Source organism: Struthio camelus, chromosome 12 (genome assembly GCF_040807025.1).
Source record: "Struthio camelus isolate bStrCam1 chromosome 12, bStrCam1.hap1, whole genome shotgun sequence".
Lineage (NCBI taxonomy): Eukaryota > Metazoa > Chordata > Aves > Struthioniformes > Struthionidae > Struthio > Struthio camelus.
Window position 1 is genome coordinate 2,248,300 of NC_090953.1, and position 136,701 is coordinate 2,385,000.

The 136,701-nt window shown below is 45.7% G+C and overlaps 3 protein-coding genes across 15 annotated transcripts in view; all 3 read right to left on the reverse strand.

Annotated features, from left to right (window-relative positions):
• Positions 1-308: 308 nt before the first annotated feature.
• On the reverse strand, positions 309-60,017 carry PIAS1 (protein inhibitor of activated STAT 1). 6 transcript variants are annotated; one of them, XM_068958521.1, is made up of 14 exons: positions 59,943-60,017; positions 34,516-34,960; positions 20,593-20,677; positions 19,915-19,962; positions 18,195-18,285; positions 17,382-17,516; positions 14,118-14,223; positions 12,502-12,575; positions 6,882-7,042; positions 5,095-5,225; positions 4,595-4,772; positions 3,184-3,326; positions 2,798-2,835; positions 309-1,230 (listed from the first exon to the last, which is right to left on the reverse strand). In XM_068958521.1, exons 1-14 carry the CDS (start codon positions 59,964-59,966, stop codon positions 934-936), a joined length of 1,956 nt encoding a protein of 651 aa, XP_068814622.1. In that variant the 5' UTR covers positions 59,967-60,017; the 3' UTR covers positions 309-933. The 6 variants fall into 6 exon arrangements, with proteins under 6 accessions (XP_068814622.1, XP_068814626.1, XP_068814624.1 ...); XM_068958525.1 differs by having other exon boundaries at positions 846-1,030; positions 59,943-60,014; XM_068958523.1 differs by lacking the exon at positions 59,943-60,017 and adding an exon at positions 38,200-38,288 and having other exon boundaries at positions 846-1,230.
• A 23,758-nt stretch (positions 60,018-83,775) lies between these two features.
• Positions 83,776-89,408, reverse strand: SKOR1 (SKI family transcriptional corepressor 1). Its single transcript, XM_068958268.1, has 9 exons — positions 89,361-89,408; positions 86,568-88,552; positions 86,380-86,476; positions 85,772-85,879; positions 85,552-85,623; positions 85,213-85,287; positions 85,043-85,117; positions 84,528-84,593; positions 83,776-84,412 (listed from the first exon to the last, which is right to left on the reverse strand). The coding sequence occupies exons 2-9, from the start codon at positions 88,533-88,535 to the stop codon at positions 84,315-84,317; spliced, it is 2,559 nt and encodes an 852-aa protein (XP_068814369.1). The 5' UTR covers positions 88,536-88,552; positions 89,361-89,408; the 3' UTR covers positions 83,776-84,314.
• Positions 89,409-98,367: 8,959 nt separating this feature from the next.
• Positions 98,368-136,701, reverse strand: part of MAP2K5 (mitogen-activated protein kinase kinase 5) — a 146,117-nt gene continuing 107,783 nt past the window's right edge. For 4 of the 8 annotated variants that reach the window (XM_068958130.1, XM_068958129.1, XM_068958128.1 and 1 more), the window contains 3 exons: positions 124,322-124,383; positions 121,634-121,679; positions 98,368-99,017 (listed from right to left, as the gene is read on the reverse strand). In XM_068958130.1, the coding sequence (XP_068814231.1) occupies positions 98,913-99,017; positions 121,634-121,679; positions 124,322-124,383 (213 nt within the window). In that variant the 3' untranslated portion in view covers positions 98,368-98,912. The remainder of the gene's footprint in view (positions 99,018-121,633; positions 121,680-124,321; positions 124,384-136,701) is intronic. The other 4 variants (XM_068958133.1, XM_068958134.1, XM_068958132.1 and 1 more) reach the window with 1 other exon arrangement.

Genomic DNA, 136,701 nt, shown 5'->3' on the forward strand with positions numbered 1-136,701 from the left:
TCAATTCAATAGGCCACTTATCTACGCATGGCTAACTTTAAAGCACAAGCAGTTCCACAGATTTAAAATTGACACATGCTTAATATTTTGCTGATTAGGATCCTAAGTTATTTTAATAGGATTTCATAGTAAGTTACTAGAAACAAAAACCTACAGTCAAACGTGTCAATGCTTTTATTTGGGGCTAGATTCTATAAAAATTCTCTCTTGTCCCGCTAAGTGCAGCCAAACAATTGCTCAGCCTGAGATTTTATTGAGTCTGGCCCGCAAGAATAATTGGTGCACTAATGAGTTTACAACATGCTTGATTAAAGCATGGAATTCAAAAAAAAAAGAAAAAAAAAAGAAAAAAATCACTCCTGAAAGGCTATGTCCTGCAAGCAGAGGGAATGCTGGGGAACAGTGGGTAAGGTTTATTCCACTTTAAGCATAAGAAAATCTGCACTAAAAATGGGATGGGGGAATTAAATTCCACCACCAAAGGTAAATGTCTCCAAGAGGAGAAAAAAACCTCCTACAACTTAGAACTTTAAAAGTTCAGTTCCTTTCCCATTTATGTTACACTGTGAAGAAAATAATGCCATTTGTGTCCACACTAAGGAAAGGGGGGGGGGGGGGGGAGAAAAAAGAAAAGAAAAGAAAAGTAACTCACATGACAAATGCACAGGTGTAAAATCTTCAGCGTCCATAAAAGTGAACTGAAGTTCCTTTTTTGTTTTTGTTATTTTTTGTTTTGTGATTTTTTTTGTTATTTTTACCAGTGAGGCCATCTTAGGTTTATATACAAAAGTAAAACTGAAAATATAGTTTTGTTCTCTGTACACGTAAATTTTTTTCCCTAAAAAAGGAAAAAAAACTTGTCTATGTTTCTAAACATAATAAGGTAAAACCAAGCACAAAGATCTTCTCTGACAAGTTCGTTTACTCCAGAAATCAGTCCAATGAAATAATGTCTGGTATGATACCAAAGATAGACGCCGTGTCCGTGCTGCTTCTACTTGCAACTGGATGACCATGATTCTCTCGCAGGCTGTTGGAGGAAACAAGACTGCTGTTACTGCCACTATTGCTACCATTTGTGGCTGGCAGGGTACTGCTTCCTCCTGCATTTAGCTGATCGAGAAACATCTGAGATGAAGTGTATGGGAAAAAACGAGAGTGTAAGAGTTCTTGATCATCTGATGCAGAAACTGCCGCAGCTGCAGCAGCAAGAAGGGAGGTGTTGTAATGCTGGGGGGGGAAAAACAACATTTTCAAGTTACATTTCAGACACCATAGTTTTTCTTCAGACCAGCACAAAAATATATTTGTAAACTAAAGCTCTGTCAGCTTCTGGAGTTCACACCAGCTTGTCTACTCAACCTTTCTGTAAAGTAAGAGGATCGATGTAGTGAACTTTTACCTCTGCAGCCCCTGATTTCTGAAGCCAAAAGAAACTGGAAATATTGGTATTAGTAAGAGCAAACACTAGAAAAGCAACAATATTGCAAGACACCCAAACGCCAAGAAACAGTAAGCAGCAGCACTTTTTTACCTCTTCAAAAAAATTCCTTCGTGGAAAAATTCCCCAAAATTCAAAGAAACATTTTCTCATCCCTCTCCTCCGCTCAAAAGTCACAGACAACCACAGCTGGTGAAACTATGTGCTCATCACTGTTGGTGAAGGAAAGCACACTTCTGTGAAAAACGCATTTAGAAATAGCATGCTTAGTCCCATCAGGGACAAGCAAGGGCTGTTCCAAGTTATACTCTTTGAAGGACAGCCCCAAAAGGCAAGTACTTTAGCTACCAAGAACCAGATTTGTCTCTGCAGTTTCGTTTTGATATCATTTCTGTCCACTATCGTGAGACATCCATGCAGGCTACTCAGCCTGGTTCTCTGATGTATATGCATCGGTATAATTATGCTATATCAGTGCAGCATCAGACTTCTACATTACTTGCTTCAGAATAATTTCCATGCTTATGACTTACTGAATATCAAGATAGCTTTTCTCAACCCAAATTCTACCACAGAGACTCTGGTCTTAACTGTCACCTGAGAGTATCCCTCTGCATTCAGTGCAGTTCTCCTACTTGAGACTGAGGAACGCACACGAATGGACAAAGGGCATGCAAGCCATCCCAGTCCCCTTCTCTCCTCAGAGGCACAGGAGGAAAAGTGATCAAGTGGGAGAGCTTAACAACCTAGATTCCCTTTGAGAATGACCTGTGCAGTTCCCAAAACTGGAGAAGCCAGTACCTACCAAACTGGCCCACTTCAGTAATCACTTACAAAAAGGTGAGAAGCATGGTATGAACAGGCACTTACTGAGGCCAAGAAGAAACTCTGCTGGGAAACCAGACTGGCCAGGACCAAGTTTTCATCTTCTTTGCAGCCTCAGAAAAAAAAGAGAGCTGCCTCTGACTCTCAGAATTGTCAAGAGGACTAGAAAGAGTCCCAGTGGTGGGGCCCAGCGCTGTCAGATGACCAAAGGTCAGAGCTCAGGTCTGAAAAACTAAGGAGCTGGCTGGTGGACCTTCAGCTATGGCAAAGGGTTGCTCCCCTTTGCAAGGCAACAGCTGACTGAGTCCAACCCTGGGAAATAAAGTGTTTATCTTCTGTTATGCCCTCATCCTACACCCATATTTAGATGATCTGCACGTTGGGTCACAGTTTCTATGTGCACGAAATAAAGCTGCAGCCTGCATTTACACCTTTATCATAGGTCCATTCCTTCCTCGCCTATACATCCAAGCCATTAAGTCTTTCTCAAAAAAGAATTTCTGCCCTATGATTTGATTTTCCTCAACTTACCTGATTGTCTCCTGACAGGAAAGGGAAGAAGTCTAATCCTGTAAAGAGCCAAAGGAAAAAGTTAAACTTTCAAAACAATCAAGCACCTCCCCATTTTTCCACCATTTATTTTGCAATAAAAATCAATTTAACCAGCATAATTCTGATGACACTTCAGATTCTCTTCACTTGCTGGATTCTCTCCCTTGCAAGAGAGAACAACCTTTTAAAACACTAAGACACTGAGTTAAACTTTTTTTTTTTTAAATCACGATCTTAGCTTCTGTGTATATCAAACAACACTTTGCATTGCTGCATTGTCAAAGAGTTGCACATTTAAATCCTTTTGTAGTAGTCACTATTGTGCAGGGAGCAGTGCTTACAAAAAAGAACAGCCAGAAGTTTACCTTGCAAGTCGTAAGGCATAGGCGTCATATGGAATGGATGCCTGTAGTCTTGGATAAGTGATGTATTGATGTAGCTTGTATCGACAGCAGGAAGACTTGGTGTTCTTGACACAGGAGATGCTTGATGGGGTAAATTTAGAATGCTGGAAGAAACAACCATTTGTTACAAGCATAAAAAACAGTCTTGGCTTTAATGCCGAAAAACAGCATTTGAAGATTCACTGTTACTGGCCCATGGAGGGTATGCCCATTTGTCAAATTTAACACAAAGTCATCCTCCCCATACACAAGATGAACTACGTGACAGGTGCAAAACCACTCCCCTACTAAATTTCAAAGCTTCACTAGAAAGCATCAAGATGCTACAGCACCTCAGAGAGCATTGTAGAGACCAAAGAGAGCAATGAGCATCGTGTTTCCTAAGCTTTGTCCTCACGACATTTTATCACAAAAGTTAAGTGACTCAGTCTGCGACAGTGCTGCACAGAAGATGTCAGCCCAAACAGTTAAAGTTTAGCAAAATTATAAGCAAAGAAAAAGAAAACCATCCCAAACAATAGAAACTGATGGCTCTCAGTATAAATGGTATTGGGATCTCTGCTACAATTACACTACAAACACTCTTAAGCGAGGACAAGACAATCCTGAAGGAGTTTTATACAAAAAATAGTTAAAAATCCACAGAACACTACAACAGTTATTTCCACATGCTCTACAACACAATCAGCAACGTAAGACAGCCAGAAAGGTCTTGAAGAGTTTCAAGTGATCACTGAGTAGTTTACATCACCAGAGTAGTAATCAGTTCAACAAGAGGATCCCCTTGGTTTAGCCTCAGTTTTCATCCCTGCATGTTTATGTAAACAGTGTGCTATTAACAGCTTGGCTACTTATGTGCAATCAGGTTATTCTGGCATTCTTATTACTATGCTACTGGCAAAACTCCTGCACTCCCACACCACACCCAAGTATGTTTCTCATCACTCTCCCTTCCTATATGCTGTTTCTGTATTTCTCTGTGGAAGAAAAACATTTCCAAATCCACAAAAATACACAAAAAGATACCACTTCTGGCATCGCTTTGTACTTCTTTTCACAAAACCCACTTACAAAACTGTTTATATAGTATTACACATTCAACAACCCCAAAAGTCACTTTTGAAAAGCAATAAAAACATAGTCAGCTTTCTCTACATGTTGTATACATTTTATATATTATGTAACATATTTTTGTATTCCACCTTTTCGTGCCTTGCAAGCTGAGATCAAACCCGTTTGCTATAACCCATACTATATTGCGATGTACTCTGAACACAGAACTTCCCAGATACAATTTCTTTTGAAATTTATCAGTACTCTCCCTTGTGAATATATTCTCTCTGCATTGGATTGTGTGGTTTTTTTTCCTCACCCCTTATTATTTAACGGTGATGCTGGAGATATGGAAGGACAGCTTCTCTTTGCAGATGGTTCCTCTTCCTCTTCATCTGATGAGCTATCTATGGTTAAATCAATCACTTCTACTTTCTTATTTTTATTGGATTGTTGGTGAGAAGACACCTGATGTTCCAAGGAAGAGCTTATGCATCCTATATAAAGTAAGTCAACATTATAAGCTATAGCATACAACACTAGAATCATCATAACATCACAGCTTACTATATGCCTTCATAAACAAAGCTTATAATTCAGAACAAAAGACAACAACATTACATAACATTGCTAATAACCTTAAAAGCACAATAAACCCCAAACAGGCATTGCTCAAACTCTCTCTCTTGTATAAAAAAGAACTGATCAAAAGCTACAAAAAGCAACATGCAAAAATGAGCATCTTGCATCAGAGTTAAAGGAATCTCAATACTTAAAACAGTTCAATAGCATAACATTCAGTCCAAAACATGCACTTACCATCAACTCCATTGTAAGATGTAGTTACTTCCTGCACTTCCTTTTTTGATCTCATAGGTGCCCACGATCCATCCTCCTTAAACTGAATTTCATCACAATCTGTACAATACTTCAGGATTTCCATGAACAATCTGTCAACCAAAAATCTTTAGCATCAGTCCTCAGAAAAACCTCAACTCATTTTTCCAATATCTTTACTATTAGTCAATGTAAGTTTAAACTACAGCGCTGAAAAAGACTCAAGTGAGAAGTTTTGCTATACTCCCCCTCCTCATCTGTTCCCTTAATACCAAGGGTCACTGAAAAATGTAAATGTTATCTAAAATAAAAACCTGCATATTCACTTAAAAGAGGTACAGATGTGGAATCATCTGGATCTTATGACACAAAACGTCCCACTTCCCAAAACGAATGAACAACGAACACGAAAAATCCCTTATTTACCCACGTTTATCTGACAATATTTAACTGAAGAAGGAAGCCCATATTCTAAAGGGGTCAATACATTTGAGCATACCAAGACAAGTAATTCCTGAAATCTCTCTCTCTTGTCTCCCTTTTTTTAAATAAAAACTTCCTAATAAAAGCCACGTATGGCAACCTAAACTCACAGCCTCTCCTCCTAGCCGTTTCTCCTAAGACTTCTAAGATCCTGGCACCACATCACTCCCAGTGAGAACTGCAGCTTTTGACCAAGACTTTCCTGCACAGAACCACATGAATAGAGCTTTAAATTAGTGAGAAAGCTCACTCTTTCACAGATTGAAAGATTTTCTAAAAATAACTTTCTCTATGGAATGCTTTAATTTTATCACCTAATCTCTGATAGTCACACCTGGCAACACAAGAAGAAATAAGAACAATACATTGTTTTGACTATTACCACTGTTAGTCTTTACTATTATTGACTGACACCTCAAACAAGCAACTCCATTGTTCTTTGATCCCAAGCAGAGGACTTGTAAATCTAGGGGTCCATGAATCTAAAGTAGCCTGTGTAACCCCTGAGCGTCTCCGCAAGAGCTTTTCACAGGAGATTAAAGAGAATTCCAACAAAAATCTTATGCTTCACTGGCAGGTCACGAAAATGAAGCGCATATTCATTAAAAAAAAAAAGGCTCGATGATTTATGGGGAGTGGGGTGTTTTTGGAATTCTGGCTTTTTGAGTAAAACATTCTCTACTTGTTCTCCTCCTTTATCAAGTTTTGGAACGAAGGTTCCTATCTAAGAAAGTAAAATGTAAATCCAGGAATTCATACTTGGCATTTCTTCATAGAGACCAATACTAGCTTTTTAAATGTTCTGCAGGTAGGCAGTACCAGGGAATCAATCTCTCTGTCGCTTCCTATATATAGCGACTCCCCAAGTGTGAAATCGTACATGAAATTCAAAACGCATCTGAGGGATAGCAGTATTTATTTGATCTAACACAAGCATCTGCTATAAACTACATCCGATTTGTGCAGTAGTTCTCAGGGTGGGGGAGGTGGGGAGAAAACGTTCCCTCTTCCCCCTAAGAAAACTATTTTAGGGAAGATAGCACGAAAGTTTACCTGGGATTAGAAGGAATACCTTTAATTATTATTAACTTCAACAACTGGAGACCACCACAATCCTTCTAGACTACTGAATGAACATGCACCTGGATTAGGAGTTTTTCTGTCAACAAGACATCTCATATCCAGATAATCAAGATTTTAGAGGTACGTTCTGTATTTTCTACTGCACAGAAACAGTAAGCAGAAAGTGTAAATAATGTCCATCATTTGATTCAAACATTACTTACCCATCAATAATAAGATGCTCATAGGGAGCCTTCTTGTCACAGACAGGGCAAACCCAAGTTGGTTTCTTTTCATTCATTTGAATATACAAAGTGGCATCAAAACATTGCAGGTGTGAACAAGTCAGGGCCCTACACGGTATAGTTAGCCGCATTTTACCAAGCTTTAAAAGAAAAAAAAAAATTGCATCATCTTGGTATTAATTTAAACAGGGCTTTTGTGTCTGAAAAGAAATAGAGACAGGTTGAGTTCTACTCAAGAACGAACTAACACAAAACTAAGTTTAGATTAAAAGATACATCATATATACCGCTCCATCCTTCCTCGTTTGTAATTTGATCACAGCATCAACCAAAAAAAAAAAAGTTAACAAAAGTCACATTTTGACTACATCTGATAAGGGAAACAGAAGACTACATCCCTCGTACTCCTGTACCCAAAGCAAGTCCTCTGGCCTCCTATTACACACCTGTGTTCTGGGCTAACCATGAGAAAAAAAAAAAATCTTCTCCTTTGTTAGTATTTCAGAAGCTGATAAACACAGTTCAGCCCTTTCCTATCACTTACACTAATGTAAGTGTGTATTCAAGCTACTGTCCATATTTCAGTCATCAGAGCGTTGCTGGAACTAGTTACTTGATTAACTTTACACTCACAGAAGCAAGCACATAGAAATGCACTTGCAAGATTACAGCTCATTGCCTGATGTGTTTGTTTCTCTAACTCCATTATTTTCCCTGCTTTTTCCAAGGGACTGTCAGGAAGTAACTACTCAAGAAAAAAAAAATCACACTTGTTAACTAGTAAGAAACTATGCTATTCTCCTTTTGGTATATAGTTATGAGGTACCCTGAAATTCTGCTGCTTCTTTTTTGGGCAAAATACAAAGAGTTGGCTCTCCCCTACCATACATTATATCCTTTTGACCTTATAAAGAGTCTTCCAACATTACTGGAAGATGACACAGGAGGAAAAGGAGTTCTAGGACAAGCTTTCAGACAGGGCCCATCCTTTCCTTCACATTTACAGCATGTCTAAGACCGCAGGGTTTGGCAGGCCAGCACAAAGCACCTTTAACACAAACTGTATACAGACTAATATGGACTTTAATACAAAAAGCACGCGAGTGCTTAAGCAGAGCAGACAAACACAGGACAGCTACATGCAGCAGGTGTTTGAACTAAATTCAACATAGCAATATCTTGATTTGGATTAGATAGCTCAATCCCATCCCAGACCATAAAGCACTAACACGTGATTATGTTGACTACAAATTTGATTTTGACAGTCAAAAGAAATTTCATATTAATCTGCAATAAGTATGTTTCCTTTCCTCAAAGGACAAGCAGATTTCTTCTGGCTAAGACCTTATGTTGCAGTTCAGAAGGGAGGTTAACTGACAGCACTGAACGTAAAAAGCAGGAGACTTCTAAACAAGAGTTTTCCCTCATGGCGGGCGGAAAAAAAAGCTTTATTAAGAACAATTTATACCAAGTATTTTGAAGGGGTTTTTTTCAAGTTACATATATTTGACCAAAACCTACATGATGACTTCATCTGAGAACCTTCAGCCAATCTAACAGGATAACAGGAGGAACCGTTTTTAGCATGGCTTAAGCAAGCAACATGGTCACGCATGCTGATTGCTAGCAATACAAGACGGGTGCCACAGGATGGCACTCAATCTCGCAGTATCAGAAAACTAAAAACAATATCCAGAACAAAGGCTCTGCTCGCAGTCCACCACTTCCTCCATGATGCTTTCTGCATCCCCCCCCACCATAAGCAGAAACCCCGTCACCCCGGTCTCAGCCAATTCAGCCGCACTACGGCATCGCGTGCCTTTCCCTTCCCGGCTGTCGGCCGCTGTCAGGAAACCGGCCGCCAGATGGGAGAGGAGCGGGACCTCCCCCAGGGCCCCCGCGGCGTGGTGGAGATCAGACCAGACGGCAGGAGGTGCTCTCGGCGCCATGTGTTTGGCAACCCCTCCTTCCCCCCCAAATCCATGACCAAGCACATTATTTCTGCCACATAATCAACCCCCAGCAAAGCGAGGCCCCCTCATCCACGGCTGTTATGAATTCCTAGCTCCCAGATGGCAGGTCAATGGCTCATTTGTCTTTTGGGCACAATAAGAGTCTCCCAGCTCAGCCAGGATCAAGAGTAAGGTACCGGAGGCAAAACTTGGATGCTTATATAGGATGCAAAATAAAAATAACAAGGGTCAGAAACATGCTGCAGGAAGAACATACATACCCCGTCTCCCGAGTAAAAAAGCACATTTAAACCTGAAACAGTTTCACAAGCTTTCAGTACAGAAACTGTGCCTACAATTTCTAAGGAGCAGTTGGATTTAACAGGACCTGTACACACACAGAGAGAAACGGCACACATAGCGTTAACAAGTTCATGTCTCCTTTCCCATTTTTGGCATTGAACATCCTGGATCAGCTCTGCCATACTGGCCAAGCTGTGTCAAAGCGGACAAAGGAAAAGGGTATAAAAGAAGGGATGCACCCAACTTTCGGAGAACAGTGTTTCCCAACACTGCTACTGTTTGGATTCCTGCCTTTTGTTGGCCAAAGAAACACTGCACTACTTTCTTTGACAAGCTTATTAAACATAGCTATCTTTTCAAGTTAAGAGAATGCACCCAAAAAAGGAGTTAAGAATTTGTAAACAAAACTGCAAGCCTACAGTAAAATGTTAGTTTTGCAATTTTTGTTCAGCAAAGTGCTTTGTCCAGCTGCAGAGCCTGAGGATTTATTTTTAATTGAAAAAAACATGCATTCAAGTATCTTCCTGAAATGTATCTTCACTCCAGCATGTTTGCCTGCTGAATCTTAGGCAGATTCAGCCAATAGTTAAACACAGCTTTTTCTCATACCTACATGGTCTCTGAGGGAGAGCCGGCCTCTACGAGCTAAAAAAAGCTCAGCGGCAATCCAAAACACATTCAGAGGAAGCTATCTCACTGCACTTTTTTTGATGACAAAATAAAGGTTATAAAGTCTAAACCTGCCACCTTAGCCAGCTATGCAATTCCATTTATTCTACTGAAGTATATACCTGAGACAGAATCACACCCATCGTGAGTGAGACTGGAGGAAGAGCATCCTCACATCAGTAGGGCAGAAGATGCATTATACTTGAATTTCTGGTTCTGCTGTTGGAGACCAAATATTCATATGTACTTTCAAAGCCTACGCTGTCCAAACACTCAAGCATTTGAAATTAAGCAAAAAATATTTCTAAAAAAAAATCTCCCTCAGATGTGTACAAATTAGCAAGTGAAAATATGGAGCTTATAATAAAATTACATTCAGAACTGAGGACAGAACCATGCTAGTAAATCTCCATCACTAACTTCCTACCTAAAGGACAGTTTGGAAGGTGCGGTCCCTGTCCCAAAAAGCTTTTGCAATGGTGGATTATTCTACGAGCTACAGTGAAACCAGACAGCATCAAATGCTGAAAGTATTGAGGGGGAAATAATAATAATACAAATCAGTCAAGTGTGCATATTTTGTAGATATTACTCAAAGGACATAGAAACAAATATGCTCAAAATAATCTGTAGAGTGTTCTGTGCACCTATCAGAAAAAAAACTAATTTAAGAGGAAAACCTGAAAAAAAAAAAAAAGGCAGGACTTCAGAAGAGCTACATCCAAAGGTTAGATTGGTATTTCATTTTTATCACTGACAAAGCTTTGAGAAAACAAAATAATTTGACATCTTTAAGTGTTTGTAAACTTCCAATCCTAAAAACAGTCTTCTGCAATATCTTCCTGCTCTAGCATTAGCTCATCTGAACCAGTCAACTAGGAAAAAGATGCATCTAAAAGCACAGCTGAACAACTTTTATTGATGAGGGACACGACTAGGAAAAAAAATGAAGTATTGTGTCAGAAAATTCAGATGGAATTATTTCCATGGATCATGGAAAGAAACATAACTCCCTTAACCAATAGTTTTGACAAACCAAGTATTGAATTAAACATCTATAACTCCAGAAGATACACAAGGATTAGTTTAAAATAAGGAATTAATACCTATGCACTTTTAAATTCTTACAGTCATTTAATTCCTACTAATGAATTCCTATATTTTTCTGCATTGGAATCTAATTAATTTTAAGTGGTAGGAACATTGTGCCTAGAGACTAAAAAAAAAAAAAACCCACAGTAACAAGACTCTCATTGTACTTTCTAGAATAATGAAGTACTAATAGCACCACAAGAATTCAACTATAACAACTCAGCAAAATAAGCTGCCAAGTGTTGACCTGGAATACTTCAGTATTTCAAAGCTGCATAACTCCTGATGCAAGACAGACTAACAGATTTATAAGATTATAGATTATTCAGTTATGGTTTTAAAGATCAGGATTTCATCTTTTTTTTTTAAATGTAGTTCCTATATCTTCCTTATAAATGAATAACTTCCTTACAAATGCATTACTACTTACAGTTAGCATCAATACTGATGTAGAGAAAGTCAACAAAGATTGAAGATCACAAAGATACCACATTTAAAGATTTACAATAATCTGAGAAGCGTATGTACTTTTATAAAAAAGAAACAGTAATGTCACCTGTATGTTTTGCAAAATGGAGTTTTCATATTTAAAAGTTTCTCTCCACATTGCTGGAATTTAAGTAGATATTTAATAACTTGAAAAATAAACTTCTATTTTACCAGAACACAGTCAGTTTTTTTTCTTTAGGTTTCAAAACTGAAAGTTTCTTGTCAAGCTTGAGCTGATTGAGCCAAATCAGGAAACAGATGTATCCTTAATCTCGACAGAGGTTAAAAAGTTACACTGTAATAAAGGCACTATGTCAATCAATACAGAGAGCAAGTATTCTGAAGCAGTGTGAAATTTAAAAAAAGAGCACAAACAGATCAGGAGTGCACGTAATACTAATACTGTGCAGTTCTGTCAGTGATACTATAAAACCCAGTATAAACTAGTGCTTATTCCTGTATCTACCTGGTTAACAGCAAATTAACAGGTCAAGATACAATCAGCCTCGGCAACTTCCACATTCAAAGGATCTGCATCTTGCATGCTGCTCGTCAGATAGAGGAGGGTTCATGCCCAGTTGCACCGATTTGAGCAACTTCTCTCAGTCCAAATTTGGCAACAATTCTGTTTGAACATCCTCCAGAACACTGCTTCATTTTTAATCTAAGACTATAAAATGCTCCAAGTGTATACAAGCATATAATCAACTTCAGTTAAAAGATCTTCAATTCTTTGGCTCCAGACACCAACTTAAGAGGTATTTTTAGTAGACAGATTCACCTACCTTACTGCTGAGAGTGCTTTTATCACAACCAAGCACCAAGGACCCAAGCTGCACAGACACTCACATGATCTAGTGACAGATTTAAATGTACGCTTACATATAATTTTGAATAGCTTTTTCAAGTTAATGGAATACTCATCTGCTCGGGAGCAAGTCACGTGCTTAAGCACACTGTTAGATAACTTCGGCACCAGATCCTATCCCCAAAGTTAACACGTAAGTAAACCCAAGCTAACATCTACTGAAAACTTGTCCCAGAACAGGCACGCTTCTATCAGAATCAGCTTTGAGAGAACTAAAAATACTTACTGGACAAAGAAGAGAAACTCTTAAGCTTGTTGTTGCTATTTCACTATCTGGATCTGCAGTCAGTTTCTCTTTGACTGTTATTTGAAAGAAGAAAACATAAATTTTATAGTTAATTTACGACACAAATTGGATGTTAGAGAAGTAAAGCAAGCCTAAAACTATATGCGTTAAACTGTTTGCCAGGTCTACTGGAAGCAAGTAGTAATAAGTAGTTTCACACTCCCACAGTAAGCATGTAATCTAAGCAATCTTTACTTTCTAGGAAGATCATAAATTACAACATTTAAGTAAGCTAGAAGTAGGAAAAGCTCTTCTTAAACCAAGATCCTTTGAAAAATTATTTATACAAAGATGACTCTTTTCATATACATGCAACTACATACTTGAAAGTTATTTAAAATCTGTCAGAAAGATCGGCCATATTAACTTGTCCATTATTAACTTCAGGCACTTTAAAAAAAAAACAAAAAAACTAATATTAACATGTTAGTAACCTTCACATGGACAGGCACTTCTGTAAAATCTCTGAAACACTCAAACATTCCAGTCATTTAAAATTGAAAAAACTAACCGGGAAATAGGAAAGTAAGAGAGGTACCCTGACAAAATTAGAGCTTTAAAGCACTGCAGTGAAATACAAACACTACAGAAGACTTTCATCCCCACCCATCCTCGATTTTTGTCCATAAAGACTGCTCTACAAGCAGTCATTGTTAAAACGAACAAGTCACTTCCACATTCTAGCTGCTCTATGAACGCTAAATACACCCTTATTGTTACCTTGTATACAAAGAGAAGGAGCCACCTGGAAACTCCTCTCTAGATTTTTGTGTATTGAAATCATCCCATCAGGTTAATGCAACACAATTTAATACACTGGCTTTGCAGCACTGCCTTTATTAGTGAGCTAATTTCTTCCCTTCCGCAGAAGGCCCTGTACAGTGTACAATACACATTATCTGAGCATCTCCCAATTAGACATTAAAGAGTACGACCAACAGCTGTCAGGTGTTTGTTTTTTCATCCTCTCCCTGGAAAAGAAACGCATGCAGCAGTGTTTGCTTGGATTTTGATTACATAAACTTACACCAATGTGTACTTGTCAGGGAAACAACAAAGAAGCAAACCTTGCACTTAGACTTGGGGGAGGGGAGGTACCAAGCTAGACTGTCTCTCCAGGAGCTTGCTCCACTAGACTGTGCCAAAGGAACAACCGAAAAAAAAAAAAGCGGTGATGAAGACCTTCCTCCAGCGTGTCAGTACTGCAGTTCAATATCAGCCATTTGGCTTGGCTTGTTCAAGGCACTGAATTATCAGTTAACTGTATAAATATCGTTGCTCTGTTTAAAGAGAAACAACCAGCAGAACTGAACTGAAAGAGACTCTCTCGCATTTTTCCCTTCACAGTGTCAACAGGGTTCCTGGACTAGCTCCTAATACAAACAAAGGCCTCCGAGGCTCTGAATTTCAGCTGAATACAAAGAACAGCACTATCAGATTCTCAAAACCCAGAGAATTGTAGGAAGTCCAAACCTCGGTTAGTACAGTGCTATTTCAAATCTCCTTTCACAAAAGCTTTTTTTTCCCTTTTTGGCTAACAAGGACTTCAGACATACTTAGTGCTCGAGAGTGATCAGGATTCCGAATCCCTTTGGCTCGCAACCTCTGCAGTAAAACCGTGGAGGACAGCTGCTTTACGAGGTAGACTGCCATGGAGTAGTTCTGCAAAACAGAACAAAGATCAAAACAAAACTCAAACTGTGTCAATCAAAATATCGTTTATTTTATACAATGCTTATGCAATTTATGTGATTACAGGGCCTTGTGTCTCTACAGTAATTATAAGATGTTAAATGGCAAAGTTCTCAGACTAGAGAAAATCCACCATGTTTTAGCAAGGGCACAGGGCTGGAGTTTTAGAGACGTGACAAAAGTGACAGGCTTCCCTGAGACTAAATCTAACTGCAAAAGCAGCTCTTCCTTCTGCTATTACAACATTAGGACACTTCTGCAAGTTTTGTATTTAACTTGGGGCATGTGGCCTACAGGCCATTTTAAAAGGGTGATTTTACATAAATAATGTTAGATCCTGTTGTTGTGCTGATACGTTTAAGGGAAGCTGTCAGGGCAAATTTGATCAAAACTTTTCATAAAGCTTCCCCCTCCCCCCCCCCCCAAAATATGAAAATCAACCGTGGTGTCTCTTCAAAAGCAGTAATTAAAAAGATGCATCCTCTGCAGTATTCCCTACTCAATCTGGAAGCACTATCCAACCTTCCTTTTCTTATCTTCCCGTACTGACCATGAAATGCTAAAGCTACTTGACTGCTGAAGCTTAACAGAAATCAGAGTTAACGAGTTCAAGAGTTCAGTGGGGTCAAGATGTACTCTAGTGAATCTAGTGGGCAAGAAATTACCACTCCCAACTGCCTGTCCTTCCCGTTGCTTGAGCTTAGGCTACTTCTCCCTCTTCAGACTCAGCAGAACAGATGATGTGAATGTTCGTTATCTGTGTCAGCAAAAAGCCAGGGATCTTCACTTCTGCCACTGCAGACGGGAATTCGGCACGCAAGCAAGCCGGACGCACGCGCACCGACCCTGCCTGCTCCCCAGCCACCACGGCAAGCTCGTGCTAGAGGGACCGAGCAGAGCTGGCAGAGTGCTCCTGCTGACATCACAAAAGGTTTTCAGATCAGTTTTAGATTTTGGAACTTCTCATTTGTCTTCTATAAAAATGTTGTCTTTCTAAAAATGTGGTATTGTACTCTGCAACCACCAGCAAACCCCCAGGAAACAAGCAGCAAGGACAAAATTTACGCTCTCACATCAGGGGGTATCAATTACCTTTCGCTACAGAGCACACATATAGCTATATTTATATGGCTAAATTTGGAACTACATTCATACATTTTAAATTGAAAAATTTAGGGCTTCTTCTGCCCCACTCCAGCAACTCTCAAGTATGTTTCCACAAAACAAAACCACAGCCAAAAAAAAAAAAACCCATACAATTGTGACATTTACCATTCTTTATTTAGGATGCCGCCAGAACATGAAGAAGGGATTTCAGCAATTTATCTTACCATAAAAATCACACAAATTGAAATCACATCACATTTTAAAATATTTTATTCTTAAAATGAATACTTCTCACATCGTTAAAAAACACTACTGCTTTAACTTGTTTGTTTAATGCCTCAATTAGTATAGAAGTTAGAAAAAATGCTAATTAACATTGTGAAATTATTTACCAACAGCTTGAATCTACAAAGCTAGGAACTTGCCCAAGGCATCTTGTACAGAAGGCTTTTGAAACAGATTGTGTAAAAACCACAATTATGACTTCAGGAAAGGTAGAGCATACCAGTTGAGACAAGCAATTGGCTCTTCAGGGAAGGGGGGATAGGGAATTCAAATTTTATACTTTACAGGCACATCCAAAAATAAAATAATTCCTCACGTTTAACTGTCAAGATCTCAAACAATCAGATTAGGAAGCATTACTTCTCATGAGTGGGGATGTTCTGACTGGCACATCATTCTCACGACAGACACTAAGAATTTGCCACTACCTTCAGCTATGTATTATAAGTTAAAAGGTATCCAGTAGGTTTTATATAACTGAAATATCTAAGCAGCCTGAGAAAACAGCTAGTTCACTACAGCGTAGCTTAGAGACCATGCAGATTTGTGACATTTCTTTTCCCTAAATCCTTATCTGTATTCTAAAGCAAAAGCACAGCACTGCATTCACAGCAATAACCAGGATTCATCAATTTGTGTGCAACCACTTCCGCAACGTAACTTAAAATAAATTTTTTTAAAATGCTTATTTCAGATACCTGCAGTTCTTGTTAGATAAAAGATGACTTTAAAAAAGAAAGTATTCAGAAATCATTTATTCTATAACCTGAATGGAGACTCTTTCACACTTGACAAGAAATTCACTGTGACAGGGAAGGAGAGAAATAGCAGCATGATGTTTCATATATGGCTATTGGGTGCAGTTGGGCTATTAGCATTTTTCCCACTGTGGCTCAAGAACCCTGGGCTTTGTGCACAGCCAAGATCTTGGAAAAAGTTTCATCTCAGGATAATTCTCAGGACTTCAAGAAAGAGGATGGCTGCAATGACAAAGCCACAATTTTTCAAGCATGCACTGATTCTGTAATGTATATCTCGCAGTAGTTTGTCACCAGTGAGAGCCGATGCACTGATTCATGGAACAACTTGAAGTGACTTTTTGCAGGCTGTTCCAGATTTCATTAGTCCAGTGGAACACCAACAATTTTATAATCCCCTCAGACACAAAAAAAGGTTCTAAAAACATGACTTCTTTAACATTAGGTATATGGATGTTTGTGAGAACAAAATATGAAACAGGCAAGCTATATTTCCTGGACACTACTGAGTTGCTATGCTTTGCTGTCTACTTTTCCAGGGTTAAGCAACACCAGTTTGTACAGAACGTCACACGTTAGTAGGTCAGTTAAAAGTTGAATCCAAGATAAGGTTTGCCAAGCCTCAAAATCGGGAAAATCTTGAAGTCTAAAGTTAAACAAAAACTCCTTATATAAAGTTTCTTGAACCTACTATCTGGGCCCTCAATGAGTCACAAAGATAGGTAGGTGGGCGGGGGGATGAAGAGGGAGAGGTCACACTACGAAAAAATTTGAGGGCTACTGATCCAGGGAAGCGTGCCGTATCTGCCCGGCGTAAAGTAACAGAGAAATGCAACCAAAAGAAGGAACAGCCTATTGCTAAACCATGAAGTATTTTCTGCACAATTAAACTTGCTTATCGGTCAAGTCTTTCAAACATATGCCAAAACAGAAATTAATAAGCTTAGGCAGCATTATGTACCAAATAAAGTGACTTACTCTTCCAATTTCTGCAGTCCACGAAACGACGATTGTGTTTGGTACCGTCGTAGATAATCTGACGAGTGAGGTAATGTTGATTGGTCGGCTAGGTCGCTTTGGTTCAACACCATTTTTGGTTGGTGGAAGATAGCCCTAGAAATGAAATCATTTATTTTAACTCAAAACAAGGAGGAAAAAAAGAAAAGAGAGAGAGAGTGCTCTTGCCTTCTCTCTCCCCTCCCCCAGAAATCCTGCCCCTATAAAAGCTCTGTGTTCCACCTGAACCAGGCTCTCTCCAATTTAAAAATATACATGACAGACAGCACAATACCAGCTATTTCACAAGTCCTTTTCCTTACACAACATCCTAACCCCGCCTGCTGGAACATCAGGGGTGCCTTTGTCACCTCCTCGCCTTTCTCTGCTGGCAGTATTCCTAGCCAAGCTGCCTGGCTAAAAACACCCAAGCTAACCCTGTGCAGCGCCCCAGTACTGTAAGTCAGTGTCTCTCTTTTGTCCTGTTGGTCAGTGACGGTCTTCTCCCCGCACACATGACCTCCAAAACAGGGTGCCATTTCAGCCAGATTCACCAGATGTTTCTAGAACATAAAAGTTTACTCTCACTCTGTTAGAAAATTAATCTTCCAGCTCTATTGGCTGGTCTCATGAGAAACAATTTACTTAACTGTCTTTTTCATTCATCCAGCCACCTCCATTCAAACCCTTCAAAATGTGAAAACAAAGGTTAGGATGAATGCTCAGGCACACTTCTGGCAGATAGCTCATAACAATGTTACCCAGTCATATAAATCCAAATTATATCTTACTTACTGGAAGGCTGCATGGTTTCCCATTTACTTTCACACACAGATTGGGTGGGAAGTGATCTTCTTGTGGACAACTGGTCTCTGATAAACAAAACCTGAAAGCAAAGAGCTTCCGTCACCTTTCATTTGTAAAATGTCTTGGAGACCACCCATTCCTAGAGGGAAGCTTTCTCAAAAGAGCTGTGAGACCACACCAAATCTTGCTAAACACAGTCCTCAAATTAGCTGTATGGCTCAATAAGCAGGAAATCCCCCCAAAATTAAAAGGTGTGGGTTAAGGGGGCCATAGGTTCCTCTTCAGGTTTCTCAAATTCCTCAGGCTGGGTCTGTCTAACAGCAGAACCGTTCAAGCAGGCAGGTTCCTGCTACACCAGATAGACCATTCTGCTTCTTTCCCCCTACTCCTCCTGCCTGACCCCTTCTTGGTTGTTCACAAACAACAATACATGCCGTCTGTTCAACTATCCCTCCTCCGAACATCCATAAGCCAGCCAGCTACAGTATCAAACCCTATGTCAGGCCCTTTACTTCAGTTCAGACAGTTTCCGACAATGCTATTTCAAAGGTTTATTTGCTACTGGAGCCAAAATAAGACACACCCTCCCTTGCACTATGAAGTGCTGATAGGCCCAACACTGCAGACAATGGGCTTTCAAAGGACAGACCTAAAGGACCTTCTCAAATCCACTGGATTTCTTCCAGGGACCTGCCCTAGGCGCTCAAACATACCATCATATCAGGGTATAGCTAGTCAACGCAGCTGAGCCTAACAGGCCGCTGCCCTCAAAAAGGGGAGTTACCTTCTGTCCTTGTTTTCTCTCCTTCCTTCCCTTTCCCTTCTGTTCACCTGACCCCGCACTAAGCCAATTTAACTTGCTGATCAGCAGAAGTTAACCTGATAAACGAGACCCGAAAGCACTTGCTTTCTGTCTGCAGAGTTAACAACTCACCATGTAGTTGTGCAAACACCAGAATCGGTGCAAGAGAGGAGTGAGATAGCGCAGCCAGAAGCAGAGGGATGGAAGGCAAGACAGCCATTTCTGACAAGGGCAAGCTGCAAAGTCAGCTCTACTGTAAGGTCTGCTCAAATCCTTACAGAGAATTACAGGGATATACAGGATTTAATCAGCTTCCGATAAGTTTGTCAAAACCTCTAAATAACCAACAGGTTAAGACTAAACCTGGTGATTCGCAAAATCTTGCCTCCCGTTCCTAGCAGGAAAGTAGACCTTGGGTTGCCACGCCCAGCAAATACAGCGTTTGGCATCTCTGTTAGGAAAAACAACCCTTCCTGCACATGGGGTCTGAAGGCCAGGACACCTGGAATCTGACAGATTTGGGGTTAAAGAAAGGAGCATACGCACAATCTAAAACAATGAATTGAAGAAAATCAGTTGGTTATAGCATGCAGTACATGCATTTTTCTGACATGCCAGATATCAAGCCATCAGGAGCCTCAGGAAAGCTGCATATAACAAAGACAAGCAGTTAAGTCTGCCCTTTCCAAAACAGCCAGTAGCTGAAATCTCCCACAACAAACTTTTCTCAAGATAACAGAAAGCAGGATGAGACTATCTTCCACAAAGGTAAGATAGACTTGCTGAGCAGCATATATTTGATATTTTACGTTTCCAAAATATTTGGAAACGGCAGCATCAAGAATAGGCCATATGAATGCATACCTTAGCTGGACCTGTACAAGAATAGGCCATATGAATGCATACCTTAGCTGGACCTGTACTGTGAAGTCACATTTGGTCCCAGAAATATCCCTGGCAAAGACAAAACACAGGTTAAGATGTGTTATTTATATAGTAGGATCATTAATGCTTTCTCAGAGTTTGCTATAAGTTGATCCGTGTGTGCGTGCGCGCGTGCGTGTGCGTGCGAACCTTTTTGCATACCACGCTTTCCTTCCCCCGGTCAGTCAAACCACCACCCTTAAGACACATTAAAAAATATATACATTTTATTTTTCAGAGTAAACAATTCAATTACATTCTCATCTCACCTCTACCATTCTCTTCTTTTGGTATACTGTAAAGAAAATTCTGATGGGTCACTAGGTACATCTTTAAACTAAGTAAATATAGAACTCAGCCAATTCCTGTGTTAACAGTGACAAAGGGCTGCAAGGAGGAGAGTTATGTTATTTGTACAGCAGGTAGTACAAAAGAAGCCTGTCCGCTCTTCACTGGGCAGTGGTTATTAATTCTCTCTTCCTTGTTCTTTCCCTTTCCATCACCTCACATACAAAAGAGAAAAGAATTGTCCAAAAGAGTATTCTCTGAGGCACTATGCACTCTTCTGTGTACTTTAAGATCACATTTTAAAGTAAAAGTTACAGTAAGCCCATTCTTTTGGGGGGTTTAAATATTGTACTATCAACAAAACTCACTTACATTGAACTGCTGATTTGCTGCACCTGTTGGGGTGTAAGTGCAAACGCAAAGCAAGTTTCTCGAAATCGCTGACTATTATCTGATGCTAGAAGAAAACAAGAATATCATTTTTAAAAACAACAAACAGAATAAATCGAAACTAACCTTTCCATTGAAGTGTCTATACACGTATATACATATACATAAAAATAATTTAATAGCAAGAACAACTGTATGACACATTTCTGTAAACAATTTCAAAGCCAACAAGAAATGTGCTATTTAAAGCCTTTTGTAAATAAAAATAAAATAAACAAGCTATATATTTATATATAAACTATATATTTAAAAAGTGATAGAGAAAACAGCAAAGAGGAGACAACTCAGCTCAAGACTTTCTATCAGTCACGGTAACTTAACTGTAGATAAGTCTTTGATATTAAATAAAAAAAAGCATTTAGGGAACCTCATCAACAAGGAAATGAAAAAAAAGTTAACACACAAGATCGTGGATTAGCCTGCAAAAGCTAACAGAGTGACTGAGAAGTACAATATATACAACTCCTCTAGGTGCTTCAAGAAGAGAATCTTTTATAGAGTTAAATGCAACAAGTATATAGCATACAAGCATCTCATGAAATATGCACAACTTAAATAAGAAATCTGGGTTTAAGGTCCTTCAACTCTGTGCTACAGAGCTCTGTAACAGAACAAACCATACTTAACAATTAACGCACCTGCTGAAAACCAAAGAACATTAAACATCTCCAATGACTATGTTGTGTATTAAACGGTCAATAAGTTTATCATTTTTTGTTTTACTATAATACATTTCCCAACTCAATCTTGAGTGACAGATGAGTGAGTACTTTGGGGTGACACTTCAGATACTTTGTTAAAAAGCACCACGTGGTAGGTCAGAACCAACCACAGAATAGACATTGACTTAGTATAAATATCAACAGCGGCAAACTCACAAAATTACATTACATTACCTTGTATGTTAATGCTACAAGACCTGTAAATTTTATTGCATGCAACAGCGATAGGTAGTTCATTTGTTAGTTACTGTGCGGAGCAATTACCGCAGTCAAAATACACCAAGAACAGCCACTGTGTGATCTGCAATACGTTTTTCATTATTCAGACCTGTGGGCACACCACTACTAAAACTATGTGGGCAAGAATAAACAACCTTCATTGAAAAACAGCTTTTGCAAAAATACTGGCAGCAGTAAATATTTTTAAAAGACTTAAATTTTCTGGAGTATTGTTTATGTTCATGTACTTTCATTTTCTTTCCCATCATTTCCTATACAATTATCATAATGGGTATACCCTGAGCGTTTCCCAAAATACACAAACGGGAACTAAAATACATTTATTAATAAAATGTTCCACTGTAATGGAACATGTTTAGTTTAATGTTTAGTTAAGACACTCAGGCCTACAGGATCCACCAGCTATTTTGGTTTTAATAAATTCTCAATTTATTTTCTCAAGGAAAAACATGCAAGTCTTAAGATGACAGAATATGACTATAATATGACAATGTAAGAATTTGCAGGAAGTATAAACACAATGTTTACAATAAGCAATGAAAATCTTTTATAATATTTGTGTGCACGTATTTTACAGCTATCGTTGGCTGTAAATGACAAGGTCAGTATTATATATTGTAATCGACAAAAGAGAAATTAACTGACCAAGTTAAACAATCCCTTGCATGTCAGACCATTAAATTAAAGTTATTATTTCACATTTTTGCATGTTTAAAGGTGACCTGAACCTTTGCTTTTATTTTCCTGCCATGAATTGATTGCTTTACCTTAGCAATTTCAATTCTGCTTTTACTAGAGAAGTTCTGGAAAGTCTCGGGAACGTTTGTTGTGAACTGCAACATCTTTAATCGTAGGACAAGGCCGTTGAATGTTTAACACAAGCTACCTTCATTTAGGACTTAAATCACTCAAAGAAGTTAAACAGCAGTTAACAACAACAAAAATCTAAAACCAAGTCTCCCAAGTCATCTTTGCCCCTTGCAGCTGCTCAACATTTTGCCTGCTTGGGTTTTGCAGCGTTCCCAGTTTAGAGGTAGACTCAAACAGCTAATACGCACTTCGTGTGGTGCTAGAAGAAGGGAGGAACAAAATAACTGACCAAAGCAGCAAGAGATCCTAAAACTCAGTTCCCCTCTTCTTTACCGGCTGATATTAATCCAAAACTTATTTTTGCTACTTAACAATTCGTGACCTTGGAAAACGAGTCTCAGGTTTCTCCATTCAATTTCATCGTGCTTTTGACATCGGCCAAATTAAAGCATTACACATCAGAATGGCAGAAAATGCAGAAGTATACACTTCAGTGCTGACATGGAAGCCTCCAGAATTCAAGTTTTCTTCAAGAGCTGTATTTCTAGCACTTTCAAGAGCTGTATTTCTAGCACTTTCACATGACATTAAATATCCTCTGCTTGAACGAAACATTTTAGCAGCAGAAACAGCCACTTCAGACTCTTTTAAAAAAAAAAAAAGAAAAATCACACAAAAAGCATTAATAAGAACTGGGTCCTGCACAGTCAATGAATTCATTCTTACCTAGAATTCACCTAAACTGAAAGAGGTGAGCAGGAAGGCTGCGGTGGGGTTTTTGCTCGTTTGTTTTCAAATATTGTCAATTTAACTCAAAGAACAAAAATTGAAGGCCTCCATCATTTCTTCTTATGCTTGGCTATTAACGTCTTATGCACTCATCTTAATAACTGTAAGCAAAAGTCTATGAGCTGATAGATCAATGGTCCCCAGTGATCAGAGATGTACTTTATCACAGGCTGCTTGATCTCCTCTTAACTGCAGAACAGCATTAATATACACAGGCAGTGTTTTCAATACACTGCTTTTGTGTACAAGCAATCATTGTGATTATCCTTGGCAGCACTGCCAAATTGCAAAGAAGGAACAACTTGTTAATTAGAGAAAGATGATCCAGCAGCCAATCTTAAAAAGACTTCAAAACTCTTGACATATTGAGCAGTAAAGAAAGAGGGGGGGAAAAAGATGTACCAGCACACTCAAGAAGCCACATTACTCAGAATTGTGCATAACTAAAAGATAGCTACAGCGAGACTCTCGAGCTAGTATTAGGATGCAATTCTGCCTCTTGGAAGCCAACCTGAAAAAGAGCAAATTTAAACACAAACTGCACAATTCAGTGTGCGCTACCATAAGCATGTCTAACCTTTACAAACAGACATATTTCAGCCAATTATAAATAAAGCATTTGAGTCTTTACATTCAGCATGATATTAAGAAAAGACAAGAACAAGCTACACGAGCACCACACAGAACCAGTTTAACACACACACAACAAGCTGTAAAACAGGCCGTGACCAACAGGGGAAATACCAGGCTACCACGGTGAAGAACACGGTAAGTTTTACAAGGGCTGTCTGTAGCGGTTACCAGCATTGCTTCCATCTCCTAGCTCACAGTTAAGTTTCGGCAATTGCTACTCTGCTCGCAACACCCCAGCGACGGCTTCCCACCCGACTGCTCCGCCAGGAGCCAGCCCCGGACGGAGGGACACCAAAATCCACCCTCCAGCTGCTGAAAAACCAGAGACAGCCAATTCAAGCAGAGGTCAGTAAAACATGGAAAGGAAAGCGAATAGCTCCATAAAGACTCTATTTACCATACTTTAAAAACAACCACCAATTTAGGCTGCTACTCATGCCCTTTCGCAAAACAAAGCTGGGGGCTTGTGGCCCTTCTGGGGTCAGAAGGGAAGCTGCTTGCTGGTCCGGGGGCTCGTCTAGGAGGGACGGGGAAACACAGCAGGGCAGATCGGACCATCAGAACAAAAACATTGGATGGGAAGATGGGAGATGAGAAATGTTTTCTGTGGAGATCCAAAAAGAAGTTTCTGGCTTTTTCTGATCTTCTTATACATTTTCTCACTATCTTTTTATTCTCATGCATGTTATTTCTAGATGTACTTACCCAACAAATGATGCAAAACATGTTGCTAAATGAGCTCATTTAGCAGCTTTCCATTGAAGACTAGGCTTCCAAAAGCTCATCTATGAGCATACAAACTCCCCTGCCTCTAAAAATTTCAGATTTCGCAAGGAAGAGCCAGTGGAAGTTTGAAATTTAAGAGCGTACAAAAGCTAACTGATTTGTACTAATTCATCTGGTATTTCTGCTGGGTCTAGAAGCACCAAATAGATCCTGGTAAGTGAAACACGTAGTCCGCTTTTAAAGATCTGGAACATGCTTAAAACCAGAATTATGCATGTATATAATTTTACACTAGAAAAATCATTTTGATGGCTAGAGATGGCAGCCATGCCCTGCAAACAATCATTATTATTTAACAAAGGGTAGGCAAAAATAGATCTCCAGCTGAAAACCGAGCAGATTAAAACAGAGCATATAATCTAATAAAGATGGGATCTAGCCAGGACAACAGAATTAATGTGAACATTCATATGAAAGTTGCCAAGATCATTTTTCCACAACTATGAATTATTAAATTTTATACCCTTCTCTTTAGCATTCTCTGAATGGTACAGAGCTTGGAGGATTAGTTAGAAGTGGTCTATAAACCACTTTGCAATCAGAAAGATATTTGAGAACTATACAATGCACAAGTGTCTTTATTGTTATTTACATATAAAGAACAAAGGCTCAGTAATTTCAAAACATCACTAATTAGAAGTATCACTTTATCTTGTTGCTAAAAAGTTACCTGAATAATTCAAATATCTGAAAGGGTAGATTTTTCAAGTGTCTAGTAAAAATCTTTCCACATAGACTTGTTTAGCTAAATGGATGTCAACAAAAGCAGTTTCAGACAAGCCACGTACAAATCCTCTTGTCCTATGGGAGTGTCACTGGTTTTTGGGGGAGGCTGGGGGTGCTCGCGGGTGCAGTGGGAGTATTTACTTGGTCTTCATTCATCCAAGCTAGACCCAGGAAAAGGAATGAACAAAATCTGACTTTCTTGTAAATATATGTGCACGCTTATTAAAAACTGGCACAAGTTCACTTCAGCTTCCTCTGCAGGTTCCTAACATTAGTGCAACACACTAAAAAGCATGAAATGTTGCAGAAATGCTACAGAGTGGAGTCTTTTCTTCAAAGCTGTTATTCTTACCAGTTCACCCATCACCACAGTGTCCTGAATTATTTCATGTTTTGCTCATTCAAACTAATGATCCAAATAGCATATAGGATAGGCATATATTAAATGAGAGTAAGCCAATCATGCTTTGCTGGTTGTAAATTTTAATAAACATTTTTCATGAGTAATAAGTTTGCAAAATTTGAGCAAAAACAGTCTTAATACATTAGATTATCATTTACAGGCACAAAATATTTAAACTCTATGCATGTGTATGGATATATTTCATATGTATATATGCACACACATATACATTTTCTACTGATTCTGTTCTTTATTTTAAAAAATCCTACAGCACTAGAGTGAGGGGGGGGGGGGGGAAAAAAGAAAAAAAGAATGCAGCTTGAGTGGCTGAATTTTCTACGGCTCTAAAAATATTCTCTTCCACCTCACCAGTACCCATGGCTAAAAATAGTCGCACAATCTTTCTGCAGTAAAATATCTCTCGCTGACTTGAGAAACAGCTAGTCTTTAAATTTCCATTCAAGAAGAGATACCTTAAAATCTTTAATGAATCTGCTACTATCATATTGCTGAGATTGTGGGATGCTTCCTAAGGCAACTGCAGCTGAACGTCGTATTGCCAATATACTAAGGTTAATCTTTCCCATCTTTCATCGCAAAGGACAACTTATTAAATAGTTCTAATGCAGAAATTTACTTTGACTAATACTAAACTTACTTTTTATACTGCAACAATTACCTTAGCTCAGGACAAGAGAAAAAACCATAACTGAATTGGGCCTACTCGCAACGATTTCTAATGACAGCATGTTTATTTCTGTAGACAGAAATATTTTAAGTAAGAGTATCAGGAACATAGCAAATTTTTGCTAAATGCTGTGAGATAAACATATGCCTAATTGCTTATTGACTAAGCTGATACAGTACATAATTTTCATCAGTTAAACTTATCAAAACGTTAACCAGAAAAACCTAAACATCACAGAAGTTGTCACCCAACACGTAGTTAATTCTTGTATAAATATATCTTCCCCAAATGGGTAAGATGCCTCATTTTGTTACGACAGAGCCATTTTGCTCTTTATTCTTTTAAACAGCAGAAGGCATTATATCAATTCGTGTTTGGTCCTCTTGCAAATACCACTACTGGAAAGTTAATACACTGGTTCCAAGTCAAGACCAAAATTCTCGCATCCAGATTAAAGTACAGAAGATGTTTACCTTTTAAGAAGCTTTAATTTCAGACAGGCTTTGAATTATGTTAAATCGCAACAGAAGCCAGGGAATTCATAATACAGTACTACCACACACACAGCTCTTAATAATTTAGTTTTTCCAAGTCCTCCGGTATCAATCCAGAAACGGGTTCGTTTACACAATTACTTTTGGAGCCAAGATTGAACACCTACATATGGCACCTTACAATAGCTGCCTACAGGCAGAAACAGAAACCAAGCTGCTCCCCTGGGGAGAATACACCTTCCCAGGACCAGCATCACCAGCCCTTTTAAAACCACCACAATTTATGAAGTTCCTGTGTAACATAGGCGTTTATACATCAGCACTTCCTCTCTACTAACCACAACCTTTTAGCATCCCACTCCTACCATATTCTAGAATCAAGCAGCACCTCTTCAACAGCAACCCACTGCACCCCTCTGCTTCCTGCGACCCACTAAAGGCACCCAGACCACCCCATACACAGGCTGTACCCAAACCTTCCTCACAGAGCCGCGCTCTCCCCTGCGGCACAAGACAAGACCACTGCTGATCGCTACAGCTAGGTCAGAGCACATCGAAGCAGCACGCTATGCCCTGAGCACCGTCGTACGGCTGTGCAGAAACGGAGCACGTCCTGCGCAAACCAGCCGGCCGCGAGAATTCGGCTACACCAAACGAGCGTTTAGAGCTGAGACAACTCCTACATCCCCATTTCGTTTTTGTCACTCACTGGCTGTGACATCTCGGCCATTTCACTTCATTTCAATCACTTAGCACAATGGATGTTGCCTAATCTTAAGATTTCAAAGCACTTCAAAACTACTTGAAGGAAGCATTTCAGTAAACATACAAATCATTCTTCCCTTGACGACTGCGACCAGCTCTTAGCCACTCCCATGGGTTACTATTACACTAGACTCACAAATACACTGTACTACTGGGAAGTGACAATGTGACATTCCTAAGCTTAAGATAGTTGGAAAACTGAACTTAGGTTCTGGACAGTCTGTTGCACTTATAGCTTAAGTCACATGAACAGCTTTTACCAGTTAATACTCCGAAGTAACATGCATAGCTATAGTAGGGGTGGGAAAGGCAGGGAGTAAGGAGAAGGAATGGAGCTTATTTGCAATAGTGCCTAAATATACAAATATATATATATATATATACATATATATATATATATATATATATATATAGGAAAATAGCTTGGAAATATTCCAAGGGCTACAATTAATTCATAAATATTACAGATTTTATTACTCTTCATGACACACTGTATAAACAGAATAGATTAACTGGAAACTCGGTGCAGTTGGACAGATATTTATGCACTCACTTGTTTAAAAAAAAGAAAAAAAAAAAAAAGGTCATGTACTACAACATTTTCAAGCAATGAATATTTCTGAAGACCTGCAGCAAGTATTAAGGGCCAACTTCAGCCTGATCATCCATGCCAGAACTCTCTCCCGTCCCATCCTACCTCTATGGAGTAAATAACTGGTCTACCCGGGTGCTCTTCTCGCCTGCTGCCCTTCCTGGCCCCACGTTGCTCCACAGCGACTCCGCTCCTCCGCTCTGCTCAAGGCGGGGGAATATCACTGGGCTGGGCAGGGAGAGGGGAGGAAGCACAGCCCACCTTGTGCCTTCATTGCCCTGCTGGGATTTGGGGCAGACTGGAAAAATGCACCTACAGACACACAACACAGCGGAGCAGCACAGACAGGACCAACGGTTCATAGCAAGGATGCTATGACAGCAGAACCGCTTTGTAGTTTTATCACACGGAATAACGGTAGTACTCTGGTATTCATATGCTACACACCACACGTTCCCATCTACCATCTTTCTAAATTAAATCAGACCATAGCTCATAACTTATTTGTTTGCATGGTACAGAAACGTGCGTCTTCCTCAGCCTGGGTTATGCCTCTAAGCACTGCAGCAAAGTGACAGCTGAACAATCTGGTTATACTTCCATTCGCTTAAATATCCCTTCCAAGACTGCTGCTTAGCACAGGGGGAAAAAAATTCCAAATGTAAGTACTAAAGTTAGGATCCCGAAAATTTTTCTTCGGCGTCTAAACGTGAATGACTTGGTTTTCCAGAGGCAGTAAGCCATTAGAAATCTCACAGACATCAGGACAACCTGCAACTATCCAGCACACTGCAGTACTTGATTTATTTAGACACCCAAATACGTATCCCAGAATTCAACTGTTGCCATTCAGCCTTGAAAATTTTAGCTTCTATTCCTCAGAGCACAGACAGCAGTAAAGCACTTCACACGAGCAGTACCGAAAAGCTATGCCATCCCTGTAAGCAGTATTCTGATAATAAGGCCTACAGTATTTTTAGTCTACAACAAGTGACTAGTTTAATAAACCTAACAAGCAAATGCATCTTAAAACTGAAACAAAAAATTAAGTTCAAAATTTATGATTAGAGAACAGAGTCCCTATAAAGTTCACTACTATGATTAGCATAACCCACACCACTCTTTTCAAAAAGTCGTCATAAAGGGAGATAAAAGGCTCTAAAGATTCCAAGTTACGGAAGACATCCACGTCCCAGTAGCCTTCCCAACACTTACTAAGTGCTATCAACATCTCAGTTGCGTTTGGAAATCTTAAAAAATATATATTACAATAGCACAGCTTCCTCTCTGATTACATTCAAACACTATCACTACCCCACTTTAAAGGGATACCACTCTTAAGCTTAGACTGGTTCACTGATTATTAATGGACTGCTCGCATGCTGTGAGTCAACCACATCATTTGCCATAATTCCTCCTGCTAAAGGCTTTAATTATCAAAAAGATATCCTAGTTGGAGCCTGTGAAGCAGAGTCGATGCCTAGACCCCTTTACATCAGGGCAGCCGTGTCCGAAAACGGCCATATACTGCAGCGTCCTGGAATCTGAGTGACCTCCGTTCTAAGCACCAGGAGACTGAGCAATCTGCTACAGTGAACAGTAATAAATTATACTCCCTTTCTTGTAGCAAAAGAGCTACACAGTTGGTTAAAACTACCTCACACTTAAAAGAAACAGACTCGAGACTATGGAAAGATTCTTCTTTATATATGAATTTGAGGCATACCACATGCAAATAGAAGTTGAAGCCAAAAAAAGAAACTAAGTGCACTGCAGTTCTAGTTCAGTTACAGCACATGAGCAGAAGAGAGCTAATATTTCATCTTACTCTTGCACAATTAAAAGCTGTAGAACCGGAAGTCAGAAAGCTCAGGCCTGTGTTGAGCATACAGTGTTTTGTTGAACTTCCTCCCACAAAGTGCATTTAGAAAAACAACAAACAGAGAGTAAAAAGCATTACTTTCATATAAACCATGAGGGCGATTACATAGAGCAATAGATCAGCTTACTGATATATGAAAGGGAGAAGTACTTGCCAAGCAAAACTTCTAAAGTTTCCAAACTAGATTGCCAAGTGTAACGTTTAATAGTTGTAACTTGAACTGCAGTCACCCTAAAGATTTTGGTCAGATTCGTTGCAGGATCTATCCTCAAACATGCAGTATATCCAAGTAACCCTGACCAATCATGCTCAAAAAAGGAAATTTCAAGGTAAGTGTAATTAGTAAGCGTGTAATTCTCTCAACCACTTTCTTCAGGACAAGCCCCTGTGGTGAAATTCTGCATTACTGGAGAAACTCTGATAACGGAGCCCATAGATTAGGAATTAGGAAATAAAGTAAGACTTAACTAGATCAAGACAAGCCTCAGCAAAAGCATCATAATTTTGCTTTCCCTTGACGTCGAGAACGACTTAGAGACTGGCAGGCAAGATGCAATGTTTTTTTGTTTAAGCGGTTCTCAGACTTCCCAGAAAGCCCAATTTTTCTCTCCTCTTCCTAGAAGGCTGCAACATGTAGGTAAAAATACCGGTTCCCACAGCTCAGATCTAACTTCCAATGATCAATTGTTAAGAGCTGTTTAATGTAAGAACAACAAATAGATTGTAGGATGAATTTCCCTACCCTGCTTAGGCAATTTTAAAAGAGTAGCTAAGCCCATGGCCTCTTTAAATTGAAAAGGAAAGTTTAATTTCCAGTTACTAACAGGTAAGCAAAGACCCGTAACCTAGTTACAATGTTTTTTGTAACAACTACATAGCTAAAGCAATTACAAATGACATATGCTGTATAACAAGAAGTATTTTAAGACATTGTTTGAGTATCTAATGTCCCTTTCTCAATAAACTGGCAGAATTTTGGTGCTCAGTTAATCATCTCATATTAGACACGTTTTGCCGCACAAAAGAGATCTTATCTCTGTGCTAGAAGTTACTTGTAGAAAATTGGCCCTAAGCTTAAAAAACAACCAGCAAGCAATGTCCATATGCTGAAGACTGAAAATGGGAAAACATTAAGTGAAAGCTGCAGTTTTACTCAAGAAGCTAGCAAACAAACAATAATTCTATTTAAAGGAGCTTCTACCAAAAAAAAAAAAAAACAAGCACAAAGAAGTCACATTAGTAAGGCAGCTTTCACACCCTGTTGTTAAGTTTTGCCAGTAAGGCCAAATTGGATACCATTTCTTCAAAGAAAAAAAAAAAATAGAAGAAAATACATATGTATTTTTCTATATACACACATGATCACCTCAAATCACTGCACCCCATAAGGCAGAGCCCTCTGTTCTCCATTGTGCTGCCAGAGCTCAGTACCTGGATTCATCCACCAACAGACATTGAGAACAAATACAGAGCGTTCCTAACTGACTTGTATACAAGAACATCCGATATCGATGCTTTCTCAACTTTGCAATGCAGAAAGGCTAATAAAATATGGATCAAATTTCACAGCTCCCCTGAACATCATTTTATCACTGTTCAGAGCTACATTTTGAGGAAACAAGTGCAAGAAGGGTAACATCCATTTCCTCCTTTTGTTCTTGACATTAAAAATAATAGTTAGCAAATTTGATTTCCTTAGCTGTTATTCACATTAGCTTGTGTACTACCTACCTACGTAAAATATTCGGGTACAGAACACACGATCAAGTGCCCTGCTGTGCAACTCCCTTCCCCAAGGCTTTTTCAAATTATTGCTTTTCAAATTAATAATCACCTCTTGAAGGGGCAGAAGACTCCTGCAGGCAAGCCTCCAAACACCACCACCACCTTGACTAGGGAAAGATCAGGGGAGAATCACATCCAGAGATGTGCTTTTTCTAACTTCTCTGTAATGACCATCATATCAGAAGAATCCAATGATCCTGAAATCAATGGCACTTGCTCTTGTTCTCTCTCTCTCACACGCACCCATGTGCATTTTATCCATTCCAGGGACTATTAGCAGGTTCCACTTTAAGCAGGGAGATAATCATTCAAAATCCCAGCTCAGGTCATCAATTTGTTCTTGTAGTGGAGGGAAGGAGAGTGAAACCAGTTTTGCATCCCCCTGTGAGGAATCCGGGGAGAAAAAGCAAGCAGGAGACCCTGAAGTGCTGGCCAGATGCCAAGGAGAAGTTCAGAAGGTTTGTACTATGCATCAACCATTTGAAAACAAAGGCAGAGGACTCAGAAGTTTGACATTTAAATGCCAAGCCCACATTGTTTGCAGCAGTGAGGAGGATATCCCAACCATTTGAGGCAAATGTTCAGCAAAACCTTCAATGTTGTTTTTAGTTAAAACATCAGTAACTGTATATATGGAGAAATTTAAACAAAGCTTTTTTTGCATTCTGTAATTAGAGATACAAGTCCACATTATTTACGTTTAAAACTGCTGACCTGTATGCAAAATTGCTTTAAGTTGTTTTGAAAGTGTATAAAACTGTATATCACTGGGTTTTAATCCAATGGGGTTTTTTGATTAGCATATACATTAATTACTTAAAAATATCCTCATGACATTTGTAGTTAGCAATTTTATAATCTGCAACAACATTACTTAACCACTACCAAAAGCAACCAACACAACTGTTTCTCACATAGACACTGAAGCTCTCTCTTCCCCAACAAGCTTAGGAAAAATAACTTTTCAGTAGTACTGCCTCAGATAAGCAAGGCAAAAAGGCAGCACAGGATGCAGATGCAAACCAAAACACAAAACATACCCATAAGTTATTAATTTAAAGGACAGACAGTGCTTGAAAGGTACTTGGCTGGAATTTCAGCTTCTTCCATTTTCCTACCCTGACATTCTGAGAGCCCACAAAGGGGAAAAATACCATATTGTATATAAACTCCTTAAGCAATAAGGCATGACAGAGTGTGAATTATGATCTCTTAATTTACGACTGGTTTGTCAGGCATGAAGCTGACAGTAAAGTGTTCTTACCATTTCTAGGAATAAATGCATACTGTAACTCCTTCATTGGAATGTCTTATTGAAATTATACCATTATTTTTTGGAGTATTTATAATATAAAAGTGATTAGACACATTCTGACTACCCAGTTATCCTGCACCGCCAGCACCGCCTGGAATGCTTATTAATTAATTAGATTTTAGACTAAAGCTAAATATATATAGTATACCTCTTAAAAGAGTATCTGAACCATAAGCGACACTTCATTTTATTCCAGAGATTATCAACTGCTCTCTCTCTCAACGTCTCAACTTTAACAGGTTAAAACAAAAAATATGCAAACAACTGTGCAGGTGATCACACTTCAGAAGTTTACAGACCGCTACTCACACGCCTCTCCTTCATCCCTGTAGCAGACTAGTCTATTAATAGAAATTACCTGCTCGTTGCTGTTTAGGAGTGTTCTCTTTCACAAAGCACAGTCTCCTCACTCACTCACCCACCATCCCTCCATATCTGCCCTTACAAATACCCTCCTCCCCCTACTAGCTATTCTCAAAGTGATTCTTTTCCAGGGTTTCAAAACAGCAGAACGTTCCAACATGCAAGCAGTCCCTCCAGAAATCTACCACACTATTGTATTTAAGAGTATTAAAAGTTAACCACACTCTTAAGTGTTATGCGGAGTCAGAGCCAGAAAAATCACACATTGTTATATAACGCTCAGTAAGCGTCAGAATATTCTCAGCAGCTACACAAGTGTTTTATAGGTTAATACAAGAGTTTAAAAGGAAAAAAAAACCAAAACAGTCAAAACAGTAGAAGAACCACAAGTGTTCCTAAACTCAGATGTTAGAACCATAAGGGATCACAGCAAATACCTAGTCTGACATTCTTTCACAGCACAGACAACTAGATTTCTTGGGTTTGATGGACTTAGGGTTTGGGGTTTTTTTTTAATTACATTCTTTAGTTTAACTGCCTGCTTTCAGTAGTTCATATTTTCTTTAAGTTCTCTTTTTTCCAAGGTTTAGTTTGTTTCTTGTCAAACTCACCCCTTAAACATAATGGAACTTTGAACCATACTTAGTAGCTCAGCTAGAGCAACTAATGAGCGTTACGTAAGATGTCTCTCCATGTGTTGTAGAACAATCTGTTCCAAAAGTTACCAAAAATAGCAATTCTCTAAACAGTGGCGTGATGCAATATTTAACCAGATAGTACACTAGCAGCTGAATTCATCCATTACTCCTAAAAAGTTTTCAAATATTGTTATTACAACGTTTGCAGCCTTACCTAGACTTGTAGGTTTTATCAGCTCATCCAACAAGTCATAAAAAGGTAATTTCTGAAGTTTGATGTCGGGATGGACAGGGTGGAGCGCAGATGTAAGATGGGGGAGTTCCAGTTCATGTTTAGGTCCCAGAAGTGAAACGGGAAGCAATGGTGATGTTGCGGGGTGGCCATCATAGCTGAGCTGTGGAATGGTAGACGGAGACAAAGTTGCTGGCATGGAACTTGAGTGTACACTGGGGATAGATAAGTCTGCAGGCGTCATGATTTTCTGAGGGAACCTTCGCCTATAGAGTTCTTTGATTTTCATTTGTACAGCGGGACTGCAGCCAGCCTTTAATAAATGCAGTGCTTTTGTGAGAAGTTCGTGTTTTCGTCCGTGCTTGTTCCTCCCCGCGTAACCCAGAAGTACTTGCAGTTCAGAAACTCTAAGGCTCATAACCATTTGCTTAAAAGAAACAAAACAAAAAATTAGTATTCAAGTTACATCATCTTACACACTAACATCAGAATGTGGCTTAATCCTGGTGAGCATACAATTTTTAAAGGCATACCATTACTGCTCTTCTCCCACTGATGATCTGAAATACAACATAAAACAGGACTTGTTCACACATAGATATATTGACTTTGAAAGTCTAATCAGCAATTTTTTAAAGGAATTTCTTTTGCAATAGGTAATTCAGGACAGCAATTCTGAGGTAAAAATTTGAGACAAGGACAAGTTGCCAGTACAAGACATAAGGCTTTTAATGTACCAATGTTCTAATCACTGCTCCCCTAACACCTACAACATTTAACAAGCTTTATGACTTCCAGCTAGAGGAATAAAAAGTTACACATTGACAATACCCAAGTCTCCAGTACTTGCACTTAAAAACTGCAGCAACCCTTCACTCTGACACCCTACTTCACTTTCAAGTCCCTCTCTCACTTTTTGCCAGGCAGTGTAACTAATCAGTCAGCACAGGTTCAAAGGAAGGCAGAGAAGTGACTGATGTTAAAGACACTTAGAAAAATTGTAATCTGATTTTTTGCAAGTCCATATGATCATTACTGGGTTAAAGGAAACTTCTTCAGATCCAATCTCCAATATAAATTAAGCAATTTCCTTACTCATCCCTCTTCTCTCACTTCACAGCTGCTTGTCCTGTTGCGGATGGGGGAGTTGGGCTTTGCCTTCCATTAGTTACCACGTGTTTCTACACGGTCTGTCTCCCAATATGGCCTAATGAATCACACTGTAAGACATCTAGGCTGTTTCACTTCTTGAGGAACTGAGGAAACAAAACTAGGCAAAGCAGTGAAACCAGCAATCATCCGCGTGCGCTAAAGTACTTCCCCACTGGTCAAATAGCGGCCAAAAATTCAACTTAGGAGCCTAGTGTCTCTTTTAAAGCTTCTTTCAGTGCTTGACAGGGACTTTTTTTTTAACATTGCAAGGCCTGTGACATCAGCTGAAGTGATCTTTCTGTACAGTTTTGGATTCCCAAGCAGTCAAAGAAAAATAAAACGCCCCCTACCCACTACCACAACTGGTTATCTAGGACTTCTGCACAAAACCATTTAAAAAACTCTGAATATTTTATAGTCAATTCCAAAACAAATTCAACATCATATTTGAAGCGTATATATAGGACCAACATAACCAATTAGGCATATCGAGGTTCTGCAACTTCCCAACCACTGAAAGCAGTCTAAAGATTACTCTTTTCTATTTGCTGAATATCCAAACCAGCACTTGCATTTGCAAAAATGATCTTTAAGATTAAAGAGTACAGATACTCTTATCCTCTCCAGTTCTCCAAACTGTTTGAAATATTCAGACACATACATTACCCAAGTTATTTTACCATTAACTCTAAAACCTAAAGTGATAATATTGGAAAGTATACTACCATGCTTTAGCAAAAACCACCATAAACTCCTATCAATTCCTCAAACCTTCAGCACCTGCAGGAGATCGACAAGGGGGTATTCGCAACAAGCATTTCCAGACACTGAAACAGATCGAGTTATTAAAAAAACCCTCAAACTATATGATTCATGTATTTAATGAAGTATGCAACCAGATCATTTTAACTAAATTTGCCACAAAATTTCTGCTCTGTTGACTGAACCACATGAATAGAACCGAAGAACCTTGTGGCAAATTTTAGATACATATTGTTGCAGAATACCACAAACACTTTAGATTTAACACAGTTTTGCTGGCACCTTTTCTCCAAGTATCCTGAGAACCTGCTTCACACTTTCAGCTCCAGGACTGTCATGGATCTACTAACTAGAACAGATGAGGTATTTCAGAAGGAAAGAAATGTCTTAAAAAAGTAAGGCATTTCAGTTACAATCTGAAGTGTTGACAGCTGAAAAGGAAAGTGAAACAAATAGATCTGAAACACGGAAAAGCACTGTTTCTAATGCTTTACAAACATTCAACAGAACACGTAGTTACCGCTGAAAGGCTTATGCCTGCTACCTTCCCTGTTAACAGTCATTTCCTCAGCAGCCCAAGTCTCCTGGAGCTTCCCTGCGCTCTCGCTTTGTTACAACCCTACAGGCCCAGCTTGCAGAAAATGCAAACGAGCAAGAAATAAATGAGCTAACTGGGAAACTTCTGCTACAGGTTGGATAGTTTCCATTTTGAAGTTACATGCAAGCTAGAAATAAGTATACAAAAAACTGGGTCCATTGTGTAGCCAGACTTGTGAACCAAAATAAATAAAATTCCTCAGATTTCTCCCCTACTCTGAAAAAATTCCTTAAAAGGAAGAACGAGAAAAATTGTATTTGCCACATTATGGGCACTGATACATCAATTAAAAATGCAGTCCTGAAAAAAGAGCAATAAAGTTTTGCTGTTTTATTACAGTCTCATATTTTACTGACAAACCTTTCTTACCCACATAAAAAGAAGGCAATGCCTTAACCCTCCCCGCCACACACACACACACACACACCCCTCTACAGAGTTTTGCCAGTACCGCATGTCAGTCAGTGCTGCGAGGAAGTAAGATCCTGACAGACAGCCATGCTGGCAAAAGTCTCTCATGTCGCTGCAATCCGAACGTCTCCCCTCCTCCAACATATCTGTGTTTTATTTGAGGACACGACGCAGCTATACCAGCAGCGGTGCAACTGCCAGCGCAGGCGCTGTCCACGCAAGAGCCCTTGGCCCACACTGCGCTGCTGTCCTAATCTTAGGACAGGCCGTTTAATTATAGCAGGGAAAGAAATTAAGCGCTGTCAAACACAAAGTAAATGGGGGAGGGGGGGAAGCAGCAACTATTAAATTCTTTTCTGTCACACCTCGCCTCATCACAATTCAAACGCTCTCTGACTTAGCTATACTAGCAAAGCTGAAAGGCAAAGATGCAAAAAAGCACTTTGCATGAGGAAAACTTCCTGCTTTTTTCCCTGTTGGCCGGAGCAGTAAGATCAGGGACATCAGCACGACTGCACCTTCAGCAAGCTACAGAAGCCACCATCAAAAGTTAGTCCCCAAACAACAGCAAAATAGCCCTAATGGTCTCCAGGAGGGAACCGCCCCGACCTCTGGCTGTTTATCAAAACAGGCAAAATAATTTTTTATTTCCTTTTGCATTAAAAAAAGAGCAAACATAAGGTTAGTTCAAATTATATACAGATCAAGGGCAGACTAAAGGATAGTTTGCAAGCTGCACTTACAGGTAACTAGGTGTTTAGTTACGCTTTCAAGTACCAGGAAACGTAGGCCCCTCCAAACATCACAGTAGTGTATAAGATACTGAAGTTACCTAGCCAAAAAAAGATTAAACCACTCATTACAAATAATTTTGGTGTGACAAACAAGCTGTGATTGCAAGGCTCTTTCAGATGCAACAAACGCCAGTATCAAACAAACTAGTTTGTTTTGAGGATGATGTGCATTTCGGTATGTCGTGCCATGTAGGTAACATCTTAAATATAAATCTCTCTCTCTCTCTCTCTCCCTTTCAAAGAGAGGGCAAAGACACTAGAAAGATTGTTCAAAGAGTAGAAATAAGCTTTATAGAAACTTGACTTTTCACAGTTCCCCAGAGGATTTCTCTTTTGACTCACTGTAAAGACCTTCATGGAGCTTAGACGGTAACTTTAATCTATAAACATAGAACTGACATTTCCTGCTGGACGACGCAACCCAAACACGTTTATCGACCAAAGTTACATTAGTCCTGAGGATTGCCTGTCTCATTATGTACGCTTCCCCTCCAACCCACAGCCCTCACCCAGGTCTCGTGACCACAGCTCACCTTCCCCAAAGCCCACAGAGGATGGTGCTGCCTGATGACAGGTGACTGGATTGTGCGCGGCAGCCAGGAGCGGCACCGAGGTGTTCCAAGAGGCCACGTTAACGTTCCACACTTCCCAAACCTGTGTCACTTCCCGCCCCACCAGATCGCATCAGCCCAACCCTTTGGTTCAGCTCGTGCTGCAGCCACGTGAGCAGGTGCATCCCCGCATTTTTTCATTGAGGGAACACACCTCCAAAACAACCCAGCTGGAAACACGGACACTTCCTTTGTCCGCCTACTTCAAATAATCAATAAGGGGAAAAAAGCTTAAAGATGTAAAAGCATTCCAGGAGCAGCATCCAAGGGAGCTCCCTTGGCTAACACATCACGCACCTACTTCTCTCCTGTAACTATCAGTATGAAAAGATGTTCTACCTACAGCTGTCTCTTTCAACAAAATTGCTTTTTCTTAAGTAAAATTGATGTTTATCTAAATATAAGATATAAAAATTGTGTAAGCCCCCAAAACAAAAAATAGTATCTAGCTACATTTGAGATAAGAAGGAACTAGAGCTTTGTCTAAGACTTCCACAACGGGACCACAAACCAAAAAGCGTCATGTGACGTCAGTGCACATGCCATAGGTCTTGGCACACCAAGGTCTCTCAATAAACAAGCCTGTCAGGCTGGAGAATTGTATCCATGCCACACAACAGAATTATTTTGCTCTGTAAATGCTACTCAGGCATTCAGAGTAACCACCTTACTAAGAACCTTACATGCTAGAGAAAAAACATCTAGAAAACAGTCACACAGCAGTCAGCGTTCACAGTCATTTACTTTGATTCCTTCTGCATGGAAAATAAGCCCACGCTTATTTTTAAAGGATTATTTTCCACACAAGCCAAGTTATTCCACCAACAGAGGCAAGATGCCCAGGCCCAGGCAGCTTCCTGGCTAAAGAAATCCAGCCATTAGCCCAGGTTAATAGGCGAGACCCCAAAGAGGACTGCACTCACAAATTGGACCTTTTCCCACTGTTCTATGAAGGCTGGTAGTTAAGTTTAAAAATAAATAAAATCCAAGTGTTAGTGCTTATGGATAAGAAACTGGATAATCCTGTGTAGCTGGTCTAGCTGGCATGATGCACAAAAGTATAGCTAAAAAACAACTAGATTCAGGCAGAGAACACTATTTCTGGACTGGAAAATAGGGGAAGGCTAAAAAACTGGCTTGAAGTGTAGGAGGACAAGCTGCAAGTCCCAGTGCCCAAAAAAGGATCAAATGCAGGTTATCCGCTAAGATCCAGAACCACAAATGGCGAGCCTTCACTTTTTTCTTTTTTTGAAAGGAGGGCCAGTACCTTTACCTGGGAGGTAAAAAACAGACAGTCTGTTTTCTGGGGTTTGTTTTGTTCTGTTTTGGTTGTAAACAAATTGAGGCAATGTCCATAGGACAGCATGATGGATAATACTGCAAAATTGGTCACAAACACTAACATCACAAGATACGGTCTTCAAAGCAGTAGACTCAGCTATCAGTGGCAACCTTAGGAGCCCCAAAAAGTAGATGAATGCTTTCTAGAAAGGGTATTTCTACATCTCCAGTAATCAGCCAAGGGATCTATCTGGAGAATTTAACGAGTTATTTCCGGATGCTTATGATACCTAGAAGCTGTGAATAGCTCCAAAATACATTCAAAACATTCGCCAGCACAACAAGAAGCATTTGGCTACATACCACACCACACTTTATGCCTACAGCTATACAACAGGTTCTCCATAATTCTCCAACCATTAACGTGGAAGGAGGGGAGGAAAAAAGAAAAAAAAAAACTGCCTCAAACACTAGTTAGAAGGTGGGAGAAGAGAGGAAAAAGGAAAAGAAGGAAAAAGCCAAATAGGGATATCAAATGGAAGGTCACCTGTATAAAATTAGGAATTTAAGGCAATAACAGTGAATTTCTTCTGTTACTAGACACCCTGTTGTGATTAGCAGCAGTTTATTAATAGTCTCTGAAGTAAAGAGCCATTCTTGGGGAAGAGAGCAAGCACTGCAGCAAGTAATTTACAAAGGCAAAGCACAAGGAAAAACTACACCTTCTGACTACGCTGCTGTGCGGTTTTGCATGCTTCACCCAAGAAACACCCACACTGACGTGCTGCACAGCACCTTCAGCCCCAGCATCCAGACGGATCGGGCTCTAACTGCACCTCATGTTAACCACACGGACACATTTACCACTGGCACTGTTCAAAAACTGTTTTAAAAGAGAATGCAAATGGAAATTCCCCCCTTATAAAACAAGCAGCAAATTACTAATCCAAGAATTCCACAATGCACTTCTATAATAGGGTTTAAAAAAAAAAAATCTTCAAAATTGTTCTTTGTTTCTTACAAAAGCCAAGAGGAAGCATTAGATTAGTATGGAAATGGTCTTGAATTCATCTCAGTACACCTCCAACATCCAGCTGTAAAAATACAGGATTTTGCCGAAAGTTCTTGCATGCTATGAACAGCCTCTATAAACCATGATATAAAACTTCTTGAGAAGAAAGCTACACATGAGCTGCAGCTGAGATCTGTTCACGTCTCCAGAGTTACAAAGACTTAAATTCTTGGAATCCCAGACACTCTTAAGATTTGTGAAAAGAGGAGACCATGAAGGTAAAAATATTCCCTTCTCTTATGAAGCCACATTCCCTAGTCCTAAATTCTATCTGCAAGACATACAAGGAAGCTATCAAGGCTAAACTATAAAAACTGGAATCAGTCTACTGAAAATCTGCACGAGGGAGTAAAACAGCCAATTCATGGAAGCTCAAGTCCCGCTGTGACAGGTTGTAACTTCCTGCATTTGTCTAATGCAGCCAGAACACTAAAACGTTGACATTACAGTAATTCAATATGGAAGGGAGGCAAAAGCACAGAAGAACAGTAATAAATATGCAACATACAATAACCTCTAAGGAGGCTATTGGTTTTCACACTGAAAAACTCAGATCTCTTCTACTGTGATACGTACAATGTTTTGGCAGGCAGGGTAGCGTTAAAAGAATAGGTACAAACTAGTAGCAGGTACAAACATTATTTGCCTTTTATTACAAACGTAAGAAGATAGAATATTTCTTAATCAAAGCAACTCTATATTTACACAGTATATTTGTGCTCATAAAGAACACTTCACAATCATATCCTCACCAAATCTATGCATTAATCTAGCCAGCAATAAACTGTAATCAATTAAAAAATCATCAACTAAATGATTTCCATATACTGTAAATGCCAAAAATAGCCTGCATTGACCTACTGTTAGTATCTTCTGTATACATGGGCTTCTTAGGTTCAAACACGATGTTCGTGATTTTCTCTGGCTAACATACTTCTTCCCATGCTAGCAGAGAAAGTACACTTCAAAGCTTAAGAAGTCAGGTGTTATTTACTTTATCGTGTTCACAAATGATATGTTTCCTTGTTAATGATATGGTTGCATATCTTTTAGTATAAACAATATGATCCTTGAACCAATCTACCCAAAGAAGCTCAGCTTCAAGCAGCTTCTAACGCTACTTAACAGGAATCTCTGGCAGTGAAAAGACCCCCTAAAAATTGTAGCATTTCATTCTAAATTGACTTGTGGTCAAGAGGTCCTACAACTTGCTACCATCATCCTTTCGCATACAGTTCATACGATAACTTCACGTATATCATAACCAGGTAACTGTTCGTTGAACTTTGCTGATCAACTAGTACAAACAAGGACATTTTTCTTACATGCTACTGGCAAATGCTGCTTGCTTATATCTGTTGTGCCGGCTGCAGAATAAAACTCGATTACCCTCAAATTTGGCAAGTTTGGTCAGAGCAATACTATTTCATACAAGAACACTAACAAAGTAGTGCCTCTGTAACAGAGAATCAGCAGACTGGGACTGCCCATGTCCCAAAACACCAGTTCAGCGCTTGAACACTTAAAACACTGATTTGGGGGCGGGAGGGATGTTCTGCTTTGTTTTAAATACAGTGGATTGCAAACCGGAGCAGCTGAGGTACCGAACCACAATCTGCCCTGCCTTCCTGGCTGCATCAGCCCACTGCGGGAGCAGAGACGCAGGATGGAGAGCCAGGGCTTGTCCAAACCGCTACAGCCAGATTTGCTGGAGGAAGTCTGCCAGAGACTTCAGTCAATTCTAAGTTGCACTTGATTTAAAGTCAGTCACATTTTATCTTAATCCGTAACAAAAGTTTCATCGTTCTCAAGAGATTTTATTCACTAGGTGAACTATATTACCGCTTTTGGTATTAAATAAGATTGCTGACACAGTAGTAATCTTTATTTCAGTTCTTGGAGACTCGAATCTTTTTAGCCACACTCAAACTTAATTGCGCCTTGTGTATTTAGCTATGCAGATGGGAATTATTTTCACGCAGCTATCCACTAGCATAATTTTCATGACAAGTAGTTGCAAAAATACTAATTTAGACAATCTCTGGACACAAAACAATGCACCTCTGTAAAGACAAAGAGCTTATACCAGTAAGGCTAATAATGAAGACAATTATTTCAGCTATTTGGGAGAGGGTCATTGCCACACAAATTTATTTTTATTGAGAACGTCTTATCCTTAACTAAGCCTTTCAACTAGCTGACAGAAGAGCTTAACTCCTGTGCAATAAGCTTCAGTGTAGCCCAAGCACACCATAAACAGCTGTGCAAAGAACTCACTACAGACAGTATATGTTATTACAGTCTCTCTAATGTATAATACAAAATGTCTGCATTGATATAATCAAAATACTGAATGCTGTATACGTTACCTACATTAGTCTGAAAGCTTGTCCCTTACTATTAAAAAAAAAAAATTAAAATCAAGATATCTCAACTTTGGGAAGCCATATAGGAGGACAAACACACATTTTTCTCCCCAGATGATTTTAAGTTTAAAAGAAAAAAAATGAATTATGCCTTCATATGCAATTAACACACAAAAACAATGGTTATATAAACAGTTTGACTGATTTGGGATTTATGGATAGGGAATCTACTAAATAAGAGTAACGTTAATCATAATTTTTCCAGTAGAATACTAGAGAATTAAGCTCTGGTTACTCTCTAAATATCTTAAGTATCCACCTTAAGGAAAGTAGCTTTTTAGTAGTCAATTTTAAAGGAAAGCTGAACTAAAACCTCTGCCGGATGAGAATGCACCTGGAATTCAATGAATGTGAACCCACACTGCAACAAGGATAAAGAGAAGGCCTCCATGAGAAGCTTAAAGAACCTCTTAATAGCAACACATATAGCAATTTAAAGGTTATTCCTACATTCAGTTTTTATGTTTGCCTGTAACAGCAAGTTAAATCTCCACTATATCAACAGACACTATTTCTTCACATTTGCTAGTCAACTTAAGCATCATTTGATTACAACAAACTATTGCCATAATACCAATGCATGTTTTCCTCAAAGGTTTAAAAAACAAACAAACAAACACCAGACCCCCCCCATCTTTTTACTTCTGTACAGAGAACTGAAGTGATCTATTCTCCATATTCAATAAGTTATCATCACGTGTTGAAGAATTTACACATCTGTCCTTTGCAAATAAAGGTTTTACTATTTACTTAGCTTCAAACGCGATACCTCTTTACGGTATGAAATTATACAAACAGACCAAAGCATTTTTAGATTACATGCAGATTTTTTTTTCCTTGCTTGTCCCATTTTCCTAAGCAGCAATACAGGAGACAGACTATGTCATCATTGACTACTATTACTAGCTAAAAAAGTTTTAATCAACTATCACATTAAATTTGAACACCAATTTGTAAAGTACCGAACAGCAGGTTTAAGCTAGTGTATAACTGATTCTCCTTTCTCTTAAAAGTAACCAATTGCTGTGTTAATGCCCCAAGAGAGGGAAAACCAGAAAACAAAGTGGAGTATCCGTTCACAACTCTCTTGTGGGGGGTCTAACAAACAAACAAAGATTTAGCAAAGCAGAACGTGACAAAACTAGTCTCTTTAAAGCAACCCTTCCCACAAAGTTTCGTTCTGAAAGAAGCGCTCCCAGGCTCTGGTCAGCACACCACACAGTGTGAAAAGCGCGATTCTGGAATGGCAAGCCCCACGGCACCAGGAGCATCCACGCGCAGAGCGAAGGAGAGAAACAGTCCTAACTGCCGGCACAGGCAAGGCCACAGCAGCTGCATAAGCCTTTGCATAGTGTTCCACTCATCATATCACCTTGTTCTTACACCATCTCATAAGATGCAAGACAACATCTGGTACTGCTTTTATCTGTAACCACATGACTATAGAAGAGGGTGGAACAATGGTTAAAAACCCCACCCAGAACAACAGCTGAGGAAGGATGGAAGGGGGAGGGGAAAGGAGGAAGGGAAGGAGATTAAGAGACTGGGTAAAACGTCAGGTAGGGGAAATGCTCAATAATTTACCATTAAAAGATTTCCCTTTCCCAAGCCAGAAATGAAACCCAAATGAAATAAATCTGCTGACAACAAATACTTATGAAATACACTGGCCAAATACCCTGTTCCTTTCTAACACTTGTCCACTGAGAATAATAATTTATTACTATTAACAATTAGTCTTAATTGTTACGGCAGAAATACGCGATGGAGCCAAAAGTTCCCACTGTGTCAATAAGCTGAAAACAAATATGCCACCAAGCAATCATACTGACATCCATGTAGCCTTTTTTAAAAAGCTAGTCACTTTGCATGTAATTTCTTTATTTTAAAAGGTTTCCATTACAATCCTCAATTTTTTTTTTAATAAGAGGTACATAAGAAAGCCAAAGTGCACCTTTTTGTTAAATAGTCATAAAGCAGTAAGTCATAAAGATGAATCAGAAGCTTGAACAATACCAAGAATTTTTCCTTTTGTATTACTCCCTCAGAGTATCAGGCAAGATGTACCATATAAATAAAATATCATCTCACCAGTTCTGTGAAGACTGAATAATATAGCATGAAATTGAGGGAAGCCTCAAGTTTCACACATCAACCTTCTCATAACACAGATGAGCATCAAGCTCCTCTCTGTTCTTGGGTGAAGTAATGATTTCAAGCTTGTTCCAGTAAAGTTCTATAAACCCTTCCTTTAATACAGTTTTCCATAAGCCTTCATATGGTACAGAGATCAGTGTTTTCTCCGTTCAAGTCTTCCTCTTCTTTCAAGGCAAGACACCCACTCTCTTGCCTTTCCTCTACTAATTTCTGAAACAAAGCCATTTTTATGAAGCAGGGGAGGTGGTCCGAGTTCTTTTCATTCTGCTTGGTTAACCCTAGCCCTTCCTAGAAAAAAAAAAAAAAATAGACCTGGATGTTTGTTAACAGGACTAACGGTCCTTTCTCTGTTCTTCGACGATTAAGTATTTTCTTGTTTAAGCATCACCAGTTATCTGGGAGCCGCTCCTCTGCATTCCATCTCTTATCTATCAATTTAGTGGCCATAACAACCAGAGGACATAAGAGAGACAAGGTGGGGACAAGAGGGACAGCAATACTTTTTACTACATTTAGAGAAAGAACTTGCACGTCTGAAACTTTCAACTATTTGAGTTAGTCAGGGGAGAATTATTACCCTTTTATATTTTACAGAAGCATCTGCACATGAATAAACTCCAATACCAGCCTAAAAGCAAAGCCAAGAGATAGCACTCACATGTTGACATGACTTCTAGCCCGAGACCAACTTCAGCAGGTTAGGAGATAACTGCATGTGAAATTCAAAGTTACTAAACACAAAGTAGTAAGATCTGAAGGAAAGCCTGAATTTCTAATGTGTTTTACTATGTTGCTGATATATCAGTCCAGAAGAAAAACCTCAGGGATCACTACGGGCAGGTCTTTGTGCAGCTACAGTCAAGTAAACAGATTTGCAGAAAACCAGTAGGCTGGATAACAGAGTATTTTTCAGAACTGAAAGAGGAATCAAAGATGGGACTCAAGAACTATGAGCAAGACGTACAACATATCTGATCCTTTCGACACTCCAAAATGTCAAAAAAGTTTCAAAAAACATACTGTAAACCTCAGAAACAGGGACAGAGGTGGAGATGCAGGCATAAATCTGGGAACGGTTCATCAGTGGCATATGACTACCCATGCCTGTATCATAGGAGCACGTAGGGTTACATATGCAACTAGATCCAAAAGCCATCTAGTAAAATCACTCTCTCATCTATGCTAACTCATTTTATCTCTCATCAAGGTATCTGAAATACAGAGAAGCCACATAAATAGCAAAGCATTAGCAAGAAAGCTATGCTTGAACCACATGTGGCCTCCTAATAATTCAAGAGAAGTTGATTTTTCAGACGCTGAAGAGCTTACTGTCTGTCAGAGAGAGCACAGTGGGGAATGCTAATTACAGGTATGACCTCTGTTTATATAGATTAACGTACACCAAAGCCTAATTTATTCCTAATTGAACAGGCACACTAAAAATGGAATTATTTATTACATGCAATAATATGACATGGAATTGACATTGATATCAGATATTGAGCTAGACTGATTTTAAAGCACCAAAATACATTTATTAATACCAAAGATGAATCAGTAACTGGGTGCAAAACCCTCAATCTTAGGTCTCTTGTCCAAAACCAGGTGAAAATGCCTGCAGTCAGAAGTCTGTCTGCTGTTTCCAAATCTTACTCTGTTGCTACTCAATCTAGCTCCCACTGAGAAGGATTCAGGACCCTAGGTCAGTCAAGCTAACGAGACATTGATGACTTCTTTGGCTGCTACTCAGGACACTAGAACTACAATTGTTAAGAATCGCACTGATTTCATTCCAAGTATCAGTGCAGCTTGGAAAAGAAAGCAGCGGGCAGCGGCAGTGCCAAACGCTGAATGCATATCCTGGGAAAGACATCTAAAAAGAGACATGGGGACAAAAAAAGAGAAAGCAGGAAGCTAAGGTTTTCATATCACCCACAATGATTGGTTTCTGCTTCCCACTATGTAAAAACAAAAGATGATGATGGAATAATAGCAGAGGAAGCTGACCTTCCTGCTTTTCTTCAGAATTCAAAGGAGGATAAAGACAACAGTCTCAAATGACACCAGCCAGCAGAGGCAGACAGAGAAGGTATCCATTATGCGAGGCCGGGAATCTGGACAAAACAGTTCCTGGACTCCCACTCCTACCTCACCCCCTCAGAATTTAGGCCAGCTTGTCCTCCCACCTCCCACTGTTGCCTGCAACAGAAAAATTAACTGCTTTGTGTTACCTGTAGGCTCAAAAGACAAATGCGCAGTGCTTAAGAACCCATTAGTTAGCAACACTTAAACCCAGGACAAAACATTCAACCATGTGTTAGAAAGCCAGTAATATATTCCCTGTGCAATATTTCCCTGGCCCACGTATAGCATAAACAAGGCCTATAGGAACATTTCTTTCAAAGTCACACTGGTACGCTGTAACGAGACGCTCTAAGGAAGCTTGCCCAGTGGGAAGAGGCATATTTCATTACCCAATCCCGTCAGCCTGCCGCTCTGTCCCCCTCCCCTGCCACTTCATATTTTAAGCACTACGTTTATCTTATAATCCAAATAAGACTGCATTCAACTAATCGATTCACCCAAGAACCCCTTCCCTGCATGGAAGCAAACCACTCGATGGCATCAAAATTTTATAGGACAAATTGTAGCCACACCTATCTTTTAAAATATATTAAAAATACTGCAAGTAAACTGCAAAAAGGATACTGCGTTTAACTTGGCTTTAGTCACCAGAACAACTAGAATCAAAAGAGTTGCCTAAGAAAACGTTGATAGAAAAAGCGACAACTTTCTATAGAAATGCTGACCAAGTGAAAAAGCAGAAAGCGTGTAATGTTTCTGCAGTAAACACTGCACACACAAACACTCCCTTAGTTTCCTTACACTAGGGTAAGCTGCCTCCTCTCCAGATTCCCACCCCACTCAGAGGGCAGAAGGGGGGATGCTGTTTCATTCACTGCTCCTTTTCATCTTTACTGACCAAACTATTGCCCCACCTCATTAACCGCACTCATCCAAATCCCACTCTGAATAGGAATTTGCATATATACAAGCCTTTTGTCGCTCATTAATGTCATCTGAATGACTCTCACATGTTCATGAATTTATCTTCTGCCTATCCCTTTTTACATATATGGGCCAACAGCATTTAAAAAAAAAATTATTTAGGCTCTTGCAACAAGGGGACTCGTTTTCTAGGTTTCAGTCCAGCATTTCAGAATTCAAGTGTCCTTTCCCTTTTGCCTCTTGGTATGTTCAAAAGAGAACATGCAGCTTCTGCTTCCATTGGTTGAGGTAAGAATGCTGTAAGCATCAAACTAATTCCCAGTCTTGCTCAGCTTCTATATCAAAGCAAAGGACAGTCCAGTACGGGGGGAAAAACAAAAATTAAGACACCAATATACCAAGCATGCACAGGCCCGAGGAATAAAGTAACCAATGCAGTTAATCAACTGCTATTTAGCTCAAGCCCTTTACTAAGCAATGTGAACGTACTCTGAAACACAAAGGCACGTTAAAAAAAAAAAAAAAACACACACACACACAACACCCTTTTCTAGTTAACTGAACATCGGAAACAAATTTCAGCACATTGCTGCTTCCCCTTCAAACAGCTTGGCACTACCTCAGAGTTCTAAGTATGTTTAGAAACAACAGTATAGTATAGGTCTAGGGAAACTATGAAAACCCAGTCTGCACACACAAACTGGTTATTCTGAAAACATTAATAAATATCAAAAAAACAGGCCAGATTATCCTTAACTTGCTGCTCAATTAAAATTTTCCTGTTACCAATACGTCCGAGCTGCTCAAAGATCAAGCAGTAGAGGAAGGTCATGGGTGGAGTTCCGCAGGGACCTGTGCGGAGACAGGTAGCTTTACCTATCCGCTAATGACCTCAAAAAGGGCACAGGCAGTGGGGTGACAAAGTTTGCTGATGATATGACAAGGTTATAAGGACGGAGGGCAGGCTGAAGAACTGCAGAAGGACCTTATCACACTGAGTGAGGGAGCAATTCGATAGACATAAAATAAAGTGATGCCTATGGGGAAAGAGAGACCTAGCTGCACATATAAAACGACGGGCTCTTGGATGACCTTTACCACTCCAGAGCAAGCTCTTGGCCCAAGATAAATAGACACATGAAAACATCAGCTCAGTAGCACTCAAACACACAAATCAGTGTTAGAAATTAAAGGAAAGGGAACAGAGAACAAATAAGAAATCATTATACGCTGTGTAAATCACTGGTGCAAAGAGATCTGGAAGAATGGGTGGCTTTGGTTGCCTCATCTTAAAAAAAGATGCATGAGATAGAGAGGTTCACAGAAAGATAACAGAAATACAGCATGACTTCCCTATTAAACAATGGCAATGGCTCTGTTTTCTTCAGCCTAGAAAACAGAGAATTTGGGGAAGGATAAGACAGAAATCTATACAACCACGAACAGCATAAAGAGATCAGATAGGGATCGACTGTTCATTGTTTGTTCTCACAAAAATACAGTGAGCGTTGTATGAAGCTGGTAGGAGTTAGCCAGGTTCAAAACAACGCGAGGAGAGTCCTCATGCAGCAAACAGCAGAAAAACAGAAATGCTTATGAAAATATTGTGAGCAAAATAAGTTTATACAGGTTCAAGAGGACTCTGGACAAGCACTCAGGGAAAAGAGACTTATTTGGTTTGTCTGGCTAGTAGCCCCTATCAGGGTCAGGGGACCTTACAGGGGACTGAGCTGAAAACAGCTGGAAACTGGGAGAGTACTGCAAGGAGGTGGTAGCATTTGTCATGCTTGTCCTGTTTTTACTCTTTCCTGTGCACTTACTTCTGGGAGCTGTTGGAGACAATACTGCGCTAGAAGTACCCTTGGCCTGAACTAGTACAGCTACTCTTATATTCTTACGCTTCACTTTATGATACATATTGTTTATTTTTTTGCCATTTCCTCAAAAACCCAAGTGATTTTGTCAGGAGCGCTAATAAAAGCACTGCTTCTCAACTGAGAGAGTCACATTTTAACAACAAAGAGGTAAAAGTGAAAATTAAAACCCGAATGAAAAAACTGGGTGTGCACTCTTTGGAAAAATATTATCTAAAATACTTATAATTCAAACTGACAACAGTTCTGGTATTTGATTTAAAAAATTTGAAGTCCTGCCATCAAGCGGCCTCAGCAGATTCACTGATGAGGCACTGCTAAATCAACATGCGACTGAAGAAAAGAACAATTTTGTTTCTGTATTACTGCTGAAGTTTCTACTATTTTGAATTTGGTGCAATATAATTACAGGTGCACTAGTAACGGCCATAGATAGCTTGAGCAGAGCCGTTTCTTTAACAGAGTTTTCAATATGCTGAAAATCTACATAAATATTTGAACTGTTTTTGAAGATTCTTATTTTGCACTAGGGAAACAAGATACAACATCTGCACAAAAGTGAGATCATTTTGTCAAGGGAGTCTCAAGAAACAGTACTAGGAATGAACGTATTTGAAAACATTCTCGTACACACAACTTTTTCAACATGCTCTTGTGCCTCAGATTATGAGGGTATCACCCCTATTGGATTTGGCCTCTGCTCACCTGAAAAGATAAGGAAAAAAAAAGGTGGGGGGAAGAGAGTACGTGCAAGAGCACTGCACGTATGCTAAATTGCCAAACAAAACTAGGTTCACTACTTCTGTTTCCTTTCTACATTCTATTTTGCATGCTAACTAATAATGTTTCCTGTTGAAAAGCTGAACAGAGTGACCTTGTCAAGTCCAGATCCCACCAAAGAAGGCAGGAAGAATATCTTGCAGAAGATTATAAATGAGAGTAAGCATGAAGTTTCAGCTCTGAATGATTCTCAACCGACTGTCCCACCTTAAAGGACAGTAAGCGTCTTCATGTGGCTGGACAGTGAAACTAAGCTATCTGCTTACATAGCAAACAGGCCAGGATGCCTTTCCCTATGCTATTCTTTCTCTGACACACTTTCTCAGAAGGAAGCTTTCCAGCATGACGTGCCAGAGAACAAGGCTGGAGGAACCCTGCGTAGACTGCTATACTGGGACCACAAATGTGTAGAAGGATCAAGGCTAGACTGCAAAAATTAGAGTGAATCTCAGGACTATCAGTTATTTTGCAAAGATACACACAGCTGATTTTAATCCCAGGAGCAACTAGGGATAAATGATTTTGCTAAACTCTGTCTTTCGGCTCAGCTGCCAAACTGATTCCCTTTGTGAGCCTCTTCAAGAGCAGAGCAACAACATCAAGCAAATACACTTTGAAGAGGGCCTCAGCTGAAGCTTGGTGGACCTAACACATCCTATTTCAAACCACACCTTATGAAAATGTTGCAGGTGACAGATATTAGCAGAAGCAACCCCCTGAACCTTGCAGCTGCTAAAAAATGGGTTGTACAGCACAGGAAGGTAAGGCCACAATACCAGCCAGGGCTTGAGTATGCGTCTGTGGCAGAACCACTCTGAATACAACCCCTCACTCGTACAATTCTAGTGTAGCTAGACAATTATGACATTTTGCACTTAGTGATCTCTTTAGAAGATAATTTATTTTTTCTTCTAGTATAGGCCTAGCCTAATAATTTAGAAAATGGGTCCTCTAATCTCAGGCTCTGCCCAAACATGATTCAGTGCCTGCCCAGCGTGGACTTCTACATTGATCATGTACAGTTGCACACTCAAAAAGGCTGACCATGCTTTGAGCAGGAGGCCGGACTAGAGATTTCCTGAGGTCCCATCCAACCAAAATTATTCTATGATCTATGGTCACTCTTAAGGAAGCAACTAGGTGTTAAACTGAACAAAATACCATGAAAAGCTAGCAGGAGATGCCTACTCAACTCTTGTTGTGAAGAATTTGGCATGACAGATCAGATCTCTGCTGCAAACTGGAAAAAAAAAAAAAAAAGCATTCCAAGTATATGCTATGAACACCCAAGACATGGGGAAGAAAACAACAGAGTGAGAGGGATACTTCACAGCTTACTATTCTGCAAAAGCTGTTGGCGGTGTATCAGCCCCAAGGCAGGGCGGACAGAGAAAGTCTCCTTTTCTCTTACTCCCCCTTCCAGTCAGATGTACCACTAGGATGGAAACTGGCAACAAAAGCACTGTCTACAGCCCATGCAGTCCAGGCAGAAGCCAAGAGGAGGCAGAGCTACTCATAAATGGTTATTAGCACATACCCAGGAAGCTCATTACCATTTTCCAAACAAAACAAGGGAAATTCACTACACAGCAACCTCCAGTGATGCACAGAAGGCGATTAACACCATCTTTCAGTCTCCCATACTAAACAAACTTTAGTATATCCACACAGTCTTTGCTCTGCCACAGAGCCTAGGACTGTAGCCTTATCAAGAAAAGGCTTTAAAATGTTTCTTCTCCTTCTCCACGAATTACTACGCCACTTCCTGTATAAAGCTCCTATACATCATCTTCTATAGACATCAAGGTCAAGCTTAGGTTGACTGTGGGCTAGTTATATAATACCTTTTCAGTTCTTCCTTTCATGTATTGCAGATAAACCCCATAATACTCACCATCTGTTAATTCTTACTCTGCCATGGTCTTAGAACATCATGCTTGTTTTTGGAGCGCTCTGGTATCCCTCAAGTATAGGTCCAGAGACAGGCTGTATCAGCAGAGATGTGGCAGTGCATCTATAGCCATCCCTAATCCCAGCAGCAAAACAAGATTGAGCCAACTGCTAAGAAACTCATGGATCAATAAAACCGCATCCGATACTGGATTATTGGCAAAAGAATAAGAAGGGAAATAACAATAGAAAGGTCTCTACCACAGCACATAGAGACTAATATAACATTACCTACGCTCTAGTTTAATTTGATTCTTGTTCCTACTGACAATTTGGAAGATCAGAGCAAGGCTGTACAAGTTAACATGTCCCATCCCATGCATTAACTCCACATAGTTTCATTTTCAAAGGTTTAACATCTTCCGCTTTTTGTTGTAGCCCCAAAGCTACAGTGCTAATTTACTTTGAATTAGCCAAGTTCTGTGGCAATTAGCGTAGGTGTTAAAAGAGGGCTTTGATAATATTGAGTAAAATTACAGAAGTAAACACTCTCTTGTAAACTACTGAAGCACCTTTGTTCTCCTCACTCACCACCTCCCTCCGTACTTTAACTAGCAAGAGAATCTACTTTTAAGAAAGGCATTTATTTTCATGCATAGATTCCATCTAAGGTATTATATGCAATTTTTGCATCATAAAATTGAATCATCTTCATTTAAAACAAACATTTCTAGTATTTATTGGTCCACATAGAGCTGGAATAGAGACAGGGCAATCAGGTAATCAGTTTGATGAAAGAGAGCTTGATCAAGAGGACTCCAAAATTCAGCAGCTCAAGCATGTGTCACAGCAGTCACCCACACAACACATTTTGCCACCTCTCCCCTCAAGAACAGGGCAAACATTTCTCTGTGACTGTTGAGGCACATCTGTACGTTAACCAAACCAAAGGTGAAGTTCCTATTTACAGAGGACAGCATTAGGTGAGACATCGGGACTGCAAGAGGCACACAAAGTATGTATTGACAACTTTTTGACATAAAATCACGTTTACATTCATCACTGAACCTGTGACTTTCCCAATACTTGTATTCCTTTTTATGCAGGGCAATAAAGTGGAGCTTTCCATTAGGGGGACACTGGTAACATCCTTCACTGAAGTGAAAGTTCCTAAAGTGGAAGCACAGCGCCAAAAGTAGAGAGACATTTCTGAGACAACTTAACGTTGGCAGGCAGAATTCTTTTCTTACGGAGCCAAAGGGCCAAACAAACGCCACAAGGTAAAAGGAAAGCAGCAGGAGATCCCACTCATCCTCTAGGCCTGAGTCACAAATCCTCTGGGACACTAGGTGATTTCAAGGCCTCATAAAATAACCTTTTCAAAACCTTCATTCATAGCATACAATTACCCCAAATCCAATATTTTCAGCAAAGACCAATGAGCCAAATGTCAATGGAGTTCACCAGCTGACTAACCCTGGGGTTCAGCTACAAACTCACTCATAAGCGTTACTACAATCAACAGGGGTTACAAGAGATGCTGAAGAGAAATGCAGAGAATAGCCACTCAGAGGAATGGAGAGGGCTGGGGGTATCTCAGAACAACTACAGGGAGCACTTAAGCCTCAAGTGTTTAGAAGTTCTGTTTTGTTTTTCACTATAATGGCACTACAGAGAAAAATGATCAGATGTTGAGTTCCACAAGAACAGATTACAGCAACTAAAACCCACCATGCCAAACACATTAGTGATAAGTTTGCCCTTACCTTTGTGCTCAATATAAATGCAGGTCAGAGCATAAACCACGCTGATCAACTACAATGCTACAAATAATCTCAGTATCTGAAGATATGTTAAATGTCTACATCCTGCTTCAAGTGACATTTTTAACTGCTTCTCTAACACATCTGATCCATAACCATTTTTAATCAATGGCCAAGCGGTCCTGAACATCTCCCCTCTCTAGGGCGATTTTCGGGTGACATTCCTAAGGAATAAAGCTAAATAAGACGCATCTTCTACCCTTTCATTTTGTTAGCATCTAAGCTTGTTAGCAATCTTTTATAAATACCCTTGTAACAATAGGGAAATAGACTGGAAACCCATGAAAAATAACTGCTGTGAAGAACTGGTTCTTACACCTTTCTTCCTTCTCACAGGTGGCCATGAATAAGTAGTTCACTTGCATATGCCTGCAAATACTTCCAGGATGGTCCCTAATGTTTGTGACCGGTTTATACTCAAATTGTGCTGACGTTGTATTTATGTGTACACAATATGCAATCTGTTTTTTATTGGCAATAAAGAAGTGTTATGGATTGGGACTTTGACAGTTAAACAGTGATGCACAGCTGCCAATTTTATTCATCTGATCTCTGCAATTCCAGTGTTGAAGACTAAAAGCTCAAAGAAAGACAGTCCAAAATACAGTTAAAAATACTATCATACTGACATGCACCAAATTGCTGACATGAAAATAATGGGATCCATAGACTTGGACAACAACGAAAAATGGATCATGTTGACTTTAATCACAGAAACCGCAGCAACTTATAAAAGGATTAAGTAAAAATAGCTCGTAATACAGAAGAGTAAAAATTCTAATTGAACACTGAAATAGGTAGCTTATGCTCATTAGCATTGACGATGCAATTTAACACAATTGCATTTCCATACCAGAGATCCATTTGTCACTATTATCACCACCACCTGAAAGCTGTGCTACTAGCCTTCCCCCCAAAACCCAGCTTCCCTGCATTTAGGGAAAGCACATTTCCCAATTGATTTTATTTAATGGTTTGTTTTCATCATCATTGTGTGGAAATGCTATTATGTATTTTCATTCAAACTCTTGATTCACTTTTTTTTTTTTTAAGTATAAATTGTATCTAACAAGAAACACACCAGGGATCTCTTCAATCCCCAAAGGCACTTTCTTAAAAGGAGAGAGAACAAAGGAGAAAACCTCCCAGCATGTGCTTTCCAAACCAGCTTCTTAGGACAGTATCAAGAATGACAATACAAGAACATAAGCTTTTCTTTTTTATTCTTTGATCCATGTATAATTGAATTGATTATTGCAAACTGTGTAATGATTTCCAAAAGACTTGAGTAGAAGGCAAAGATCACAACAACGTAATAACCAATTTAAAGAGATGTAAGAAATATTGAAGGAAAGATTTAATCACTCAAGTATACTCCTTCCAATTAGAAAGAGCTTTAAATAGCTTACCTTGAGATAAATTAGAGTCTGTATGCAATTATACAGGAATAGTAATTAAGATCAGGAAAATTCACATATGTCTTAGCCTATAGAGTTAGGGAAGCAATCCACAGATTAAGATTTTTAAGTTACCTTGTTTTATCACAAGAAATGAAAACATCCTAGTTTAATTTATCCAAAATTTTGAGAGTACCAAAGAATTCAGTAACCCTACAAGTCCAGGATCTCCAAAGTATGTTTCATCTTAACCGATTGATATTTCCTAAATGGCATGCAAATTCTCAAATGAGGCAGAAGACCAAAAGAAGAAAATACTTCACAAGAAACACTGATTCATGATTTATAATTCTGTGAAAAATTATGGCAAATAAGAACGACCACTAGTTTTCTTGGGAAAAAAAAGGATCATTCATTTTACTCCGGGTGTTTGGCAATGCTATGTGTCAAATCGCCTTCCCCATTTTCCCCGTTAATCTTGTGGGTCCTTTACATAGAAAGGCAAGAAAGTTTTAGGGATAGAAAAAACATGACCAAAATTCTCTGCCAGACTTTTTCTTGCAAAGGCAAGTTAATTACCTACCATGCAACTATTTCATTTGATTTTAGTTTTTACAGGTCACTAGATCTGAAATCAATGCCGTTTGGTAATTAATCAGAGGAGAGATGTGGAAAGATTTTACCTAAGAAAATTAAAATAATGAAAGGAATTCACTGTTTATTTTTCAAACAACAGCGTCTGAGTCACAAACTCTCCCTCAGTTAAGTCTCCTTTCAACTTTCAAAAAAAAGTATGAACGTAAAAGTATGTTTTCTTGGGATGCATTCCTACATAAAAATACCCACTGCTCCCAACTACAATATAACACCTTTGCATTAGCCATGTTTTTCCAAGGATCACGCTCCTCGCCCAATACTTAAAAATTGAGTTATACTACTTCTGGAAAACCCAAAGCGTGACACAGCTATAACTCCAGGCAGAAATATCATCCTTCCCGTTCTTTCCCCCTCCTTCCCAACAGAGACACGCATACTCCTTCTTTGCATGGTCTAAAAAAAAAAAAAAAAAAAAAAAAAAAAAAAAAAAAGCATTCAAGCCCCTTATATTGAAGGTTTCAAAGTAACAATTTATGAAGTAACTTTTGTTTTCCTTATCTTACATTGCCAAGTCCTCCCAGCTACCAAAAAAACTCCTCTTCACATAGAGGCAGAAGGCACCATCCAACCACCCCAGCTTGCAGGTACTGCTAACTTTCCCAAGCAGTAAAGTAAAACTGAAAATACAGTCAGTTTGACATTTACCCTTCAGATCCCTAAGGCTGCAACGGTACTTAAAAGAAGGAAAAAAAAAAAAGTCATTTCTGTCTATTGGTTCTCAAGAAAGAGAAGCAGGCTTTAGGAGGCGCTCAATAAAAAGTCAGGTATGACAAGCGGACACAAATATACTTCTACACAAACCCTAACTGTAAAGCTGCAGAGAAAGAGCAGGAAAGGCCTCTCCCCCGCGCTCGCACAGCAAAGCGGCGCTCCAACACGTGTATACACACACTGAGCCCGGAGGCTCTGCAGCGAAGAAGAGGAGAGGCTTCAGATTTCAAAGCTCCTAAGATCAATAAATTGTCAGTTTTAATAGTAAAGTCAAGCCTTTTAGCACTGTCCTTTGACCACCATATTGCCATCTTAACACAAACTGGGGGAAAAAACCAAAGCTTTATTCCCTAGCTCTTGCTTCTTTTCACTCCAGTTGAGTCAGTTATACGTACATATACATCAAATACATTCAAGCCAGCTCCCGTGCACCAAAAATCCTAGAATCAGTTACCAAAACACACTGTTCCATTTACCATGCCAAGACAGACAAGATTTTACCACTGGAATCAAATCTCAACCTTTTATCTCTTTACGCGGGGAAACGAACGTAACGCGAAAAGAGGCTTGGGAGCAACCCCGCTCAGCAATACCCCTGGCAAGATACCCTGAAAAACAAAGGGCAGAGGAGGATTTAACAACCTATTTGTCCTGACCTGGCAAAGAGAGACCCCAAAGAGTCTCAACACGCACAAAACATCAGCGCTTCTTTACCTCTTGACAGCACCACGAGCATCTAAAAATGGAAGCACGCGAAACGTTTGACAAGCAGAAAGAAAAGAAAAAAAGAAATCAAGACCCACAGAAAGACAAAGGATTTCCCTAGACAGGCTTCACTGCGTTTTATACTCTACGCACTTCTGATTTCCGTTGTATTAACTTCAACGTACGAAACAGCAGGCCCCTTCGCGAATACCGGCCCCACGGCAATGAAGTTCTCAAAACTTTCGAATACATGGCAGCGCGCAAGGAAGAGCTGGCACCTTCTCCCCCCTCACCTTGCCAACACGAAGCGATGGGAAAGGATGTTTTTCTCCCCCCCCCTCCCCTTTTTCCCTCTTGCTGTTGGCAGCGCTGCGTGGGCTCCCCGCCACCCTCTCCCATCCCCGCTACCTCCCCCAACGCGAGATGCGCCACACGAAGTCGCGCCTTCTCCTCCCTGCCGGGGCGGACGCCTACCGAGATGCCACCACAGCCCAAGGGGGGGGGTGGGGGGGAACCCACCTAAAAAGTTCCACGCGTCCAAGGGTGGGGGGGGGGGGACAAACAAACTTCGCGCCAGGGTGCTTCGGAGCACAGGGGTTGGGGGGGGGGGGGTTGTGTTTTTTTTCTTTTTTTTTCTTTTTTTTTTTTTTGTTTTTAAATCAACGAGCTTCGCCGGGTGACAGGAGACCCTCAACGCGACGCCCTCGGCGGGCCACCCGCGGCGGCGCAGCGGGGGCGGCTCCTTCCCGCCGGGGGCGGCTCCGCGGCCGCCTGTCAGCGCCGCCGCCGGGACGAGCCCGCTGCCGGCGGCTCCTTTCGGAGCCCCCTGGAAACTTTGCGGGGACCGGGGGGAGGCCGGCGGGAGGCCTCGCTCCCCACCGCCTTCGCCCTGAGGGAAGCGTGGGGGGGAAGGAGTGGTCGGTAACGGCCGTCCGGGGGCCGGGCGCTGAGGGGAGCCCTCCCCACCCCGCCGCGGCCGGCCAGGCCAGGGCAACGCCGCCGTGGCCCCCCGCCGGCTGCTCCGCGGGCCCCGGGGCGGGGGGGAGATGGAGGGGGGGGGCTCTGCCCGGCGGAGGGAAGGGAAGGGAGAACAGCTCCGCTCCCCGCCCCGCTCCGTCCCTTAGCCCCCGCTGCCGGCGGAGAGTCGCCGCCGCGGCGCGGCAGGGTGGCGGAGCGCCGCGCCGCCCGCGGAGGGAGGACGAAAGCGGAGGGAGGGGGAGAAAAAGGGAGGGGAGGGCGACGCGGGCCCCGAGCGCGGCGGCGAGAGGCGTCGCGCAGGGAATTGGAGCTGCGCTTTACCTTTAGTTCCGCACTGTCCGCCATCTTGCAACTGCGGGCGCAGGCGCAGTGAACCCCGCCGGGACGACGCCGCCTCCCCCCGCCCTGCCCTCCTCTTCCCCCCCTCCTCCCACCCCCGCGCCGGCACGCAGCGTTTGAATCACGGCGCCATTTTGTCCCTCCCCCCGGGCTCCTCCGGGCGGAGGAGGGAGGGGGGCGGCTCTGCCTGCCGGGAGTCCCGGCGGCCGGTCGCGGTGAAGCTCCCGCGGCGCTGCGGCAGGAAGGGGACGAGCCCGCCCGCCGCGGTCCCGCCTCGCCCGCGGCTCCCTCCGTGAGGGGGAACGGGAAGGAGGCGGCCGCGCCGCCGGGCCGTTAGCGGCGGCCCGTTGTCGCCTGCTGTCTGTGGAGCCGCCGGACCCTCTGGAAGAGGAGGAGAGAGGTCGCTACGCATTCCTCTAGTCATAAGTTGATTAAAATAGGAATTTTGCCACTCCGCTTCCTGCTACTTAGTCTTTAAATTACCTCCCCCCCCCCCCCCGCGGAGTGGGAACAACGCGGGATTAGCGCAGGGTTTATCGGTTGGGGGGGGGGGGGCTCCCGGGCCGGTGTCGCCACAGGGGTCGTTCCCCCCCCCCCCCCCCGGAGCGGCGGGCCCGGGGAGCAGAGCGTCCTGCCGGGCGCCTTCCTCCGCCCCCGCTCTTGTACCAGCTGCGCCGCAAGAGGGTAAAAATTAATCATGTTATTGTTCCTCAACTCCTGCGCGGGCAGTTCAATGAATCAATAAAATACCGTGCCCGCGGTTTTGGTTTTGGTTTTGTTTTCTTGCCCTCGTTTACGAAAAGCAAGAAAGACGGCCTAGGTTCTGTGTTTTTATGGGGCCTGCAGAACCGGAGCGGAGCTTTTAGATCTAAAATTGACCGCTGCATTTTTTTTGAGTTAAAGCTGGGCTCTTTTTAACAGCAGACCAGATCATATGGCGGGAAAAATGCATCCTAAAAATCCTATGTGATAAGATCACTGTTTTGGTTGTGAAGTCAGCTTAAATGTTAGCACTTAAGTCATGCACCTTAGTTTGATTCAGCTTCCTCGTACCTGTGAATTATTCTGTAATTACAGATTGCCGTGATGCTTTTTCTGCTTGTCCTTTCCCTTAAGGAAGGTCAGTATCGTCCATCCTTTTAAAGGAGCAACAGATGCAAAATTTGTCTTTTTTTTTTCATGACCTTTCTATAAAATTCATCATACTTTCAGAAATGTTTATAAAGCACTTACATTATCTGTACTGCAAGATAAAATAGCATTAATATCTCCACTCTACAAATTAAAGAAAGCATGCTTGAGGCCACACAGGGAACCAGTGGTAAAGAGATTACCACTCACGATTATTACTGAATTACAGTTTGTCTCCCATCTGACCTGAATAGTTCACCACAATTTAGAATTAGGTAGTTTCCATTGAGAGAAAAATGTGACAGCGCTATCAAATATCTTTCTAGCAAGCAGCTTTTTGATACCAGCCCGTTTATTGGTAAGAATATGTACGAGGTCCCGTTTCTCTGAACAAAGGGAACAGCCTGCACCTCTCTGCAAACAGCATTTCATGCGGAAGCATTCCCCGACTGTGTCTTGAGGCTGGATTGACAGGAAAACCCAGGTGCATCTTGTGACTCCTCTCTGGTACCCCTCTTTCTTCTCCAGGCCATCGAAACATCCCATTCCCACTGCAGAGATGCCAAGTATCCACTGTTCTCCTCGATTCCTGTTACAGTTCTCAATGTTCAGCCTCTGCATATATGTTCAGCCTCTGCATATCAAATCAAGCACTCAGAAAATGAGAAACAGTTAGAAAAGACCGATAAGTAATATTAAGAGACTCTGGCTTAACACTGTATGTAATGAAGAGTTATCACTGTGCCTAAAACACTGGCTGAGGAGGGGGACAAGGCTCTAGGCAAGATATCTAAAAAAAAATAAAAGTCAGATGACTCCCCAGTCTGCCCACATGTGCCATAATTAGCTCATCTATTTCAGTGGTCTGAACTAGCCCAGTTTAGAATACTTCATTTTGAATGATAAAATGCTTAATAACCATGATCTGATATGATCCATTAGTTTGTTTCTAGTAATTTAAAGAAATTGGCAAGAAGATCTAAAACTAGATTAATGCGTATCTTTTTTTTTTCAATTTTTTTTTTTCCTGAAAGAGCCTTGCTGCGCAGCAAACAGTTTTATCTTCTTCTTCACTTCCTACTAAATTCAGTGGGATGTGGACATGTGCTTAAGTGCTTTGCTAAATCATGACATAACACTATCAAACCTGACACATGGCCATAAACCACAGCGTCCCTTTTCAAAACTTGCTTTAAATAAAGCAGGCTGAGAATGCCTTCAGATACATTAAAATAAGGAAGTAAACTAAATGAGAGGGCACAAAATGCTGAGTTCAAAGTGATTCTCCCTCAATACTGTAAACATATACAAGGTCGAGTTGTTTGCAATATTACTCTTATGTTGCTATTTTACCAATATGAGTTAATAAACCAAGAACTTGGCAAACTTTTAAGGACTATGGTAGCAACAAAAATAGACTGCAAAAAAGACTTTATCCTACATGATGAAAATTTTTCAGTATTACGCAATGTCAAAATAAAGCACAACCCTTTGTGAGAGGACATGCAGCTGAACCATTAACATAGCAAATCGCTACTTACACCAGTGTATTCAGATTTGACACTTTTTCGTCTATGTGCACTTTTGAAGACAGAGCTATTACAGGCCCTTTATTTTTCAGTTTGAACTTCTGATAGTCACTTCTTTAATGCAATATACACTTAAGTATGAAAAAGGAACTTAATGTGAAAAACAATCTGAGCTTCTATTTCTAGACAATTATTTACATGTAATTAAATTTTGCTCCTCTCTGCTCCCTCAGACTTACATGACGGTTTCTTTGGCAAGAAAATACTTTGTCAACTCAGAGTAATTTTCAAAGCTGCTCTCAGTTGCTCCAGCTCTGCTGCAATTCTGTCAACGACAGCAACACTCAGACCTCTTTGTCAGGATTCGCTCCCTCTTCAGCTCAAAAAGACGTGCTCCTCCAGTCGTGCAACCAGCCTGTAACTGGAGCAGGTGAGAGCACCTCCAAAATAGCCTTCCACTTGTCGGTCTTCTCTATTTTTCTGAGCTAAAAATACTTTTTTTTTTTTCTTTTAACCTTTTGCGGGGGGGAGGGAAAGAGAAAGAGAAGTAAAAATAAAGATCGGGGATTTTCCTCAAACGTTCAGGTTTACGATATTTTCAATTCCCAGTTTTCAAAGGTTCGTTTCCCCTTTTTGCCAGATTGCAATAAAATAAATGACTTCCAGAATCTACCTTCCACCCTGATTTCTTCCATTCTGTAACCATCCCAAAAATTTATCATGTCACATAACTCATTTTCTGAAAACTATGTTCAGACACAATAACATTTTTAATAGAGATATGCAGTTTTCATACCGACACGTTGTTTTCATTAGTTTGAGCCTCTAAGACTGTCTCCTCTTTTTGTAGTAGTCCAAACTTACTCTCTGCTCAAAAGCAAGCTGGGGGTGGGGCATTTTTGCTCCTGAGTATAAATAAAAAGTTATTTAAAAACTCATTCTCTCTCAATGAATCTGTTTCCTGTTAGAAAAATATGACTGTACTGTTAAAAAACATCTCTATTCTTGAGATTGTTGGAGGCATACAAAACACTGAGATGTGTCCCTGAAATAGCCTTTTCTGGAACATTTTAGTGAAAATAACTTGGATGCATAGGAAGAAAACGGAGCAGCCGGTATGTCAGATAAACTAAGTCCGTTCAATTCTTTATATGCAGTGTATGTGGACTTGCTCCGTATGATATACAGTAAGCTTAACAATGTCAAATAACACCAAAACCAGGCTAGTACATACAATTTCCCCTAAATTCACTTTCAAGTGCAACATTATAGTATATTACTGTCATCCCTCAGATTGGGCCCAGAACAAAGCCTGCTACATATTTAGAAAAGTAATATTCATTACATCTTTGCTGCCTGTGTTATTAAAATTTACAGCAAGGGAGTTTATCAAATAAAATCCTAAATTGGAAAAAGATGCTGGACCATATTGTTAATGCCACCTCTTTTATATCCTTAGATCTCCTGATATAACAACATTATTGCAATATAGAAAGTACATGTAAATGAGTTACTATAATCTTTAATTACATATGCAGTGTTACATTTGCGTATTTCCTGGTTTTTGAGTTCCTAAACATCAACTTATCTTATTCCTGAATACATATGGGTGCAGTTTATAACACCAAGCACTCAAAACCTATCTGGGTCATGATACAAACCTTTTCTTTTCCTGTTGTGATTTTCATAAATCTTTTCAAAAAGTTAATTGTACTCTCTGATATTTGAATGCCCTGTATATTGTATTCCCTGCCTGGAATTATGCATTCCAAGTGGAGTTCAGCTCCCTATGTACTTTACTGCTAGACAAAGAGTTGCAGCTGCAAGACAATAGTAATAGGAACAACAATTAGCCCATTCTTTAGAACTATTTGCTTAGCCTTTTCCACCCTAATGTCAATGGATGATACGTGTTTGCTAATAGTACTCTGCTCACGTTCTTAAAGCTCGTCCTTCATAATTGAGCGGTTTTACATTTGGACTGCGTCAAATGAAGTATCAGTTGTGTCAAGCTGAGACCAAGTTTTACAGCTAGGACAAACAGAATGAGGTCTCTCCGTCTGGTTCCCCAGGCAGCAGCCTCCACCCTCGTCCAGCCACACCGCGCAGGGCCTACGGCTTCTGGACATCGCCTTCTGTCCCCTTCCTTTCCGATTGTGCACCTTTGTGGAGCTCAGGTGCAAGAAAACAGAAATGGTTGGTTTACCTCTGAACAAGCAAGAGAGGTGTTTTGTGCAAAACACATTCATCTAGCCTACTTTGATACCTAATGACAGCAATCTCAACAGCAAAACTGCTTTACATTTGATGAATTTGATGTCATTTGGAGGACTGCTTTCTTTACCAAAATGAGGCATATATGTTACTTACAGATAGCACTAGGTGAGAAGATAACAGATCGCATCCTGCTGCTCTTACTGCTTTTAGGTAACTTTTATCCCAGGAAAACTGCCGCTGCTGAATGGTTTTAGTTCTGTATGTGCATTTGCTCACTTTTCTCTGAACTTTTATTTGAATTATCATGTTTTTCTTTTTTTAATCAAGGCTAGAATAGTTTTTTCACTGAGAAGAAACGGTCGTTCCTGAGATATTCATCCACACTTGTGAAAGCATTTCCTTTGGCTGAGTCGAATCCAGATTTTGTCAACAAAATTCCATTTCACTGAGTCACAATTGTGATTTTTTATCATTAGCACCCATTTTCATAAAACATAGGCACAGCACAAGAAGACAAAGTAGAGCAACTGCAACAGGCCACAGCCAATTCATAGTGAGATTTGCAGTGTGTGGTGCTATTTTCAAAGCCAAGCAATACTTCGAGCACTGGATGCCTCAGAAGCCTGACATGGGCCCAGGACAATTCAAACATAAGGACAGAAAACTACAGAAAGTTACATCTGTCTTCAAAACATCTTCAGAGAAGTGAGGCAAATTTTTATTAAGCCATATAGACTTACAACAGCGACAGAAACTAGTTTTGACTGCGACAAACTCTTTCATTCCAATTAACAAGTTATTTTATATAGGAGGGCAAGGCCCTAATGCTTAGTAAGTTACCTTCTGTAGATACTGAATAAATTCCTCCTATGACAGAGAAAAAAAAAATCAAGGTGCTAAACTTTACCAAACGAGGGTTCAGCACAAGTCCCTGTTACAATGTTATGTGAAGGTCTTGTGTTCCCCATTCTTCTGCAGTCACATGGTAGGTGCAAAATGCTGCCATTGTCATATGGTCCTGCTTTGGTAAAAATTTTGTTTGAGGCGTTAGAGTCGTATACAGTGATCTAGAAGAAGACCTAGAGGCCTGTTACAGTTTGTGTCTCTTTTCTCCTTCCTCTCCTTCAACAGTTTTTTGGTGCTGCTACTTCCATTATGGAGCACACACGCCAGCAACGTAGGGTACATAGGAGCAGAGAGGGCGTTATGCTTCTAATCTCCCGTTCTTTAACTCTCACGTTGCCCAGCGTGGTTCAGAGCAGAGGTAGGTGAAATGCTGAATAAAATGCCAGCAGCTAGGCTATGCCTGCTAGCACGCAGATGGTATCTGGTACGAAGCGCTCACTTCTTCGTTTTTACATAATCTCTATTTTTAAAGAATCACTTTACTCATGGGAACACTGTAAATAAAGCTGAGTTACAGTAGCAAATAGAGTTGAATTCAGATGGCTCATATGAAAACAGCAGAGCTAATTATACTGTAGTAATTACCTGAAAATTATATGTATGCTGTTGTTTTTCCACTAGTCAATACTGCTATTTTTGAACTTCGCATTGTTCTCATGGCTCGCTGGAGTCATGCTGTCTCTGAATGGTCTCCTAGTCTCATCAGAAACCGAGGCTCTGGTTTGGGGAGAGTGTTTCTGAAGAAGTTCAGCTGCAGCATGTGCTGCTTAGCCCAAATCTTTTGTGCTCACTTGCATTCTGCATCACAGTATATCCTCACTCAGTCTACACTGAGAAAATAAATCCATTTTAATAATGTTTTGGGTATGGATTATAAGATGCTGTCTCTACAGGAGGAGTCTAAAACTGCGTCCCATTGAGATTTACCCCTGCATGTTGAAAGACACCCATACACCCATCAGTTTTGTTCCTCTGTTAATGCCCCTTTCCTCCCAGATGTCATTTCAACGACTGTGTTTCTAAACGAGCTCTTGGACAATACAGCGTCCAACCACGCGGACCTTCAGCAGAGGTGATGGACGGGACCCCAGTCCTGTCCTTCATGGGACTGCAAGCAAAGTTCACCCTAGCCCACTCAGGACCATTAATAACCGTGATAACTGTGATTTTGAAGAGTTGTGTTTCCTCTCCTATTTTGGGTGTGGCAGACTTGTTGTCCATTTTTTGTTGTGGGAGCGACCAAAAAAAGCACCTGACAACCAAAAGCAAACCCTAAGTGTCATACCACACTCCCAAGACGGGAATGTTGTCTAGCAGCAAGAGCAGGAGAATGGGAGTCAGGAATTTTTGGATCATTCCCAAATAGACTCCTGCTTCCTGCCCTGATTTTGACCAAGCAACGAGTAAAATGCACTTAAAATGACTTATTTATGAAATGGAGATAATAATAGGTATCTCCCTGGACTCTTGAGAGAAAATTAATCAGCATTTGGAAAGTACGTTGAGATTCTTGGATGAAAGATGATGGAGCTGGAATGCTAGCAACATTAAATACCTTGGAATAATCTTAATATTTATTGCATACTGTGCTTTCATCTTCAAAGCTGTTTAGTAACATTGATGATTTAACAAAGACAAATATTAATAAAGACCATATTTACCCATAAATATTAGTCTCCCAAAGCATATATAAATAGGTCTACCTCCAGTTTAAAAATACTTGAAGAAAACCTAAGCACCAGCTCTGGTAACATGCAGTAAATCCCTAGTGGGGCTGTCCATAGCAAACCTACTTTGAAATACAAATTATTAGTTTACGCTTTTAACGAGGATAACCGGACCCTGGGTCTAATCTAGCAGCACTGAAGTTACTGGCAGATTATCACCAACTTCCAGGGGCAAAAAATGAGACTGCTAAGGACAAAGAGCGAGCAGCGGCTAGAAACGACCGCTGCTGGGCCAGGGAGCGCACGCAAGGCTGCCGGGAGCGCGGGAAGCGCAGAGCCGCCGGGCCTTTCCCCAGGGCTCTGCGAGACAGCAGCGCTCACCGGCTCGCGCTGCAGGAGGGTAGCACAAGTTCGTTGCGTCTGCGCAAGAAGTTACAGAGAACTGAGAAACACGTTGTGCCACCGGGAGTGATACGCACGCGCCCATGGTATTTCTTAGTCAATGTGCAGAACTGAAAAGCTTCGGGGTGAACAGTCAGGGCATCCCAGACCAAACACTTCAAACTTTCCTTGCAAGAAATTGCCCACGTGAAAAAAACGCATATACTTGTTGGCACAGACGAGACTATCACATTAGCACTGGGAAACACAGCCCAGCAATTTACTGAAAACCAGTAAATGAGATAGTCCTTCCAAGTGCATTATCCGCATCGATTTCAAACCTATACTTAAAGAACAGCTAGGGACTTCTCCTTTTGTGTTTTATTTTCCAGTCACCTTCCCCAGCAGCTCAGTCTCTTCAGCTGTTAGGATAAATAAAGCCACAGAAAAAGCATTCTCTTGTTATTTTTCCCCCTATTTGTTTTGAATTAAACACATTTCCATAGGTCTCCTTTATCACAGCAAATACAGAGAGTGCCTGGCGCTCTCCACTGTGATGCACACCAGGACGTGTTCCAGGACGTAATGGGCTATAATAGATTTTTAAAAATCTATGGTGTACTTCATGGACTCTGGAGGTCATTTTAGGCAGCCCATCAATGTCCACTATCGCTCTTTCTGCGCGGCGTGTTCTCCGCGCACCGCTGTCTGCACTCGCCAGATGTGCGCTGCACAGACCCAAAGCAGTTCTCTCCTCTCTCCGGACTTGCTCTGGGAAAAGAAAACCCCACATTATCTGTGAAGCATTTTGTAGCCCAGTCTTGTCGAGTCTGCGTTGCTGCTCCTTCAGAGTTGGCTGAAGGCTTTACAAAGTTATTCGCAGATTAAAATGTCCCAGTTAATCGGCTATACAATAATTTTCAGGCAAAGCTTCAAATATGTTTGGTTTTGGATAGAAAGCAAATGTTACCTTTGGGAAATATGCTTATTATTAGCGTTAGACATAGCATTTGGTTTACTTCCAATAGCTTTGCTGAATTATAGGGGTTTTGTTACTAGGGTGTTTTTTTTTTTTGGCATCCTGTATTCACGTATCGTGGTCCGGCACGCAATATCTTTTAGCATTTATTGTTTATGGGGCTACCAATCGGCAAAGCTTTTACAAACCTTACTCAGTCCGTACAACACCTAACGCATGGCAAGGACCCAGTCGAGAGCGTATCGCATCTCCGACACGGCCGCGCGGGGCTGGCGCGTTGAGACACAGGTAGCGTTTTGCAGGACAGGCAAAGCCCACGAGCAGGAGCCAGCGGCTCTGCCAACAGACGCGCCACAGCTGCCGAGAGCGATTTAGCCACGAGCGAGCCCGACAGCCGGACAAACAGCCAAGGTCTCCTTCGCCCCACGTGATCGCGCCATAATCCTCCGTTTCTTTCCTAGATCAACAGGTTCCTCTTTATTTGCCCTCGTCAGCTCTTCGCACAAAGAGCCTTTTGTCTGCAGCTCTGACCCAAACACACAAGACTTTTTTTTTTTTCCCTCCTGTCCGTTCTTGGCCATATGCTTTCAAATGGACTAATGGGCTTCCCAAGCAGCGCCTTGACCCCAAGGCGGGTGTGTGACAACATCTCCCTGTTTTGACATCGTAATTTACCCCCCGCCGGCGGCTCCGCTGGCAGCAGGAGCTGGTGCGTGGGCAGAACAACCCCGCAACAAGCCTCCGACCCGCTCTGCTCCGGGAAGCTCGGAGCAGGGCAGACCCAAAGCGGTCGAGAGCTGCTTCCTCACGGCCTCGGGAAGGTCACTAGCCGCGGTGCGGGACCAGCTATGGTGCACACGGCGGCGCGCCACGACAGACACCAGCCCCGAAGTCGCCTCGCGGACGCGCGGCAGCAAAACACCGAGTTCTGGGGGAGACGGAGGCTCCGTCCGCCGCTCCAGAAACGCGACGCTCAGGGAGAAGCCGAGAGACGGTAACGAAAAGTTATTTGCCCCGTTTCCTTGGTTTCCTGGACTACATCACCCCCCGGCACTCAGCCGACGTAACGGAGGGTGTAAGAAGGGGTGTTTACGTCCTCTCTGAATATTGCTAGTAACATTCTGCGTTTGAAGACAGTATTAAAAAAACTCATACCCTTTAACTGGTGCTTGCACCCAACTATCCTGGAAACCCTTCTGCTTTCCCTTGGGAATAGCTCCGGTGTCACATTTCTGCCCGACTCTTTCAGACCACGTGTCTTTGCCCATGCTGCCTCATGGCATAACGTGGTTTTGCTCAAGGTAAAATCATCTTACCCTGGACCCTCAAGGGTGTCTTCCAAAGACACGTCGGGGTGGCAGGGGGAACCTGCTCTCTTCTAGCGCTCAAAAAATAATTTTTTTTTTTTAGTTTTTTTTTTTTTCCCCCCAAAGATTTGTATTTAACGTGTCTGTCTTCCAGAGAGCGGGGCTGCACGTGACCCCACTTCATTCGGCAGCCGCTACCCCACGCGTCTGACAGCGGCTGTGGGATTTCGTAAGCGGAGCCTCCTGCTCTGCTGGTGCTCCAGACGAGGGAGGAGAAGGAAAGGGCTCCTTATCTCCGCACCCAGCCCTTATCTGAGCCTGCCAGCCGGGCCGGGCCAGCAGCAAGGGGCCGGACGGACGGCAACGTCTAAGGGGAAGCAAGCGCGAAGCTTAGGTGCACGTACGAGAAGGGGAAATCCTGCACCCGAGAGCACCTCCCGCGTTGCAGCTGCTCCAGTGCCGGGTCGCGGGTGGGAGCAGCATGGTGCCGCGGGGCCCGGAGCTGGCAGGAGTCAACGGCCGCGAGTCCTGCGAGCCCAGCGGCCGAGCAGGGTGGTTTTGCAGGACACGTCAGCGCCCTCCTGAGCGTCCAAGGCGCTCGCAGCCGTCACGCGGGTCACCCCGCGGCAGCACGAGCGCCCGTTACCGAGACACGGCCACCTCCTCCGACCTACGAGGAAAACTCTTTGACGATCTGTAATGGGTACAGAGTTTTCAGGCAGAAATGTGATGACAGAAGTTATATCAGAACCGCTGTTCCGTTAAATTGAACACTGAAACTTTTAATTGGCCCAAGATTTCTCTCTAAAGGGAAAGACATACAATTTGTTCGGGACTGGTTGACAGATGGGGAAATTATGTCTCCCGTTATTGTTCCATTTGCTGAATTTAATAAAACTTAGCACTTACAAAGGACTTGGAGGGTGGGAAGAGCTACACAAATATCAGTTCTCTGGACAAGGAGGCAACAAAAAAAGGAGATGCAAGTGTCAGGACCTAATCCTGGAAGATGCTCAGTACTCATAGCTAGTCAAGAAATCTGTCTTATCATTAGCATTACTAAGTGATTTTCCTGCTGTAAAGCAATGGAATAAATGGATGAGTTTAATATTAGACCTAAAAAGCAGAGCTGCACGAGATCCTTTCAGTTTGATGTCTCCACCCAACACACCCTCTCAAAACAGCAAGTGCTCTCTTCCAGATGGAATTTCCTTGCCTAGATTTGCAGGTCTTTAACTGAAGAGTTTTTTTCCTTTTGTACTAATAAAAATAGGCCATTAATACTATTTTCCAGATTTTCATCGAAGTTGTCCTGCGGTTTTCCTCCATCTAGGAAGAAAAATTCTTTAAAACTATAGCAAGAAATAACCGGCACCTCTTGGCCACTTCACTCGGAGGTGACAGCGCCGTTGGTCCTGTGCTCACATCGGGGCTCTCTCGAACAACGAAAACTGCGTTAACGGGGCGTTACGGAGGAGACCGGAGGCCAAATCCTGCTCTCAGCAGCACGGCTATCGCACAGTCAGTTGCATCAGCGACGGTGCTGTACAGCAGCTGGGGACACAACCTGGTTCTTTGCTCCCCAGATCCCCACCCAGCACAGCGGCAGCTATGTGAAATCCGCTCTATCAAAAGGCTAATGGCCAGAAAGCAGGAAGAGGGTTAAAAAGAAAAAAGCAAAAAGCGTCAATAACCAATTGCTTCTTCCCTGCACAGCAGTAATACAGCATTGCCTCACAGTTTAAAGCCTTAGGTCTGGTTTTAGGCACTCCGAGATGTGGACCAGCCCTGTTCAGGACACTGTGTACCACAACAAACAAGTAAATTGTTCGCGTTTAATTGGAGTCTGTTCCTCCTTATCAGCCGCGCGGAGTTACAGAGCATACGTTCGCATACAGATCCTACTCTGATTAGAGCCCGCGAGCAGTGGAGCCTGGCAGCATCAGTGCAGCCTCATGAAAGCACATCGAGAGCCCCAGCCCTGAGCCCCGGCCCTCGCCAGCAGAAAAAACCAACAACCTAGACTATGCCTGGGGTCTCCATGCTGATGAGAGCCCATATCTCACCTCCTTCCTCCCAAAGAGAGGACAGGTCTCCCGCACACCCGGCCAAGGCTGCACAGCCCACCTGACCATAGCCAGATGCTCTGACCACAGCGCAGTTCGGTAGATGGTCCTCAACCGCATTGCTTCACAGAAGCACACAGAACCATCGAATGGTTGGGGTTGGGAAGCACCTCTGCAGATCATCGTCTAGTCCAACCCCCCTGCTCAAGCAGGGTCACCTAGAGCACATGACCCAGGATTGTGTCCAGATGACTTTTGAATATCTCCAGAGAAGGGGACTCCACAGCCTCTCTGGGCAACCTGTCCCAGTGCTCTGTCACCCTCGCAGTAAGGAAGCTTTTCCTCATGTTCAGATGGACCTTCCTGTGGTTCAGTTTCTGCCCATTGCCTCTCGTCCTGTCACTGGGCACCATGGAGAAGAGTCTGGCCCCGTCCTCTTGACACCCTCCCTTCAGATACTTGTACACATTGATGAGATCTACTCTCAATCTTCTCTTCTCCAGGCTGAACAGACCCAGCTCTCGCAGCCTTTCCTCATAGGAGAGGTGATTCAGTCCCCTAATAGTCTTAGTAGCCCTCCGCTGTACAGTCTCCAGGAGCTCCATGTCTCTCTTGTATTGGGGAGGCCAGAACTGGACACCGTAATCCAGGTGAGGCCTCACCAGGGCTGAGACAGGCAGGATCCCCTCCCTCGACCTGCTGGCAACACTCTGCCTAACGCACACCAGGACACCATTGGCCTTCTTGGCCACCAGGGCACATTGCTGCCTCATGGTCAGCTTGTTGTCCACCAGGCCTCCCAGGTCCTTCTCTGCAGAGCTGCTCTCCAGCAGGTCAGCCCCCAGCCTGTCCTGCTGCATGGGGTTATTCCTCCCGAGGTGCAGCACCCTGCACTTGCCTTTGTGGAGCTTCAGGAGGTTCCTCTCCGCCCAGCTCTCCAGCCTGCCCAGGTCCCTCTGAGTGACAGCACAGCCCTCTAGGGTATCAGCCACTCCTCCCTTTTGCCACTGTAATTCTTTGGTTATTATTCTTTGGAAAATCCACCAAGTCCCAACTACCAATCCAAGACCTATTTATTCCCTTGCCGAGGCCCCTACATGCAGTCACACTTAATCCCAGGCAGCCCTTGCGGCTTTGCTGAAGTGCCGGCCCTACTGAAGACGACCGCACGCTCTGTTGTTAATCAGGACGCTTGCACTGCTTTTCCATCGTATCCCTGGGACACATCGCGGGGCCACATCTTGCTTGCCAGACCGGCGAGAGCAGCCCCGCTGGGGTTAGCGGGACCGTTCACGAGACACGAGCAGGGCTCGACCCTCTGTCCCCTTCTGCACCCTTTGCTGTACTGCCCTGGAGTTGGCAGCGGCTTGCACTTTCAGCCTTTTTAACTTTTCTTTCAAATATTCCTTTGCCTGTGGACACTAAAAAACAAAATCAACAACAAAAAAGCCCAATTTAAACTAACTCCATTGTTTTCACGGAACTGAACTGCAGAAAGATTTCAGAACGTGGTTGTGATTTCCCACATCTGTTATTTTTATGCGTTGTTTTATTGCCAGGAGTTTCATAAAAGGTGTTATATAACTTCGCATTGTATCATGTAATTCAACATGTTTCCACAATTAGGAGCCCACGTGAGCATTTAAGCAATGATCTTGCCCAGGGTTTTTATGTTGCTGTGCATCTCTTAGCCCCATCAGCCTGCAATACAAAGATGAACTGTGACTGTGGTTTCCTCACTGCTCCTACGAACTACTCTGTCATTTACTAATGGCCAAATTCAACTGCGATTCGTGCTGCATGGATCACTTCTGCATTTGCATTAAAAAAATAAACACAAATTGCTTGAAGCCTGTGCACTGTTTAACAGAACAAGCAGACATTTATCCCATGGATGTGGTTTAACTAGATCACCCCTCTTCAAGACACTGACAGGTTCATTGTTTTTGAAATATTGTGAGATAAGCATTTACCACACATTAAAACAAAAATACATTTGCACTGAAAGCTACCGATGGACAGGTGAATCTAAGACTGGAAGAACAATGGTAAAAAACACAAAATGGCTTCTGCTGGTCACTCCATGAGCAGATCTCTTATGTGTAAAGCACTTAGTGCTTTACACCTCCATAGGACTACACAAGAAACAGCAATCAGTCCACATAACCCTCCTGGGAGAGGACACCGTATTTCTCCTGCAAATGCAAAAATACGCACGGCTGCAGCTCAATCACTTTTCCTCATTGCCTCCCCAGTTCAAAAAAAACATTAATAGTTGGCCAAGAAATGAGTCCAGAAGTACCTGCAGGTCTGCAAAGAGAGATTGCATTTCTGGAAGAGAAGCCCCAGAGGAGACGCTCACGCTCGTGAGCGGAGCGGCCAGGAGCCAGGGCTTGGTGGAGCTTTACAGCAGAAGGGAGCGGTTTATTAAGATATACTCTCCAGTTTTGCTGTAGGTGAACCACAGACAACTTTGGAAATTTCCAGCCTGGCAGTTCTTTAAATGAAAAGCTCCATCTTGCTCTCCTGGGTCAGATATTCTGCATGCAGTTTCTAATTTGGACCACAGCTCTGGAAAACTTGATTAGAGCTCTGAAAATGGAATTTTTATTAGGGAGAACTGAGCTATTGCCAAGGTTTATTTTTCAAGGGAGTAAGATCTAATCCTAGAAGGAGTTCCAGGACTGTGCTATTCTGGATGCCCTTGCAATGGTTTATGGCAATTATGCAGCCAAACCTGGACTGACTGGTAATGTTTGCTTTGGACGAGTCGCTACAGATGGCAAGCCATTGCAAATGTACTTTTCAACTCGATGCATGCATCAGTGAAAATGCATTTTCTGTAAGTCCCCCCCCCCCGCCTTTTTTCATTCATTTTACACATTATTAATATATCCCTAAATTCATACTACCTAACAGCTAAGCATTTAAAGTCATGCAGAGAATACAAAGCAGCATCGTCTGGGTTCAGACAGAAGCCTGCTTCATGTAATCACTGGATGGACAAATCTATCTGCCAGCTTTCAGAGCTCAAATTTCTGCAAAATCAAATATATAATCCCTCCTTAGGTGGATGCTTTTCAGGGAACAGCACGGTTTTCTCCAGGGAACCCACAAAGCTTATGGCGTGGAGTGACCCTCCGGAGGGGGCTTTGCGTCTGCGTAGCAAGCAGTAACCAGACTAAACTAAGCCATAAATCCAGGAATGCATGGGAAAAGAACAAATTAAAACGTGCTATACTTGGCAGCTTCCTTTGCAAGCACAGTGCTCATGAAAGGTGACATTAACGGTCCCAGCAGCTGAAGGCTGCTCTTTATTCCAGAGCTGGAGGAGCAGGAGCAGCAAAGGCTGCCCAGGGAGGTGCTCCCATCCTCGCTCGAAGGGATTTTGCCCAGGGGCAGGAGCTTCTGTGGTACCTACCATCCGTGCCCTCCCTATGGTAGCAGTTTGGGACAGGCTCGTGGGGACGAACCCACCATCCCAGCACCTCCTGCCCAGACAGGCCAGGTCTGCTGGCAGACGGGCTGCAGGGACGTGAAGACTCACGTAGGTGCCTCGACCGGCGACAAGCACAGCGGGAACAAAGCAGAAAAGTAGGAAAGACGCTGCAGGACCGGAGCTACAAACCCTGCAAGAGGGTCCCCCTGCCTCGCTAGAGTCTTCCTCCGGCCCACCGGCCGTCTGCCTGTCACCGCCTGCGCCGCCCGAAGCCTGCCCGTCCCCCCCCGCAGGTCTCGCAGCCCCCCTGCCCTCCCGCCGGCTGTTGAGAAATAAAAGGGAGGTGGACCAAGTCGCCAGTTTGTCCACTGCCTAAAATAGCAAACGCCTCCCCCAGCAGCAGCAGCTCACCTGCTGAGAGCGAGGAGGGGGCCGGGAGAAGCCTCCGCGCCGGGGGGACGGCGGAGCCCCGCGGCCCCCCGCGCCCACCCAGAGCACCCAGGGGCGCACACGCCGGCGTCGCTGCTTTGTGCAGCCCCTCGGGGCTCGGGGAGGAAAGCCAGCCGCACCGAGCCAGCGCCGCCGGGGCCTGCTGGCCTCCCCTCCGGCCGGGCTCGCAGCCGAGGGCAAGCACCTTGCCACGCGTCGCGCCCGCCGTGCATTTCCCAGGTGACCCATTAGCGCCAATTGGATTTGCGATGCGAGGGAAGGGGCTGCGGGCAGTCAGGACGCTGGGGCAAAGCCGCCCACCAGGCGCCGGCTCCGGGACGGACACGTCCCTCCTCCGGCACGGGCACCCGTCCCCCCAGTGCCGCGCGGACCTCTCCTCCCCGCTGACGCACCTGCGCGGTGGTAACAGCAGCTTCATTCCTGCACAGGCGAATAGCGAGAATTAATTTGTTAGTGTCAAATTAAGCCTTTGGATGTGCATGTTCAGCTCTTACGGACTTCAATGACAGCTTGGCCTTCGCGCAGGCGGCAAGAGGCCCTTCGCGTTTGTAGCGCGCTTTGAAGCTGGGAAGGTGTTGGGAGGCGCGAAGCGCTCTGCGGAGGCACGCTCGCGCGATTCGCAAGCCCGCCGAAGCGGTCAGGACGCCAGGCACAGCGAAAACAAGAGGCGCAACGCAGGGAGGCAGAGCCTACAACTTCATTAGGAGTCAGAAAGGAGATCAAAGGAAAGAATTTTCGGCTTAAAAAAGGAAAACATCTTTTAAGTTTCCAAGAAAACCACAGAGTTCACTTTGTTACATGAACATAAATAAGTGATTTTGTAAGCAAGGCAGAGCTACCCTTCCATACGCCATCCTCCGATCGGTGCAATGCAGAAAGTCTCGTTTGCATCCAAACCTGCATCAATTTAATTAAACCCATATTTAATTGCATGTGGATGCTCCAGTCAGTTTACATATAGCTTACTGCAGTCCTGTTCAGACTTGTTCCCAGCACATTCAAACCCAAAGAACGGCCATACAGCTCATTGCACAAATTAAACTAAATTGATTTAAGCCACACACTTAACATGAAGGCAAAGCAAGCTTCCATCCAGACAAGTACTAAGATGCACACGTTCTCCACAGACACTTGCAATCAGCCAGAAGAACATCCCATCAGCCAGACCCCGAAGAGCCGGGATTTTTCCCCTAAGAGCAGGCCTTGGGATTTGACAAAGTGAAGCTGAGGCAGTTGACATCAAAGATCCTGGTGCCTTTCTGTCACAACCGCACTTTTCAGCTCCACTTAAGCCAAGTGGACATGCAAACACCCATGGTACCAGCTGGGCTGGACCCAAGGGTGCTAAAGGACCCAAACGATGTCGTTGTGGGGCCACTCTCTATCATCTTCTTCTCTATCAGCCATAAATGGTTATGGCTACCCTGGTGACTGAAGAAAAAAAAAAAAAAACAAACATCACATCCATCTTCAACGTGAGCGAGGAGGAGGATCCAGAGAACCGCAGAATAATGAGCCTCCCCTGAGCCCCGGGAAGGTGATGGGGCAAAGCCTGCGGGAAGCTATTTCCAAGTGGATAAAGGTAGCGATTGGAAACAGCCAGCACAGGGTTACCAGGCACAAATCACACCCAACCAAGCTCATCACCCTCTGTCATGATGGGGCTGGCTCAGTGGAAAAGGGGAAAGCAATGGATTTTATTTACCTCGAGTGTAGCAAGGCTTTTGGCACAGCTACCCACAGCATCTAATAACCAGACTAGTGAGATATGGGCTAGATAAGTGGACTACAATGCGGGTGGAAAATTGGCCAGACTGCCAGGCTCAAAGTGTTGTGTTCAGTGGTACAAAGTCCAGCTGGCAGCCAGTTGCTAGTACTGTCTCTCAGGATCAACACTGTCTTTATTCATGAGCTGGTTGATGGGACAGAGCGCACTCCTAGCAAGTTGGCAGATGACAACAAATTGGGAGGAGCAGTCGATGTCCTCGAGGGTAGGACTGCCATCAAGAGAGGCCTGGGTAGGCTGGAGATGCATGCTGAGAGGAACTTCGTGAAGTCCAATCAAGGCAAACGCCAAGTCCTGCCCTAAGGTAGAATAACTCCATGCACCAGTACAGGCTGGGGAATGACTGGGCTAGAGAGCAGCTTTGCAGAAAAGCATCCCCAGGTCCTGATGGGCCAAGATGTTTAGGGGCTGGAGCACATGATGGACAAAGATGCTGAGGGAGCTGGGTCGCTCCAGTCTGGAGAGGAGAAGGCAAAGGGGAGGTCTCATTGCTGTCCGCAACTCCCAGGCAGAAGGGGGCAGAGGGGACAGAGCCAGACTCTTCTCAGAGGAGCACAGTGAGAAGCAATGGGAAACGCACAAAAATTCCAGTTAGCTATTAGAAACACTTTTGTAATCATGACAGCGGTCAAGCACAGAAACTGGAGCAAGACTTTGGAGCTCCCAGGGATATTCTAGTTTTGATGGCACAAAGCCCTGAGCATCCTGAGGTAGTTGGCCCTGCTTTGAGCAAGGGTTGGACAAGAGCCCCCCAGAAGTCCCTTCCAACTTGAACTGCTGTGGGACACTATGGTTTCTAGGCCCGCCCTTGGCCTAGAAAAATCTTTGAAAAAAGGGAACATTTTCTCTCCATCTCTGCACAGCACTTGGTGGGCCCAAAGTCTCAGCTAACGCTGACTCCAGCAGTAACACAGCTTTGAAAGACATTCAAAGTCAGATGAATTTGACAAACATATCTTCCGCAAAGTATGACATGCTAGCCCAAAACTAAGTCAGCCCATTTTCAAAAAGATTGATTAGGGGATTATTTTTCCGTCCTGTGACTAACAACAAATAGTATCTTGAAATCAGAGCACCTTATAAAAGTTAACAGTTAAAAGTTAATTTTTAGACACTTGCTTGCAAGTTCTTTGTACTTAATGACTAGACTTTCCAAGCGAGTGTGTCTTGACGATACAGTTGGTAGAACCTAAATAACCCTCATCAAGGGGGCAAATTAAGGGCTGTTTTCTTCACTTTTCACTTGAGTGTTAGCCTTCCTAGCTTTCACCTAGGTGAGTACAGCACTGTTTATTTGATACTGCTCCATAAATCTGGTCAGAACCTAATGGATTTACTAAAGAGGAGTCTGTTCTCATTTAGGGAAAGAGGATCTTACATTATCTTTAATGTTCCTGCTGGCCTAGTCCCTAGAACCAGGTCTGTGACCACAGCTTCAGCCTGTGTTTCTCCTGACACATGGGGTATTTCATGGGGAAGCTGCTTTTTCCCCTCCCTTCTGAGTTTTTGCAGTCAGTGAAGCACGTGCCATCTGAACAGCGTTCGGCATGGCACGGAGAAGGACGAGCACCCATTCAGCGCTTGTTTTCTTCCCCCGAATTCCCTGGGGAGGATGCTGTGCAGGCACAGTTGTAGTCACTGATGGCCACCATCCCTCGCCCTAGCGGGCGCACCCACTGCCCCAAAACCCACCCGGAGGGGAGCTCTTGCTCCCCTGCTTGCTCTCCTCTCCTGCCACTGCACCTGCTACTTCAGGATGGACTCAGCAGCTTTCTTGCTGCACGTTCCTCCCCTGCAGGAGGGATAGGCCACTGCTTCTGCCCGGCCTCCCCCTCCCCGAGCCTCCTCAGCCTGTGCCCCTCCACCTTGGCTTAAATAGTTTCCTCAAGGAGTAATTTTGATAGTTTCCCTGGAAGTTGCACAGAATCTCAGCTCAAAGCCAGACAAATTCTACTTATAACTAAAGCAGCCGCTGCTGCCACCAGCGGCACGCGCCAAGAGCGGCTCTGGGCTGGAGGAAGCGGCTCAGGGAAGTGGTGGGAACGCCATCTCCTGGCGTCTGCGAAAGCGGGGCTGGATGGTGTCCAGGGAGATTGTTCCAGCCAAGCAGCCCATCGGGCTCGGCACAGGGTTGCTGACAAAGTCCTGAGGTCCGTGACACAGACGCCCTGTTGGTCCCTTCTGTGCTAAGCACCTGGGGTTAGGACTGCTATAGCACGTGCTGAGTGGTCCATGCCTGCGTTCATACCACCATGGAAATAACCCGGCTCTGTTTAAGAAGTCTAAACCTGACAGCTGATGTTTCAGGGGCTTTCGGAGGGCCGGTACAGACCCACTTGAGAGCATCTACCAGCCCATGTGTCCGCTCACGCTCCGGGGTGATGCCCCACCTGCAAGAAAAGCACCTGCAATTAAATCCCAACACAAGCATTCGTGAGGCTTCAAACACTTCCCAGGATGAGAGGCCAGGCCCTGTCCAGCTGGTGCGATCTTAACCCTGGGGTCTCCTGAACGCTTACAGCCCCTTTGAGACGCAAGCTGCTCTACGGAGGGGACTTTCCGCTAAGAGGTAATCCGGTAGCGAAACCCAGAACAGACACTGCTCCGTCACTGGGAGCAATCGCATCTGCTTGTCTCCAAATAAACAGCCTTGCGTACAAGAGAAAATAGCATATGGGAAGGAGCCTTGGCAAGCCTGGAGGTCTGGTGAGCGACTCTGGAACTGCTCTGCCACTGGCCTGAAAGAACAACTCCATCAGCTGCAGCAAGCGGACCTTCTGCTTCCCGGAATTCAGAATTCATCACAGACTCAAATACAGACGCTCCAGGCTTTTTCCTGCTTTAATTATTTAAAAATCTTAACTCTGGCTGTTTATTTTCAGGGACTATTACTGCATTCAACTATTTTAAGACAAAAAAAGAAAAAATTTGAAGCCTTTCCCTCATTCTGTGGGTGAAGCTTAATTCACTCTAATTATTTCATATTACTTAGACTATAATAGTTTCATAATTTCTAGTATATTAAGCACTTAATACGTTGTGTCATTTGAAGTCGCATATTAAATTCAGCAAAGTACATTTTAATGAGAGCTAAGTAGTGTGAAAATATTAATGCAACATAATACTTCATTTTGGCACTCGTGCTGGAAAGCGCTGCCGCCCCACACAGGTGAGCGCGGCGGGCTGCCCAGCGCCCAGACGTGCTCGCACCCAACTGCATGAGCACCGGCTGCAGCAGGGTCACCTGGCAGGGAGGGAGAGCTGCGAGGGGGTGACAGCCCCAGCTAACCTGGCACTAGGTAAAACGGGAGTTGAGAGCATGGCTGTGCTTCTCTCCCCTCGGCAAAGCTGACTGCTGCCCCGGCTGCACATCTCCTCCAGAGACACGAGCCCACAGTGCTGCCGTGCAAGCACCCTGGAGCACTGTCCATCAGCAGATGAGACCAGGTGACCAGACCAAGCTCCCCTGGGTCTGTCACACACAAAGGGCTGGCAAAAACACCGGAGAGCTGCGCAGAGAGGGACATGCTGCTGCTCCCCTATGAGCTCCAAAGGGGCAGACCAATTTCACCGCAATAAGCTGCCCACCTCTCCCAGAGTCTCTCAGGCCTAAACACCCCCTCTCTGCCCCACTAGGAAAAAAACCTCCCTTCCCTTGGACTGACCTGCACCCATGGGAGAAACACCTCCATGAACCCAGCTCCACCGCTCCCACACAGGGTCACACATGTGAACATCCTCCCTGGAAGAAGGCCTCTCCCCAGGCAAGCCACAGGAGAGCTCTTCAGAGCTCTGCCTGATGCTCTAGGAAACAAGAAAAGCCTCAGAGCAACAGCTCTGGTTTCATCTCCAGGGTTTTGTAACCTTCAGCCCCACGAGTCACTCAAACAAGCCACATCCACTCACCCCAGCTCTGGTTCATGTGACCTGGGCAATCCCCAGCTCAGGTGGTCGGGGATCATCATCACGCTGGTGTCCCACACAGCTGTTTCCAATGCCTAGCACTCCCCACCCCGGTCTTGCCAACAGGAGGAGCCACGCTGAGCTGCCGAGTGGGAGAATGGCCTTGTCTAAAGGTCTGCTAAAAAATACAGAGTTTGATCATGGAATGATGGCAATTTAGGTTGGGCGAGACCTCTGGAGGTCCCAAGCTTGACGCCGCCCGGAGCAGGGTTGCTGGGGGAGCAGCTAGGTCAGGTTGCTGGGCAGAAACAGGCCTAAGGGGTGCTTGCAGGAGGCAGCAGGCAGGAGAAACGGGGGACTGCGCCGGGGTTAAGTGGCAGCTGCAGCACTTCCTCGGGAGGCGGGTGAAGCGCGGCCCCCAGGAGGGCTCCCCTTCCCACGTCCCCCTTCCCCGGCGATGGCTTTAGCTGGGCGCTCCTCTGGGCAGCAGCGACCAACCTCGGCCGCTCTCGGGCCGCGGGCAAACCCTGTCCCCGAAGCCGCCGCGGCTGCCGGAGCCTCACGAAGGCCGCGTCCTCCCGCTGCGCGGCCCGAGCGCGGCCGGCGGCGGCTGCCGCCCCTCGCAGCGCCCCGCGCGGCTGCAGCGCCGCCCGCGCCCGCGCGGTGGCGGCCCAGGCCGCGGAACCTGCGCCCGAGCCCGGCCGCAGGCGGGCGGCCCGGCGCTCCCCGCCGCCGGCAGCGGCCTGCGCGGCCCCCCGGCAGCCTTCACGCAACCCCGGGGGAGCCACAGTCCGGTCCCGGCCCCGGTGCTCCCCGGGCTGCATCCCGCATCCTGCATCCTGCACCCGCAGTGCTGCGAGACCGCGAGACCGGCGATGCGAGCAGCATCCCGGCCCCGGTGCTCCCCGGGCTGCATCCCGCACCCGCAGTGCTGCGGGACCGGCGATGCGAGCAGCATCCCGGCCTGAGTACTCCCCGGGCTGCATCCCGCATCCGCAGTGCTGCGGGACGGGCGATGCGAGCAGCATCCCGGCCTGAGTACTCCCCGGGCTGCATCCTGCACCCGCAGTGCTGCGGGACCGACGATGCGAGCAGCATCCCGGCCTGAGTACTCCCCGGGCTGCATCCTGCACCCGCAGCGATGCGGGACCGGCAATGCGAGCAGCATCCCTGCGCCGGTTCCTGTCTGCATCCTGCATCCGCAGTGCTGCGGGACCGCCGGGTGCAAGGTGCATCCCTGCACCGGTTCCTGTCTGCATCCTGCACCCACAGCGCTGCGGGACCGACGATGCGAGCAGCATCCCTGCGCCGGTTCCTGTCTGCATCCTGCATCCGCAGTGCTGCGGGACGCGCCGGGTGCAAGGTGCATCCCGGCCCCGGTTCCTGTCTGCAGCCCCACAGTGCTGCAGGACCCGAGGTGCAAGGTGCATCCCGGCCCCGCAACCCACCCCCACAGGCCACAACGCTGCAGGACCCGAGGTGCAAGGAGCATCCCGGCCCCGGTTGCTGGCTGCGGCCCGCACCTGTAGTCCCGCAGCGCCGCAGGACCCGCGGTGCAAGGTGACAAGGTGCACCCTCCCCTCCCTCGGCCCCGGTCGGCTCACCGCCTCCGAGGTGGCCCGCCAAGATGTCGTGCTAGGTTAATCCTAGGATGAAAACAGGTATTTAGGGCTAATAGGTGTGCAAGCCACCTTCAAACCCACTCTCAGAGCTCATTAATGTAATACTTTCATGTGTGAAACGAGCATATAAATGGGCATTAATGAGCTCCCGGCTGCTGCGCGGTGGAGGCGGGGGAACGGGGAACTTTGCAGGAGAGCGGGCGGCTCCGCCGGCCGCAGAGCCGCTCCCGGCCCGCCCCCGGCACCGCGCCGCAGCGGCCGGGCTGCGCGCCCCGACGGCGCGCCCTGCCCGCCGTCACTGCGCCAAGAACAGCCGGGGTCCCCCGCGGGCGGGGGGCACGGCGAACCCCTCCCGTGCTGCCCGCGGAGGGGGACCCACGCGCGCCCTCCTTCCCCCCCCCCCCCCAGCGACAGCGCCAAGGACCAGGCGGCTTCTTAAAGTCGGCTTTTATTAAAGAACAAAAATCACGTACAGAGGTTCCTCTCCCCAAACCGGGCGAGCGTTTTGTTTTCTCTGTCTCCGGAGTCGCGAACCGCCCGTTAAAGTGCTGTTACATCCATAAATTTACAAGGGGGTGGTGAGGGAGGAAGGGGGCCCGAGGGGGAAAATAAATATACATCATAAATAAATAAAAATCCAACAAATACTGTACCAAGAGAATCACAGTACATTTATATCCATTGCACATAGCCACTTTTGTTTCCAGTCTGGACAAGGGTTGAAGAAGCGGACACACAGGGAGGGGGGGGAAGACGCGGAGCGGGGCGCGCCGGGCCCGCGGGCGGAGGTGGGGGCCCGGCGGCCCCCCCAGCCCGCCCGGGGCCGCTCCCCGCCGTATTGCCAGTCCGAGGAAGGCCGAGCTCCGAGTCCTCTATGTACAACGTCTCCTCGTGGAAATGGCTTGTGTGGGCTCTGCCCGCGGCTGCGGGCGCGCCGCGGGGCGCATGGCTTCGGGGGGCCGGGGGGGGGCTCACTGGGGCAGCAGCGGCGGCTTGAAGGAGCAGTTCCCCGTGCAGTGCCGCGGGGTCAGCATTTTGCAGGAGAAGTGGTGCAGCGCGTCGTGGGCCTCTGCAAAGCCACGGAGCCGTCACCGCCGGCCGGGCCCCGCTCCCCCCGGCCGCGCTGCAGGGGGGGGCATCGGGCTGCGCCCCTCCATTCCCACCCCCTCTTCCTGCCCAGGTACCTTTCAACTTCTGCTGGATGGCGTAGCGCGCCTTCCTCTCCTGGTCCAGCTCGTTACACAGCGTATCTGGGATGGGGGAAACGCATCACACCGCGCCGGGGGGGACCTGCAGTGCGGCCGCCCCATCGGGGGACACCGACGGCGGGGGGCCGGGGCGCTGCGGGGCAAGACGGCAGTGCGCTCGTTTGCAGCGCCGGGGAGCAACGGCCGGAACGGCGCTGGGAGGCAGATGGATACGGGCGGGATTAACGCAAACTTGGGCATTACTTCCCAGGTAATTTTACGCCTCGATTTTTAATTTAGGCACCGTGGAAATTGCTGCGATAGGAAGGTTCATTCGCTCCTGCGTAATGATGCCTCGCAGCCGTTTGCGGGGCGGCTCGCAATTCCGAGGCTAATCAGAGTGCACAAAAGGATATTGAATAAAAAAAAAAAAAAAAAAAAAGCCCAGTAATAATTGCCGGATCGCCTCGGCAGTGGGCGGGCAGGCCGGGCCGGGCCGGGCCGGGCCTTACCTCGGACGATCTGCAGCTGCTGCACCATCTCCTCGCGGTACGCCAGCTCCCGCTTCATCTGGTCCTGGAAGTTATCTGCGGGGCAGGACGGGTGAGCGCGGCCCGGGCCCGGCCCGCGGGGCTGCGCGGCCCTGCGCGCCGCCGAGCGGCTCCGGGAGGGGGGCCGGTACCTTTCAGGCTCTGGAAGTCCCGCTCCAGCTTCTTCCTCAGCTCCATTTGCTCCAGGACCAGTTTTTGCAACTCGTCTGTTTAAAAATACATCGCGGGATTGAGGGGAGCCCGCACTTTTCCATATGGAGGCGGCTCAGCGCGGCGCTAATCGCATTACATTACATTAATCACAGGAGTTAATCACTCCTGCAGAAAACATAAATACCTCGAGCCGCGAGGAGAGGCCGGGGCTCCCCCCGCCCGCCCCCGCGGCGGGAGGGGCGGCCGCCACGGGCGCCGTCGGGGCGCGGAGCGCCGTCGGGCCGGGCGCCCCCTCCCCTCCCGCCCCGCCGCCTCACCTCGGGCCAGGTTTTCGATGTCTTTCTCCACGAGTTGCGTCCCCGAGACGTCGAGGCCGAGGCCGTCCTCTCCTGGGGGTGGGGGGGTCAGAGCGCGCTCAGAGCCGCGGCTCCGCGGGCCGCGCACGGCCCCGCCGCTGCCCGCCGAGGCGCCCGCTCCGTCGGAGGCCGGCGGGCAAGGGGCGGTCGGGGCCGCGGCAAAGCCTGGAGCGGCGCTTACCTCTGTCAGTATTTACAGGGCTCGGATGCGAGACATTCCTTTGGTCCTGATAGGATTTTCTGGTCTCTAAATCCTCTGCTGTCGAGTGATTGTCTTCTTTATCTTGCTCTTAAAGTTAATAAACCGATTTTCAACCATAAGCAATGAAAGTATGGTCCTGATATATCCTTAATTACATAATTAAGGACAAAGTCCTCGTTAAAACCTTCTTAGCGAACATCCTAATCGCTTTGCCATTGGAAAGTAGCTTGCTGGCAGGAGCTTTGCCCCGAGGTGCCGCGCGGTCCCCGCGCACGCCGGGCCCGGGCGAGGCCCGCGAAGCACCTTCCCCGCTCGGGGCTCCCGGGCCTGCCGCCCCCCCGCCGCCGACGGCCGCGGCGGCAGCTACCCCGCGCCCTCCCCCCGCCAGAAACCGTTTGCATCGCTTTTCGCCCCAAAGCCCGCAAAACGAAAGCGGCGGCCCGGGTGCCCCGCCGGGGCCGAGCAGCCGGTGGACGCGGCGCCCGTGGCCCTGCCCTCGATTTGCACCGGCCTCCTTCCCCCCCCGCAACCCAGAGCCGCGGCCCGGGGACACCGGCCGCCGCGGGGGCCCCCGACCGCGATTTTACCCTTGGCCTCGGCGTGGCACAGGAAGGCGGCCGAGGCTCCCAGGGAGGCGGCGGTCTTCAGCGGCGGCGGCTGCTCGCCCCTGTCCTGCGCGTACACCTGCAAAACAGCGAGTGAGCGGCCGGCGGGGCGCAGCGGGGCCCCGGCCCCCCCCCCCGGGCAGAGCCGCCCACGCCGCCCGGCCCCGCACCTCGTAGGCGCCGCGGCTGCTGCTCCTCTCGGGGCTGCCGTCGGGCGGCTGGCTCCCCTCCTCGGCCGCCGCCTCGCCCGCTGCCTCCTCGGGCCCTTCGGCCGCGGCGGGCAGCGGCGGCGGCTCGTCGGCTCCGGGCAGCAGCTGCGGCGGCGGCGGCAGCTCCGGCTCTTCCGAGGGGGCGGCGGCGGCGGCGTCCTCTTCCTCGTCCTCCGGGAAGCGGTTGGACTCCACGTCCACCTCGGGCTCCTCGGCCGTGTCCCCCCCCGGGGAGAGCGAGCGGTAGCTGGAGCTGCCCTCGCTGAGGAAGTCCGGGGAGAGGTAGCCGGGGCCGCGGGCGGCCGCGCCGCCGTACGCCTCGCGGGTGCCGTAGAGCTTGGCGATGCTCTCCGTGTCCTTCACCACGGGCCGGAAGGCGGAGAGGTAACTGCCCTTCCTGGGCAGGGGCAGCGGGGGGAGCAGGGCCTCGTCCCCGGAGCGCTCCTCCTCGCCGGCCGCCCGCGACAGCGCGCTGGAGCAGCGCTCGCCGTCCGCCCCGGAGCCCTCCTGGGGCGTCGCGCTGCTCCGCCCGCTGCCCGACGGCTCCGAGCCCTCCAGCTCGCCGTGCCGCCCCGCCAGGCCCGGCGGCTCGGCCGCCGCCGCCGCCGCCGCCGCCGCCGCCGCCACCACCACGGCCGTGGCCGCCGCCTTGGCCTGGCTCTGCGCCGGGTAGGGCGGCACGGGGAGGCTGCCGGCGGCCGGCCAGAACATGGGGAAGGAGGGGTAGACGCCGCTGTCCTTGGCGGCGCCGGGCTGGTGGGGCGGCTGCGCCGGCTGGTGCGGGTGCGGGGGCCCCCAAAACATGCCCGAGGGCAGCGCGCCGCCCTTGCCCGGCTCGCCGCCGCCCGCGCCGCCCAGCGCCTCCTCCTGCTTCTTGGGGCACAGTCCGAAGGCGGCGGCCGGGAAGCCGTAGGGATGGGGGAAGAGCGGCGGCGGCAGCTTCTGCAGCATGCCGAAGCCCTTGCTGGGCACCGGGATCACCGGGTAGCTGCGCACCGCGCCCGCGCCGCCGTGCGCGCCCGCCGCGCCGCCGTGCGCCGCCGGCAGGCTCAGCGCGCCGCGCTCGCCCGCCGGCTCCTGCCCGCTGCACCGCAGGCTCTTGTGCACCGGGGCCAGCTCGGCGCCGGCCGGCGGCGGCGGGTGCAGCGCGGCCTTGGCGGCCGGCGAGCTGCCGCCGGGGCCGCTGGCGGCCGCCCCTTGCAGGGAGAAGGTCCGCTTGCGGGTGCCGCCGTTGAACATGGCCTTGACATCCTCCCAGGCGTGCGAGAGCTCCTCCGTGGCCGTCTTGTCGCTGAGCTTGAGGTGGCGGCGCCAGGAGTTGAAGTTGGCGGCGTCGGGCTGCGTGTACTTGGAGTCCGGGGTGCGGTGCGAGTGGAAGATGAACTTGTTGGGCGAGAAGTACATGCTGCAGTAGCTGCACTTGATGCACTTGGCGCGGGAGCTGTTGTAGCGCGCCGGGATGAAGCTGCCCCGCGAGCCCCAGGCGCACTCGTGCACCACGTCGAAGGCGAAGTTCTCGGGCAGCTTGGGCGGCTTGTGCTCGCCCAGGAAGGACTTGCAGAGCCGCTCCGCCTCCCGCTTGGTGATCATGCCGCAGCGGCGGGAGGAGATGGGCATGGCCCCGGCCCGCCGCAGGATCTCCAGCTGCACCGGCGTGCACTGCACGCAGGTGATGCCCAGGGCCACCCGCCGGTTGTGGATCTCATTGTAGCTGTAATTCTTGAGCAGCGTGTTGGAGATCTGCGCCAGGCACAGCCGCTCCTGCCCGTCGATGACTAGGGACACGATGGGCACTCCGTACAGAGAGGTCTCACCCACTTGGTTGGGCTTGAGGGTATTGGAGCCCTGGTACGGCTGCAGCTCTTGCTTTGAATTTGGGGAGGAGCTTGCATCTCTCCCATTTCCCATCTGACTGGCGATCGCCTCCATTCCCCCCCAAAACGCCCCTGCAAAACAAAATCGGGAAAAGGCGCAGGTTAGGAGCGCTCCCGGGGCCCCGCCGAGGGCGCCCGCCGCCGCCACCGCCGCGCCCGGCCCGGCCCGGCCGCCCCCGCTCCGCATCCGCGCAGGCCGGGCCGGCCCGCCGCCGTGCTCGGCGCTGCGCACCCGCTGCCCAAGCCCCGCCAGGCGCTGCAGCACCCCGCTCCCCGGCCGGCGAGATTTACGCCTGTGCCCGAGGGCTGCGCCCGCAGCACCGCGCCGGTCGGACCGGCCCTGGCCGCCGCCACGGCGGAGACCGCGGCTCCGGGCAGAGCTCCGCGCAGCGCGGGTACGAGCGGCCGGGCCGGGCCGGCCCCCGCGCACCTTCCGCCCGCCGCCGCGGCCCTTTGTGCCGGCTCGCCGAGCCGTGCCGGCCCGGCCGCCCGTTGCGGCGAGCCCCGGGCGGGCTCCAACGAAACGCGCCGCTGGCGGAGGCCGGCGCGTCCCGCCGCGGAGCGGGGCGCAGCCCGGCGCCGGGCCGGACCTTGCCGCGGGGAGCCGGGAGCGGGGCCGGCGGGAGCGGGGGGCCGGGAGCCCCTTTGTCGCGGCTCCGCAAGGCGATTAGGAGCGGGCGGATTACGGGGCCGGGGCGCTTAAGACCTGCAGCACGTAAAGAGCAGAAGGGAAACGAGCGAGGCAAATTGGCTTAGCGAGGAGGGCTCACGGCATTAAGCCGCTTCCGTGGTAATTACACGAAATAACGGGGAGCGGCTCCCGAAAACGCGCCCCGACCGCCCTCGCCCCCCCCGCTCCTCCCCCCGGCTCCGCACTTACCCGCAGCCGCGCCACAAAGCCCGGCTGGACGTGAAAGCGGCGCGGTGTCCCGGGGTCTAGGGGCTGCCAGGCAGCGCCGCCGCTCCGCAGCCCGGCGCCGGGGCCGCCATCAGCCGCGGAGGCGGGAGGTTGGGGGGGGGGGGGGACGGAGGAGGTGGAGGGGGGCGCCGCGGTAGGCAGGCTGCGCGGAGCGGCGCGGAGCAGCGCGCAGCAGGGGCGCCCCGTCCCCGCGGCGCCGAGCGCGGAGCCCTTACCGTGGGCACGTCGCTGGCCGCGCCGCGCCTGCGGAGGTGCCGGGGCGGCGGCGGGCGGAGCGGCGGCGGCGGCGGCGGCTCGGCTGCGGGCGGCGGGAGGCGCGGAGCCGCGGCGGGCAGGTGAGGAGTTTCATGAACGCTCCGGGGCTGCCGCCCGCCCGCGTCCGCCCGTGCCGAGATGCAACAAGAGCAGTGACCACCCGCGCCACCGAGGGAGGATCCGGATCCTTACTTGGAGACGCTGCACATTGATCCGGTGACAGCTAAAATAACGGGAAGACACACCCACTTAGCACCAGCATATTTACATTAACTGCCTCCGGGACCCCGCGGACGTCAATCACCGATGCGCTCCAGTCAATCACGGCGCTGCTTTAAGGCACAGCGGCGCGGGGCGGGGGGGGGGGGGGGGTGAGGGGCGCGGGGGGCCGCAGGCGAGCGGGGACCCGCCCGGGCTGGCCAAGGTAAGAGCGCGGCCCGGGGCCCGGTCCGCACCTGCGCCGCGCTCCGCTCCGCTCCGCGCAGCCCGCGGCTCCGGCGGGGCCGCCGCCCGGCCAGGCACGGCGGGCGGCGGGGGCACCGCCGGGGGGGGGGAGATATTGGGGGGAAGGCACGGCTCGTTGAAAGTTTGCGGGGGGCTCGGGGAGCAACGAAAGGAGGCGCCGCGTTGGGGCGGCGGACGGGGCCCATCGAAACCGCGGCCGCGCCGCCGCCGCCCGCCCGCCCGCCGCGCCGGGGCAGCGCAGCCGCGGCCCGGGGGGGCTCCCCGGGCCCGCAACGAAATCGCCGGGCGGCGGCGACGGCGGCGGCCGCGGCCGCGTTTTTCGTTCGCCGCGGGGGCCCCCTTCCACGCGGCAGGGCCGCGGCCGCGGAGCGGCTCCGCGCACCCTCCTCCCCCTCCCGGCGCTGCCGCGGCCCCGGCTGCCAGCCCGCGTGGGCTCCCGCGCCGCGCCCGTCACGGACACGTTAATTAAACTGTAATTAATCATCGCGTCCGGCCCCGATCGGAGCAATTACACTGATCAAACAGAAGTTAATAACGGCGCGCCGCGCCCCCACCTCTCACTTTTGTCACCCGCCCCCGCCAGCGCGGCCGGGATGGCCGGGAGGATGCGACGCATCCGCCGCGGCCCGCAACGCGGGCGCGGAGATGCCGATCGCCTCCGCGCTCCTCGGGCACCGCGGCTGGGCCGGCCCCGGCCCCGGCCCCCTCGCTGCCCCGGCCTCCCCGGGCAGCGCGGCCGCTCCGCGGGGCTCCGCGCACCCCGCGCATCCCGCCGCGGGGTCCCGCGAGGCCCCGTCGGGCCGGGCGGACGCGGGCCGGGGTCCTGCCGGCCGGGCCTTGCGGCGCGGCCTTTTCGCACGGATCACAGTCCATGTCGGTAATTATTCCTCGCCTTTTAATTATTTAAAGCCCCCCCCCCCCACCACCACCACCACACACACATACACAGGCGGCTGCTGCGGGCGCAGACCGGGCGGACTGAGGAGCCGCCGAGGGCTCGGGCCCGGGCAGACCCCGCCGCCGTCGGGGTGCCCCGGCCCCGTGGGGCTGGGGGGGCCGCTGCCTCCTCCCGCTGCGGGGTTTCGCTGTCGTCCCCGGGCCGATAAATACCGGGCTGGCTGCGGGAGTTGCGGGGTCCGTCTGCGGTGGACGCGGGGCTGCGAGGGGCCGGGGCGGCCCGTCGGGGGACCCGAGGGGAGCTGCGCCCGGCCACCCCTGCCCTGCCCGTCCCCGGGTCCTGCCCCAGGCCTTGCGGCCGAGCCCGGCCGGCCCTGCTCCCCGGCCCGGCTGCTCGGGCCGGCGCAGCGGAGCCCGCTCGCCCCGACGGCCCTGCCGGCAGCCGGAGCCCCGGGGCCGGAGGCGGGGAGCTCCGCGGCCGGCCCCGCCGCTCCGGCCGCTCTCCCTGCCGGCTCCCCGCTCCTTGCAGCCGCCGTATCTTTTAACAGTTGAATTGACTGCAGTTTTTGTCAGTTAATTAGGTTTAATTTACATAATTAGTACAGTATAAAGAGTATTGGGGATAATCAGGAGGTACGTCTCGCTTACTGTGTAAACACGGATTCGGAATTAAAAATCAGATGTAATTAAGGCGTGTGCGCGCGGCTTTTAATTGTAATGAATTTCTAATTAAGGCTCAACGATCGCCGCACGCGAGAGCCGGGACGTTTGCGGGAGTCGCCGCCGCCCCGAGGGCGCGCCGGGGGCTGCGGGCCGGGCGCAGGGTGCGCGGCCGCGGAAGGGCCGCGGCGGGCAGCGGAGCGGGGCGGGCCCCGGCCGCGAGGGTTGCGGCGGGCAGGGCGGTGCCCCCCGACGGGCCCCGACGGGCCCCCGGCCGGCGCCGCTCGCGGGCGAGGCCGGCGGATAATTTAGGTTAAAACTTAGGGAGCCGTGTCACGGGTGTATAAATAAATAATCACCCGGGGACGGCCGCGAAAGGCCCTTCTCTCCTGGAGGGCTGTGCCGAGATTGCCACATAAATCACGGCGGTCTAATTCAGTGGAAGTTTAATAAACGCCTCCTATTGGAAATGAATGTTCCCCATTTAACAGTTGTATCAGCACCATATAAAACCATGACCCCAATAAATTTAATTTTAGAGGCCGATCAATCCGGGCTTCTCTCTATCGATCCGCAGCGGCTCTGCGCATTTACAGCCTCTTCCGCGGCCCTTCCCGGGGAGGCGGGGGGGAAATAGCGTTTCGATTAGACTCTTTATTAGGAAAAGATTGCTCCGAGAGGCCTGAAAATTAAACGGTGACATTTTAATTACTGGACATTGACAAAGGAAGCGGGCGGCGGCTCTCTGCGGGCCGGACACCCTCCCCCGACCCGACGTGCTAAGCACCCCGCGGAGGCCGAGGGGCCGGCAGAGCCCGGCGGCCGCTGGGGGCCGCGGACCGGCTCCTCCCGGGGCTCCCGACGTGCCACCCCTCGGGGCGCCCCGGGCCCTGCCCTGCGCCCTGGCCCCGCTCCCCGGGGCCCCTTCGGTGCATCTGGGTCTCCTGCCACGTGACCCCCACCCCGGGCACCTCCTCTATACAACCTGGGTCCCCCTCTATGCACCTCAGCCACCCCCTGCCGTGCGCCCCCTCTATGCAGCCCAGCTTCCCCACCATACAGCCCCTCTATGTACCCCGAGTCCCCCACCATGCACCCCCTCTGGGCACCCCGGCTTCCCCGCCGTGTATCCCGGGTCCCTCCCGTGCATCCCCTCTGTGCACCCTGGACCCCCCCCCACCGCATCCCCTCTATGTATCCCGGGTCCCCCCCAGTGCACCCCGTCTATGCACCCCAGTTCTCTGCTGTGCTCCCTGGCCCTCTGCTGTGCGCTCCCTCCATGTACCCTGGGTCACCCACTGTGCTCGGTCCCTCCCTGCAGAGCGCCTCCTTGCTGCACCCCAGGTCCCCCTGCATGCACCCCCTCACCACACTGAATCCCCCCCCATCGTGTCCTTATTGCAGGTGCCCGACCTCCCCCCCCAACCCGCCACGCTGCCTCCAGGCCCCCCTGACGGCGGTGCTGCCGTTCACCTCCTTTTTGGCTGAACAAGCCCTCCCTGTACCGTGCCTGCCGGCTCTAAATCTGCCTAATTCCTCCCGGCCGGCACGGCGGCTCGGTGCGAGGGGATGCTGCGGAATGCAATGTACCCGATCGATAGACACGACTTTATTGATTAGGTTAAAACAGCGCCTTCGCGGAGACGGAGCGGGATGAGCTGAGGGCAGCAATTAACTCTGCCTCCCCCCCGCCACACACCCTGGGATGAGCCTAGGCCGGGGACCCCCCGGGCCCGCCGCCCCCCGGGCCCGCCAGGACACAGCCGCACTCACCTGGGTGCGGGGCCCGGCCACCTGCCTCGGCCGGGAGTTTTGTCTTGGCTGCGGAGAAGTTTTCCTCTTCCTGCCTGCCAAAGCCCCAGACATCCATCTGCCATTAAACATCTCCTGGGCTGACCAGCTACTTATAAACCTTGAACTTTTGCTGCAGGACTCCACAGCGAGAGCAGCCGCGATGGGGTATAAGCGAAGCAGAAGCTGCTCCAGTAGCCGGTAAGGCTCAATCTATAAATCCTGTCCTTAGTGCACACTTGTAGTTTATGGCAATACCCTTTACTGAAGGTAAAACACCCCCAGGTCAGTGCAGATCCTCAGCAGTCGTACAGCAAGACTCCAGCTGCAATTTTCTGGGAGGAAAGGCACAGACCTTTGAGCTTTTCTTCTCTTAAAACGAAAAATTCCTTTAAATTCGATGTGCTCAAATTATTCTTTCTTTTTTTTTTTTTTTTTTTTTTGCATGTTAGGCTTTTGCAGACCAGGCCGAGCGGTGCTGAGCAGCCCTGCGGTGAGACAGCGGCGAGCCGGCAGAGCAGGGCGCTGCGCGCGGGCGAGAGGCACCGCTGGGCTGCGCTCACCCTGGGGCCAGCAGCCACGGGTTGTCCTAAAAAAGCTGCGAGGGGGCACGGCGCCCCGCGGCCCTCGGTCTCTGCACGCGCAGCTCCTCTGCCCCCCGGCAGCACCGGCGGGGCCGGGCGCCCCGCGGCCGGGACGTCGCGCCCAGCTGCAGAGGATGCGCCAGGCTCTGGCAGGGACGCGCTGGTGTCCAACGGCAGCACAGGGCAAATAGCAGGGGAGGGCAAAAGGGGGCCGCGGGGGTCAGGAGGGACAGAGGAGACGCAGGGATGGACGTGCAGCTGCCTCCTGTTCAATAGCTGCAGCTCCCGCTTTGGCTCTGTGCTTAGGCAACGGAAAGCCACCCCTAAACCAGCTCGCGTAAACGATGGGGGTCTCCCGCGCACCCTCTGGAGAGGCGGCGAGTCCTGAGCTGGTTGCTCTGCAGCTCTCAGAGAGACGGGCTCATTTCTGAAGTGCTGAATTCGGACCAGCGCCAGCCCCTCGCCGCGGGGAGCCGAGGCCCGCGTCCCCCGGGCGGGCCGGCCCCGGCAGCCGCGGCAGGCTGGGCGCCGGCAGGGACCGGCGGCCTCGCCGGCTGTCTCACCTTTTTGGCTGTCTCACCCTTTTAGCCGCTGCTGCTTGCACACCGCAGCGGGAGCAGGAGCCTCTGCGCAAAGGCGTTTGTCCCCAAGGGGCTGATGAGCTCTTTGCCGTACAGCGGTCTAGCGCGGCGCGGTGTAGGAGAGCCTGCTTCAAAATCCTTCACCTTGTACTTCACTGCCCAACAAGTCTGAGGGTGTCTCGGCTCCTGCTCGGCGGGGACCAGCGGCAGCAGACGCTGCCCCAGGGACCTGGCCGGAGGGGCGCGCGGGGGCCGAGCACGAGGCTCGCCCTCAGCAGACAGCAGCTCCCGCAGCCGTGGCTCAAAGGCACCAGATTTCACCTACTCTCTGCAAGACTAGCTTTTTTTTTTCCCCCTCCCTGCAGCAGCAAAGACCAAAATTCCCAGATTTCGCTTCAAACTTGCCCCACGTCCTCTCTGCGCCCTAGAGAGGCGGAAGGGCCGCTGCAGGCAGGCCCGTTTGCTGTGCGCCTCCGGTTCGACTTTCACCGTAGGGGCCACAAAGCTCCATGAGTCAGGAAAACACACGCGCTACTCCCGGAGTCCATCCTCCAGCTTGCTTATGCTCTCAGATGCCAGAGAGCGCAAACGAAGCTCCGAAGAGCTGCTTCTCCTGATTGCTCAGTTATTAAGGTTAGGGCCGCTGCCGCCTTCGTCTGGAGCAGCCTGGGAAGAGGGACGGGTCGGCGGCAGCTCCGACTTCCTGAAGCCGCAGCATGCTGCAATTCCCCCTTTCTGGTTTCTTCGCCAGATGCACGCACACACATACACGCGCGTGCACACACACACACACAGCTTTTCAGGCTGTTAGTCGGAAAACAAAGACTGACACTTTGCCTTTGGAAAGCTGGCAGTCGGATGTACTTGGCTAAAGGATACAGAAACAAAATATTTTCTAAAAGCCTGTGCTGCGCTTAAGGGAAAACCACCCCGGGCTTGTCTCGCAGGATGAGCGTCGCCTGGCAAGATCACAGGCAGAGGAAAGCTGAAAACATTTGAAGTTTCGGCGCAGATGGAACACGTTTTCGCAGAGCCTGCAACCCCCCCCCCCCCAACATGCTCCCATTTGGGACTGGTTTTAACGGTACCGCTACGAGTGCCGTTGCAGGGCGACGAGAGCGGCAGCGAGGCTGCTGGGGAAGCCCGCGAGCGAGCCGGGGGGCGGAGGAGCGGGGCTGGGGGTTACCGGGGGGGTTTGGGGGGCAGGCAGCGCCCTGCAGCACCGCCGCGCTGAGCTCTTCGGCGCTCCCCACGCGCCCCTGCGCTGCCTGCTCAGCAGGCCGGGGGGCTGGAAGACCGCTGCATTTTCTGCAGGCTTTTCAGCCTATGACCTGGCCTGATTCGGGCTCCAAAAAGTCGCAGCAGCGAAGCCGCCCGGCGGCCGAGGCGCCGAGAGCAGCGCTCTGCTGCACCCGGCCTTCGAGGGCTGCTTGGTAGGGAGCGAAATCTCCCTGCCCGTTCGTTTCCCGTCCCTGGCGCGGGTTTCGGGGCAGAGACGATGCTAAGCGGAAGCGGGGAGGGGGCAGAGCACCTTGGGCTCGGCTGGCGGCAGCACGTGCCACCGGTCTTCGCGGTACCCAAGTCACCTCTGTGCGCGCAGCCCAGCACCGGCGAGACCGGCCCCAGGCCCCGTTTCCAGAGCCCAAACCCGGCATCGCGGTCAGAGCGATCCCAGGCTGCTTCTGCGGGATCCCAGCTCCCCCCGGGACTCCTCACCCGCTCCCCGTGATCCAGAGAGCCCACCCCAAAGGCCCGAGACCCGACCGTCCTGCCAACGGCGGGGACCACGGCCAGACCGGCTGGGACGAGGAGCGCAGCTTTCGCCCGCTGGCCTGCTTTGTCCCCTCGCCCAGCCTTAAATTCGCCCTCCGGGGCGGGGGGGGGGGGTCTACGCCACCGCTCAGCGAGGAGCGGGGCGGAAGCGGTGCTGCGGAGAGGATCGCCCATCGCTCGTCCTCCTCCCGCCCCTCAAACCCCTGCGATTCAAGGACTTGGGGAAGGAAAGATGACAGAGGCCCCAAACTTGCACAATGATCGCTGGATTGATTAAGTATACTGATGAAGACAGCAAGGTTAATACCCGTGCCAGTGAATTATAATACTGTCAGCCTGTTTGCTGGGAGATTTTTCACAGTTGCATCAGCTGGCATCCCGGACAGATTTTCAGGGTGGCGTCTTCCCCTCCCGACCTGTCTGCCAGGGAAAGCGAGAGGAAAAGCCTTGGTTTTACTCACTTTTAAACTAAATCTGAGGGAGAGACTTTTTATCCAGAGAAAGCTAATGCAAACTGTTAGAGATTAAATAAATGAAAGAGCTGCCTCTAGTCTGGTTGGCTCAAAAGGAGGAAATTTGTCTCACTTTAGAAAAAGGACCTGAAGGTATTGGTCACGTTGACTCATTCATTGTACTGTTATCTGCCAGGGAGGTTGTGACATCAGAGCAATTAAGACAAACTTTGGTCTATAAGTTCATGCCTGCAAACTCTACACTTCAAAAGAAGACAAACGATCCCTCCAAGGAAGGAAACGAAGTATTTTCCAGACTACTTCCAAAGTAATATTTAGGATTTGCAGTGGTTCAGGAGGAATTTTTCACTGCAAGGGTTTTTTTTAAACTTGCCGGTATATAATAAACTATCTATCTCAGCTTTTTTAACAACATTTTATTTCCAGTGCAAAAACAAACAAACAACACCTCCACCTCATCCCCAGCAAAATCACATAAATACTTAATCTGCTAACCTAAAACTCAGTTTATACACTGAGCCTGTCTTTTACAGTCCCCTTCTCTGTTTATGTTTTTGTAATAAGCGTCTTAACACAAGGACTGATTAAATATGTGTCAATCTGTTGCGACAAAAAACACAGAAATTGTAGGAATAAAAAATACCTAGTGGAGATACCATAATTCTTTGTCTTGCCTTTATGGTAACAAGGAGCCTGAGAGCCTTTGCTTGACCGGAGCAAAGCCGGAGCAGCATGCAGTGCTCCCGCACAGCAGTTTGGAAGACGAAGGGCGACCACGACTTGCAGATCCTCCCTGGGGATGGAGGACTCCCATGGCCAAGGCCCAGGGCAGGTGTCCCCACCAGCCTCCACTCCGTGCCCACTCACCACGCGCTCCTCTTGCTCGACTCAGGCTGCTGGAGGCTGCCACGACCCATCACGCGACGGGGCAGAACGAGGGCTCAAGGCAGAGCTGAGACAGGCAAGATGCTCTCAAGCAAGCGGCAAACAGCTCTGCTGGTAAATAAAACCCTTGGAGGGGGGCAAGTGGCATAGCACAGCTTGTGCCCCTGCGTGGGCTCGCTCCGCTGAGCGTTGGTGGGACGGCGCGTGAGCCTTCGCCTTGGCCCCCAGCTTCCTCGCACAGACGTGGCAGCGGCGCCTTCGCCCTCCCCGCGCTGCAGCCCCCTGCCCAGGGCTCGCGCCGGTGCAGCCCCGCGCTCTGCCGCGCACCCCACGGCCCACCTCCCCCGTTTCCCGAGCGTTTAGGAGGGCACCGTCCGCCTTGACCTCCCTCTCTGCCTCAGCAAGGCCATCACGGCGCGGACCGAGGTCCTCGTCGGCACCGACTGACCTGCGCGGCGCGCGTGGGCGCTTGTTGGCGGCTCCCCGGAGAGACCGGGGTCTTGCTCCGGCTCAGCCCTCGGAGCAAACCTGATCCAACTGCACAGCAGCAGGCGACCAGGAGCACAGCGAGACACCGACGGCCGTTTGACAGCGTGACTGCGGACAGAGCCAACATGCTTTTATTGGGGAAGGGCAATTCCTCGCCTCCTCCCACGACGGGCAAGTCCAAGCACTCTTTTTTTTTTTTTAAAAAAAACAAAAACAAATACACTTTGAAACAAGCATTTTGTGGATGCCTGCGCTCAGGGACAGCCAACAACTCCTTAAGAAATCCTCCAAACAGTCAGCATGTCATTCTTACAATAGCAAAAGACTAACAGTTAAAAAATACTCTGGAGCCATGAAATATACAATACATTCAATAACAAAAAATATAGATATAAAATACTTGCTTTAAGGCTGTGTACAGTTTAACTGAAGATTATTTGAGGACATTAAATTGCTCAGCAATAAAAGAAACATGTGAAGAAAACTCCTTAATGTGGGGGGGAAAGGCAGCAACATATCCTGGAAGATTTTTGTTGATGCTTCCATAAACTATTTTTTAGCAAAATATGATCCAGACACACTGACAGTCCAAGCTGTGGGGCTGGTTCTGCTCGTGCCAGGTGACCTGCTGTCCGGTGCGCTGCGGTGAGCCCGTCCAGCTCACTGCGGTCCTTGGCTCGATCGCCGCTCTTCTAGCATCCGGCACACCCACATGGACACGACCTCGGCGTTCCCATCGTTGTACTGCACGATGAAGGGGTGGCCCTGGGAAACGGCACAGGCAGAGTTAGCTGAGACAAACACAACTCTGCCTTAAAAAAAAAATATATATATATATACATATATATTTCTAATTTCCTAAAAAAATACATCAGAACATCTCGTGGCCACAATCACAAAAATGCAGTAAAAGACTGGTTCAATTGAGTGAACTTTTGCTTGGATCCACATTATCCACGTACACCGTTCACACAGAAACGCAAAGGCTGGGAGAACCCAGACTCTTTCCTGAGGCCGTAGCCTAGCGCTCCTTGAAAACACCAAATTTTTTCATATTCTACTAGTTCACCATGCTTTGGTCCAGCTCCTTTCCAGGACGACCTGCCAGGCTCTTCAACTTTTAAATAATATTTTGGTAAAAAGATATTCTGACAAAAACACTTATCCATTAATTTCTTTGTAAAGGTCTGTGATCTCTTAATTTCAAATCTTATAACAGCCCCTTTTTATAACCCTTTCTCATTTATTAACATCGTACTCTCCTTTGTCTAAACGAAATCAGAAGAGTAATTGTGTTGGCAACCTGAACTGCTCCATCTATGGGGCAGAGACTGAATCGTGCCATTTGGCACATGAAAACACGCACCTGTGTGAACGCTACATTCATTTATATCCGTGTCCTCGACTTATGTTGGTAGAAACCTCATGCCATACCCCTCCATACATCCTTCATCCCTTAAATGGATGGTTCTACAAATCACCTAAAAACTGATTTCCCTCCAATGTTAAGTCCCTCTTATTTCCTGGCCACTGATTTTTGTGCCCGTAGCTGCAGGAGCACCAGGCGCCAGCGTCCTGCAGCACTTACCTGGTGCTCCATGCAGGGAGGCACTTCATGTTCCTGTGAGCTAGCAGGTGTCATTTGGAGCGATCAGTTGACAAAGAAATGAAAATCTCACTTAACACAACTGAAATAGGTCTTCATGAGAAGCTACTGCAGAAAACTACAGTATAACGGAAAGAGGGATAAGTATAAAAAAAATTCTCGCCCGGGAATTCAATGGCTACTGCAGACACTGGAAGGCTGCATCTCAGACACCTCGCAAAATCAGAACAGCACCTCAGGAGGAAACAAAAATATGGCCTGCAATTTCGGCAGCCAGCTCATGTCTCAATCTGGCCACATTCCTAGAGATGGGAACATGCCATCTTCGAATGAATCTCAAATGAAGTATAAAAATCCACAGGAAACCCAGTACCGCAATTATATAAATGGCTGAAAGAAAGCATTCGCCAGGAGAAACCATCACAGATGATGAAAACCTCTACTCCAAATCACTCAAAAGCAGCTCAGTTTTTGCAACACTAAGCTTCATAGTTCTTGCAAACAAAGCCTGAAAATAATCAGAGTAGATGTGTCGGGGAGCCTTTGGGGATGGTGACGTACATGTGGGAATTACCAGCGTGCCCAGCACGATGCCAGTCCCGGCAGTGAGCGGTGGCAATGGGCACACTGAGAACGAGAGCCAGGCTGTGCAGGGCCCGCAAAGCCTGGCACTCGGCTGGGCGAAGATGGTACCGAGCGGAGCAATGAAGCAGCACTGGGCTAAATAGAGCACAATAAATCCTCGCAGCGCCCGCTTGAAGCCATAAAACACTCTGTGGGCCAGGGCCAGCACGTGCAGGAGCCACAGGAATAAAATATGCCATCATCTACAAGAAATATGGAAGAAGCACGAGATGCTCTTGCTTCAACCCTTTGGGGTGACTGGAAACTCAGCTAAAACTTCTAACCAAAAAGTATGAGAGTGTGGAGAGCCCTTCAAAACTTACTGGGACCAACTCACTTGCTTTCCCAGTTAACCTTGTAGAAGACAGACGACAGGAATATTCTGGCGGAGTGACTTAGCTGAGCAAGAGGTTCACCTGCCAGAACAGGACACACCGACTAGGCCATGAAGGGCTGCAAATGTCACAAGAGTTTTATTTCCCTGCACTGACTTTTTGTGCCCTGAAAGCTGCCTGTCGAATAGCCCTGGGACTGAATTGCTCTGTAGCATGGGCCTGGCCAGCCACAACCCCAGGACTAGACAGAAGGGCAGCTTCCCTCCCTGCGCGGGCATCTCCAGGCGTCTCTGCCCACATCCTGGCACCTCCCCAGGCACCGGGCAAGGGCAGAAGGTGCAAGAGGCGTCCTGACCCAAGCCCTGCACGCACAGGGCAGAGCCCAGCCCTCTCCTCCACCCCACCAACTCCCGGCATCTGACATCTCAGCTCGAAACGGGTCTGCGTCCAGAGGCAGGAAAGACTTTGCCATCTGGATTACAGGAGGTGTTTCCTGAGCTCTGCTGCCTTTTGTTTTAAACTCAAGGGAGAAAACCAATGCAGAGCAGTCCCCATGCCTGGAGGATCCCCCAAAAACCATCATGATGAGGTCTTCGTTTCTTCCCACAGTGCAAATCCTGCTGCAATCTCCTGGTGGGAAAACCATGAATCTGGTCCCTTCACAGCGCAGACGGAGGAACAACATAGCAAGAAGCAAGACAAAGCTAATAAATAAATGAAGGAGAACTCATCAATAGCCAGGGAGAGCCAGTTCTCATTTCCACTCATCTCAAAGGGCTAATTCCCATAATTAAACTGGTGAGAGTCCAAGTGATAAGGCCCACAGACTTCAGAGAAGACATGAGGTGTATTACAAGGAAAGGATACGATTAGCAAAAGGGGGGAGGGTGTCCAAAAATGGGACAAGCAGAGAAGCAAGCGTGCCTGTTAGCTAGTAAAGAGTTGGGAGGTCACAGGAGAGGCGACTGCGTTGGTCAGGAGGTTTAGCGGCATAACCCCTCTGCCATAAAATAGATCTTACGTCAGAACTATTTAAGGAAACTTCTCCCCATCCTTCCATCCACCCAAGTGCAAGAGGCTCCAGAGATTTACGCTGCGACCCACACTACAAGCACGGTCAGACTTCCAGACTTAGCCCCTTGGCAGAGCGGGGATAATTTAATTTAAACCACTATACATCGGTTACCTCAAATACTATTCTGTGTAAAATTCCTTTTGTGTGGAAGTGCACGTACGCGTGCGCGTACCCCTCTCACGGGAAACACACCCCCGGCCTCCAAGATCTGCAGATACAAGCTGCAGAGTCCTGGATCTCCTCGCGAGGCGCCTTTCCTCCTTTTTGTCTCCAGGGTGTGTAACCGTCATACCATCGCGAACGTCAAAAACGCACTTTTGTGTGCTTAAATCTCAGCCGCTCTCCTGCTGCCTTAGCTGGACAGGCAGGCAGCCGGGCTTCGTACGTGGGGACCTGCAGACACGGTGACCTCCCCAGGGTGGATTCCACCCCACAGGGGCCAAGCGCAAGCTCTGAGCATCACTTGCCTCCCCTCTGCCCCGGGAGGCAGGAGGGGAAACGCACCCAGGCGCCATCCGCAGCTCCCTCTCGCTGCATCTGCCAAGGGCGACACCGAAACGGGGCCCCGGGCGCCTGCCGGCAGGATGGCTGCAGCCGCCCCCGGCCACGGCGCGCTCCTCGGTGGCCCCGCGCGGTTCAAACCAGCGGATCACCCGACCCCCCGCTGGCTGAGGGTCTCGGCCTGACTCTCGGGTGATTACAGGTTTCAAAAGGAAAGTCAGTTCAAAGAACTCGCTTTCCCCGTCTCCGGTTCGTCAGCGCTTCCCGCAAGGCTCAAGCCGTAAGCCCTTAATTTTATCTTGAGGCCTTTGAAATTGTGGGCAGCTGCTACCTGCCATTTCAATCGACCTTTCTGAGTTTGCTCTTCGTAACTCCTACAGAAATAGATGTTTTCCCCCAATATTCAATTTTTTGAAGCAAATTGCTTCCTTTCAGCCTTTCTAAGCTGTAGACAGCAACTTTAAACTTGACAGGGAGCTGTGAATTTCCCATGCCGGCAGAGGCGAGCGCGCTCACACACAGTCACTGCTTGCGAAACGGGCCACCAAGGAAGAGGAGCGTATCCAGAGGTTTCGGGAGTCCATTCGAGAGCTTGGAGGACAGCAGCGTAGAGCTCAGCGCTACCAAGGGAAGACGAACGCTCTTAAAATGATGTGTTTAAGTACACAGATGCTCACGGCACTGAGCATATGGACAATGTCTTTTTCCCTCCAACACCTGGCTATTAGAAGTCTTTTACTGTGGGCCTGAATGTCTATTATTGGGAACGACACAGAAGGGAGACGGCACCCTCTTCTTTTTTTACCACTTACTCCAGACATCCCGCGTAGATTAGGGTTTTAATGTGTTACTTAACAAAGTCAATCTGAAATACTCTTGTTTTCATTTGATTCTTACCTATGAAAACAATTCAGGAGAGAGCACAATTGGGAACCCAGCGGCAGGAGTCCTGGAGTTTATTCCCAAGTTGCCATATACTTTCCAGTGTGACCTTCATAAAGCTGCTTAATGTCCCTCAGCCTCATGGTTAAACAGGGAATAAATGATTTTGACCTCTTGTGAGAGTGCCATGAGAGTCAGCGCATGCATCCTTTGTACAGCACTTTGGTGTTTGTGGGTGCAAAAGGTACAAGTGTAAGGTAAAGGCTTATTATAAGCAATATAGCCTAGAAATAGCTGTTTCACCTCTTAAACAAAACAACAGTCAAGGGCACTAGTGAGAACGAGGAAAGAAAACAATCAAGAGCCCACAGACAAGGAAGAGCAGATGCACTGGGGCAATTAAAAAAAAAAGCTATTAAAGACAGTCCGCTTCTCCCATGAATCTCCTTTACGATGGAGAGACTCCCTGCCGAGGAAGGCATCTCACACCCGTGTACCCTGGCAGTTAAGCTACTCACTCACACAAGCAGGGGAAATCTGCAGGATACGCAAGGTTTGGAACACCAGCTAGCCATGCTGTTAGTCCCAGCCGCTTTGTTTGGTGAGGTGATCTCACTGAAGCCTTGGGTTTTCCACACTCATTTTGCTCCCTAGGAATAACTTTAACTTGAAATTACCGAGCCTTTAGATTACTGTTTTGTTTTTAAACTATATCGCTCTAACGAGGATTTTTCTCAGGCTGAAGGGATATTTTTACTAGAGTTTGAATTTTTTTTTTATGAGGAACGTGAGAACAGAGATGCCCACCAACACTAAGTCTGCAGCGTCAAGTGGGATTGCATTTGCGACGCTTGGCAGACAAGCTCACGGCATGCTGAGGTGAGAAGCCAAGAGCAAGGTCACAAGTGTCATGGGATGTACAAGGTCCACGGACAGCCCATGCTGAAGTCTAGGCCAAAACCAAATTTCTGCTGATACCTGACCTCCCTAGCCCAGCGCAGCAACGTCCTGCCGCTGCAGTCATGCCTGCAACCATACACCAAGGAGTAATCCATAATTGTGGACAAGACACTAGTCCATCAAACTTGCCTTTGGTTTGCTTACAGCAACACACGAAGAGAAAATGCAATGAAAACTACGTAAAAGCTACTTGCAGTTAGCGCAGCATCCCGAAATGTGTCAGGGAAAACAAGTTAAACTTCCTCCAAAGTCCCAAATTACTGTGACTGCACCAGCAGCAGTCAGTTCTGCTCTTAGCAGCTTCTTCACAAGCTCATCCTGACACGTTCTCAACATTTTGCCGTTATTTGGCATCTAGTCCCCTATTTCCCCTTTCTAGGCATCTAGAGTACCGCAGTCATTAACTCCAAAATATGCTCCTCAAAAACCAGTGCCTTAAACTGGAGATGGTTTTGGAGGGGACAGTGGAGAGAAGTGGCAGGGAGATCAGATGGGGAGGAGAGGAAGCAGATGGGGAGGAGAGGAAGGAATGACAGGAAAAAACAGGTAAAAATCAGAACTGCTAGTGGAGAAATGCAGCTGCCCAGCTGCAGGTCCAACGCATGCCCAGGCTGCAGGATGGGGCCGCGATGAACTGTCACTTCAAGAAAGAAAGAAGCAAACTGAGCTGCAACACCTCGGACACCAGCTTTTCGGGAATTCTGGCCACTGAGCATCTCGGCAACAAATAAAAATCACCGGCATCAACACATCTCGATTCAACAGCGAGCAATATGTTCTAAAACAAACACAAGCAACCCGTTGCACTTAAATATTCTGGAATTGATCTATTTTGTTTGGCAAGGTAATACTGAAAAAAAAATTCAAGGCATGGAAGCTTGAAATGCGTTTGCAGTTGCAGCGAACAGTTTCTCACTGCCCTGGGGAGACGACGTTCTCCATTTGGTGTGGTGTGCATGCCTTTTTGTGCAGTCGTTCTTTTTTTTGACGCTGCAAAATTAGGTTACTTTCAGGACAGACAGAGGCCCCCAGCCCTGCCACCACATGCCCCGGGCAGCTGCCGAGTCGGGGCGCTGAGCTGCACCGGGCTGTCCTGCTCCAAGAGCAGGCTAACACCAGCAGAGAGCACAGCTCTTTTTTTCACTAACGTCCATCTCCACTCGTTGCAAAGTGGCAAATCAGGGACTAAGGTTAAACCTCCCATGGTAAAATCACTACAGTAGGTTCACGCCCTATCAGCGATGGTTCATCTGACGTTTGAGAGCCTCGGAAACACGAGAGCTCGCGGCAATGCTGATAGGCCTAATCACAGAGGGAAGCGTTTCACCACGGAAAGAGATGCTGCGAAGAGGAGCCCAAAGGTAGTGCGGTTTGTCCCCCTACCAGAGCTCATCCTGCCCCCACAGCATTTCATCTGTTTGCTTAGACCTCTACACATGTTCATCACGGAGTAGCAACTATCTCCTTGACAAGTCTTAAATACTCAGTATTAAAATTTCCTGTTAATCAGTAGGTCCAACACATCCCGGGCAGCAGAAAATATACTGAAGAGCTATCACCAGGCAGCTCCATCGTACCGGCCAGGGTCCTGGCTCGGCCGCGTCCTGGCACGGGGGTCCGGCGCAATCTGCCGCTCGGCTGCACAGCGCTTGCAGCGGGCAGGGGAAGGCGGCTGCCGGCGAGCGCGGAGCCGCTCGTAGCGGAAAAGGTCAGGCAGGACGGGGCCGGGGATAGCCACAGAGTGAGTGTCAGCCAGCCTAATTTTGTGTGTCAACTCTGAAAATTAGATAAACAATGACAAACCAGGCTTTTTAAATGAACTTGTCTCATCTCGTTCTCTTGATAAAGGGTACATTTCTCAAGTTGCAGTGTCCCACCAGACAGGTTAACTCTTTCAAAGGGGAGCCCCTTGCAGAGGGTGATGTAAACGATTTAAATATCTGACACAAAATTAAAAGGGCACTGTCCCCCTGAGCACACAGCTCTGGTAATTCCAAGTCGTTGCCCACAAACCATCAATCATTTAGCCCAGTCAATTAAGCTGCCATTATTCAAGGGTAAAAGTTCCATAATTTTATCTACCCTTAAAATTCAGCAATTTGCTTTCACGGCATTCTCCCCAGGTCTGAGGAATCATCGTTTCTGATATTAACCTGCCCGCAGCTTATCGCAACGGTTTTAAATTGCGTCCTCGGCAGGACCGCAGACACGCGGGCCGTCTCCAGGCCGGCGGGCACACGCGCGGCGCTGCTCCCCGACCTGCTCACGGGCATCCTGGTTAGGAGCAAGGGCGACGCAGGGAGAAAAAACATCCTGCTCAGGGGAGACAAAAGTCGCTCCGAGAAATAGCTGTGATACGCGGCCTACGCACCACTCATAGCCCCAAACCTGGGCTTCAGAGAGCCTCTGGCTTCAGCAGAGCGACGCATGCCTCAGCAGAGGCGTACGGTGCCTACCGCCTACCTACAAGTCCAGGGAAGAGCAAAGCTCCGCTCTGCTGCACGAGACACTGCTCCATGCTGCCCCGCTCGCCTTCGCTCCTGCGGCACCCACCGCAAAACGCTCGAGCTGGAAAGCACCTCGTACGGCGAGGTTTAGACCTACACGGCGGCACCGAAACACGGCCAGGAGCTAGGCTGACAATAAATAACATTGCTCTAAGCCATGCTTCTGCCATTTCAGAGGACTTCCTTAGGGCAGAGCAAGCGTGTGTTGATCGGGAGACTGGTTTAAAGGGTTCATGAAACAGGCTGCTGCCTACCGGAGCCAGGAGAACCAAAAAGTTAATTCCCATGGAGAAATACTGACCGATCCCCAATGTCCTCGTCTCCTGCCCCATCACTTGTGCGGACTTACAAGAGGGGGACTGGCAGGACTTGGCCAGGAGCGCCCGGTGAGCCCGTGCCCGGCCAGCTTGGCTCCGGCTGCCACCTCCAACACTCGGGGGCTGCCTGCCAACGTCCCGCACAGCGTCCTCCCTACAGCGAGGGGCGAGCTGCAACGACGGACCTGAACGTAACCCTGAGAAACACGGAGGAGGAAGGAGGGACAGAGAAGGGGTTGCAGAGACTGAGGCCTCGTGCTCACGACTGTCCAACACCCAAACGTAACCAGCGCACCTAACGAATTAGAAATGACGAGAGACCTCGCCGTTGCGCAGGGTACGGTGCCAAATAAACACGTCGCTGCGGGTTGCGACAGTGCCGTTCTTTAAGCGCCCTCTGTTATACGAACCCTCGCAGACTGCGCAGTGAAGGGACCGTGCCAAATTTATGGCAAAGAAGCAAAGACAAATTATGCATTTCATTTAAAAATCTGAATTCAGCATAACAAAAAACATAATAAAAGGAGCCCAACTGTTGCAAGCGCAGACTATCAAGACGACAGCAGTGCCCTTAGACAGCATTTCAAATACAGTTTATTAGTGTGTGATATGAAAAGGGTATTTTTATTGCATGATATAATGCAATGGGACCTTGGGCGCTCTGCAGAAGGACCTTGCACTCAGAAGTGTAATGAACCCATAGTCCAAAAAACATTATACTGTACATTAACCTATCATTAATGGCACATTAGGGCTAGGGGCATTGCACGCTTGCTGGTCAGGGCTCCATCAGGACAGTATGGAGGAAACCACAGTCTTCACGGGCTTAAAACAAATAGAGAAAATAAATATTACTGATGGCTACAGGCTGCTTTAAGGGAAACTCACTCTCCACTTAACATGCCATTTTGATGCCATTTTTTGAAAAGTGGGGAGAGAAGACTGTGCAGCAGTTTATTAGGCAATATGAGAAACGGCACACCACTGCTTCACAGCCCCACGTCGCGTGGTGCGTGAGACACGTCAACCAGAGCTTTTCCTCTGCCGAACGTGGCAGCTCCGAGCGCTGGGGCATCTTTCAAGGACAAAACGAAAACTGGAAGCGGGCTCTCCTTCCCTGCCATTCCCTAATCCCTGCGGATATCGCCAGTGCTTCCTTGTCTGTAGGAGCTGAGACGCAGGAGGAACACAGGCCTTGGGAAATCCCGGCTCCCCTCGCGGCAGCTCCTCACTCCCTCGAGCCAAGACAAAAGCGCAAGCAAGTGTTCACAGTCGAGGCGATCGATGCTGCTTTGCAGCCTCTGCACACATCCCTTTCCGCCCCAGGTGGCTGCACCCCAGAGCTGTTTGGCAGACCCCTCGCCCATGTCCGCACTAAGCGTAACCCAGCAGCAAACACGACCAAATCGCGACTTCGGTTATCCTCCTGGATTGGTCTCCACAGCCAAGATCTCCCATGGCTTCCTCCACTAGAGGTGCCACCTTTGCTCAAAGGCAGCACGATCAGATGGCCATAGCGCAAACGTTAAAACAGAAAAGCCTGGCTGGCAACTCGGCCCTTGCCGGCTAAAGGGCTGCAAACCCTGCAACTCTGGGAAGGGAGAACTTGGCTGTAAAACAGTGGACCACAGGTATCATCCCCACTACTTCTCCAGTTGCTGCTGCTGTTTCTGTGCTATTTACCGCTCTCGTAATTAACTGAGGGCGCATGCTCCGGAGGAAATCCTTACCACTCCCAGCGTGGATAGAAACAGAAACCAGGCCTCCAAAATGGCAAGCACAAATCCCCGCTCTGAAGCTGCACTGTCTTCCCGGGACACCCGGAGAGACGAGGTGCTCGAGTAACCCAAACTACCGCAGCCTGGCCCTGCGTCCCTCCCCAATGACCCCAACACACAGAAGATTTCGGTACTACTGCCTCCAGTAGTGGAGGATTTTACATCTAGAGCTTCTGCCTCCAAGGACAAGCCAAACTAAATGCTGCTCTAATTATCTGTGCTAGCTATCCACAAGGCCAATTTCTGCTCCCACAGCCAGGAATAGCAGCTAGGAATCCTCAGGCCAATACTCTATAGCTGACTCCCAAATTGTTGCTAATTCACGGGCAGAGACGGTGATCGAGATCCCCTGTGGGGCTGCTCCATGCAGCAGGCTTGCCTCCACCACTCACTTCTAAGACTCGATTGGGGTAAAAAGTCTGAAGCCTTCAAACACTTGCAGTGATCCATGGAGACCTGGAATAGGTACTCAGGTAAAAAGACCCCGCAAGACACTGTATTTAAGTGCACTCTGGCTGTTGCATCCCTTATTTCACTTTTGCAATTTTAGGATGCATTTTGGTCATAGCAACTAACCTTTCACAGAAAAGGCTGGGTGTTTGAAGTGCTGGAAACAGCAGTGACCGGGAGGCTTGGCATGTCTAGAAAGCATGTCTCAAGCGTCTGAAAGCTCCAGCAAGGTCCCCTCTTGCTTAACAGACCTCCTCCTCCACATAGGAGACCTCCTGGTCTCCCTCGCGGTACCTGCAGTGATGGGACTCGGTATGTCAAATCACAGCCAATCCGGCCGGAAAGCATTATCTTTTCCCACTCACTTGCGTGTCCGGGTTTGAACGGGTACCAAGGGCTTAGTGGCCGAGTTCTCTCTCCCACTTCCTACCCTCACAACATTGGCTATTCAGGGCAAGGACTGCCCCTTGCCGGGCTCGGTACCAAATTCAGCATAGCAGAGGGCCTCCTCTCAACCAGGTACTAGAGTGAAAGCTCCCATAGCAGAGGCCAAACGCACAGTGCTTCAAATACATCTGCAGGAGCCTGCAAAACAGGCAAGCGGAGCGCCCAGGCAGTCCAAGAACCAGAAACAAAACCACCCCCACGACAACTTCTCAGAGTTTCCCACACCCATGGGCACACCACCTGTAGCTTCTGCTGGCTTTGAGAGCAGAAAGGACTGACATCAGGAACCAGGGAACAGCAGGGTACCAAAAAGGGTCAGAAAGCTGCAATGAGCAGTGGCATCTTCTGGGTGCACATGAAGCGGGGATAAGAACACATCTTACAAGCAAAATCAAGTGCCGCTAGTCTCCGTGAAGTTTCTGCTCTCCTTCCTCATTCCCTTTTTCTGAGCTGTGAATAGCACAGCCCCAGCCTGCTAAACGCTTCCACGCCGAGTGTCAGAAAGTGGTGAGTTTTGTTTGTTGCATGGCCTCCCTAACATACATTGTAATTAAAATGTTGATTACTAAACAGTTTAAATATATGACAGACAATGCAGTTAAAGCCTACAGTTAGGTCAATATGTGATTTAGATTTGCCATTTAAAAACTCTCATTTAAATTTTGCATACATTAATCACTACCATACTTCAATGTTCTGATATCCACCTGACTACACTATTAAAATAAAACTTGCTGCCCCAGGGAAATCCTACTTATTCTTAATTGTTTCGAGGCTTTGATGGGCTTTTAATCTAAGATTAATTTATGCAATTTTAAATAACTCTTCTTATGATTAATAAGCTTGAAAATTAAAAGGAGTCTAAAGCAATTATAATGAGCATTTGGTCATAACCTCATTAGGAGAAGGAGTGAAGGATACAGCTCTGGAATTCTTACAAGACTACAATTTAAGGTTACTTTCAGAGGAGTCAAACATAGTTCTTGAAATTGCAAAGGCAGATTAGCCTAGGTCAGTGTTAGAACCGTGGCTATCTAGATTAGCACTCTAATGGTTTTATCCCTCTGATGATATTTAAGATGGTGAAAAGATGGTACAAAGTGTATCAGACAAAATGATAAATGAATAATGCTACTAAGCAGTTAAGTCTAGGAGCTAGATTTTCTGTTTACCATTATTTTTTCTTTTGAGGAGGATTCCTTTCCCCTTTTTTTTTTTGGTGTTTTTTTTTCTGTGTTTGTAGACTAACTTTTTCCAATGTAGTTCTACTTTTTATATGATAAAGTTAACTGGAAGTGCTTTAGTATTTTGGCATCAAGACGACTGCTACAATTTACGGACTTTATCTTTAAATAACGATATTTCCCAAGTGCAGCGGATGGGCTAAGAACAGCTTAACTTGTTATTTTAGTTCTGTGCAGATATTGCCATTGCCGAGTTCCTTGCCTCCATCGTAAGTCACAGGGAAGTCCCCGGTGGCCTGTCGCTCTCCAGCACTCTAAGGCCTGCCACCTGAAGAGGAATGGTCCACATGTCACACCTGAATTTGCACTTTTAAACAGTAATTCAGATCTCCTATTATGATTAAAAAACTTTAAAACAAAACAAAACCCCTCCTCTGAAGCTTTGGACATTGGCCATAGCGGAACGACGTGCTGATGGCCCTAAAAACAGTCCCCAGAAACCTCTTGTGCTCCTGGCTGATGTGTCCAGGCTGGATGCTGAGGACTACAAACTCGTCCTCAGATCCAGCATCAAGAGAACATTTTTCTTCTGGCCAGCTCAGCAGGACCTAGTGCAGCTACTCTGCCTTCTGCAGCATGGAGTTCAGACTCCTCAGTTCCTTCCTACTGCAGGGCCCGAAGGCACGTGTCAGTGCGTGTGTGCGTGCCCATGTGTGCGGGATTTCTGCTGTTCTCTTCCTGTGGCACACAGTAGTCTCTGGGGCTCCTTCTGTACTTCTGTCCTGAAGGTCTTACATTTATCGCAGAGTTTTGGTTTTGGCTATGGCACAGAGGGGTCTATTTGCCCACCTGCAGATCATTCTTTCCACAGCAGTTTTGCTTTTGATATTTGCTGTTAAACCAGAGACCGTGCTTGGTATGTCCCTTGGTGCTTAGCTAACAAAATGAGTTAACTCCCAGCAAAGGTATGTCTCGTGATGACTCTTCAAAGATTAAAGCATCCGAAATATAATTGAAGTGTGCTTTTGCAAGTGTTGCCGAGGTTAGGAAGAGCAGGAGAAGAGGAAAAGAGAGAGTGGCCCAAGGCTGAGCGAGTATGTCAACATTAGCAAGCTGTCGACAGCAGGAGCAGATCCGTAGCGTGAAACGGCTGGTGCAGTGTCGCGGGGATGGAGGAGGTTTGCTCTGGACCGGCTCTAGCCTGGGCTGTGCCTGGAGTGCTTTGCCCTTAGTTTCATTTGAAGTCAGCTCAACCCCCGAGCTTCAAGACCTCTCTGTGATGAGGATCAAAGCGTGGTATCTCTGAAGGATCAGGAGATTCACCGTGAGCGCACCAACCGTCTCATCGACACCAAACAGAACTAGTCAGACACAAACAACTGATTTAGTATTTCCTTCAAACGGGGCCTGAGCATTCCCCTGGCTGAGGAAAAAAAGGGAGGAAAAACCAGTCTAGATTTTGAGAAACTGGTTTCTATCAACAGAACCCCCTCTCCCCCCAGCAAATCACTGCAATGATTTACACAACCTCCTAAATATTTGCCAGCCAAACCTTGAAGTAGAAAGTGCTGTGCACACACACACACACACAAAACAACCACCCTACCAGAAAACAGAACGGCCTGGGAACTGCACGCAAGAATGAAGCGGCCTGCATTTCACTCACATCTCCGTAACGCAGTTGTGCAATTAAAACCAACAAGTTCTCACTAAGATCGTACCGAGTTACGTGCCTAAACACCTTCCACAGCCAGCGCAAAATAACATACCCGTGTTTTGTCAGAAAGACTAATTAAATCAAGTATTAGATGATCGAGTATGAACACACTGTCAAATCGTACTCTGTCTTCGGAGCAGAGAAAGTACTGATATAAAACTGTACAAGGATAAATGTATGGAGCCCTTTTAAAAACACAGAAAAGAACACAAAAATATAACCACTAGTTGGCTTGGAAAATAAAAAAAAAAAAAAAAACCTTTCTCACCCAAGGTCGTTGAACAAATGATCAAGGCCACAAAAACCATTTCCATTCTCCGACTTGTATTTTAAAGCCACCGCTTCCTAAAAGGAGCCTTTACCAGGGACAATCCCGGCTCTCCCGAGCTAGCTGGCCAGATTTTCCCGTCGTGGGAGCAGACTTCAGCGGCGCCGCTCTGATTTACACCAGCCGAGCGTTTACCCCAGCATCTCGCGTTAACCGCAAGCAGGCAGATGCACATTTATGGGACAATGAACTTTTCCACGGATGCCGCTCCGAGTGCTTTGCTGTTACTGCCTCAATAAACCTGCGCGTTCCAGGGCTGCGGCAGCTGCCTTCGCTGGGAGTCGGAGCAGCGAGCTCCAGCGGAAAGGCCGCGGCTTAAAAAAAAAAATCATGTTTAATTTAAAAATTAGAAACTGGAGCAGGCTGTGAGCACAGAGGTTGATTGAAACAAAATTTAAATTCCTGTCAAGCCCATTTAAACACAGGGGCCCTTCATAGACAATTAGCTGCTCCCTGTGAATGCTGAATAAACTCAGGCCTGGTCACTGTTAGAAGAGAGCAGACCTACTGTGAGGAGCTGGAAAAAAATTAACTAAAATCAGGCTGTATGAAATATTTAGCCTCCCAGTTTATCACAGGGGTTTGAAAGTGTAAACAAGACAAAAATCGATTCCTCGGTGCCCTCCAATCAATCCCCCAAAATGGTTAGGGCATCTGTTTCTGCTAAATTTTGTTTACTCTGGCAGATTTGCCTTAATTGCAGTTGTTTATCTCCCATTGTCCCCGGGGCCCTAATCTCCCGATTACTAATACTTAACACTCATTTCACATCTAAAGCTACTTCTAATCCTCAACAGGTTTCTGGGGCTCTTAAAATTATTGCAACCGCCGAGACAGGAGAGGCAACCTCTTTGTGCAGGGAACATTTTCTTATCTACTACCAGCTGGGTCCAATCATCACCAGGGAGGGCCACAACAAAGGTGCTAAAAGGCTCTTTCACAGTCACGGCTGCTCCACTGGGAATTCAGCAGATAAAAAAGAGCTTTGATGGAAAAAATCCGAACAAGAGGGCTATAACAGTCCAGCCAAATAAAGTTACTGTCATAATCAAATGCTGTCAATCACAATGAAAATCCAATTAAAAATCTTTCAGTGCAGCCCTCTTAAGTAGAAAAATGTCCCCTATTTATATGCGTTTTTTGTCAACTGCACAAATTAGAAAGTAGTATTAATTGATTTTTTACTACTTTAGGCCCTGATCCGCCAGCTGAATTTCTGTGCATGCAAGAATCAACCAGTACAAATCTGATTAAAGGATTGGAGACATAATGCACACAGGTCACTAAGAAGCCATATCTGTATCTCCTGCTTTATAGTCTGCTTATTCACAGGCAATTATTACTATTATTTAATACTGCAGGAGCGTCTTGAGGTGCTAATTAGAGTACAGACCCACAATAGCTGGTACTATACAAGTGTGAGCAATTTTAATCTGCAGTGGGTCTGAACAGATTTAAAATTCTGGTTTTATTATAAGAATAAATAGTATACATAGATCTCCACAGCTGCCTGTTACAGCAGCTTCTATGATGAATTTGAAACAAACTGGAAGGATAATGAGCTGGGTATTAAAGATTCGACTCTTATTTTAGAACTATTAACTTTCTTTTTTTTAATAAGTACAGAGGGAAGACAATTGACATAAAAATACCAATAACACAAATACACAAGTTCTCAATGTCTCTTCTTTGAAAGACTTGCAATTCTGCTACCAAACTGAGATGTAAATATTTGTCTAAGTGTCTGGAAAGCTAGAGAACAAGCAGAAGTGCCAAATGAGACATTTGCTCAAATTAAACTGCAAAACCCTGGAGACTCAAGGAACCAAAAACATGAACTGTATCATTCTAAGTTGCTGCCAATGTGTTTTTGTCTAATTTCCTTGCATTTTTAACACTTCTTTCAGCCCACTCGAATTCTTCCTTTTCACATTTCACTGGAAAGTACTAGTATGTCATGCAGCTTTATGGTATGTTAGAAAGAGAAAGATTTTCACATTTTCTGTAAAAAGCGAGTGGCTGCACCAACAATGGGACTGCAGAAGACAGTGAATAAATATAACACCTTAAAACTCTAATGCTCTCAAGTTAACCTTGTCACAATGTTCGTCTTCTGTAATTGCTGGATTTAGTGACACTGATGGAATGTATTTCTCCATTTCGATAGCTGATTTCTCAAGTGACAAAAAAGAGCAAATCATACCCCTAAGGACAGAAACAGCATTTTTTTGAGAGACGGAGGGATGGGGAGAGAGAGAGAGAAAGATCCACAACCACCTTTCCCTGTTTCAGGGGAGTGGGGAATTGGCTGAGCAACAAAGCTACCTGAAATAAGACATTTTTTCTCCAGCTCTGAGCTGGGGAAAAGCTTCCTTATGGAGGAAGAGGACTAACACCCCGTAGCAAGCACATCCTGAGCGCTACTGCAAAATCCTAACGTCGGTAAAGTGAACACAAATTCTGTCACCGACTTCGACATACTCAGGACGTCACCCAGAACCCCTTGTCTGCTGAATGACTGACCTGATAGCTTGAAGACACAGCCTAACATTTATCGCATCTGTAACAGCTAGACTAACACGCGGGTCTGTACTTTGCTGCTTAGAAATGAGACGGCAGCCCTTTCCTGCACGGCTGGCATGCGTTTTGGTTGTCTATCAGAATTTCTCCCTGTCGTGGGATGAATGAACTAGGATCATGGTGACAGAGGAGAGTCTCACTGCTTGCAAACAGAGCTATCCATCACCGGTTCAAGCACTGACAATTTTACGCTGGACAAATCATTGCTGATAGGGAGATCCTGCACTGGCTGAGGCCGGGGTGGGGGGGGGGGAAGATGTTTGCAAGTAGCCAAAGAGTGAAATTTCCTGGCTCACTGTGATCCAGCAATGACACACAAACATCTAGAGAGATACAGACAGAAAACACGCATCCATAAAGCTGTCTTCAAAAGATTTACTGCATGCATTTGAGAAAAGTAAAGCGCAGACAGACCTCTACTCTTTCTCAAAAGTTACCATGTCATCAAAAAACCCAGCCTGTACAGCAAGCCCAGACATTCAACTCAACAGTTCCACTACTGTAACGTAAAAAGCCAAATTATCCGTTGGGGAAATCCTATTTATTGGCCAACATAAGTGGCAGTATTTTATGGACTTTATTGTGAAGTTTGATATAAAAATCCAGGTAGGATTACGCTGATCCTCCATTTGTTTGTTTAAACTAGAAAAGTCCTTCCTAAGAGCTACACACAACAACAGTTCAACACGCAGAACAAGCTGCAAACAAGTTCAGCTCTGCCTGGTAGGGAGTGCTACTGTCCAGACTCTTTACAAAATAGCTACTTAAATGCTTCTCATGTTCAATTCGCTATAGTTGCTGGGGATGGGGGCACAGCCAGCCAGCCAGGATCCTTTTTTGAGAGTTAGTAACATGCTGACCTTAAGAAAACATATTTAAGTATAGAAATAAATGATCTATCTGAAAAATGCCCATTGTAGCTAATGAGATCAGAGTGCCTGGTCTAAATGCCACTCCTGAAACCACAACAGAGGGATCGCTGAACGCACATGAACGGGAAACTTCTGCGCTAGGCTTAAAAAAAATGAGGAAAACCATGTCTTTTGGCAAGTCAGTTTTGGATATGGAAGACGTACAATTTACCATACACTTTTCTAAAATAATGAAACATCAACATAGAAAGTATCAGTAATTTGAATTAAAAAAGGAGAAAAGCTACAAGCTATGATTCCGATTTGGAGAGTTAAATAGAAATTAGAAGATCTATGCAAAAGCAATCCAGTGCAGAAGTTGATTGTATTCCTGGCCAAAAAACATTGCCTCTTCCTCCCCTATACTCTTCTTGAGAAATCCAAACCTAGCATCTTAAGGACTGTATTTTTAGGCAGCCATGGGAAAGCATAAAGGAATAACAATTACATACTTGACTTTTGGTATTTCAAATACAATTCCTTTAAATAAATCACTTGCATTTAAACAGTCTTATGTAGCACGCTAGACTTCAATGCTGTATTAACAAAAAACTCAACAGCAGACATCAATAATTCTGCTGGCTTTCTGAGTGCATACAAGCTGCAAAATAAAAGGCCAACCTCCTAGCTGAAGAAGAGAGATTTTAAACAATTACCAAAGCAGGCTAGTGATATCATAAAGGCAATTTCTGCGCTAGCTTGTTTTCTGAAACTCTCTTTGCCACTGAACAGCTAGAACAGATAATAACTATTAGTAAATCAAACTCCTGCAATATCCAGCTGTGTCTCACACATTTACATACAGATAGAATGGGTATATGTTTTTAATATGTATGCGATACGTACTTTTACCACAGCTGAAGTGCATGCTACAAAGGAGGAGGAGAATGGGAATGGAATCAGCATGAGATAATAAAGTGGCCTAGATAAAGTATTAGCCAGCGATTGATCTCAAACAGGGGATGTTGCTTCTCTCTGACCTGATTACTTACTATGCATAGATTCCATTAAATAGAGCTTAGAATGGAAAGCTTCTGAAAAATACCGTAAATACGGTCAGATCTACCGCTTCCTGAGCCAAACCAGCGTGCAGACGGCCGCCCGCACACGCGGCACCAGGAGGAGTTCAGTCCTTACCCGTCCTGCCCCATCGCGCCTGCTAAGCATACGCGCCCCACTCGGGCATGTCTGCACTTCCCTGGGATGCAGGCTTGCAATGCCGGACAGCTCTATATTTTAAAAGAGAACAGGAACTTCAGGAATCTTCCCCCCCCCCCCCCCCCCCCCTTTACGGAGAAGATTTGTTGAGGTTTCCCTTTTCTTGTTGGAAGGGGAGAGAAGAGAGGTGGAGGGATATTCTAAGATGTTGTGCGGACTTCTCTGGTGCTGAAACGGGATGCATTCGATTTAATTTGATTGTATGTCTTTCACTTCGTAAGAAGGAACAAAAGAGCACACACAGCAAGAACAAGGTGCAGAGCATCCACTAGCAATTATAAAGATCATTCCTCTCCCAGGATAGAGTATTTTCCCATTGCTCAGTGAAATTTCTTTTTTCACTCCTGTGAAAATCTGTTAATTTGAAATACTTTGAAACAATTATATCACTGACTATGTATACACTGAGAAACTGATGTTATAAATGCATCTTTTTTGGAGGGGGGGTAGATAGAACAAAAGGCATAGCGACCGAGTGTAAATATAAGGATTTGATTTATGCTAGCTGTTATGAAGATTTGGTGCTCGCGTGTACAAGAATATCTATGGTACTCGAAAGCCTGACTTTATGTAGGAATTTCATATAGCCTTGGCTTTGGCCCTGTTTTCCAACAAAATGTGCATAGTGACTTTTATTAAAAAAAAAAAAAAAAAAGGGCTTCCTAACATGATAGACAGGGTAAATCCATCCCTGATGTAACCCGGTGGCTTCAATGGAGTTGCCAATCTGGCACGCCAGGTATTGTTAGCCAGCTCTTAAGATGCATTTAACAATTCACTGATCATCAGGAGAGTAGAAAAAGATTGATGTTCTGCTCCCTTCATTTTGCTTTCAGTCTTTAATTATACTAAATTGGTTACAAAATAGTGACTTTCAGTACAGTTAATGTCCAAGGGGAGAAAACCTGCACTCTGATGTTTTGTATGAAGCTAACGACGGTTACACGTTACCCCTTTCATCCTTGGTAGCACGTTGCATCTAAATCCAAAAAAAAACCAATATCCGAGGTAAAATCCTGGACGCATTTAAATTGATGGTAAGCTGACTTCAACAGGTCCGGGATTTCACTGATAATATGTACATCACGCTACCCATTACTGACAGTTAACACAGGTGCAGGTTTGTCAAGAAGTGAAGATACCCATCAGAATTACAACAAGGGTTCTGGAAAGGAGAGACAGCGAACTGGAAAGGATATTACGGTCAGCACCTCTAAAACTCAAAATATGTTGAAACAGCCTTAGCTTTGGTCCTATTTTCCAACAAAGTATGGAAATGTATATTCCACATGTATGTATGTACAGATATGCTTACATGTGTGCATGCGTGTGTGTATATGCATTTTGCATATGCTAATATATATACGCGTGTGAGTTTTATAAATGAAATACGCCTTGACAAGATAGGTAAGTCTACCACAACGTAGCCCTATGACACATCGTCATATAGACTTTAGATTTCACCTAAATAATGAATTACCTAAAAAGCTGTCCCCGAAACCACAGTAAAAGTTCTGAAACAAGCAAATCAACTATTCCAGTACTAAACTAGTCTTCAGAGTGAATCCACCAAGCCCGTGCTTTGTGCTCTGCGCCAACAGAAACAAGCTATTCCTCAGCAAGATGCTATTTTCTATTTTCTGCGGGATCTTTCAAAGAACGCTCCTCCGACAGAGCCTATCGTCCCTCGAACCACGAAACTTGAACACGCAAACAGCATTTGCATCCTTCTGCGCCAATAAAAAGCGCAACTTTGCCAAAAGTAGTTACAAGAATAAGGCTCCAATCTTGCTCACCTTTGAAACCCTGCTAACTTTACTTCTTTGACTTCAGCGAAATGTGCGCTCTGTACTAGGTTTGGAAGGATGTGACCCTTGAATGATTGTCACTGATTTCCTCTATATCCTCTGCACTTCTGTGCCCCTTTTGTTCTCGTTTTTCCTCCTCCATGAAGACCCCCAGACATAGCAGCGTAGGGGCGTCCAGGAACGTGTAGGACTTGACGGGAGAGCAGCGCCTGGGCCGACAGTCTGCTAGAGAAGAGCACGGGGCCCTCAGAGCCCATCAGGCTGCAAGGAGGATTCAGGCCAGCCAACGAGGGCCAGCCACGCTGTGGGCAAGGAGGGGGTCAGCTCTTTATTTCAGCAGCAGTCTACCTCACGCTTAAGTACTTGTTTCTGCAAGTACATTTATAATTGAATAGAGAGTAGGGTGAGGGGGAATATGTATTAAACAAAAGATTTTGTTTAAAAAGTAGGAAGTTTTTTTTTTCCTGAACTGCTATCATTTTAAAAATATTTTACAAAACACCTCCTCAAAAGGGGACTAGCACACTGCAGGGCATGTAGTTGTAAAGATAAATCTGTGCACTTCCCTGGTACTGCAGGCACTCACCCTTTGGCCTCATTTTTATGACTCTACACCCTGGAGTGGTGTTATTGCTTACAAACATACATATATACTTATGGGGGTATGTGCGATCTGCAGATGTTTTATTTATAAGTGGCAAGCGTATTGCATCACTGAAACATGCATTTACAAACAGACATAGGTTTTATGAAACCCTATTCTGTTGTTTTAATAGCTAAGCTATCCAGCCATAGCATAATAGTGCACAAGGTAAATGTGTCTACACGTCTAGAACCTGTTCCAAGTTTTCTCAGATGTGACTAACTGCAAGAATTTTCCAACCATCAAAAGTTAATAAAAAAGACAAAATAAGGCAGCGTAAGCCTTTCATTCTAGGCACATAACATCACAAAGTAGAGTGGCTCTGATAAACTTTAAGGCCTCATTTTGCTAAGGTATTTAAGCAGGTGCCTAACTTCAAATGTAGATCTATTGAAGTTAATACCCTTAAAATTAGATTCACAGTTAAATACTTAACTAACCAGGGCCTAAATTGAGACTAGTGTGAGTTGCAAGATATCTGCCCCAGGGCATCCTCAGAGATTAGCCTTTAACTAGAGAATAGCTGCAATAGAAACACTTGTTTATTCTGCTCCTAGTTCAGAGCAGGTATGCAAGAGAGGAAATGATGCAAACGTGTTCTTGTCCTGTTAAAATATCCTAAAATTATCCCTAGACAAATAACCCACAAAAATAAATCAGGATGACTTTTTATAAACCTCTACAAGGCAGGAAACAGCATATGAAAAAAATTAATGAAACACTTAAAATGAAAAGTATTTGATATGAGTCAGAGGGGATCACAACTCCTATCTACAGGGTAAGTTATTGTACATATTTACAATAATTGTTTGATACAAAATTTTTCTAGCAGCTTAAAAACAGTCAAAACAGCACTCTACACTAAATACATGGCCACAAGGGACTGGCTGGAGAGCAGGTACCCTATTACTGCTTAACTGAAAAAATGACATCTCAGCTCCGATTCCAACACGGAGAGCCGAAAGACCAAAAGCTACATATTAACTCAATCTTCTGTAGCCAATCTAATTTCATTCTACAGGAATATAAGTGAAAACAGTAGCTCCTGCATTTCATTAAAAATACAGTATTTTGACCGTACCCTCTGTCTCCAGTCTTCAGATTTTGAAAGGTTAAGACTGGCAAATGATGACAAAGCATGACCTACATTAAGCGGTAATCCCTGGACAAAAAAACTGAAAAAAACTGTGTATTAAGCATCAAAATGGCTTTGATTGAAATTTGCTGCTGGCTGTGGAAGTTCTGTATTAACTTCCCAAATTGCAAGTAAAGTCCTGGCCACACCGCAGGTAACAGCAAAATATCCATTAACTTCAATGGAATCAGAATTTCACCTTCTGTTTCTGTGTGTGCTCTGCAAACGTGTAATTGCTGCACAAGCCGGAAAAAGTTCAGATGCGAGTTTGCACATGCTAAAAAATGCAGGAAAAACAATGCATACACCTCTATATACATTAATAAAAAGCTTTCATAGACAATGCATACTGAGCGGCTCTGAAGTTTCACTTACCATTAAATCTTCAGGTGCTGGCCTTTCCTTTGGTTGCTTTTTCATGCTATGTATCATAAAACAAAACGGTCACATATAAACAACTGTTCGTTTATTCTGCTTGCTTAAATACTGAAGATTTCTTCCCTTATCCCAGACAGACTGTGCCTGGAATCTCAAGGCACTTCGTAACTTTAGCACGTTCCAGCGGAAGACGCGGCTCCCAACAGCGGCCCAAACGTTCATCGACTTCTTCCCTCCCATCCCTCCCTTATGGTCAAGGTTGATCCATTCTTAATACAATCATTATATTTTCTGTTGACGAGAAAAATATCTTGTTGGCTGTTGTCCACTTTTCAGCTGTGTGCGAGTCTTTAAAGTTTCCTGCAAATTTATAGGTTTCTTTTACCATTTTCCAAAGGTGATTACACTCACTAACGTCTCCCGCAGAACGGCTGCTTTCCTCGCATAGCGACCCAGCCAACAATTATTTGCTTTTCTTCGGTGGTCTACTCTGTTTCTTACCACGAATGAGTTTGAACGTAACGATCATTGAAAACCAATCACGTCAGACAGCATAGTAAGCTGATTCTCATTTTGCCAGGGATTATTACATAGCTTGACACAAAGTATTACACAAACAGGTGGGAAATTTAACTCTAACACTGAACAGCTTCAGGAGAACATGCAATACCCTGGGGTTTCTACCTTAATTTTTTCACATTTATTTCCATTACACGGCAGGGTGATAGTTCATTACACAGCATTACGCTGTTTATAAGATCATGTTTCTCATCCAAACTGTGCTAGTTTTCTGTGCAACAGGTGCAATTAGCTCCTGAAGACTGTGCTTAGCTGCGTGAAGGAGCACAATAACGTGGCACAGAGGTGACCATCCGGAGCTGCCTCCTGACTAATTGGATTACATCCAAACAGCCAGTGTTTACGGCGTAACTGGCATAAAGTCATAAAGTCTGATGCGTTGCTCACTTGACATCTCTAATACTTATTAGGAAGTGATTGCCTGAGCGGTGTATAGAGCGTTTTCCCCGTTTGTTGGCTTTTTAAGATAGCAATGCCTCACACGAAGCGGCTGCATACTGCATGGCCAATATAACGTTATATCGAAACTACTAAATAACCTGTGTTGCAAACAGGAGGTATTAACGATACAATTTACCTTCCCTACAAATAACTACAAGCAGCTCACCCAGCGCCGGCACCAGCGAGGCCGGGAGCTGCGCGGCGAGCAGGCGGGTAACTGTTCTAATCTGACAGTCCACAGTAGCCGGGTCTCCAGGGAAAGCCAGGCTATTAGCCGCCATCAGTTATGCCTCAGCTTGACATCTGTGGAAATTTTAACACAGGTTATCCCTCCCTCTGCTTTTTTTTTTTTTTTTTTTTTTTTTTTTTTAAGAAACAGCCTGTGATTAATTTTTGGAAGGGATTTACAAAAAAAAAAAAAACAGACGTGCAGCTCCACGCACACCGGTGAGTTACACTGCAACATCCTCCAGACGTTGCTCGTGGTAAATTGAGCCTATTGAAGAAGAAGGCCTGTGTTATGCTAACTATTATTTAAATTCACCGATAATCGGACTGCTTTCCCCTTCTGCGTTATTTGTTACATACAATGTCAATCCTGACAGGTGCTTTCTCCTATTAAAAATACCGATTTGATTTACCCAGCCTTTGCGGCAGCAGCCCTGGCGCACGCTAGAGGATGTGACAGTGCTGTGAGGACCAGCCTACAGAAATATATCTATAGATACACACATACACACACATATATATATATATATATATATACACACACACACATATATATGTGGGGCCATGGGCTTCAAGCACCCGGTTTCTCCACGGACGAGGGAACGTCGCCGAAGGCGTCCTCGTGCCCGCGCACCGAGGGGCTCCACCTGATTTACACCGCCGAGCAGCCCGGCCGGGACGCCTGCGGTCTCCAAAGGGCCGCTTCTCAGTCAAGCGCATCGCATTTATATAAAATTCAATCTTGTGTTTTCTGCCACGTGTAAACGGCTGTCTATTATTCTTTTTTGTGAATGAGCCAGTTAACAACAACAAAAATTTCCCTTCACTTTGTTTCTTCAGAATAGCTTACCCTTCACATCTTTATCATCTAGTCACTCCAGAAACGTATTTTTTATTCCATAAACTCCTCCTCTCCCCACTTCTCTGTTAATTTAAAAGGCTTTCAATGAACTATTCAGTTTTAAGGGAAGAAAATATACCCAATGGTGTGTTTTAAAATACGACACTCAGTAAAAATTACTTACTGAAAAGCCAATGAATTAATCAAGGCTGTTTGCCTTTCTAAACATCGAGGCAATTTTGTAAGCAATATTTTAAAAAGTCCTAAATAATGATATTACACACACGAGTCTTTGTGGCCTCTGTACCCCTGGATGAATTCTTCAGAGTCTCAGCACACAAGAACGCACCCAGATTCAGGGCAGGTTTATTAAAACAGGAAAAACCCTTGTAAGTACTTTTACGACCCTTTGTGTAAATAACGTTTACATAATTTAAACAGTTTGCTTAGCTTTGCTGCCCCATCTGCCCAAGGCCCCCAAGTCCCTCTTCTCTCCGAAAGGATGCAAGGAAAGCCATAAGGTCTCGCCGAGCTGCCGAGTTAATGGCATGTATCATTTACATTGAGGGCATGGCATGTTTGCAAACTGAGCTTACCATTGAGTGATGAAGTGTACAAATGGCTCAGAGAACTCCCCGGCTGGAAGGACCGGCGATTCCTGCCAGTGGAACGAAACGAGAAACAGAGTCAGGAAGAGAGAAGACAATTTTTTAGGAAGAGAGCAATATAACAAATAATGAAAAAGAAAGAGAAGGGGGGGGGGGAAAGGAAGCGACAAAGCCCCCTTTTCACACAGAGAATTTGAGGGGGAAAGGTACAAATTCTTCTGAGAATGTGTTATAAAACACTGAATTTCAACTAATGAGTATTACACAATGGGTAAAAACATGTGGAAAGACACTGAGGGGAGGTGAAAAAAGGACAATGATAGCCACAGGGTAAAAAGGAAGGTAGGGAAAGTGTAAATGAGAAATTAATGATTATTTAAGTAACACACAAATGGTCTTGTAATTAACAAAGAGCTGTGAAATTATTCTTGTGTTGACCTTTGTTTCTTTCACTGCATTTGCTATTTATTTACACTCATGTTTATTTACACTTATTCATTTTAGAGGCTGTCCTAATATGCAGGCTGTTCTAGATTTAAAAGGGGAAACAATTTTTAAAAGAATAAAGGTAAGATTTACCAGTGTAATGAAAATAACCATCTAGTATTTATGAAAGCAAAAAAAAAAAAAAAAACCAAAAAAAATTAAGAACGCATGAAAAAAATATACAAACAGGGAACAAACAACATTACCATTTGCAAAGAAGAGCTTTACGAATTTAGGAGTTTTTCCAAGAATGACAGAGAGCTCCACTGTGTTTATAGTGTAACAGCTCAGGATGTAATGAAATTACACTGCAGAGTACTTTAACAGTGTCATCTCATTAGACCTACAGTTGGAACAAGAGAGCCACATAAAACAGGCAGCTGCAAATGACTCCATTCTCATCTATTCTCATTTGCTATTAAAAATACCTTTCGGCGGCTTTTTTCCTCCCTGACATCCCTACACAAAGTACCCTGCAAAGTATGATACATGCACCTATTTAAATTAACAAAGGAATGACTTATTTTAATCTCACTGTGCTTTGGAGTGCTTTGGCCATTTGGATGAGCAATATATCATTACATACAACCTTCCAGCGCTGCAGGCAAGAAACTCAGAGCGTGCAGCATTTGGTGGGAGCCAAACAATTTCTCTAGCACACAACTGTGTCAAATGCATGCATGTATTCATTATTGAGAATGCGAGGAAATAGCTTTGATGTAGTGGAAAAAAGAAGATGATAAAAGCACCTCTGCAATGTGTGTGCCATTATCAATGGTGGCAGATAGACACAACTGCAGAGCCTCCTATGTGATTAGTAAATATACATATAATTGCTGTGGCCAATTATCAGAAAAATGAGATCGGTAATTACAAGACAGAAAATTAACTAGAACTCTTATTAAGGCTTTGTCTCCAATTCAAACAATTGGAAACTGCTGGAAAATACAATTAAATCAAAAGTAACTGAAGAGTAAAAGGAGAAGCCAAAATTGCTTTACAAATTTCAAAGAGTTCTATTAAATACAAGGAGTGTTTGATATAACATGCCCAAATTCTCTTTGAACTTAGACTGGGAGAAGGAGAGGTTATTGTTTCTAAACTTATAAATGACATCAATAGAGGAAGGTCTCCGCTGGAGAGTGGAAGGAACACATGGAAATAAACGGTGCAATTAAACTTCCTCCAGTTCAAGGAACTGCACACCAAAATTATTCATATTAGTATGGAAAATGCAGAGCAAAATGTCAGGCTTGCTTATACCGAGTGGAGCCCAGCAGGTTTAGCCGCTCTCCATCATTTTCCTCTGCCCAGGAGAAGCCTTCCTGTGCTCGCACCTGCAGTGGCAAACGTCACCTCTCCCCAGGTGGGACAGACTCAGAGCAAAGGCAGGCTCCAAGAAAAGGTAGGAAATTCTTGTATTACGGATCATCTTGAAAACGATAAGCCAAAGCTATGAGATCACATTCCCCGGGGAGCTGTCTCTGCCCGGCAATCCACCCCTGCTGTTTATTTTAAGCAGAAGGCAAGTGAGGAGCTTCTTATAAATGTCCCTCTAATAAGGGCTGCCAGCTTGGATCCACACATGCTGGGGGAACAGGACAGGCACACGGCACTTCACACTAATTTGGTAGGTGATAATTTCTGCAATCACAAAGAGATGACGGACCCATAATGGAGTGCAACTTCATTATGAGAGCGGAAGGGAAGCTGACGAGCTGCGCTGAAGCCACCAGCGTTTCACTCCGGCCATCCCAAGCTCAGCCGGCGTCGCGGCTCGGGCAGCCAAGGGAAGAAGCGGCTCTGGCGTGGCAGGATTAACACCATGCCCATGCCGCTCCTGAAACACCTCCAGCCAGAAGATGAGGTGCTCCTGCATAAGCACATAAGAAAATTTCACCTGGGTGAAAAATGCTGCTTTTCCAGCACAGCGTTCTGCACAGCATGGGAATCTCAACCGCACCCAGGCCAAGGGGCTCCTGCCGCATATCCCTCAGTTGTGGCTGTGCCTCGGCTGGCTGCTTTCATCTCAGGAGCTCAGGAAGAGATTGTAGGAGGCAGATGAAAATGGCCTGGATCTCAGTAAAAAGCTACATGCTTTAACGTGTCTTTCCAAGGATTTTAGAGTGGGTGGCCCACAAAACTTATTGGCCGTTTGCTTGACAAACTGCAAACCTTTTGTGAGAATACACCAATCTCAAGAAAACACTTCCTAGGAAACATGTTTGAGGGCAAACAGATCAGTGCAAATAAATACCTTAATTTCATTCCTGAAAACAAGAGCCAATTGTAACTTTACAGTTACAGAGGCACGATAGGGGAGAAGGAGGGGGGTACTGGGTTTTAGTTGATCCAGAAAAGTCTGGACCCTCAACTGCTTCCCTAGTTGAACGCTGAAAAGCTGCCTCCTACGCTGCCTTTTAAAAATGACCTTAGAAACAGAGAACATCCATTCAGTTATGATATCTACCCAGGGAAACCGATGACAGAAATATTTCTATTTCTGCCATCGTTCTATTCAGGAACATTTGAGTAGCAGAAAGGTGAGAGTATGTTGTATTTAGAGCTATTTCCAATGAGAAAAAGTGTTGCTATTGCTACCTCTGTAACTTGAGTGATCACAATGCTGTTATACAACATCTAGAGCAAGAGTCTACAAAAGCTACACAAAATAAATGCAGCCTGTATCATATCCTGAAGTTCCCTAGAAGATGACTCTGGCTGACTCTCAAAGAGATGGGAATACGATGAAAAAAAAAAAAAAAACAAAGCTACAAAGCTCTACCAAGTCTGTGTACTGGAAAACTGTTACACATCTCTTGTATGATAAGATACAGTCACCATTTGTTATAACCACTGGGAACCGTCCATCTGCCTTCCAACAGCCTGCACATTGAACTCACACTGCAGAGGCAAAAAAAGTAGAAAACCACACAGAATTTTAAAGGAGGGAAGAACAGGTATGCTCATTCTGAACTAGAAAACAGGTCTTTCATTTTCATTAAAGACTGTCTCTTTTAACTAGCATCATGGAGATCTACACATTGGGGAGGCTGATAAAGCGGTAGCAGAGTCGCAAACGCAGTTGTAAGGGCTGAGGTACCAACCACCTTTTACATCCACAGGCAGCTCATTCCCTAGACCAGCTATTGGCCTAAGTATTCAAGTTACATTTCTGTAACTGAGACCTGCTGCAGAAGAAGACAAGATCAGCCACTGTGATTCCTGAAGCTGTCAGCTTGATTCTCAAAAACAGCCAAAACGTGTATATACAGCGAGAATGGGGAAGGGCAGCAGGAAAAAAAGTTTGAGTGATGCCTTTGCCTTGTGAATAATGAACAGTTCAAGAAGGTCAACCCATTACAACTGAAACCGTTTAATTATTAATTATGCACAATCTATGAGCAAAAGGACAAGTTCAGAATGTTTAATGTGTGGCAACTCCGACTGGACTCTCTCTTGGCATTTTGTTATTAGCACTTGTCAGCAAGGTGCTCAGGCATAAAGAAAAAAGCACAGCAGCAGAAAATCTGAGCTAGCAGGAGGAGGGAGGGCTTTAAACTTCAAACACTGCTCCTAACATTTAATTTATAGAGTGCCAATGCTCTGGTGTAGACCTTATTGACTTCCATGGAGTTAGGGGAAGTCACATTATCTAAATGAAGACATGGGAACAAGTACACTGAGATAATCCCTTCAAAAGCCCTCTCTTTTGAAGGGAGCGACGGCATTACTATCTGTATCCATTTTTTTCCACAGGTCTGAACAAAGGAATGAATGAACAACCTAATAGCATGTCCAGAAGGTAACTGATCCTTTCCCATCTGTGCACTAAGGGTTTCAATTACAGGTCTGAGCACTAGGAGCTCAGCTACTCTTCAGATCTATTATCCAAAACATCTCTTGGTCTGTTTGCTCCCATTAAGCAGAGCAGTAGCAGAAATGCTGTTGAGGTTCGGGCAATGAATAATGTCCAACCAACCCCAAAAGGAAGTAAAGCAGAAAAAACAGATGAGCCACCTTCCCCTCCTTTTTGTCCACCTTGGAGAGGGAAGGAAGGAGGGTTGTCTGGACAAACTCAAGAAGCTAATTCAACAGGTACAGCTCTGAGTTGCTTATTCTTCTTAGAAACACGCGTCTGCTTATGAAACTCAGAAATAGCTCTTGACCAGAAATACATACCCAAGCATCCCATGATGCCACCCCAACAGAATGTTTCTTCAGGGTGGCATATCTCCTCAAAACAACTAAAAGTTTGAGTTTTATCACATCCTTTCTGAACAAAAAGGAAGTCCACAACCTCCTAGTAACAGGAAAGCCAGCAAACACAGGGTGTTCTACCTAAAATCTTCAAGAAGATGACGACAAAGCCCCCGACTACGTGCTAAGATCAAATCTATACTCTTCCTGCCGCCTCCTCTGCTTCTGGGGGAAGTGCTGCTGGACAAGCATGGAGCAGAACAGCAACCTGTCATCAACACGTCCCCAGTAAAAAGGCTGGTTGCGCAGCCATGCGCACCGCAAGACAGGCTCAGCTACACTTTGTGGGCAGCAGAGCTGGTATTCTCAGCAGATTCCCAGACTCGGTGCAAGGAGGCTTTACCCCCTCTTCTCATCTGCTAATTCCCTCTCTTGTGAAGGGTTAAAATTTCCCATTCCCCAAAGCTCCAGAGCTACTGCTATTCTGCAATACTCTTTCCTCAGTGTGAATGTTTGCGCAGAAGGAGATGCCATGGTCCTATGGCTCTATGGCCACAAGAGGGAAGTTAGTAGAACAGAGCAAACCAAACTTCAGTTACTCTCTCCTCTGGGTTTCTGCAGCATACCCTGTCTTTGAAACGATCAGCTCCTCTCTGGGCAGACACTCCTGTTCTGCATCTTGTCTATTAATGGTGAAATGGCAGTATTTAATAAATAATTTGTGTGCTCTGCAAAGCATTTCTGGCTTACTACTTCAGCCTAAAAAGTCTCTAGGGTTAAAGATTGTTTATGCACTCCGACTTCTCTTTTACCACAGCTTTCAAAGAAAACACCTATTTTTGCATAGTAGTTGCATTTTACTTTGCGGTTAAATTCTCTGTCCCATCTGATTTTTCAGACGCGCTATATTTCGGATGCACCAGAAATACAGCCAGATGCAATTACCAGTAGTAAACGCATTGTAGTTAAAGAGCTGTTTCAGTGAGACCAGCAAATTGCAAATATTGTGCATATTCAGATTTACTCCTGCAAGGACAACTTTCTTTTACAGTACTTCTAAAATTTCATTGTTGACTTTCTAGCCAACCTGCTTCAAAAGCCTTGCACACAAACCTAACGGTAGGCAATTTCTTCCAAGTAACAAGCTTTGCAGAACACAACAATGTCTAGAGGTGGCTCAGAGGCCCAGACTTAAAAGAATTTCTGGATTGTCCCAGTTATGCTCCCACCCCTTAGCAAGAAGGTGAAAGATGATTACATTTTTGTGCTGGGTCACTTCTTGCTCTTTTCTTAGCAGCAGATGCCAAATGTGACAAATTATATGTGAGGGCATTTTGGTGTGAAGTTTTGTCTGCTGGGATTGGAGTGTCAGCAGTAAACTCATTTATTTCCAGATCTCTAGCTGGACTGGAACCAAGGTCGAAAGGCCAGTGTTTTATCCACCAAAACACTCAGCCTACCTTTAACACCTCCAATCATGTGAGAAGCAGCTATTCTCTCAGCCAGCACTACCTGCTCCCCAAGTTCTTGCAAATATCCCATATGCACAAGCTGTATTCATACAGACCGCGTGTAAACATCTGTGGTGAACTAAGTCACTAGATACTTGGAGCTATTTGGTTGTCACTTTGGCAGCATTTGCTACTAGGAGGCATCTTGCAGAGCTCAGAAGGGGCAAGGAAGGAAGCAGAAGAGTGTAATTAACATCAGGAATAATCGGCCGTGTACAACATGCCATTTTCTACCTTTCACCAAGCTTTGTACTTGCCACTGGGGCTCTCTGAAGGGCCTTGCAGATAAGTGTACAGGTAGCTGGAAAACAGGTTAATCCTTTAACCGTAACTGTAATTGCTTTCTCTCTAAGATAAACGTAAGAATTTTTTCTTCTCATTGCTGGTCTCTTGTCGATCATAAGCCAGCAGAGCACAGCAGTGTTTTGGGTAGATACACACACATATGCACATTTCAAATAGCTAAGGCACAGCAGCATGAAACGCAGCCTCTACCTGTTTGCACCAAAGGGACTCAATTGAAAAACTAAGACCATTTATTGTTCCCTTTTCCCTCTGTACACTCCCAATGCATTTTTATTGCTTTTTCATAAAACATTGCTGCAAATAATCAAGCATGACCATTGACATCCACAAGATTGAGTTTTAGGAACCATTAAATGAGCTTGCCCTCTTGGGAAGGTTCTTGCTCAGGTTGGTCTAAAGGTAATTATTCAGCAATTCCTACCTGTGGTTTTACCTTGTTCCTCTATAAGTCTCAGAATCTCATACACTAGTAAGGTCATAGTTTCTGTCTCAATAAAAGTACATCCCAAAACAACTGAACCACAGGACAAATTATGGTGGGTATGTGTACACACACACACACACACACACACACGTATAATCTAACACCAGCCTTTCTTGTATGTAAATCTTCAAAAAGTCAGAAATTTTCAGGGTTAAATATAGCTGTCCATACACTTAAATCAATATACACAAATCTAAAAGGAAATTCACACACACACACAAATTCTGAGCCTTTGAAGTTTTCTACTTCATTTATATAATTAGCAACACATGGCACTGATGCAGCAATAAGATTAAGAAACTGAGTACTCAAAAGGCAAAGGTCTTCCTTGCGTTATTTGATCAAACTGAACATCCTGTTAATTCTTAAGGCTATGCCATAGCGATAAATAGAGGGATATATTTTACCAGGAGAAAGAGATTAGAAATATCTATATAGTTAAACACATGCATTAAAGCTAAGTTATTTTTCTATGGGAAATTCTGAGAATTTATTGACATTGAAATGCTTCATAGCTTAACACTAACACTATCCCAGCATTTACTGGTGCTGTTAAATGTTTCTAGATTATGAATTTAAAAATAAAAAGGAGCTCTTCAATCTGTAGAGTTTGTACAGTCCTTGAGCCAGATTAAAGCACGGTCTTGTGAGACTGACTCTCTGTGGGGACGCTTAACAAAAATGTCCAAGAAACTCCTGGAAAGCTGCTCCCTACTCACTTCTGAAGCTGCCAGAGTACAACTGAGTACAACTCATTCACGAATACAACTTTTTTTTTTTTTTAATTTTGTCTTCAAAATATGCAGAATTTTCGATGTTGCTGTCTCCTATCTGTAAAAATAGGACCTGCTCTTGAAAGTCTTTACTCCTGAAGTTTCTCATGTAACTGATTTGGACCTCCACAAATCCCCAATATTCTCCTTGAAACTGATGGACAAAAACCAGGACCTTTTCCCTCCATAATTCAAAGCAGTAAAAACAAACAAACAGGTAAATGCTAAGTCACTATAACAACTGAAACAAGCTATGGAAACTTTCAAACCAAAATTAGTTTATTTCAGATTATGAAAAATAGGGGGTTAGACATTAGAGCTGATGCTTAACTACAGCGCTTGTGACCACAACTGCTCCAGTATGGTGAAATCCGGTTTAAAGCAACCACCTAAGGGGCTGGCAGTAATTGGTTTCCTAGTAGGGATACTCTTAACTAAGTAAAGGTCAAACAAAATAGCCCTAGAGAGCTTAAGGAAAATTCAAAGTAGTTGCTTAAGCCAGGGGGATTGCCTACTGGCTGCACGCCACGACGCAGGTTGTCTAGCTAACCATCTCCCCCCCAAACACGGCGGACACCTGTAAAGCCAACAGACACAGCACTGAAAGGATGGAAAGTTGATGTGCTGAAAAACAGTTGCGCTGTTGGGCTTAGCCTCTTGGGATCTTCACACACAAGCTTGCAATCACCTAGGCGTTCTACTGAATGCTGATCAGACTAGCAAGCTGGAAAAACACCATTTTAGGAGGTTTTGCAAATCCTGCAACTGTAATAATACAACTGAGGAAGCAACTAAACAGTAACTTCCTATGTAATAATACACTTTTGACATCAGCATAACTGAAAAGTTAATGACTGTATGTTGAAAGAATCTCAAAAAAACAGTGCTATTTTTCAACTGACTGCAACAAACACAAAAATACACTATGATCAGAGCTCTGCTTTTCCGGAAAACTTTAACCCAGATTTTGCTGCAGGGTCACAGAGCCCCATAACCTGCTGCTTCCCACACTGGAAATTTAGAGCAGCCTCATTTACATTTTTAACTAGGAGTTTTCTAATGCATTAACAGGAAAATGCATCATGGTAATCAGTGCCACGGTTCTCACGGTCTCTGTTTGGAAGTAGAATTTGATTTACTGAGTGACTCCTGCAGACATTGGCAAAGACACCACACAACTGGGACAAAAACGTTGCCTGGGAAGTTGCTGGAGATTTGAAGGCTGGGGAGGGAACAGTTAAGCTTTTGGTGAACTACAAAATCATGGGAGGCATTCTGAGACTGTGAGCAGCAAGAGAGGTTAAACGGCATACTCATTTTCCTTGCAATCTTTAGGCTTCAGTGTCAACCCACCAAGACAAATTGGGTGGTCTGCATCTCTCTGAAATATCGCTTCTGGAGTCTGCGACATCAGTGGCATTATGCTAGTGTACTATTACGTTTCTAAGTTATCATCTGAGGAGCAAAGGCCAGAAAAAATTCTTTTTTTTTTCCTTTACTTTACCTTTTTTTTTTTTTTTAAATTCACTCAGAGCTTTTGCAGCATGATCCTGTTAGTGAGTAGATTCTATTGCAAATTCTTTGGCTTCATGGTCATGAAACATAGGGCCACGTCTAGGACATCTTCCAAGCCAGGAATAGCTCCTGCTTCCAGCAATAGCTCCTGCTTCCAGCAGGACTCCATTCTCCTTCGTGTTGGAGCATTTCTGGAAAGACTGCATGCACAGCAAGCGATGCATGTCCTTCCCAGTAGGGATTCATCTGCACTGCTCAGCGCTTTCCATATAACATTTTGGTGAGCTGGAGATGAACTAAGCTGAGTGCTAGAATATTAAATTACTCTCAGCTCTCAAACAACAGCAGACTGTCTTTATTGCTGGCTGTATTGCAGGATGAAGTACATTAACAACCATTCTACGCTCATCTTTGGACCAGGAGCAGAAGTCTTCTCATGGTGGGAGAAGCCACTATGATTAGGACTGTTGCTTAAATGAGCGTGTCTTATTTGTAGCTGGATCAGATTTAACTGTAAGTTACCACATGTTAAAAAATAAAGGTCCTGGCAGGAATATATCATATTCACATGATGCCTCGCACTAATTTTGGCATTAAAAAAATCCCAGAACCAATGTCACAAAAAAACCAATAACGTAATTTATCAAAAATTTGTTTGATACAGGTTATAATGCTTCTCAAATCACTTATTCTGCAAAATTTCTGCAAGTAAATTTAAGTCCTAGGGAATGAAAAAACAGACTTTTGAAACTGCCGAAGCGATCTGCTATGTATCATATATTCCATGGTGAGTTAGAAAACAACTCCACAAAATCTCACTACTGCAGAACGTCTAAAAATTTCCATGGACAGTTTTTATTCTACAGTATGCCACCTTACAAAGTCTGTGAAAAGTCCAGGATACCTATGCCATATAAAAGCAACCTCTTAAGTAATTTAGTTATCAATAAATCTTAAGAATTAAAGATAATCATGAATGAACAGAACATTAACTTTTGGATTACTGCTGTGTTTTGGTGAAATGTGTAATAGTTCTGAAAAAACAGTGATTGCCAATATAATAAGTAACTATTAAAGGGAATCAAGGGCTTAATGTTACTTCAGTTTTATCATTTTAAGAACTAAAGTGTATTAATTTTAGTTTATTGCACTTTAAAGGGAAAAAATCCTGGATTTTTTAGATTGTTTCTTACATTAAAAATAGACCAGGATCACTTTCCATCTCCCAAGAACACTTCCTAAAATGATGATGCTGTTCAGACTGACCAAATAGGAGATATCGCCACTTTTTTTCTGATCTACTTGTATATTTTTAATCAAATATATAAACTCGCAGTTTATCACAAAAATAATGCAACCCTGAATAAATCGAAATACATGCTTAAGTCTCATTGTTGATATACTTTTATAAATAAAGATGAACATACACGGATGCTTAAGTGATTTGCTGAATTTAGGCCTCATATAATGGAAAATATGAAATAATATTTCTACTAGGTACTCTGGCTCTATTTAAAGGTTGCTGATAGTCATCTTGCCCCTTGAAAGTCTTCCATGTTAGTATTAGCTAGTCCTGCCCCCTCCCCATCTTTCTGGGTAAGCCTGGAATCAGCTTGGGGCACTGGGGATACAATTCCTGCTTGGATTCATACGCACAGCTCCAAGCTATGCAGAGAGGTAAGGTAGTGGTGCAAAAACAAATTAGGTACAGGAATACCGGACACAAACTTCTAGGTTCTCCTCATATCAGGTTCTGGAGTTTTTAGCCAGACTCTATACGGAAAGAGCAGGGCAAACGTTGCCAGCGAAGACTCAATTTCAAGAAACATCCTTTTTCACAGAGCCAAACCTCCAAACTATTCTCTGTCACATGAAAAGACCTATTAAGAGACTTGAGGAAAACAATCCAGAGTTTTCAACTGTAACAACTTCAGCAAATTATTACTATGGCATAGAGCTACCAGGAGATGGGAGATCCTTGAGAAAGCTTGATCCCATCCTCACAGATCCCAAGTCAGAAGCTGACTGCTCCTCCCATATTCGATGATACCATGGCTCAACCAGGAGCCATGCCATTATGGGACCACTATTGTGCTCTGTTTGAAGAGAGAGGGAAGCCACAGATCATCACTCCTAGTGGTTATGATCGTCATTAAGCTAGGCGGGGAATTCTGCACCAGTGTCTGCGAGCTCCTATGGGGACGGGCTGTACAGAGCAGCTGCAGGAGAGGAGCTCTGCTCCTGCCTCCTGTGAGTTTCCCCTGCCTATAGCCAAGGGGAAAATTCGGCCCAAAATAATCAGTCTGACAGCACTAAACATCTCAAATCTTTAATACTCATGGTAGCAACAGCAGCTGTACAGTACCAGATAGCGAAGAGATACTCTCTCTCAAAAGGTCCTTGCACAGAAGAAAGAGTGCAATTAGCCAAATAAGTGGGTCCCTCTGTTATTCCTCAAGAGTCACCTCTTACAAAATATAAAGTGAGAAAAAAGAAGAGTCTCAAGTTGGAGAGATGTGAAGTCTTTATATATGGGACAGGGCTGGGGGTGAGGGAAAAGGGTCTATTAAAGTCAATGCTACACATGCACTAGAACACAATAACCCTTAATATAAACGTCCTCCAAGACACTGTCATGCCAAGAATCTGCACTTCCAGGTATGACAGCCACTATCTAAACACTATATATCTTATTAAATGACACCCTAACGATACACACGTACCAAGCAAATAACGCTACAGAGCCAATCCATTCTACTCTTCCCCCCAGGCTCTAAAGGTTATGGCATACAACTTCCATTTAGACATCGAGAGTGTGTTGCAAAACAAAGTGAGTTGCACTTAAAGAAATTTCAACAGAGCTATGCTCTGTAACCTAAAAATCTCAACATGCCCACAAGCACAGCGCACTCTGAACCACCAGCTCAGGAGAATTATGGGGCAGTAGCATAGAGTGGAACACAGAATAAGTTAAAACAAGTAAATACCAAGATACTAACGTTAAAACTAGCTCAGCACTCACAGATGTTTGTGGACTACACTACACCAAGATCCTTGGTCAAAGCATTTGTAAGAAGACTGGAGCAATTCTAA

What these genes read in the sequence shown, in the direction of transcription:
- PIAS1 (XM_068958520.1), bottom strand. Translation starts at nt 35,129, where the DNA reads ATGTGTGAACAAGTCCTGTTTTATGTTGTATTTCAGATCATCAGTGGG. An exon ending in GTGGGAGAAGAGCAGTAATG is followed by an intron (nt 34,961 to 35,066) that starts GTATGCCTTTAA and finishes GTTTCTTTTAAG; the next exon opens with CAAATGGTTATGAGCCTTAG. An exon ending in GAGTTTCTCTTCTTTGTCCA is followed by an intron (nt 7,043 to 12,501) that starts GTAAGTATTTTT and finishes TTTCTTTTAAAG; the next exon opens with CTTGGTAAAATGCGGCTAAC.
- SKOR1 (XM_068958268.1), bottom strand. Translation starts at nt 88,535, where the DNA reads ATGGAGGCGATCGCCAGTCAGATGGGAAATGGGAGAGATGCAAGCTCC. An exon ending in GTGCCACGCCGAGGCCAAGG is followed by an intron (nt 85,880 to 86,379) that starts GTAAAATCGCGG and finishes ATTAACTTTAAG; the next exon opens with AGCAAGATAAAGAAGACAAT. An exon ending in CATCCAGCAGAAGTTGAAAG is followed by an intron (nt 84,413 to 84,527) that starts GTACCTGGGCAG and finishes GTGGCTTTGCAG; the next exon opens with AGGCCCACGACGCGCTGCAC.